The 141,718-nt window shown below is 50.9% G+C and overlaps 4 protein-coding genes across 8 annotated transcripts; 1 reads left to right on the top strand and 3 right to left on the bottom strand.

Annotated features, from left to right (window-relative positions):
- Positions 1 to 4,639: 4,639 nt before the first annotated feature.
- Positions 4,640 to 6,609, bottom strand: UQCR10 (ubiquinol-cytochrome c reductase, complex III subunit X). The gene is made up of 2 exons (XM_082639907.1): positions 6,433 to 6,609; positions 4,640 to 4,905 (listed from the first exon to the last, which is right to left on the bottom strand). The coding sequence occupies exons 1-2, from the start codon at positions 6,580 to 6,582 to the stop codon at positions 4,861 to 4,863; spliced, it is 195 nt and encodes a 64-aa protein (XP_082496033.1). The 5' UTR covers positions 6,583 to 6,609; the 3' UTR covers positions 4,640 to 4,860.
- A 327-nt stretch (positions 6,610 to 6,936) lies between these two features.
- On the top strand, positions 6,937 to 32,791 carry ZMAT5 (zinc finger matrin-type 5). The gene is made up of 6 exons (XM_082641336.1): positions 6,937 to 7,025; positions 18,334 to 18,488; positions 23,292 to 23,354; positions 25,609 to 25,689; positions 26,945 to 27,056; positions 32,388 to 32,791. The coding sequence occupies exons 2-6, from the start codon at positions 18,362 to 18,364 to the stop codon at positions 32,515 to 32,517; spliced, it is 513 nt and encodes a 170-aa protein (XP_082497462.1). The 5' UTR covers positions 6,937 to 7,025; positions 18,334 to 18,361; the 3' UTR covers positions 32,518 to 32,791.
- A 1,303-nt stretch (positions 32,792 to 34,094) lies between these two features.
- Positions 34,095 to 43,327, bottom strand: CABP7 (calcium binding protein 7; the record flags this gene model as incomplete). Its single annotated transcript, XM_082641023.1, has 5 exons — positions 34,095 to 34,260; positions 34,481 to 34,634; positions 34,944 to 35,056; positions 35,846 to 35,989; positions 43,219 to 43,327. 5 exons carry the CDS (start codon positions 43,325 to 43,327, stop codon positions 34,133 to 34,135), a joined length of 648 nt encoding a protein of 215 aa, XP_082497149.1. The 3' UTR covers positions 34,095 to 34,132.
- A 20,225-nt stretch (positions 43,328 to 63,552) lies between these two features.
- NF2 (NF2, moesin-ezrin-radixin like (MERLIN) tumor suppressor) lies at positions 63,553 to 140,765 on the bottom strand. Of its 5 annotated transcripts, none has more exons than XM_082640655.1 (17): positions 140,183 to 140,765; positions 112,767 to 112,892; positions 110,702 to 110,824; positions 108,657 to 108,740; positions 99,184 to 99,252; positions 98,023 to 98,105; positions 94,364 to 94,439; positions 91,830 to 91,964; positions 86,681 to 86,755; positions 84,899 to 85,012; positions 82,217 to 82,339; positions 81,330 to 81,547; positions 80,034 to 80,139; positions 79,433 to 79,560; positions 77,525 to 77,690; positions 76,086 to 76,130; positions 63,553 to 65,853 (listed from the first exon to the last, which is right to left on the bottom strand). In XM_082640655.1, the coding sequence occupies exons 1-16, from the start codon at positions 140,294 to 140,296 to the stop codon at positions 76,095 to 76,097; spliced, it is 1,776 nt and encodes a 591-aa protein (XP_082496781.1). In that variant the 5' UTR covers positions 140,297 to 140,765; the 3' UTR covers positions 63,553 to 65,853; positions 76,086 to 76,094. The 5 variants fall into 5 exon arrangements, with proteins under 5 accessions (XP_082496781.1, XP_082496780.1, XP_082496784.1 ...); XM_082640656.1 differs by lacking the exon at positions 63,553 to 65,853 and adding an exon at positions 73,718 to 73,995; XM_082640654.1 differs by lacking the exon at positions 76,086 to 76,130.
- Between the last annotated feature and the right edge of the window lie 953 nt (positions 140,766 to 141,718).

Below are 141,718 nucleotides of genomic sequence, written 5' to 3'. Positions count from 1 at the left end.
ACAACAAGAGAAGCCATGTCAATGAGAAGCCCGTGCACTGCAACGAAGAGTAGTCCCCGCTCGCCGCACCTAGAGAAAGCCCGCGTGCACCAACAAAGACCCAACGCAGCCAAAAATAAACAAATAAATAAATTTATTAAAGAAACAAACAAAAAAGAATGAAATCCAAACTCTTTTAGTGTGGCCTACAAGGCCACACAGCATCTGACCCTGTCATTCCCTCTCTTCCTTCAGTACAGTGACTAAACCAAACTCACATCTACCTCAGGGCCTTCGCACTTGCTGTTCTCATTTACTGGAATGCTCTTACTCTGGGTCTTTACCTGACTGATATTTCTATTCAAATCGCAGCTCAAATGTCATCTCCATAGAGAAGACTTCCTTGACCATTTAATGTTGCTCTTCAAACCTGAGTCACTCCCTATATGTTACCCAGTTTTATTTTCTTCATAGCCCTTAACATGAGCTATAATTCTTATTTACTTTCTTGTTTACTGTCTGTCTCACCTTAAGCTCCAAGAGGGTAAAGGTCTTTCTGGTTCTCCACTATTTGCCCAAGGTCTAGGACAGTGCCAGGAAGAATAGGCACTCAACAGAGATGTATTGGTTGAATGAATGAATGAATGGTTTCTACCAGTTTGAAGAGATGTTTCTGAATACAAGAGAGAAGCTAGAGGAATAGGACATTAGCATAAAACTCTTTGCCCAGAGAGCAGTCCTACTTGCTCAGAGCTATACCAGATGCTAACTTCTGAAGACAATTTCAGAGACCTTCTGGAATTTGCTTTATGAGGCACCTAAGCAATTAGCTTTTCCTGACACCTGTGCAAGGGAACCAGGTGCAGAGTCCTTGGGGCTTTCTAACTGTAAAGACAGCTCTTGTCTCCAGAACATGCCTCCAGCTGAGCTTGGGACAGAGGTGAATTTTTTTTCCAGCAATAAACAGCTTCTCTGTGTCAGTCTGAGGAGGGTGCTAATCCTCACTTCCCCCACCTTTGGGCAGACCCACCCAGCCCTGGGTAGGTCCAGCTCCCATTTGGCAGTGCCAATCAAGGACAAGTGCCCACTGGGACCTCAGGAAGAGGAGCCCTGGGCCACCCAGCAGCCGGGTTCCAGGCCTGGAGCCAGGGCTGGGGGCTCACATTTTTCATCTTTCTGTGATCAAGCTCTCTCGTCCTTTTACTTATACCCCCACATTATGAAGAGCGTACATGCTTGATGCAGAAAACTTAGAACTCATGGGGAAATACAATGGAAAAGAAAATAGTTCAGCCAGTTCACCACGGTGAACAATTCGGTGTGAGCATTTCCTCTTTTTTTTGGCCACACCTCACTGCTTGAGGGATCTTAGTTCCTCGACCAGGGATTGAACCCAGGCCCACGGCAGTGAAAGCGCTGAGTCTTAAAAAATGTATCATGCTTGGGCTTCCCTGGTGGCGTAGTGGTTAAGAATCTGCCTGCCAATGAAGGGGACACGGGTTCGAGCCTTGGTCCAGGAAGATCCCACATGCTGCGGAGCAACTAAGCCCATGTGCCACAACTACTGAGTCTGCGCTCTGGAGCCTGCGTGCCAGAACTACTGAAGCCCGCGCGCCTAGAGCCCGTGCTCTGAAACAAGAGAAGCCACAATGAGAAGTCCCCGCACTGCAACAAAGAGTAGCCCCCGCTCACCACAACTATAGAAAGCCCGCGCACAGCAACGAAGACCCAACATAGCCAAGAATAAAAACAAATAAATTAAAAAATGTATCATGGTGTATAGGAATTTGTGACCTCCTTTTTTCACTTAGCTTTATATTTTGACTGTTTTATCTGAGCATTTGCCTTAAACATTTTTTACTGAATTGCTTTCTTTGCTATAAAATATTTTTATTAGAACATCAGTATCTGCTTGTTGCAAGAAAAAGTCAACCACTGTCGCACAAAGTGCAGGTTGCTTGAAATACTAGCCCTCAGGTGTGTTTTCCCAGGAGAACTTAGTGCACATCCTGCGGTACTCTGTGTGTACCCTCATCAACGTGCATGTGTCTACATAAGTGAGATCAAACTAAACAACTAAACATACCGTTTTGCAGCTTGGTTTCGTTCTCACTTTTCTTTTCAACTACACACTGAGTCACCTCAGTCTCTTTTTTTTTGTCTGCATAGATTTCTGTGGTATGAATCTACCCTGTATTTAACCACTCCCCTATTGAAGGGCGTTTTTCTTCTTTTTTAATTCCGAACAATGCTCCAATGACTTTTTGTGTGGGTTCACGTGCACATGGGATTCTGGAGTATTTTTCTAGATGTGGAAGATCAAGGTCAAAAGCAACAAACATTTAAATAAAAGATATTGACAAGGCACCCTCCAAAATCACTGTCCCAATGCCTGTGGGCAGTGCTTCTTCACTAAAATACTGGTGCTGCTAATCTTTTCCATCTTTGTTCATCTGATGCGCAAAAAATGGTCTTTCATTTTGTTTCTTTATTAGTGAAACTGGGCATCTTTTCATGTTTGTGGCCATTTGTATTCCTTAATTGCCTATTCCTGTCATTCACCCCAGCTTCTACTTAGTCTTATGGATTTGGAAGACTGCTTCGTATTAGTGAGGTTGGATATGCCATGTTTGTTGGATATTTCCTTCATATTGAGGTTGGATATGCCGTGTTTGTTAGATATTGTCTCCCAGTTAAAACTTGGTTTTAAATGACTGCATATTTCACCTCAATAGTAATTCCTATTTTGGATATTTCATAACCCCACCCCCACCCCCCGCCCATTATAAACATGATGAACATCTCTTGTGGACCTTCTTTTTTTTTTTTTTTTTTTAGGAAAAGTTGCTAGAAGTGGAATTTATTGGATCAAGGGTATGTATAGTAAGGATCTTAATACATATGTACAAAATATCCTCCAGGAAATGGTACCACTGCACACACTCTTTCCAGTAGTGCATCTGTGCCAATTTTCCATATCATTTCTTTTGGCTGTGCCATGCAGCATACGGGATCTTAGTTCCCCCACCCAGGGATCGAATCCATGCCCCCTGCAGTGGAAGTGCGTAGTCGTAACCACTGGACCGCCAGGGAATTCCCCCTCTGGTTTTTAGGGAAGAATCCTTCCTTGTCCTTTTCCTTGCTTCTGGTGGTTGCTGGCAATCTCTGGCATTCCTTGGCCTGTGAAAGCTCAACTCCAATCTCTGTTGCTGTCTTCATATGGCCTTCTTAAAAGGGCACCAGTCATTGGATTTAGGGCCCACCCCAACCTATTACGACCTCATCTTAATTTAACTAATTACATCTGCAAAGACCCTAGTTCCAAATAAGGTCACATTCTGAGGTTCTGGGTGGAAAATATTCAATCCCCTAAAATAAGTAAAACAGGGTTTATTATTTTAATGTTTGGCTCTTATTGAAAGGACACCCCCACCCCCACCCCCACACCCACACCCCCACACCTCAACAGCCCAGAAATGCTGATGACAAATAATGGGGCTTTTTTTTTTTTTTTTTTTGGCTGGGCCGCACTGCATGCAGGATCTTCCCCGATCAGGGATCAAACCTGCACCCCCTGCAGTGGGAGCAGAGAGCCTTAACCACTGGACCACCAGGAAGTCCAATAAAGGGGCATTTTAATGTAGAATGGCTTAGAAATATGCTTGCTGCTTGGGCTGAATGTGCCCCGAGACAAGTGATCAACTAAGCTCATTCTAACTCTGCTGCCCTGAGCTCGTCATCAGGTGCTCAAGAATAATGTAGAATAACTCTTCGAGAATGTTCCCTGCTTTACTGTTTCTCACCAGCACGTTGCCCTCAAATCGTTGGGAACAGTGTAAAGTAAGTGACAATCTTCAACCTCCAGAGTGTTCCTCTATTAATGCTGAAATCATTCTTAGAATCAGTCTTCGAATGAACCTCTACTTTGGTTCAGGTCTTGATTTGGCCCCCAGAGCTGTACTACCTTTGGCAGGTCATGGTTTCTCAAGGGCTTGACTTCATCTTCATTAAGATATGCCTCAGGTAGGGCAAACTGGGCAACTCCTAAGTTCTCTCCTACCCCTGTGTTTCCCGACCTGACTCTTCCCCATTAGTTGCTGGTGGTTGATCCAGCTCTGGCCCAATCAAGCCAAGCTCCAGGTGAAATATGGCGGACAGGTGAGTCACTCATCTTCCCAGGCCCGTTACCAAACAACTGCTCTACTCCTGTTCAGCACATCCCAGTGCTCTCCATGGCTACTCCCAGCCATGCTGCATGCTTTCCAATGTCCCTTACAGCCATCAGAAGATGAGCACTGGCCCAGAGAGGTACGCCAGCTTACCCAAAGATACTCAGCAAGTTAAAGGCAGAATGGAGACTAAATCTTCAGGCCATGGTTTGTTCCTCCGCTGGATCCATGGAGCTTCCCTAGGGCCAAGCCAGTTAGCTATCCTCCACCTGACTTAAGAATGGAGTTATTGGTTTAGAAGCCAAAGCTGAAGATAACATCACCAACTCTAGCTCATGGTTTGAAAACTAGAATTCTTCTTTGGAAGTTAACGGGAAACCCAAAATAATGGAATCTGCCCTTCAGATGTTCGCAGAGGACTTTGAAGTGGTGTCAAATAACTGTTAAGTGAAGATCAGGTAGTTAAAAAGCACCCCATGCAGAAGCAGGTCTCAAGGACAATTTACATTTATTTGTTGATGACCCTGACTAAACATACTTCAAACATAGCAGAAGTTAAAGAGTCTGTCAGGTGACGTCATCTCCTGCCAACAGCTAAAGGTGGCCCGTGTAGAGTGACATGAGCTTCATCTTCAAGCTGAGGCCCTGACTCTGGGCAAACAGCTGGTGGGTGGACCTGGTCCTTCTGGCCTGGACTGGGGCCTCCGAGGAACTACGCCTTGTTCTCATACTTGTGCTTGATGTGTTTCCATAGCTTCTGCATTTTAAAGACAAGAACCACAAACTTAGTTTTGCCTCTCACATTTTATAAGTCCTCCCACTGCCCTGGTCTCTAAAACAAACCTGAGAGAAACATGTACCACATCCTGACAGTTTGCAGTGGGCAAACTGGAAGCAGTACTAGGCTTGATGTACATTCCTAACATTTACAGAATGCTCTGATGCTCTCAATCAGTGTGTGAAGTAAGTGGGAAGGCATGATCTCACTTTACAGGAAACAGGTAGAGAGACTGAGGGACCTACCCCCAGAGCACACAATTATTAAGGAACAGAGGCTGGAGAATGTCTCATTTCTTCAACTCCCAGGTATTACTCAAGAGGTCCTAAGTGCATGGTCCCCAAATACTTCACATTGAGCCATTTAAAAAATTTCCTCAGACTTATGATCCTTGGGTCAGGAACTAGCTGTATTCTCATTCCTAAAAGCAACAAAGATGGGTGGGTTATGACAACATCCTGAGATGCTTTCCCCACACATTGGAAATGGCCAGAGGAACTGCTTGAAGACGAACAGTAGCAGCACTTTCATAAGGGCAGAAAATTGACCTGGCCACAGGCAGTACATCAGTGGACAGAGCCTGCCTGGGCTGTAGGGCCAGACAGCTTCAAGTTAAAAACAGAGTGAGTGGTGGCACAGGCCTTATTTGTCCGAGACCTTCCCCAGTATGAGCCACACTTTAACGATAGAAAGCAGGCAAGGCATCCAGCACAGTGCCTGGCACACAGTGAGTCTAAAAAGTGCTGTTATTCTCTATCTTATGCTTCCACTTTCTCGTGAGGAATGTAACAAATGCCATTTTTTGAGAGTACCACCTACCAGGTACTGTGGCACCTTGCCTGCATCTCATATAATCCTCACAATTCCCTGAGATAGTTACCATTATTATCATTTCTATTCCACAGATAAAAGTGAAGCTCAGACAGGTTAAGAAACTTGCCCACCTTAATGCCACAGTTATTAATTGATAAGGCCCAGTATTCCCATCCAGGGCTCTCTGATTTCATACCCACCCTACTCTTAACCATTATTAATACCACCGCTGGCAGCATGGAGAGACTTTGGAACTGAAAAGTGCTATCTGAAAAGGCCAGCCACGGTATCTAAAGAGTTCTTTTCACGACCGTCGCCCGCTCAAATCTGCCCTTGAAACGTTCAGACGAGATAGGGGGTTCCGGGTCCAGGCCTGACTTGCCTCTAACTCCCTGGTGATGTGGCCCTAACAAGTCCTTTGCTCTCACTAGGTTAGCCTTCGCTTCTGCAAATGGACAAGTGGGTGTATGGGGCGGGAGACAGCAATACTTAAAACCCCTGCAAAGTGGGATCTATTGACCCCGTTTAACGTTTTAGGATTCACACCGGGCGGAGCGAACAGACGGCAGTCTGCAGACAGAAGACACCCAGGGATCCCCCCTCCTCGTAAAGGTAGACTGAATCCCGCCCCACCCCCACACTCACTGTCACCCCTCAGAGGGACCCAAGGTCAGGGACGGCCCAGGCCCTCACCCCTTCGTTGATGTGTTCGTAGATCGCGTCCGCGCCTTGATCGAAGGCGCGCTCGAAGATCACGGCGCCCACGGCTATGGTGAGGGCAAAGGTAGAGGTCCTGCGGAACAGCAGGGAGTACAACCTCGCAGTCAACGTCGGTCCCGCCATGTTTGTCCGCTGCAGAACTAGCCCCACCGCGCATGCGCCGCGACCGAGCTTTCTCTCCAAAGGTCCTCAATGTGTAATGCGTTATGGAATTTGTAGTTCTTCTGGATCTCAGCGCTCGTCGTTTTGAAGTATGGAAGTAACTGATGGCTTGCGCGTGAATCAAATCACCAAAAATCCAGATCACGGCAGCCCAAATAGTTGGTAAAATGTATCACCGAATTTTTCTCCTCAATCATTTCTTGCTGATTGAATATTTTAAACTACAACACCCAGAAGCCCTCGCGCTTCCTCCACTTCCTCCTGCGCGGTCTCAGCTTTGATTCGCAAAGGTTTCTGGGAAGGGTGGACCGATACCCAAGGAAGGACTACGAATCCCAGCAAGCAGTTCGTGGCGTGAGGGCGCAGGAGGGGGAACTCAGAGCCGTTTGGCCCCGCGGAGCCAGGTACCTTCTTTGGCGGGACGTCGAGGGCGAGTGTCCTAACCCCCACGGGAGGGCTTGGGCTCTTCCATCTAAGTCCGCGAACCCCGCGGCGGGCCACACTATTAAACGGAATGCGGAGTGGATAGGGGAGCGAGGCCTGGGTGCCCGGTCCCAGGCTTGTCCCCCGTCCTGTCTCCTCTGTCAGCCCCAAGTCCCGGGCTAGAGTTGGAGCCTGTGGCACAAATCGGGTCCTGGGGACTGAATCCCTCTGCCCAGCCTCAGAGGAAGTAGCGATTCTGCCCATGCTTCATGTTACCCTCATCCCTGGGTTTCGCAGCTGACAATCCTGGCTTGGAAGGCAGGAGACCTAGATCCACTCATTCTTTCTTGGGAATAGAAATAGCAAGGACTTTGGAGGACTAGGGCCGTCCAGCACATGTTTTCTAAGTGCCTCTGGGCCTTGCGCTGGGGACCCAGCGGTGAACAAGTCCCTGCCTTCATGGAGCGCCCATTCTACTGTGTATGGGTAGATGGGAAGGTGCAGTAATGACAAGTAATGCTTTGAAGAGCTGAAGAAAGGTTGATTGGGGAGGGGGTGGTGGTGGTAATATTTTAGACAAGGTGGGCCCCAGGGCGACACTTAACCCTAGACCTGAGTGAATAGTAGCCGTTCAAACAGGAAAATGTTGGTACAAAGGCCTTGAGGCTGCTCTATTCTGGGGTGTTTGAGGAGGAAAAAAGTAGAGTGGACTATGAAGTAGGCTCAGGTCAGCTCATATCTGGCCTTGTAACCCGTGGTAAAGAGTCTTATTTTTTCTAATTGCACTAGGAAGCCAATGAAGGGTTTTAAGCTGGGGTGTGACATGATCTAATTTACATTTTAATGTCATCATTTCTGGCTGCTGTGGAGAACAGACTGAAGAGGGGAAGTTGCTGTGGTGGGTCAATTGAGGCAGGGTGGTAATTTAGATTAGGGTGTGGATTAGAGTAGTGATCAGATTTGGGATGTATTTTTGGAGGTGGGACAAACAGAACAAACTGACAGATGCATGTAGGGCATATAGGAAAGTGGACTCAAGAATGGCATCAGGGCTTCCCTGGTGGCGCAGTGGTTGAGAGCCTGCCTGCTGATGCAGGGGACATGGGTTCGTGCCCCGGTCCGGGAAGATTCCACATGCCGCGGAGCGGCTGGGCCCGTGAGCGCGTCCGGAGCCTGTGCTCCTCAACGGGAGAGGCCGCAGCGGTGAGAGGCCCGCGTACCGCAAAAGAAAAAAAAAAAAAAAAAAGAATGGCATCAAAGTTTTTACCTCAACAACTTAAAATCAACAGGGTGATCTTAAGTTCTGTTTGGCCACATTAAGTTTGAGCTGCCCCTTAGGCATCAAATGGAGAGGTCCAGAGGCTAATTGGGATTTGGATCTGGAGTTCAGAGGAGAGGCCTGAGCCAGAGATAAAAGTCATTGGTGTTCGTGTGGCATTGAAAACCAGGGACTGGATTCGAGACCTGGATCTGCCTCTGACTTGTAAAAGCAACAGTAATGCCTCGTTTGGGGACTGGGAGGAAAAATGTGAAATGCTCTATATCCACGATGCGGTTATTTTCTTTCTTTTTTTTTTTTTTTGCGGTACGCGGGCCTCTCACTGTTGTGGCCTCTCCCGTTGCGGAGCACAGGCTCCGGACGCCAGGCTCAGCGGCCATGGCTCACGGGCCTAGCCACTCCGCGGCATGTGGGATCCTCCTGGACCGGGGCACGAACCGGTGTCCCCTGCACCGGCAGGCGGACTCCCAACCACTGTGCCACCAGGGAAGCCCGCGGTTATTTTCTATTTGCAAAGCGTCCTGGTAGCCCTTTCGGGCAGGAAGTTGTGAAGCTTCTGGGAAAGAATACTTATATCTTGCTGACAACTTCCCAGATGAGAAGTTCAGAGGAGGGAGGAATTATTTTAAGTGAGATGGGTAGGGAAGACCACAGGGAGTTAAGGTGGAGCGTGTTTTATTTTTTTGCCTTTTTAGTTCATTCTCATTTTGGAGCAACAATTTTTAAATAATCTAATTTTCTTTAGGCCATCGATTTCAACTTAGAAATTATTACTCTATACATAAATCTAGAAAAATAAGAAAAATGACCTTAACTTTCCCTTCGATTAATGTTTGAACTCAACTTGAACAAACTAAATTCCTTTAAACATTCAGCCCTATCTTCAGCTCAGTTACATTCCCTTACACATTTAATTCCACTTATACATTTAATATATTTGATTTTCTTTTTAAGTACTTCAGATATATAACCTAACAAGCATAATTTCCCCAGAATACTTAAACAGTTACTAGAAAATCTAATAAAATTAACCTTATAAATGTAATAAATTTTAATACTTTTAACAAACTTAGTCAAATTCTGTTTTGTCAACTTGTTATCAGCTGGGGGATTCAAAAAATACAGGCTCCATCTCTGACAAGAAATTAGGATATGGCGGGCACCCTTAGTAGCTTTTATAGCACCCCAGTGATTTTAATGTGCAGCCAGTGTTTCCAACCATTGCTAACCCCTCAACTTAGAATCACAAGTCTCATATCAATTACTGACAGATACTTTATCAATTACCTAACTACATATTTTAACTTTTATATTTTAAATTGGAATCACAGTGCTTTTCTATTATATACTCAACATGTCAAATTCTTTTCAATGTGATACTTTTAAGCAACAGGTAGACACTGATTATTAATAAACTTAGGACAGGAACATTAGTACAATAATTGATTTAGTTTACTACCTCTGTTTTCAATTTTAAGCTTTCCTGGAGTGTGACAGGATGCTTAGCCAGTAAGAAAACACTTTTATCCTCTCTAACAAATTGTGCTTAGCATTCTCATCAAGTCGGGGTTACCATTTCAGCTTACTGAGGTGGTTCATAGTCCGACCAGTTTCTGACTGGGACACAGATTTGCGGGCTGTGTCTACCCAGAGTGACTGCCTTCAGCAAAGGCTGCCTTTGGGCTGCAGGGGATGAAGAGGTCAATGAACAGTGGGAGCTCAGTTCTCCAGGCTTTTATTTCTTGGGGGTACCTACTGGGGGTGGCTAGAGTCCCTGGTTAAAATGCAAATTTCTGAGCCCCTCTCCAGATCTGCTGAGCCAGAATTCCTGAGGATCTGATTCAGGAGACTTCATTTTCAATAAGCTCTTCACCAGGAGCAATGGAAAATTTTGAGGAGTTGTTTTGAGAGGGTTGATCTGATGCTGCCAAAGGGTGGGCTGAACTAAGGAGGCTGGTCCAGATGTGAAGCGGTGAGACCTGACTTGGGCAGTGGTAACAGAGAGTCACATGGTATTTGGAGCCCAGACTTGGCGGTGGGGGGAGAAGGGAAAGGCAGAGGTGTTTATATGAGTCAGGGTATATGGTTCAAAAGCCTCTTTCAGACTATTTTTGCCTTTCCTATTTGGAAACTCTGGCCTCTTGAGACCTCTACCTATCTGGTGAGAAACTGTCTCCATCCTGAAGCTCCTGGAGCCCAGATTTGGGTTCAGCTGACCTTCACTGGGCCAGGTCCACTTGGAATCAGGGCTTGTCCTATCAACCATCAGCCTGGACTGAGGGAAATGTTTACGCTAGATCCCTTTCAACACCACCCCTGGCCGGTTCATCCCAGGTGAACCGGGTCACTGGAACCATCCATGGCAGCCTCCTAAGGAAGAAGGAATAGGGTTTATCCCTGCCTGACAAATTTCCCAGTTTTTTGAAGGGAATTTTTTGGGAAAATTTTAAAACTATACACACCAAAAGTAGAAACTTAGAAAAACAAAAACACAAAATGAAAAAAAAAATCCCGCACATCGTAATTTTATTCTCTAGACATAACTACAGTAAATATTTTGTGTCTTCTCCAGTCTTTGTATGTGTGTCTGTGTGTATATGTGTGTGTTGAGGTGGGAAGTTCTTTCTCCTTAAAAAAGTGGTATCATGTTATACATACTGTTGTGACAATGAGTCATTTTTCATTTACAATATGGGATGAACATTTTGTCCCTGTAGGGAATTGTTCCCTTTGACTGATTCTTCTTTAACTGAAGTATAGTTGATGTATTACTTTGACTTGATTTTTAATGACACCATTGAATAGGTTGGCTCACACCCTACCCTTGCTCCTTGCCAGTTGTGGGCTCCCTCTACCCAAAGTTATTTTTAGGGTAAAATGAGGATGGTAGGCTTTGTGCATCATCATTGAACCCCTTCCCCCACTCTACACAGGACCCTGAGTGGTCTGCCTGGCATGTGGTGAGCAATGGATAACCGTCAGCTCTTTTTACTCTTGGACATTTGGAGTTTGGTTTCAGGACAAGCTACATTGCAGTGCTCACCTTGGTACCTAGATCTTCGAGATGATCTCTGATCATTTCCTTGGAGGAAGTCCCTGTTGGATGCAGGCGCCCCTCCTTGGGACCCCCGGCACAGAGCTTGTTACCTATGACTGTTACTGGGGGTACATCTGTCAGCCACCCATCCCCAGCACATACTCAGCTCACGTTCTCGTGAGAGCATGGACTCTGTGTCATGAAGTGTGAACCCCAGTCTGGCAGAGAGGAAGTGCTCAGTGTGTTTGGCTGGTGAATGAATGACTGAAAAGGGAACCATGGAACTTTAGGGTTGTGCATATGCGAGTGGGAGGGGGGCCCTCCTTTGACTTGACTCAGGAGAGTTTTGGGTTGTGGGGCACTTTGTACCTGTGGCCATCACAAATTGTAAAGTGATTTAGTTTCTCCATTCATGTATTTCACTGTATTAGTTAGCTGTTGCTGCATAACAAATTACCCTAGAATTTAGTGACTTACCACAACAAACATTATCTGATACGGTTTCCGATGGTCGGGAATTTGGGAGTGTCGTAGCTGGGTGGTTCTGGCTCAGAGTCTCCCACAAGGTTGCAGTCAAGCTGTCATCCAGGGCTGCCCTCCTCTGAAGGCTTGACTGGGGCTGGACAGTCTGCTTCCAAGCTCACTCACTTGGCTGTTAGCAGGAGGTCTCAGTTCCTTGCCATGTGGGCCTCCCTACTGGGCTGCTCACAGTATGGTAGCTGGCTTCCCCCCAGAACAAGTGATCAGAGAAAGGGAGACACCAGGATGGAAGCCACATTGTCTTATAACCTGATCTTGGGGGTGACATACCATCCTCTGCTCTCTTCTCTTAGTCACAGAGACCAACCCTGATACGCTTTGGAACGGGAGACACAAAGTGCAGACACCAGGAGGTGGGGTCATTGGGTGCCACAGAGGCTGGCTGCCACGTCCACAGATGTGCATTGAGCAGCACTGGCTTGCCAGACACTCTGCCAAACACCTAGCATGCATGACTCAATCCTCACAGTACTCTTGTGAAAAGTATTATTACCCCCGACTTCCAGATGAGGCTCAGGGGTAGGTAGTTTGACGAGAGTATCACAGCCCGCGAGTGGCAGGGTTGGGATTCAGGCCTGGGTGTGTGGCTATACAGTAAGGACTGTCTTGTGGGTCCTGTGTGACTTCAGGCAAACTCCCTCCTTCTCTGTTCCTTAGTCTGTCATCTCCCCCCTTAGACCAGCATTTCTCCAAGTATGGTCTGTGGACTCTGTATCAGGGCCTCCTTAGACCCTACCCCTGTCCCAGACCTGCTGAGTTAAGAAATCGCTGTGGGTGGAGTCCCCACTGCCTTATATTGCTGAGAGTGGATAATATACTTTACTTCAAGAAGTGAACACATGAACGAGGTCAGGATGAGAAAGCTGAGTGGTTGCTACAAAACCCTGGGGCATCTGAGGGAGACCCTTAACATATCAGGGCTCCTATCAGGGGAGACATCTGGATCTTCCTGGCACTTCTGTTGGAGCTGGGTCCTGAGCAGGCAGTCTGCAGGCCACCTGCATGGGCCAGGTCCGATGCCACCGACTCCAGACGGCGGGCGTATGTGGCGCTGGGACATTGCCATGTTCCTAGTGGGCATGCAGTAAAGCCATCCTCTGGCTGAGGCTTGCTGTTCACCTGGGGTCTGGTGGTGCCATAACTAGAAGAAATGACAGGTAAGCTCGAGGGCAGCATGTGGTGAGCACAAGTCCTGTATAATTATAGCATGCATCCCAGCCCCTGGCCATGGCTGAGCTGTTGGCTTATTTTAGCCTTGTGCCAAAGCCAGCTCTGTACCTGAGACACACGTGATGAAAGCAACCAAGAATATCAGTGAAGCACAGATGTCTGCCTTGAGCCAGCCTCACGGTGGAGTGGTGGGGTGGGGAGAGAATGGGTCCCGGGTCAGCCAGGCCTCAGTGTGAATGCTGGCTCCGGTGTGCCTTGGCACGCCTGGTGAGGGCTCCACAGGAGGTGCACGGGGCCCCTCAGCACCACTGGCCCACCCGCAGCACTCAGGTTGATGAGAAATCTTCCTTATCAGTGTCTCTCCCAGTCGAGGCTTTGAGCAAAGTAGGAGTGAGTGTTTCTGGACCTGTTTCCTCATTTGTGAGATGGATGCCTTGATATCTACTCCGAGGGTCTGTGAGGATTAAATAAGAGAATGCCTAGCACACAGGAGTCAAATCTGATTCTCCTTTCTTCCTTCTTCCACCCCACAGCATCTCAACTCGTTGGTCATCTTTTCCTTGAGCCCGGAGGCCTGCAGTCAGGTGCCGTGGGCTCGCCGGGAGTGGTCTAAGTCGGTAGTGGGGGCCCTGCTGGAGACAGAAGCCCTGCAGGGAGGGCGGGGGTGGCAGAGACCTGCTTTCAGGGGCCTTACATGTCTCTCTTCTCGTCCCGTCCTTGTCCCCAGATTCAGGCTTGTGGAGAAGAGGGTCAGTGAGCAAAGGGCGGGAGGCCTTGGGCTCCACAGGTGGCTCCCTCGCTTATTCCACCAGCAGTTCTGTGTTTGATCCTCTGTTCCGGGTGGTGCAGTTGGACAGACAGACAGAACTCTCTGCCCTCGTGGAGCCTGTATTCTATTGGAGAGGCAGCTCTCGTGACAGTAAATCAGTGTGTGAGACGAGCTATGGAAAACAGAGCAGGTGGTGAGGGGGCAGATGTGTTTGCTGCTGTGACTTTGGCTACAATTTTAAATCAAGTGGTCAGGACGTGCTGGGGGTAGGAGGGGAGTGAGCCTCCCAGGGGATGATGGCAACAGCAGTAACGGCCTCCATTCTCTGTGGTGGTAAATTCACAGCAGCGGCGGGGTCCCTGTTTTGTAGCTAAGGTCAGACTCCGGGAGATGAAATAACTTTCTAGTGGTGGAGCTAGAATTTGAACCCAGGCCTGTGTGACCTCAGAGGGTGGTCCCACTAGCCTTGCCCTCTGCCCCGTGCCCATGAGGAGCCACCCTGTCACCTGGCGAAGCTTCAGGGGGCCAGCAGATGCTGTTGCCACCGTGGACCTGGTCTCTGGGAGGGGGTGGATGGCACTGCCTGTGTTCCTGGTGAGGGAGTGGGGCGGGATGGTCCTGTGTTCCGGACAGGACCTCGCTCACACACTGCAGAGCGCGCCAGCCTCAGAGGACGAGGATGAATCACGGCAGAGAGGGCCAGCTTAGTCAGCACCCCATGCTGGTGTCTGGGTGCCGTAGAGACGTCCGGCTGTCCCCATTCCCCTTTCCCCGACCTCCCACTCAGGGCTGCCAAGTGCGGTGGTGCAGGTTGTGCCTTGTGCAAGGACGCCTGGCTGCGAGGTGAGGCAGAGGGAAATGCACTCTGCTTGCCAAGTTGTGTGTCTGGCCCGGCGCTGTATCTGTCCAGAGGATTCTGCAGCCGCATCTTTTGCTAATGTGTGCCAGGGCACTGGAGCGGGAGGGAGTTGGGTCAGGAGCTCTAGAACTTCACACCTGGGTGATGCCTGGGTGAGGTCACCTTGCTGGAGGCCAGCTCCTAACCAGGGACAGGGCATCTGCCTCCATGGGGTCAGGCCTGTGAAGGAAGCAGGAAGTGCTGGCCCCTCTAAAGCCGCTCTGCTCCCTTGACGCCGTTCCCGGGCACTGGGGGCTCTGCAGAGCTGCTGTGCAGGCAGAGGTCTTAGCCTGCCAAAGGGGCTGAGGTTCAGTCCCACCCCTGCCTTGTGCTGTGTGCTTTGGACAACTCAGTTCCCCTTTCCCGGCCTCCCTTGCCTCATCTGTAATATGGAGCAGCTGACCACAGAGGTCACTTGGGCACTGATATCCTGTTCCTTGTTCTGAGTCTCAGTTTTCTGAAATACAGGCTTTTGGAGGCTAATAATAATGATGGTGATGACGGCCAACGTTTCTGGAGGGCCTCCTGTGGGCCAGGCTCTGTGCTAAGTGACACACGTGTGTGTGTGTGTGCCCTTAGAGATCACCTGGTCTAGCTGCCTGCCTCCCACTTCACATGTGGGGAAACCGAGGCCTAGAGAGGGCAAGTGACAGAGCCACATCCTCATCTGGCAGAACTGGGACTAGACACAAGTCCATTGACCCGTCCCGGACGGCTGAGCCCTTCCCTGTGCCAGATGAGGGGTGGCCAGGGTGGGCAGAGGGAGGCACAGGTGGGCAGTGCGGCCACGATGGCCCTCAGCTGAGGCTGGTGTGCCCCCCATGGTTTGTGCATGTGAGAGAGAGGGGAAAACACGAATACACACGCTCACACAGACACACACAGCCCAGCCCCGAGGGGCTCATCATTTGAATCAGTGTTGCTGGGCAGGTTGGGAGAGGGGCATGTGATCTTCATTTCCTGGTGGTTTGGTGGGAGACCTGCTTTGCCCTTCCTGGATGTGTGATCTGGGGCACCTCACAGCACCTCTCTGGGCCTCAGTTTCCTCAATCATAAATGAGGTTGTAATACATACCTCTTGGGGTTTAAAGGGGCCACGTGGTCCTGGGGGTGTAGTGAGCAAAGGAAAGCTGTCATCAGTATGACTTGTTGCGAGGCGACTTTCAGAAGTGATGAGGAGTGTGGGGGCTCTAGAGCCATCGTGCCTGTGTTCTAAGCCCAGCTTGGCTGCTTTCTAGCAGCATGATCTTGGCTGAGTCACTTCACTTCTTGGAGCCTCAGTGCCCTCATCTGAAACCTCACAGGTTGTCCTGAGGATTAAGAGATGATGCATTATAAAGCTTTTAGCCCAGTGCTGGCACATAGTAGGTACTTAGTGCATCAATATTACATCACATTTATTGTACACTTGCTCAATGCCAGACATTATTAGTGTCATTTGTACTGCTGTTACTCTTTTATTAATAATTCATTTGGATTCAAACTTCTGTGTGCTGCTCCCTAAGCAATCAGCCAACCTGTTGGACCCACCGCCCCCTATTCCTACAGTGAAAGTAGAGGCCTGGAGAGGTCCAAGTCACACAGCTGGCTTCCCAGTGCCCTGTGTGGTTTTGCCCAGCTAAGTCTGCCGCAGAGCCACCGTTCCTTATCAGTCTCCTGGAGGAACACCCCTCCCACTGCCCCTCCCGTACCCTCCCCTCCCCTCCCCTCCCCTTTATGCTCCAGAGCCAGCGGCTCCTCTGAGCTTCAGCCTTCGTGAATGGCTTAGTTAAGCACTCGGCGGTTAAACGTTCATCTCTTACAATTTCAGTCCAATTCCTATAAGTTTATTGGCAAGACGGGGTGTATTAGAGCTGCCAAATTTAATATATCACGTCCGCATGTCTGGGATGCGGTTTCTCAGCAGTAATGGGAGAAGAGAGGTTTTCATTTTGAATGACTGTTCCTGATCCCATTACAGCCCTTGACTTAATGGCCACTGTCTCTGCCGCAGGAGCGGCTTTCTCCATCTCTCGCCTGGCTGCCTGGACTGTCCAGGGGCTTGTTTGTCTCTGTGTCTCTCCCCATTCTCTTCTTCCCAACATGTATTCCCCCATCTCTCTGCCCTGTGGGTCAGGTCTCAGCTTTAACTTTATTTGCCAGATTCTGAGAGTCTGGGGCTTTTGCCACTGGCCTGGGCTGCTACCTCGTGACCTTGGGGAAGTCACTTTTCTTCCTCCTCTTGGCCTCAGGAACCTGCTTTGGGAAATGAGGGGTCAGACTATAGGACCTGAAAGGTGAGAGGCTATTCTGGGCTCAGCCTTTGCAGATCCCACCTGGTGGCCCTGAGTGGACCCATTTGTCCTCTGGTCTTGTGACACCAAACGGGGACCCAAGGGCTGGCCTTGAGTCATGGCTACAGATCTCCTGGGTCAGGAGTGGCAGCTGTGGTCACCAGGACTGAGGGGTCTTAAGTGTCTGAAGACCCTGAAACGTTCTCATTTCCCTCTGTGACTGCCACCTAAGTGTTTAGCTGATCTCCTTGGGAAGCTGTGTGCATTTCTGCCTGAGCCCTCTGGCTTCTCTAAGCCTTAAGCTGGCTGTGGAAGAGAGGACACCAGCAGCGGGATTTTAGGGCACCTGGGTTTGCCTTCTGCTTACCAGCTGTGTGACCTTGGGCAAATCGCTTCCTCTCTGTGAACCCCAGTTGTCCCATAAGGACAATGGGAATTAACTCATTGTTGAATAACAAATATTGGGTTGCCTACTCTATACCGTGCACCACTTTGGGGGCTGGGGCTCTGTAAATTTTATGTAGAGAAATAAAGTGTGAGTGTCCTAAAAACAACAACAACAACAAAAAAAAAAACACAAAAATATCCCAGCCCACATGGATTTATATTCCTTTTGAAGGAAAGAAAAATATAATAAACATAACAAGTAACTTATTACTTCAAAGGTGATAAAAGTGAAGCAGGGAATGGGGAAAGCTAAGTGGAGGGTTCTGCAATTTTAAATAAAGTGGTCATGGGAGATTACTGAGAAGGTAGTATTTGAGCAAAGATTGAAGGAGTCAAGTGAGCAAGCAGGGCAGGTGTGGGGGGGAGCATCCCGGCAGAGGGAACAGCAGGTGCAAACAGCGGGAGGTGGGCGTGTGCCTGGCGTGTGCCTGGCGTGTGCCTGGCACATGTGAGGAGCAGAGAGGGGGGCTGTGCGGCCAGCATGGAGGAACAGGAGAGGGGACGTCAGAGGTGGTGGCGGGGGGCTGTCCAGAGTGGGTGAGGTGGTGTTTCGCCAGCCTGGCTGCAGACAAGAATTCCCTGGGGCGCATTAAAACATGCTGATGCCCAGGCCTCACCCACTGTGTTTCTGCTTTAACCGACCTGGGGTGGAAGCTGGGCGTCAGAACTGTTAAAAGACCCCTCTGGAATGAGGCCTCTCAGGCCATAAGCATCTGCCCGGGTAGCCCCTCATGGGCTGTTGTGGAGTTCCTACGAGCTGGTGTGGGTAAGTAAGTAGAGCCTTCCTGACGTGACGCAGGCCTGGCCCCCGGGCGTGCTCAGGCAGGGTGGTGGCGTTTCCCCTGCGCTCTGACCCAGCGCCCTGTGACTTCCCAGGCAGCGGCAGCACCCGGCGGGGGTGACCATGGGGAAGCGTTACTTCTGCGACTACTGCGACCGCTCCTTCCAGGACAACCTCCACAACCGCAAGAAGCACCTGAACGGGCTGCAGCACCTCAAGGCCAAGAAGCTCTGGTACGACATGTTCCGAGGTGGGTGCTGCCGGCCTGGCGGCCGGGCTGACGGAGCCCTGTTCTCCAGTCTTTCTTATCATCAGACAGGGAAACGCTGCGGGCCAGTGACAGTGCTGGTCTGGGCTCTTTGAGGAACAAAGGAGAGGAGGCCTGGGTTGCTGGCCCCTGGGGCAGACGGGCCCTCAGAGGGGCAGGTGGAAGACAAGCTCCTTTCCCCGCAATCCTGACTGAGGGCTCCGTTCTCTGACGCCTTGCCAGGCTCTGGGGACACTGTGGCCATGAAGAAGGCCTCTCTAAGGAGCTAAAATCTGGGCCCACGGCTGAAAAGTAAGGAAAAGCCAGTGCTCCATCCTGGGCAGAGGGCAAAGCGCCAGCTGCTCTCAGAGCCGAAGAGAGGATGAGAAGGAGCATGGTAGGGGCCGAGGCTGGCCACAGGGCCAGGGCCAGATTGTGCAGGCCTGCAGAGGCCATGGTAAGGGGGATGGGCAGAGGGCAGCCTTTGAAGGGCTGTGGGCAATAGCCACCATGACCGGAGCTACATTTGATGGCGATGGCCGACTGCTGCCTGAGCAGGGGGCGCAGTAAATGGCTGTCGAATGACTGAGCTGCTTCTGGGAAAGGCTTATGAGACAAAGGAATTAAGGCCATAAGCACCTGGCACAGGGCCTGGCACCCAGGAGCACTCGCTGGAGGGGAGCTGCTGCTGCTCTGCTGTCTTTAGACACACACTGAGCAGTAGTGAGAGAGGCGCCAGGAGCTGGACAAATGGAGGGGGACTGTGGCAGTGGGGTGGGGTGGCCAGGAGCTCCTGGAATGAGCCGGGGCAGGGCCGGGGCTCCATGAGCTGGGGAGCAGGATTCCAGGACAGGACCCAGAGGCTGGAAGGAAGGAGCTGAGTCCCAGCAGCTCGGAAGGGGAGACAGAGAGTTCCCTGGTCTGTGACTCAGATTCAGGTCACTCACATTTTATTGAGTGCCTGCTGTATGCCAGGTGCCTTCCATGGTCTGTCATTTGCTTTTCTCAGTAACTCTGTAAGGCAGCAGATCTAAACCCTTTGAGTTAGGATCACCTAGAGACCTTAAAATAAAAAACACTGATCCCCTGACCCCCATCCCCAGAGGCAGGTTTGGGCTGGGGTCTAGGCTTGGGTGAGGGAGGGTGGCCAAGCCACTCAGCAGACCAGGCGCGGCTATGGTTGCAAGGGGCTGGGAGTGGGGGCAGAGGGGAATTCAGGGGCAGAGGGGTCTCCCAGGTGCCTCAGAGGCCTCTGAACCTGGTGTCAGGCAGAGGCTCCCTGTACCCCAAATCTAGTAGGGGCTGTGATCTGGCGTGGTGCTAGGCCTCAAGGTTATCCTGGTGTTTGTTCCTAGTCCCAGACTTTCAGCCAAGAACCCTGGGCCCGTGGGTACAGGGTTGATTGGAAGAGGGCTATAGAATAGATGAAACAGTGGGTGCCACAAACCCCTTCTCAGGGTTCCCAGCATTCGCTCACATCCCCAACCACATCCAGTCCTTAAAACAGCACTTCAAGGGAAGCTGGGCAGGCCAGGGAGCCCCACTTACAGGTGGTGACTTAGAAATCCAGAGCGGTGGATCACCTCACCCTGGTCCCAAAGCTGACATATGAGCTCTTTCCCCTTCCTTGGGAGGCTTCCCCAGGGCTCCAGCTCACGTGCACAACCGCACAGCACAGTCTGCAAGGGCACAGGGTACCCCGCCTCAGCTAGGACTCGAGACCTGCTCTGCTCCCGGCTTCGTGGCCTTGGACAAGTCCCTTAACCCTCAGAGGGATGATGATCCATCTGCCTTGGTCAGGACAGGCATGGGCCCTGGAGCTGGGCTGCCTGATGTCAGTCCCAACGTGTCACTCACTAGAACTGTAGCCCTAATTTTGCCATGTGTAAAACAGCTGTAATAGCCATACCCCCCCTCCCAGGGATGTGACGGGGCTCAGTAATCTCCTGATGACTGTATGGCACGTAAGGACTTACTAAGTAAGAACGATGCTTATGGGTCCACAAAAGGATTGGCCTTGGACCCTTTATCTCATGGCTCATTCATTCAGCCAACACTTGGTGAGCGCTTAGCGTGTCCTTGGCTCCCAGAGAGGCTCTGAAGACTTAAAGGTGAATAAAACAGGGCCCCTCTCCTGTGTAACCTCACACCCCATTACAACAGTGTGTTCTGGGTGGAACCCCTGTCCCGCCCAGGCCTCCAAGCCCTGCTGGCCTGTCCCTCCAAGCTCCAGCCACACTGACCACCACAAGTACTGTCCCCTCTGCAGGCATGCCTTTCCTGCTGTCCTCCCCACCCCAGACAGTCCTCCGGGACGCCCTCTCCAACCCCTGGGCCAGGTCAGGTCATTTGGCTGCATGCTGGCTGTTTACCCCGTTTATATCCACATGGATTAGTGTGACTACTGGAGTGAAAGGAAGGACCAGGTCTGACTTGTTCTCCACTAAATCCTCATCCTGGCGCAGCGACTGGCACACAGGACGTGCTCAGTAAATGTTTGTTAGATGAATATCTCAGTGAACGAGCAAACAAACCCAGGGCAGCCGGGCAGCTGTTAATTTGGGGAGCTGAAGCGAGAAGGACCAATGGGGTCAGATCCTGAAGAGCCTTGAACGCCAGGCGGAGGAGCAGGGCCTGTGGCTGGGGGTTCTCAATCCTGGGTGCACTTCAGAATCACTAAGGAGCTTTTAACAATTCTCATGCCCTCCCCTTAGATGAATTACAACAGAACCTGAGAAAGATGGGCTTGGGCTGTGTATACTTTAAAAGCTGCCAAGTGATTCGCCATGTGGCTGGAGTTGAGAACAACCAGCCAGATGCTGGGCAGCCTGGAACTCTTCTCCCATACTGAGTCACCCCACCAGGGCCTCTTGTCTAAGACTCAGACTCAGCCCCATTTCCAGTTTAGCTGTCCTACCCCAGTGGGGCCCTGGGCAATGTCCACACGCCCTCCACCAGCCCTCCTCCCCAGGGAAAGCCTCTGGCACCAGCTGGGTGGGCTGAGTCTGACAAGTCCAGTGCTGACCCTCTCCCCACGCTGCTGGCCCCACCCACGCTCCTGCAGGCCGCCCCGGGAGTGAGTCCTCTGATAGCTAACTCTCGACCCCAGCAGCCCAGCCCTGAGGAACTGAGGAGCCCCCCTCAGAGTCGGCTACTCACCAGCCACCAGGAAATCAGCAACTGCACAGGAAAGGGTGGGGGCTTGAGACGCACAGGCCAGGGTTCAAACCTGGCACTGCCACTTCCTATGTGTGTGCCCCCTTTCCCTATGTGAACCTCAGTTTTTCTGTCTGCAAAATGGGGATGTTCATGTAAATGGTGGGTTTATGAGGAGGAAATGGAGTAAGAACTGCTCCCGTTTGTTGAGCATCCACTTCAGAGGCTCTCAGCCCTGGCTGCACGTTAGCATCACCCGGGGACCGTGGTGCTGAAGCCGTTCCCAGGCCCACTTTCCCACAATTCTAACATGGGACCTCCTCTGCCCAGTGCTCTCTCCATCTGTTATCTTATTAAATGTTGACAGCAGCCCTACCAGGTGAGAATTTCCCTCCCATTTTACGTATGGGGAAACTGAGACTTGGAGAGAGTTCACCTACCAGTCAGGGCTCATTAATGGAGAGCCCACCTAACCCCTCACTCCATTTGGACGTGGTCTAGAGAGTATTCAATTGGAAATGCTTGGTACCTGCCCCAGCTGGGAAGTCTGACTTGAGGGCTAAGTAGGAATTTAGTGGTGAGGTCTCCATCTTGGAGTAACCAGCAGAGATGTGTTTGATTTCTGAATAAATTTAGAAAAGAAACAAGAAAGTGTAACAGAAAATCTAAACAAAGAAGAACAGAGGGCCCAGGGGGCTCTTAGAATGAAGGTCAGAAACACCAGGGGAATTATTTTGACTCGGTGACTTTGGAATCCAGTGAAAAGGAATGGCTAACACCATGAAATGAAGCATAGAAGTCAGAAGTCAGGTGGGATAAGGCTTCCAACAGCCATTAGACTTCTGAGGTGGAAGTCATGGTGACATTTGGAGGATGTGGTCCTGTGTACCTGGACTCAGTAGCCCATGGTCTTTCCTTTACCCCAGCGGCCTCTAGAAAAGGCAGCAGATGGACAGGTAAAGTGCACAGCCCAGACCTGGCCTCTCCTTCCTCCAGGGCGGCATGAGGGCCTCTGAGTCAGGGCACCTTCCTCACTCGTCTCACTCACAGATTTTGACTGATTGATTCCTTGCCCACCAAGGAGCATACAAGATTTAAACTGTACCTATGTGATGAAGATAAAAGTAGGAAAAATCGGAGGAAACTGGGGTTAAGGTTCATATCCAGAAAGATTGCCAGGAAGTCCTCTTGAGGCCGGTGGCTAGTGTGAGAGGGGAACAGAGGGAGATGGGGTACAGCCTTGGCCATGGAGCGATGCCTGGGCCCTGGGGTTTACTGGTGGGCTTTTTAGGTTTTTATTTTGAAATAATTAGAGAGTCTCAGGAAGTTACAAAGACAATACAGAGAAGTCTTCTTCTGGTACCAGGACTTAAAAAAACAAAAAAACAAAAAAAACGCTCCCAATATGATCTACTGTGCAAAGTTGAGAGTCTCTGACCTCAAACCTGGTCCTGGCCTTTGGCTGGGTCTAGGTGGGGTGGGTGGGGCTGAGGTCACCTGAAGCTCGGATCCCTCTGCCCAGCATCCCTACCTGTGGTCATCCCCCCTTACACTCCTCCGTGGATGAGGACCTCTTTCCTTCCCTGATCTCGGTGGTAGGAAGTGCCTGTGTGCAGCTCAAGTCTGAACCTGGATCCTCTCTCCTCGCAGATGCAGCTGCCATCTTGCTGGATGAGCAGAACAAGCGGCCCTGCAGGAAGTTTCTACTGACAGGTAAAGTGTTCTACTCTGTTCAGGTCCCCCTAGGGACCAGCATGCCCTGTCTGGTCTGCTTGGACTTCTGCACAGCCTCCCCCCACCCTCCCGCCTGAGCCCGCTTTGTGGCCTTGGTGCATCAGCTGGCTTGACACAGTCAACAGGGGCCTTCCCAGGGGTTGTGCTTTATGACATCCAGGGCTTGGTCCTCAGCTCTTCAGACCTAGAATGTGATTTTATCAGCTTACCCAGAACAAGCAAGGGCGGGGAGACTACAAGTAAATCCAGGAGATACTAATGGGTGTAATAGACTGACTGATTAAGTTAGCCTGGGAGCCTGACCTCCACTGTGCCCTCCCTCCCAGCAGGCAGGGCTGGAGACAGGAACAGGCCTGACAATGCTGAGAAGCTTCAGGGTTAGAACAAAGGACGCTGGGTGTTGATTTTACTGCTTAGTACGTAGCTAATAAAGATGCATATAGTTTAGAGACAAAAACCTCAGTAAGTGAAGGAGCCAAAGGCAGATGAAAATAAGGGTAGGAAAAATAAGACAAGGCCAGGAGAATGCTTAGTCTCCTCCATGCTTGCCTTGAGGTCCTGTATACTCTTAAGAGTTTGGCCTTGAGTTTCCTAGCAGCCAAGGCAAAGAGGAAAACCATGATGATTAACATGGTGTAAAAGGGAGCTTAGCACCAGGGAGAGGTACTGCCGTTGGCCTAGGAGAGCGGGGTGAATGGCCATGCTCCCCTCAGGAGACCATGCTGCCCCTAGAATGGGCACCAGGCCTGCGAATCAGGGGCTGCCATTCCCCGTGGGCTGCACCTTGATGTGAACACACTGCTGGTAGGCAAGGCTGTCTTAGGACACCTCTAGTCTCCTATTATTATTTTTTTATTATTTATTTATTTATTTATTTTTGGCTGCTTTGGGTCTTTGTTGCTGTGCGCGGGCTTTCTCTAGTTGCGGCGAGCAGGGGCTACTCTTTCGTTGTTGTGCACAGGCTTCTCACTACGGTGGCTTCTCTTGTTGCGGAGCACGGGCTGTAGGCACGTGGGCTTCAGTAGTTGTGGCACACGGGCTCAGTAGTTGTGGCTCACGGGCTCTAGAGCGCAGGCTCAGTAGTTGTGGCACACGGGATTAGTTGCTCTGCGGCATGTGGGATCTTCCCGGACCAGGGCTTGAACCCACGTCCCCTGCGTTGGCAGGCGGATTCTTAACCACTGCACCACCAGAGAAGCCCTATTTTTTTTTGTAATTTTTATTGGAGTGTAGTTGATTTACAGTGTTGTGTTACTCCAGGTGTACAGCAAAGTGAATCAGTTACACATATACATATATCCACTCTTTTCTTTTTTATTTAATTTTATTTATTTATTTATTTATTTTGCGGTATGCGGGCCTCTCACTGTTGTGGTCTCTCCCATTGCGGAGCACAGGCTCCGGATGCGCAGGCTCAGCAGCCATGGCTCAGAGGCCCAGCCGCTCCGCGGCATGTGGGATCTTCCCGGACCAGGGCACGAACCTGTGTCCCCTGCATCGGCAGGTGGACTCTCAGCCACTGCGCCACCAGGGAAGCCCTCTTTTTTTTTTTTTAGATTCTTTTCCCATATAGGCCATTACAGAGTATTGAGTAGAGTTCCCTGTGCTATACAGCAGGTTCTTATTAGTTATCTATTTTATCTATAGTAGTGTGGATATGTCAGTCCCAATCTCCCAATTTATCCCTTCTCCCCCTAGTCTCCTGTTATTTTGAGAAACATTTTGGTCTCCCCAGTTGAGATTTGGAAAGCCAACCTGGACTTTGGTACCTCCTTGACAAAGCTGCCATTAAAGCCTTTCTGGGGCACAGTCCAGCTACTTGTGACCCCCCCCTCCCTGCCATGGGCAGGGGGCACCAAGGGGGGGCATGAGGAAGCAGAACCCTCTCAGGGACCCACTCATAGTTAGTCGGGGCTGCGGGCCAGGACAAGGGGAGGTAACAGGAGACAAGCCTGCAGAGGCTTATGGAACCCAATCATGAAAGGCTTCAGTGGACTTTGGTCCCCGGCCAGGAAAGGGCTGTGAGCAGGGCCTAGTGGACCAGACAAGCCGTGCCAGCTGCTCTTATGACTGGGCCAGATAGAGTCCAGCTTCTTCCTCAGGGCTGGAGTTGCTACTCCTTAGTCCCTAACACCCTGCCCCTAAAACTCTGGTGGCCCCTCATCAGGCTGCCGTTCAGCTCAATGCTAGGAGTCCATCCCAGGCAGCAAGTGACTCTCTCCTCCCGTTGCAGGCCAGTGCGACTTTGGCTCCAACTGCAGATTTTCCCACATGTCAGAGCGAGACCTGCAGGAGCTGAGTATGCAGGTGGAGGGTGCGTTTCACTGGGACCCTGGGCTGGGCAGGGGTTGGTGCTGGGGGGATGTAGGGGAATTCTGCCCTGTGTCTCCCCACTTCCCCCTCTTTTGTGGCTGCCTTGTGGGGTAGGCTGAAGGCTATCCAGGGCATCAGGAACTGCTTTCAAACCACCCCAGGCATGAGTGGGGAAGGAGCCAGGGAGCCCCCATCCATGTGCCCAGCTGGGTTTAAAGTGACACGCATGGCTTCCTGTCCAGGAGTCCCAAGGGTGTGCCTCAGCCCCACCTGGGCCCTGCTAGCCTGGCATTCATTCATGTACACCCACCCGCCCTTCCTCAATCAGGCAATGTGTTTGGAGCCCCTATTTGGCCCCTGGCAGATCCCCCACTGCGCTCTGGGGACAAGGGGATAAAGAGAGCACCTTCCCTGCCCTCAGGATGCTCAGGCCTGGGGACTACAGGGAAGGGCAAGTTCAGCTTCCCTCTGGAAACTGGCATGTCTGCCTTTGGGAAATTCACTTCCTACTGCTCCAATTAGAGATAAGGAAATTCCCACTTAGATGGTCTTTATCGATCTTCGCATACAGCCCCTCATTGAATGGATGGAGAAACTGAGCTTCACGTGAGCCCCCGTCCAGTGCGGTTCCTCTGTCCACATGGCCTCGGGCAGCCAGCAAGCGTCTGAGGTGGCCTGGCCTTCGCCCTTATCCACCAATAGGCCTCACTCCCCTCTGACCAGTCAGACCCTGTGGGCAGTGCCCTGCCCTGGGGATCTGATGACAGTGTAGCTGCAGCCCTGCCACAAACACAGGTTTCTAGGAGCTTTCCCAGGGTGGAAGTGAGGCCTTATGGGCCAGGCCAGTGAGTCCTGGTGGCAGCTGTATCTCCAGCTCTTCCAGCCATGGTCTCTCAGAGCCATTGGCCCGTGGCGGGAGAGCGCAGGCTTTGCCTGTTCTGCAGCCCACGCTGCCTCCCTGACCCCAGGTTTGGACCCCTCCTGAGGACCAGGCTCTCAACTGTCCTGTGTCCAACTCCACAAAGCTTGGGAGGCAGCCAGTGTTTTGTCTTCACTTCATGGGGAAGCAGAGTGAGGCCCAGAGGGGCTACCTGGGGAGGTGGCTGCAGGATGGGGACAGGCCAGAGGACCTGCTCCTGGCCTCCCAGCCTGTGCCCGCCCCCCCGCCTCTGGAAGGTTCCAGCTGCTTTGTGAGAGTGTGGGGTTCAGATGGGGGTGAGTATGCCCCTCAGTTGCCTGTCTCTCTATCCCCACAGAGGAGAGGTGGGCCAGGGAGTGGCCACTAGACGTCACCGAGCTCCCTGAGGTCCACGTGGAGGACTGGCTGGAGAAGAGAGCCCAGCGGCTGAGCTCGGCCCCAAGCAGCAGGTACAGGCCCCGTGGGTCCCCTTCTCCCATGCCCTCCAGGAGCAAGACACCAGCCAGCTTGCCCTTGTCTCCACAAACTGCCCAGGGACCAGACACGGGCGCCCCCAAAGGACTCCTCAGGTGGGGGCCACATCGGGAGCTCTTAGGTCCCCAGGCCCTGGCCAGAGGCTGAAGGGCACTTGCCTGAAGGTTCCTGTGCCTAGGCCTCATCCCCCTGCCTTGGTGGAGTCTGCAGTGGCTGAAGGGGGCAGGTGGCCAAGCCAGCTTGACTCCACATCACCAAGTCCATTGCCAGAGGGAGAGGCCTGACTGTGGTTACTGAGGCCCCAGAAAGCCAGTCACCACACTGTCCCCTCTGGGCCCTGCCAGATAGGCATGGTTGCTCCGACCCTGCAGAAGGGGAAGTGAGGCTCATGGGATGATGTGACTTGTCCAAGGGCACACAGCTCGGAGCAGGCACAGCTGGGTTGCACAGGCATGTGACAGGCTTTGTCATTGTCCCACTGCCTCCTCGAGGAGGGGGCTGGGGTGGGGCTGGCCCAGCTACTGCCTGGGCCCAGCACTCAGGATGCTCAGAAGAGGACAGGGTACCCTTTACCCCTTGTATGGGGAGCACCCTGGGTCAGGAGCCCACAGGTGTGTGCTGCATGCCGTCCCAGGTTCTCCTCTTCAAGGTCACAGCCAAGACCAAAGCCAGGGCTCCTGGGGTCTTCTACCAGGTATTGAAAGAGAGAGAAGGGAGGAAAAGGGCTAAAGGATGTGCCTGTGAGCTGCCTGACTTGGTAAAGTCACCCCGTGCCGGGCTGCCTCCTTTCCCGTACTGCACTGGGACCCGGTGGCCTCATGGGACAGCAGCCTGGCTGGGACAGTCTGTGGGGTGAGGCCTTCCCTTAAGGCTCCGCCAGGAGATGAGGGCCAAGCTTCTTGCCTTCTCCGTGCCTCAGTGAGGAGAGTTTGTTAAACTATTTTAAAATTAACTTTGTTTTTAAATCTGTGCCCAGTTTGTCCCCCGACCTTGAAAACATATAGTACAGTCATGACTCCTCTGTTGGAGTGTGACGTCCCTTCCGTCTGGTCATGTCAGAAGTGGTTGTGATCTTGGTAGTGTGGGCGCCTCCCTCGGGACTGGTCCAGGGACCCATGTCCTGCACCCCAGGCTCAGGGCTGAGGCCACTCAGAGAACTCTGGGGGCTTCCCTGCTCCCCCGCTCCCTGGACCCAGCTGCCTCCCCGCTCCGCCACTGTGGTTCCTCCGCTGGGAGTGAGCCCCAGAGGCCTGGGCACCCCCTGGGCTTGTGCCGAGGGCTCAGGGAGACCCTGTGGCTGGGCTGAGGGGGCGTGGGGGTGGGTAGAGATGGGTGCCCTGAAGTCCCTTCCTAGGGACAGATGTGTCCCTGTGCTCTCTAAGGCAGTGTGCCTGTGACCATGAGACTCAGAGGACTAGGGGACAAGATGGAGAAACTGAGGCTGAATGACGGGCCCAGAGTCACAGGAAGAGTGGTGACCACATGATAATCAGGTGTGTTGGTGCCGTGGTGTGCCCGGCACTCAGCCCCGGCCTTTAGGGGGATTGGTGCCCCCGGTTTGTAGCTGAGGAATCTCTTCCCCTCCAGGAGGTTGTGACTGCCTTGGTCACACACCTGCTACCCTTGGCAGTACTCAGCTGTCACTTGAGAGAGAGCTTAGGTCCCTGCCCTGGCTTTGGACCCTGGGCCACTTCTGTTACCAGGTCTAGGGCTGGCCAAGGGCCAGTGCAGTGGTTGGCCACTGCAGCCGGAAGTCTGCAGTGGTAGTGGCAGTGGCAGTAGCCAGCTGCTGGGATGGCAGTGACTGTTTCTGGAATAGAGCTTGCCGCTGGGGACCACCCTAGGCTGAACCCTATCCCCCGGGCTCCTCTCCTGCTGACCACCCAACCTGGCCCCTTCCAGGGGACCTGCTTTTCCACTTGTTCTCTGTGCCTTTGCACCTGTCCACCTGCCTCCTGGGGGCTTGGAGCCAAAATGAATGACTCTCTGGGCAGAGCAGGCCAGTCCAGCCTTGAGAAAAGGGGGTTGTTAGGAGGGAGGTGACCATTTATCATTGCTTTTGCCATCACAGCCTTGGTCTTCCTCAGCCCTCTCCCCTCAGGTTGGTCTCATGAAAAATGATACCCACACCCTGCGGCCCACAGGCTTTGGGCTCTGCCCTTACGTCCCTGGCCCCCACTCCACAGGGTCGGGGAGGTGGATTAGAGCCAGGAGGCTGCCTCTCTCTGTCCCCTGAGTCTCCTACCATCAAGGCAGCCCTGTGGCAACAGTGCCCTCTCTGCCCTTCACCCACCTTGGCTCTCCTAGATGTCACGGCAGCCCCTCCTGGTCTCCTACCTGCCTCTGCTCCTCCAGTCCATCCTCCACACAACAGCCCCAACCAGCTTCTAGAACACTCCCTGGCCCCGGCCCTGCTGAAACCCTCCTGGGCTTCCTCCCCGTCGGGTGGACCTGGACTCCGCAGCCCAGTTTGCAGGGCCCCAGAGAACTTCCCTGCCGCCTCCAGGGCCCTTGAGGGTCACCTTCTCACCTCTCCCATCTGGCCTCTTTGTCAATCTCGCCGGATGCTTGGCAGCTGGTTAGGTGTGGTGGGCATTGCTGATTTCAGGGCACCTTGTGCACACAGTTTCCTCTGCCTGGAACTGCCCCACCACCACCACGCCTGCCTGGCAAATTCAGACTCATCCTTCAGGCTTTAGCTGAGACATCTCCCCTTTCTCCCCTTCCACCCCCGGGCCTCCCCGTCACGGCCCTAAGCTCACACTGTCATCAGCCTGGCGCAGACCCAGGACATGTTGGCTGCATGAGAGAGCATTCGGGGGAGCAGGGTCCCGGCCTGGAGGACTATTCCTGAGTATTAGTGCCGTTGGCGCCTCGTGGGGATGGGTCTGGTGGCCCCTCTTCCTCTCTGGGTGTCTGTGTCCTCCCCCCAGGACACAGGGTAGAGACGGCTGCCTGGCCCACCTGGGGCCACCCAGACCCGAGGGCTCTGACCTTACAGGCTGATCGGAGCCCTCAAGGTGAGCTGGGCTAACCGTCCTTGTAAAGGGGAGATGGAGGCTCAGTGGGGCCCCAGCCTGGTGCATTGTCCCACCCCCGTGCCCCAGCAGACTGACCCTGAGGCACCTGCTGGGAGCAGACAGTAGGGGGAGGGAGGGGCCAGCCTCAGGTGAGCAGGCGGATCCCTGCGAGGCCAGTGCTCGCCCCTGCTTTCCACTGTTGGCTCTTCAGACTGTGACTTTATCCGTCTTAATCTTCCCCTTTGCACCCCTCTCAGGGCTGGTGCTACTGTTCTGGCCCAGGTGCCTCCCTAAGACTCTCTCCTTCTAATTAGGACCATAGCTGGGGACAGGTGAAAGAGAGCTGCCCTGTCCCTGTGACGGGGCAGACAGGCCCAGAGAGAAGCCACGAGCACAGTCCTGCACACCTGTGTCCCCGTCTGCTCTGTGCAGGCTGGAGGGGTGTGCTCCAAGGCCTTGGGGCCCGCATGTCTGAGGCCCAGGGAACGCACCCTTCTCCTGGCGGGTGGCCTCAGCTGCCCGGGAGTCTGCCCCGTGTCCTAGAGGAAGGGCCTGAGGCTCACAAGAAGGGGCTCCCTGATGGATCACACCCTCTCTGAGGAGAACTGAGATCACCCCAGCCCCACGGGGAGCCGGAGCTTGGCTGGCAGCCGGGGCTCTCCCTTCCAGCAACTGTGGAGCCTCCCTCCATTCCCACCCTTCTCTGCGCCTGGTGGAGTTTATAAAATCTCCCCTGCCCCATAAATCATGCTGGGAGCCGCTTTCTGTGCTTTCCAGTGGGCAGCAGGCAGCCGAGCAGGGATTCCCCTGTCCTCGCGCCACGGGAGGCCCCAGAGGCTGCACTGGGGCTGTCTGAAGCCCTTGCTCTGGGTCCGACAGCAGGTCAGGCCCGGGAGGGGTGGCTGGTCGAGCCTTCAAACCTCTCAGTGGGCCTGGGACGCTCCCGTCCTGCAGAGGCCTGGCCACTGGGCCCCTGAGCCTGCCAGGGCCTCACCTTCACTGAAAGTGGGGCCTGGGGGTGGGCTGGGCTGGGCTGGGGGCAGAAGCATGAGGGGCCAACATCTGGGGCCCACGTGTAGGTGGCATTCCGGCCTCTCACCCCCCATTCTAGACTGTGTCGCTTGGGCCCGTGACTGATTCCATGCACCTCAGTTGCCTCATCTATAAAATGGGGCTCAGTAAGGATTCTTGAGGTTCCTCTCAGCCGTGCTGTCTGGCCCAGAGTAGTATCCAAGCAGTAACAGCACTCAGCATGGCTGTTTGTCATCAGCCAACACTCACTGGGTGGCTCCCTGTGCCAGGCCCGGCTCTGGGCACTGCGGGAGCAGATGGACGCCACCCCATCCCCTGGTCTCTCCCCCTTGGAGAGCTCCAGTCCTACAGGGGCGACGTGAGCTCCCAAGTGAGTTCCAGGTAGCCTGAGGGGCAGAGCAGCCCTGGAGTGGCAGTCTGAGTGGGGGTCGAGTCCAGAAGGATCGGAATGTGGAGCAGTTGGTGGGGAGGCTGCCTTTGTGCCTCAGCGGCTCCCTTAGGACACGCCACCCCGGGCTGAGCACACAGGGTGGGTGCTTCAGATAGGCTCCGGGCCTTAGGAGGTGGCTCCGGGGGGCGGTGGACCTTAAGGGGAAGGGGAGTAAGCAGCATGAGAAATGAGGCTTTTAAAAAATTTTTAGACAATATTTTTTTCTCATTTCAAAGGCTTGCGTGCTTGAAAAACTTTCTTGAAAAGTATAAAGAAGTAAAAAAAAATCACCCATAATTGCACCACTCAGATAGAACCACTGTTAACATTTTGCTGTGTCTTCCAGGTTTTTTTTATGCATTTATATATGCTATGTATCTTTAAACAAAAATAGTATCATGCTATATACATTATTTTATAAGCTTTTTCTCCCTACTCACACAGTAGTACATCATGACACCTTTCCTCGTCAGTGCATATAAGTTTGCCTTAATTCTCACGCAGGCTGCATAGCATTCTCTGCTGTGGACGTGCATATATATTTAATCAGTCCCCCACAGGTGGACACTTAGGTTATTTCCATTTCTTATAGCTCAGTCTCTGCCCACAGCCCCCCTCTTTCCTTGGGCTCAATCCTAGAGGTGAGGTGGCTGGCTCAAAGGGTCAAAGGCGTGTTTCTGAGACTCTGCCTTCCATAAAGGTGATACAGGCAGCTGCCCCTGCCCACAGCTGGGGTGGTGGGGAGGGTGAGCTGGAGGGGGGTGCCCCCGCCTGGGCCTGGGCTGTGCTCCACACTAATTCTCTGTTCTTCTCTTTCCCTCTAGGGCTGAACCCATCAGAGCCACCGTCTTCCAGTACCCGGTGGGCTGGCCACCAGTCCAGGAGCTTCCTCCATCCCTGCGGGCACCCCCGCCTGGGGGCTGGCCCCTGCAGTCCAGCGTCCAGTGGGGCTGAGTCCCTTATCCCTGCCTAGTCAGCCCTCCAGTCAGCCACAATCAAGATAAGGGCTTGTACGGGGGACACCCAGGCCCCCTCCTGCTGCACCCCATGGAGCATCTGAAACTAAAGACTGGGCCTGGCCTGGCCTCTCTGAGGACTAAGCGTCCTCCCCAACCAGGTGCAGCCCTGGTCCTGGCTCTGAGCCAGGCAACTCCACCACCCCCACCCCAACGGGACATCTTGAGAAGACTTCCTTCCAGATGTTTATAAAGAAAGTCTGTCACCACCATTGCGCGGCTGCTCTTGCCCCTTGCCTGGCGCCCTCAGCTCCGTGCTCTGGCCCTGGGTCAGATGATGGGCAGGGGTGGAGTGAGGTGAGGTCCTCTCCAGGGTGACCGGTGCTTGTTGGCCTTCTCCCTTGGGGGCCGGCAGAGGCTCAGCACAGCCGGGCAGGGGGCAGCCAGCATGGCTGTGACTCGCCCAGGTGAGCAGTAGCCCCAGATCTGGGGAGGGGAGCTGAGGACTCAGTCTGCCGTCTTGGCCCCCACATCAGCCTGTGCTGAGCTGGTGCCCGACCATGAGATGGCACAGCTCGGGCAGGGATGGGAGCTGGGTCTCCGGCCTGGATGGTGTGGAGAAGCGGGCGACCCAGGAGGACGGGCCCTGAGCTTGGGAGAGTGGCCTGGCTGAGCTTCCTGGCACTGACACCAGGGGTGACTTCTGCCCTGGAGGAGCTCCCCAGTCAGTAGGGAGACCACATAGGCTGCTCAGGGGATTTGCAGCCTCTGGGCCCCAGCTCTGCTTCTTGCCTCCACTGCACTCCACTGTGCTGGGGTACTCGTGGGCAATGTGGCCCTCAGGTCGCTGGGCCTCTGGTGGGGGGCCCAATGGGTGAGGTGGCAGCTGGGCCACCTCAGATCCTCCATCTTCTGTGAGCTTCTGCCCTGCCTAAAAACCACCATTGATGGGGGAACTGAGGCCAAATCTGGGAGCCCTCTGAGCCTCAGGGTCCTCATCTTTGAAATGGGCTGATTCTCTAGCCCTAGTGGGTGTGTGGAGGAGGGCTGAGTTTGAGTCTAAGGAAGATCAGAGGAAGGGACTCAGCAGAAGGCCGGGGGCTTCCTCAGGCCATGCCAGGGAGAAGGGCCCAGGAGACCCCAGCCTCATGTTGCCCTCCAGGAGGAGGCTTTCTGTCCCCTGCACTCCCCTCCATGGCCCTGGGCAGACCTGAGGGACCAGGGTTGGGTTGGCTATGTGGCCCTGGGCACACAATGCCTCCTCCTGCCCAAGGGACCTGCAGCTACTGGGCCCTGTATAAATTCCTCCTTAATTTTCCAGGAGCCCCTGCACAGCGGGAAAAGTTAGTGCTACATAAAGGCCAGGGTGGGGCACGGGCAGGGTGCAGGCAGGGCCAGGGCCGTCCTGAGAGCCACCACCAGGCCCTCTGCAGCTGGGCCACAGCTCCATGCAAGGCCTGTGGGGCGGGCGGGGTGGTGCCGCTGGACGCCCAGGCCCTGAAGTACACGCGGTGGTGGCCCAGGGAGTCGGTGGAGGGAGAGGACTGCGGGCGGCGGTGGGTGTGGAGGGGGCCCCACGCACCGCGCGCCCCACGGGGGCACCCAGGTGGCGCCTATTTCATGCCGCTGCGCAGCACCTGGTTGGCTGCGATGAGCATGACGCTGATGATGAAGGCGATGGCGAAGGCGCAGATCAGGCTCTTGCGCACACACGTCTGACGGATCTGCTGGTTGGAGCAGGCTGTGGCCGCCCGCCACCGGGAGCACCAGAGAGAAAAGGGGACAGCCAAGCGATGGACTCAGGAGCCGCCTGCCCTGCACATGGGCTCGTCCCGCGGGGCACACGGGGACGCAAGGTTTGGGGCAGGCAAGGAGGCCCCCAGCCCCCCTCTGCAAGCCCCTGGGTCCTCCCCTGCCCGAGCAGTCGGCCCGCCCGTGGGGCCCGGAGGTGGGTCACTCACTCTCCACGTCCACGGGGCCCTCCTCCGCCGTGCCGAGGTGGCTCTCCTCCTCCGTCATGATGATGTTCTCAATGTCCTTCATGGACAGGTGCTCACAGAAGGTGTCGTAGAGCAGCCGCTTCAGCTCGTCCACGGTCAGCTTTTGCATGTCACACTTGGGTGGGGGGAGACACAGCACTCTGGACACCAGCACCACCACGGTCCCCCCCAGCACCTGCAGCCACACAAGCCAGTGACAAGCCTCCAGATTCTGGAGGGCTGGGAACCACTCACTCCATTCTCTGAGTCCTCGACCAACACCAACCTCCCCAGGGAACCCCATGGCCCGCTGGGAGACAAGACGTCCAGTGGACAGAGCCTGGGGGTGTCATCCCCCCCTTTATGGTGTGGGCCCGACCCTTCGCTGGCCCAGTACAGCCCTTCACTGTGCACACAGCCCTGGTCCCAATCAGCCAGGGAGTACCTTCCAGAAGACAGTGTCGAAGTCAGTGCCGTGGAATTTCTCTGGGATCCCTGAGGTGGAGAGCTTGGGTCCCAGGAGGGTCACAAACTCCTCGAAGTCCACTTGGCCGTCACCTAGAGCAGGCACAGTTCCAGTCAGCTGGTGAGGCTGCACCTGGGCACCTTGGGCCACCATGGGACCTCAGGCAGGTCCCCTCCTCAGAGCCTCATGTGCCAGTCTCTGGGCTGATGCTGAAGCCAAGTGTGCTGGGGCCCCACTTGACAAGGTGGGGGGGGGTGGCACGCAGCAGGTGGGCCCTGAGCAGGCCTTGCGTGTGGGAGACACGTTTCCCTCTGAACCCTACATGGCTCCCCAGCACCCTGCTGCTGTCCCGGAGCAGGTGTGGAGCCGGACATCCTCCCCACCACACAGACAGGAAATTAAACTCAGGATGGGGGACCGCCTGCCCAGGTCATCACCTGCTCTCTGGGTGGAGATGAGGTGGGGGAGGCAGCCAGAGGAGGATGAGCGGAGGGCACTGGGCATTACTGGTTCTTATGAGTTTTTCCTTGATTAAATGCCAGGTGGCAAATATTTACAACTAAATTGATTTTTTATTTTTGGTGAAGGGAAGTGGGGTATTTAGTATATCCGTTCTGCTTTCCTGTACTTTAAAAACTTCTTGGAACACAGAGTGAGAGGGGCAGAATCTCCAACCTTTGGGTATGGCTGGGGCTGTCACTCTCTAGCCTCAATTCTCCAGGCTGAGAAATGGGGCCAGACCTGGCTGCAAACCTAAGCCATGGGCTTGGAAGGCTGGCTGGGAGTGGGGAGAGTAAGAGGCCCCCCCATGGGCTCAGGCCCTAGACTTGCCCCCCGCCACCAGGTGAGGGGTGAGGAAACAGGCAGGGGGCAGGGCTCACCGTCCATGTCCAGCCGCTGGATGATAACCTCCAGCTCCACCTCGTTGGGCATGTATCCCAGGGAGCGCATGGCCGTGCCCAGCTCCTGCTTGGAGATGAAGCCATTGCCATCGCGGTCGAAGACTTTGAAGGCCTCTCGGATCTCTGTGGGAGGAGCAGAGCAGGTCAAGACCTCACTCCTGTCCCTGACAGCCCACTCCCCAGACCTCCAGGATCCCGGATGCCACAGCCTGAGCCCGGGATGGAGAATCCCCCCTTCCCCTCTAGAGCCCGAAAGTCTGGTCAGAGACAATTGGCAGGTGGCTCAAGAGTCCACTACAGCGCTGCCTCCCTGGAGCTCAGGGCAGGCCAAGCAGGCAGCAAAGGTGCCCAGGCCCCGCGTCAGTGACAAGACCGCCCCGGGGGTCTCCGGCTCTGTGTGCCAGGCTCCCACAGCCTCTCCAGGCGTGCTCACGACGACCCCGTGTGGCCGGTACCACGGGTCCCACGGTGCAGGGGAGGACGCCGGGTTAGGCAGCCGTCTTCTGTGAGCTGCCGAAGGCTTCCCTGCCCACCCTCCCCCTCCATCCCCCCTCTTTTCATCCCCATCGCACTTCCTCCCCAGGCTCAGCTCCTTAACACCGGCCAACACTCATTAATGGCGGCCACGTGAGGCAGCCGCGGCTCCGGGCTAATGGGCTGACAGCTCAGTGCAGACTGCCTCCCAGACGGAGCCCAAGGTTTGGGGGAAGACAGAGGATGGATGGAGCAGCCCCAGGCCAGCTCAGGTGCGGGGGGTCACTCCCCCCACCATTGTATGGAGAGGGAGACAGGCCTGAGGACCTGGGTGACTCAGGGGTGGGGAGCAAGGCACTGGGCTGGGAGCCTGGGAACAAGCAACCCCGTGAGTGACCGTGGGCTAGCCTCAGTCTTACCCACAGTAAAGTGGGCGGTAATGGTGTAAGGATGAAAGGGTTTTACCAAGGACATCCAGGAACTGTTGAGGGTTGAAGGGTCCTAACCTCTCCCTGTTCACCCTTTTTTCACCTCTGTTTCTCTGTTTGCTGTCCCTTCATTGTTACTCAGCCCAAGAAAAGTCCTACAGAACATTTCCCGTTGATGGGGAGTGAATCTCATTCCACTCCCACCCTCTCTGCTCTAGCTCCCGGGGGTTTCCTTGTTCAATTCACGGGCAGAGGTGAGTTCATGTGCATGCATGCGAGCGTGCGTGCGAGCGTGCGTGCAATCGTGTGAGCGTGCATTTGGAAGGAGAGGCAGATGAGATGCTCCACGCTGCCCTCCTGGAAAATGAGGCCCAGAGAGGCTAGGTGGCCAGTGTGGGGTCAGGGCTGTTTCTGGTGAGGGCAGGAGTTAGGCTAGCCCAGGCCTGGCCTAGAGGGTCTGTGAGCCCCTGAAACTGACTGTGGGATCCTGCACCTTGGGGTCATCCCCTGATTCTGCTGGACCCACTACAGCCCAGAGAGGGTGGCCATGTGTCCCAAGCCACACGTGAAGGTGGCTTGGGCTGAAGCCCCAAACTTCATCAGGCTCCTCCCACCTGGCATCTACAGCCAATGCCTGGAGGTTCCAGTTGACATGCAGGCCAAGACAGAGTCAGTGGGCCACACCTGAGTTGCCTAGGCCCCCAGACCCTCTGACTCTGGACCACCCCCTACCCATCCCAGGCAGGGCCTGAGAACCTGGTCTCCTAACCAGTGGCCCCTTGGCCAGGAGAGCAGCTGGGAAGGGAGATCTGGGCCAGGCCCAGGGGCTTCTGTAAACCCTGGATCCTGGGAACTCCAGGCCAACTCCCACCTGAATTTTCCAGGGCCACAGAGGAGGTAGTGAGCTCCCCATCCCCAGAGGTGTGTGAGCAGAGGCCCAGCAGTTACGGAGGCTGCTGAGGGAATTCCAATCACCTGGGAGTCTTTGGGTTCAGAGGAAGGCACTGACCATGCAGCCAGGCACACCCTCTGCCCAGCCCTCCACACACACACTTAGGATTCTGGCTGGCACTGTTGGCCTCCTGACCCAGCCATGGGCTCTGCCCATCTCAGGTGTCCTGAACTCCAGCCCTAGGGGCCCTTTCAGTCATGGTGGGCACCAGGGCTGCTCCACCTCCAGGCCTTTGAATATGAGGCTCCTTTTGCTTGGAATGCTCTTCCTCTCACCATGGTGAATTCTGATACATCCCTAGTTCCCAGCGTGGATGGTATCACCTCCCTGGAGCCCTCCCTGCCCCCCCAGCTGACTCTGGCCCTCCTCTGGGCTCCCACAGACTCCACCCTTCCCCCAAGGATTCCTTCCTGACCACACCAGATTGTGAACTATGAGACGCCATGAGAGCAGGAGCCAGGTCAGTCTTGTTCACCGCTGTGTCCCCGCTACCTGGAACAGTGCCTGTCATTCAAGCATAACCATTTGCTAGTAAGTGGTTAAGTGAATGAATGACTGATTCAGGGAGCCCACCCATCTGGAGCACACACACAAAGGAGCTGACCAGAAGTTCATGCTCCACTTGGTGTGGGGTCATCACTCAGAGCCCATTTACTCTTAGTTTACAAATGATCCTAGTAAGGGCAAGCGTTTGCTTTCTACTCCCCAAGCAGGCAAGAAACAGGAAGGGAGGCTGAGGATGCTGCTTGTCCCCTTGTGCAGTCCCTAAGGACCCCCTCACTCCATGGGCCACCCAGAGGAGGGGGATCAAGCCGAAGTCAGGGGTGGGGGAACCATCCTCAGACACCCCCAGGTCAGGGGCTGGTTTGGGGAACCCAAGGCAGGCACCCCATCCTTCTGGGTCCTTGGTCGGGAGAGCTCAAGGTGGGATGGCAAAACCCTGGACCCACAGTGGGGCTGCAGTGGGTGCTGGCTCTCTCCCTTGCAATGAATTGGGGTCCAGGCTGTCCCTCCCACACTGACAGGGGCCAGGTGTGGCTCCCAGAGCCCAGGGCTGTTTCAACTGGAGCCCCTGATCTCCTTCTAAAAGTCTTGAGAAAACGCACAGGAGACAGTGGAGGGCAGGTGAATCTTGGGGTCCGTGGGCAGGCGACAGGCCCAGGGGCAGCCCTTTCTCAGGCAGGACTAACCTTCCAAGACCACTAGATCAATCCAAAGACCGCCACCTCCTCATTCATGTGTCGCCTCAGCCACTCCTCCCTGGCATGCCTGGCTCACACCTCAGTCTTACTCTGTGTCCTCACCCTTGCTCAGAGCTGTGACCCAGCACCAGCTGATTTCTGAGGCCAAGTTCAGGGATCACCTTCCCTGCCAGAGAATCAGCACTAAGTCACACAGATTCAGGGTCAGATCCCAGCTCTCCCACATCCTGGTCGGGTGCCCTTGAGTAGGTGTTTGCTCACCTGTACAATGGGGCTGCGGAAATGACTAAATAAGAAAATCAAGCATGTAAGTGCTTGGCTGGGGCTGGGGCTGGCTCAGAACAGGATGCTATAAATCAGAACATCCCAGACGTTCTGGCAGAGCCGGAAGGAGAGGGAGGACTAGGGGAGCTTCAAGCACCAGGCCGGCCTTCCTGTTTGCTGGTGCCAAGACTCGGGGGCCGAGGCTTGGAGTCTGGCTTTGCCACTCAGCAGCCGAGTGACCTGAGCAAGGCACCTCCCTCTCTGAACCTCAAGAGCCTCGCCTGTGAGATGGGAACGTGACTCTTGCCCCATCTCTGAAGGCTGGACTCTGCTGGGGGCTCCCAGAGTGGGGTGGGTGTCCTGTTGCTGCTGCCGCCATTGGCACATCCCAGCTGGGCACGTTTCCCTGAAAGCCTTGCTCTGTTCGCCCCCCACGAGGCAGGGGAAAGCCTGTCGTGCTCCACGTTGGCATGGGGAAGCCTGGCCCAGGCAAGGGCTGGCAGGGCCTCTGGGTTTCCGGGCCGACACTGGTCCCTACCTGCCACCTCCAGCCTGATGCCCTCAATCCCCTCCCCGGCCCGAGGAGCTGCGTCAGGGCCTGAGTCCCCAACCGCCCCCAAGGGATGCCAGCACTGTCAGGGAGCCAGAGTCCAGAGAGGGGGTGCGTGGGCTGGAGGTCACTTTGAGGGGGGCAGTGTCTGTCGTCTGCGGCAACAGCCACTCTCCGCGGCATTGGCCCCGCGCCCCAGCACTTTGGCCTCCCTGAGATTCCAGCCTGACAGAGGCGGCTGCTGGGCTTGCAGAGAAGAGGGGCAGGAAAAGGGACTCCTCTGCCCCCCCGTACCCTGAACGCCCCCGTTTGGCCACTCTCATTGCAGGGTCCACCATCTGACTGGGCAGGTCAAGTGCCAAGCCCAGACCTCTGCCCTGGTGGTTGTCTGCCTGTCCGTCTGTCTTCCTTCTCCTCTCTCAGAGGAAGGGCCAGGCTAGGGCTTGCAGCTGCCCCAATTCCCACCCTCAGGTGCTCAAGCACGTCGATGCCACTGGGGTCAGCCTCAGCACTGCCACAGGCCAGGGGGGCTCTGCTATGTGCATCTCAGGGAGAATCCGGGAGATCCTGTACCTCCGCCTCAAGGGAGGTTGGGGGACCCAGACCAGCTCTGCCCAGCCACGTTTACCCTGCCAACTGCCATCCAGGGGTCCCCAGGTGCCTCTGCCAGACCCTCAAGGCCGTTTCCACCCACCCTCTCCTCCAGCCTGCCTTTCTGGCCTGGCCCCCCTGCATACCCCGTGTTCCTTCCTCATGGGCCTTCCCCGACCCCCACCCCTCAGCCTCCCCACTGCTGCGTCCCGGTCCCTGAGTCCCCACTGCATGCCAGGCCCTGTGCTGAGCACTTCCATCACATCCTCTGTCACTGGCAACCCTGGGGAGGGGCAAAGGGTCAACCCCCTTTTACAGATGGAGAAACCGAGGCAAGAGAGGCAAGTGACTGCCCAAGGTCACTCCATAAATTGAGGGAGCAGAGAACTCGAACCCACCACTGCTTGGTTAGGAAGCCCTCACCTTAACCTGGTGTGCTCCACCTCCCTTCCTAGTCCTCCTCCCCCCTCGGACTAACCACCCCCTGGATTTCTGCAGGCAGGCACGTACCGTCTGTAGCATTTCATCCCAAGCTACCGGGCTCCCTCTCCTCGGCACGTGTGGCTCCCCCAGTGATGGGCATCCTCCCAGCAAAGAGCCTGGGTCTTACCCACACTACCCTGGGGTGGGAGCACTGATGAGGCACTGGGGAGGTGGGGGGGGCAGAGGGGGGATCTGTGCTGTGGATGGTCACCCTTCCCACCCAGCCCTGGCACTCAAGGCCCACTGGGGCCTGCAGAGACTTGGTCTCCTAGGAGAAGGGCTTCCAGAGTGCCTGCAGCCAACAAGGGGGCCGATCACCGAGGACTTCCTGTCTTCATCCATGGCTGCCCGCAGACCGGGAGATGGGCTAGGGCCACCAGGCATCTGCTTGCTCCATGACGCCCCCCCTGCCCACCCCAGGGAGGGCTCTGTCCTTCAGATGCCCCCTGTGCCAGGTCCTTCTGCTTCACAGGGCCCAGGAGAAGTGGACAGGAGAGAAGCAGGGAGTGCGTTTTGGTGTGGCTGGTGACTAACGTTCCTGGGCTCCTGCCAGCATGTCCGCCATGCGGTCCAAGGGGAGCCTGCGGCCTCTTTGCCCCTGCACTGCCCACCCTGTGCCCTGCTCACCCCTGCACCCCAGCCTCCTCAGCTTCTCCCCTTCCTTGGGGTCTGTACTCCAGGGCTGGGAGATCAGGAGAGGAGGGACCAGTGAGGCCCATAGAAGGGCTGCCAGGGTCATGGTGGGGTGCTGGGAGCAAGGGGAGGGAATGAGGGGAAAGCTGCCGGTGTAGGGGGACAATGTTTACCCCTGCCCGCGTGGCCAGGAGGAAGGTGTGGATGAGGATCTGTGGAGGGGAAACTGGTAAGAGGTTTGCGGTGGACCAGGGCAGGAGAAGACAGTGTTAGGGAAGAGATAGCCTATGCCCCATCCCCTGCCCTCTTGTCCCTCATCATACTCCCTCCTTTTCCCAGGCCCTGGATGAGACTTTTTGTTCCTGGGCTTCGGCCCAGACAGGGCAGGGACTTGGGCTTTGGAATTCAAGGCCAAAGACCCAGTAGCGGCACCCATCCATCTGTCCTGCCCGCCTCAAACATCAGGCTCTATTTCCATGGTTCTCCCAACCTCTGGAGGCTTTTGGGGGGACTTGGTGAGAAGCAGGCGGCTCATAGTCTGTGGTGCAGTGCGGGGGTGGGGGTGGGGTGGGGTGGGGGTAGCTGCCTTCTCCTCTTGATCTTCCCCCTGATCCCGTCTGACTCCCCCAGGATCTGCTCCCTCCAGGGCTGGGGGATGAGGCTGGATCCTCTCCATGGCTTGTGCTCCCACCATCATCCCTGACTGCGCTGGTGTCTCAGCTGCACCCCCCAAAGGCCCTGTTGAGTCCCAGATCGCAGAGACCCCTGGACCTAAGGTACCTGAAGAGAGGCCCAGCTTCTGGGTGATCACAGCCCCTCCCCCAACAGCAGACAAGCAGATCCCAGGGGGCCAAGACTCCCATCAGCCCAGAGCCCCTCACTCCACTCCATATGGGACCCCAGGAGGTCTGGGGGGAGGGAAAACCTAAGCACCTGTCCCCAGCCCAGTAGGGAAAGAGCTTGCAGGCCCCAGGGGTCTTATCGCTCCTCAGAAGTCTCTGTCCAGGGACCCTGGCCTCTGCCATCTGCTCTGATCTCGCCTAGCCTGCTGCCTAAGGTCCCCATTCATGTCCAGAGGTGGAGGGACTCCAGGGGGACAGATTTAGGTCCCGGCCTCTCTGCCTTTCCCTACCAGGTTTGGTTATCTCAACCAAGCCGCCCAACCTGGCCACTTGTTGTCGCCACCACCTCCCGGGCCGCCTTCCTGGCGCTCCAGGCTGGGGGTCCCCGCAGGGCTGTGGGGAAGGGGCTATGGCCGCAAGAGGGGCTGCGGGCAGCCCGGGAGCCGGCAGGAGCAGGGCAGTCGCCCTCTCCCCTTCTCTCGCTGCCCGAGCAGATTGGATTTTAAAAGCGACACGAGCGGAATGTCAATGCCAGCGCAGAGCCGCGGGCGGCCGCCGCGGAGGGGATCAAGATGCGGGTGCTCTGGCCGGGCCGGCGGAGGGGGCACAGCTCAGACCCCAACCCAACCCGCCGCGTTGCCGCACCGTCACCGCGGATTGCGCGGCCCCGTGACCCCGCTGCGGGGCCCGGCAAGTTTCCGCAGCGCGGGGGACCACGCGGGCAGGGGCTGGGCCGCCCCTCCGCCTTGGCGACCCCCACCGCGGCGCCCAGGGTGCGAACTCGTCCTGCCTCCCCGCGCAGCTGTTCGCTGGAGTGCCCACCTGGCAGACGGCACCTGCAGACAGCCCCCCGCCCCCGCTCCCCTAGACCGCGCTTCACCTGGGCGCACAGGTAGGAGGGCCGGCGGGCGGGGGTCCCGGCGGGGCACTCACCCTCGAGCTCGTCCTCAGGGATGTCCACGGGGCGCTGCTCCGACAGCAGGTTGGGCACGGTGTAGATGCCCCGGTACATCAACGCCGCCGTCACCGGGTGGAACGGCATCTTGGAGGCTCCGCGCCCGCCCGCCCGCCGCAAACTTTGAGGTCGGGGCTCATGGGCCGGCGGCGGCCCCGGGGGCGGCTGGAGCGGGCAGGGCGCGCGGCTGCGGAGGGCGGCCCGGCGGCGGCAGTGGCGGCGAGGCGAGGGGCGCCCCTCCGGGGGCCTAGCGCCCCCGCGCCCCGGGCCGCCGGTCCATGCCGCCCCCTCGTTCGTCGGGCTCCCGGCCGGGGCCCCGCAGGGGCCGCGGGGGCGGCGCCGCTCGGGCCTCTTCGCTCGGGCCGCTGCGCGCTGCGCCCGCCGCTCCCGCTCCTCGGTGCCCCGCGCGCTCCGCGCTGCGCGCTGCTCGCCGCCCGCTGGTCCGCTCGCCGGCGCGGCCGCCCGGCCCGCCGCTCCGGTTCTCGCCGCCTCCCGTGCTCGCTCTCTCGCTCTGTGCAGCTCTGGCTGCGCTCCCCGCCTCCTCCGCCCGCCGCCCGCCGCCCGCCCCCTTCGCGCTCCCCCACCCCCACCCCGCCCGCCCCTTCCCGCCGCCGGCCCCTGTGCGGCCGCCCCTCGCCGGCCAGGGGTTCCTTCTCCCCTTTGCCCCGGGCTCCCCTTTCTTCCTGAGGAGGATCACTCGCCCCCCCCAACGCCCATACAAACCAAGTCCGCAGCCACCAGGATTAAATTAAGCTGGGGGTGGGGCCCTTCCTTCCAGCCCCTTGGCTGGCCCCCACCCCCATGAACAGAGAGCCAGGAACTGAGGACCAGATACCTGGCAGCGAGGGGAGGTCTGCCCCAGACGCCTGGATCCTCGAAGAGAATCACACAGTGTTGGCGCCAGGAGAGGCTCCAAAGTGGGGAAACTGAGGCTGAGAGAGAAGGGCGTTGACCAAGGTCATGGGGCAGGGCCGGCAGGCAGGAGCTGGGGACAGCTCTGGAGCAGGCTTCCCTGCCCTGTGGCTGAGACATCGCACCTGACCTTGCCTCCAACAGTGGAGCCTCCTTCCCAAGCCCTCACCACCGCTCAGCCTGCAGAGAGGAAGCCAGGCCCCAGAGAGAGTGGGGGACAGAGAGGTGGCCGGGTGCCTGTAGGGACTGGTGTGAGGCTTTGTCAGTTCACATAGCTCCAGGTTAGACCTAATACTTGTGCAGGGCTCTCCCAGGCCCCAGAGCTTGTGTGCGCGTGGAGTGAGGGGTCAGGTGTTCGTGGGAGCAGTATGCCTGTGCATGTATCCGTTATCCACGAGGGTGTGTACATGTGTTTTCGAGTCCACACGCAGATGAACGCATGTTGGGAGTGTGTGTGGACACCTGTGTGTGCCAAGGTTGTAAGCTGGGAGGGAAGGGCAGGAACCCGTGGGCGGGTGGGGGGCAGTGTGCAGCCCCTGGCTGTGGGCCTGTGTTCCCAGACGGCCATGCACATTTATGGAGGAGGGATTGACCCTCTGGCCTCGCCATGGCCCCAGCTGCGGACCCCGCCCCTTGAGGCCCCATCGGAACCACCTCCCTGCCCCCTTTGGTCCAATCAGCCCTCGGCCCCAGGGGGAAAGCTGATTGCCGCGGCCCTCTATGGCCCTGCCCTTCCCAGGTTGATTACATTTTTCTGCTTTTGTCGCTGATTAATCACAGCCCTGTCTCATGGCCTGGGGAGAGGGGCTCAGGGAGAGATGCCAGCCTTGGCTGAGCTGGGCTGGGCCAGGCCTGGGCCCCAGCACTTCTTGGACTTGGCTGTGGACACAGCTCCCAGCAGCATCTACAACCTGCAGAGAAGCCAGGAAGGACCCCAGCTGTTTGTCTGTCTGTCTCCCCAGCCTCTGTGGGCCAGCTGGGTGCCCATTAGGACCTGGGACTGGGGGCTGTGTGAGGCCCCAGAAAAGCCCCTCCCGAAGCCCTCCTGGTCCAGCTGTCCCAGGTCTGACGTTCCACCCTTAGAGCTGAGTGCTTTGAGCTCCCTCGGGTCTTCTGCTGGAGCAGAGGAATGAGGAAGAAAGAACCTGGACCTCGGAGCCAGACAGACCTGGGGCTGCTGCCGTGGGACCTTAGTCACCTCCCTTAACCTCCTGGGGCCTCGGTTTCCCTCATGAAGTGAGGGTGGCAGTGCTACCTCCCGGGCAGTGTGAAGATGAAGAGATGTAACCTATGAGAGGTGCCTGGCAGGGCGTCCCTGTGTCTCTTGGGAGTTTACTATTGGCATGAAAATCCCCCCGGGGTATATGCAATAATAATAATTATAGCTGCAACGTACTGACGGGGAGCGTGAATGACAGCAACTCAATCCTTTGGTGTTTACTGAGAGGCTAGCCAGTTCTAAATCAGGACCCCCACGTCTAGGGAAGGTGGGCTGGAACCTGCTGAGGGGCTGGTGGGAAACCCAGCTCCTGGTGACTTTCCAAGAGGCTGCCACACAGCATGTTGGCACTCGCCAGACGGAGCTCCCATTGCATCCCCTGTGGCTCCCAGCCGTGCTGTCCAGGCAGAGAATCTTCAAAGGACGGGCAGAAACAGCCCCCGAGTAAATCAAGCAAAAATCAATTGTGTGGGCCTGACCAGCACTACCTACAGGTCAGTGCTGAGGGAAGGTGTGGGTGTCTGCTAAGACATGGGCCCTCCTCCTGGCCTCAGCCTTGGTCTGTGACCATCTTGTGACCAGGCTGCTCCCTGGGACAGGCTCCCACCGGGCCAAAGGGACAGGACCCTCCAGGTTTATAGCACCAAGGGACTATAGCACCAAGGTCGTGGTGCACCCCACTGCTTGGGTCATTCTTGACCTCAGGCCAGTCGCTCTTATCTCCCCTGGTGCAAAGCCATGGCCCATGGAGCTGGCTGTGTGTCCAGGGAGCTTCCACACGCCACCAGCTGCACCTGGGCTACACCTGGGCTGTGCATATGACCTGCACAGAGTCCCCTAAGACTCTGAAGGCATTTTGGCCACACCCCACTCATGGTCAAGGGCACCCCCATTCAGGGAGCTGAAGGGACCAGGTTAGGTCATGCAGAGTTATAAGATAGAGCTGGGGTTCAAGCTCAAGGCAGGAGCTGGGTAGGGATGGGATGGGAATACAGGCTCTGGGCCATGCTGCTCTCTTCCTGCCCTTCCAGGGTCAGAGGAATGCCACCTCCTCTGGGAACCTTCATCGACCTCCTCGGCCCTCTGGTGGGCAGCCCCTGGGTGCTAGGTCCTACGAGCAAGCCAGACTGGGAGTCAGAGGATGAGGGGGAGCTGCTTGTACCTGGGGCTCACAGAGCAAGCGCCAGAGGGCTGGGCAGCATGGTTAAGGCCGAAGCTCATTGCCTGATGAAGGGCAGGTGTGGGGGCCAGTTTTTACAGAGGAAGGACATGGAAACAGGGCTTTCGGTTGAGGAGGCAGTGCCATGAGCAGTAAGAGCTCTGCATGGAGAATCTAGAGCTGGACATGTGCCTTTGGGTGTCTCTGAACCTCAGCTTACTCACCTGTTAAATAGGAACACATCCAGCCCCCAGAATGAAAGCTTAGCTCCTGCACGCGAAGTGCTCAGGCACGGAACACGGTGGCTCTTACTATGAGTCAAGGGAACTCCAGGAGGAAGAGCAAGGGTGGGCAAAAGCTCAGAGGTGTGTGAGGACCCCACTCAGCTCTGGAGGGCAGGGTCTGGGTCTGCACCCCCCAGATCCGAGTGCCTGGCACAGGACTGGGCTGGGCTTGGGAAAGTGGCAGGGGCTGGATGAACATCTGCTGAGAGAATGAATGAGAGAATGAATGAATGAACGAAAGATCACACACCAGCCCACCCGCCCTTCGGTGTTGCAGCCCCGTCCTCTCCTCTGCACGTCACAGGGGAGCAGATGGTGAGATCACAGCGTGTGAATTGTGTCTGTCACTCCCCCATCTGGGGAAGGTGCCGCTGCCATCACACTGCACTCCCTGGGGTGCCACCAGGAGACTCGTGGGCCCTCCAGAGAGGGGTCACCACAGACTTCCCCCACTAGTCCTTTGCTCAGGGTGCTGGAAACCTGGGGAGAGGTGCCCCATCTGTGACTCTGGGAGAATCCACCAAGTGGCAGGGAGGCAAGAGGAGAGAAGTGGGGACTACCCTGTCCAGAGGCTGGCTGCCTCCCTGCCAGAGACTGGAGCCCTCTCATCTCAAAACCAGCTTGTTCCCCAGCATCCTGTCGCCACCCACATTCAGCACCAGGGAGAGCTACTGGCAGAGCCCAGGGCCAAGCCATAGCGGGTAAAGTTGTGGAAGGATCCGGGAGGGCCTTACAGGCAATACATGGACCCATTATCCAGAAGAGGATATCAAAATGGAGGGAGGGCAAGCACCAAGCTCAAGGTTTTGCTGGGGCCGCTGACCGCAGCCCTGCCCAAACTTGGGGACCGCTGGGGGAGGCAGGGAGGTGCTAGTGGGGGAAGGGCACATCCAGGGAGGGCAGAGGCTCTGGCCTCTGCTCCTTGGCTAGGGGACAATATTGTTCCAAGAACCCGCTGGGGACAGTGTGTGGAGATGAATAAAATATTCATCATCCGGGAAAACTCACAGAGTCACTTGATGAATAATGGAATTTATAGACCTGCAGAGGCAGACCCAGCCATGAGGGGTGCGGGCCAGGACCCAGAGGCCCCTGTCTGCTCTGATCTTGCCTTGCCCTGAGCACCCTCTCTGAGCCCTTAGATGCCCAGTTCCTACAGGTGACAGGGGTAGACAGGACAGAGCAGGAGGCAGAGTCCATGAGAGGGAAACAGGGTGAAAGGGACAAGTCCTTGAATTTGTTACTCCTTGAGAATCAGCTTGGTGGTAGAAAAAGAGCACTGAACTCGGAGTCCATTGTGGCTGGGATGAAACCTGGCTGCTGTTACCAGTTCTGTGCCCTGGGTGTGACACCCAGTCCTGCCTCAGTTTCCTCCTCTGTAAGATAGGGTTGACTCTACCACTACCCAACCAGGGTTGCTGGGATCTGATGAGATGACAAAGGTGACAGTGCCTGGTACATCTGTCCCTGGCCCACACAGTGCTGGGACATGTTGCTGAGAGGCTGGACCTTTAGAGCCTCCCTTTCTGGCTCTCACACTACCCTGGGCCCAGAAATGGTCTGGAAGGCAGAGGGAGGCATGGCCATAGGAGCAGAGAAGCTTCTAGTCCTTGGGGCAGGGTTTGATGTCAATAAGTGCAAAAAACCTGGCCTGGGAGAGACAGACTCAGGCACTCACCCAGGCCCCCCCACCCTAGAGAGTCGGCTTGGCTGGGGCCTGGGCAAGGGCACTTTTAAAAAGCTTCCCAGGAGCTTCCAAGGGTTAGAACCACTGCTCCAGGGAAGAAGGCTTGGTCGGGGAAACTGAGTCTGGGCAAGGGCGAGAAGAACTTGGTGGTGTCCAACCCAGGAAATGACAGCGATCCCTGCCCCTGGTCCCCTTTGGGCCTCGGTCTCCCCCTTTGGGCAGGCTGCTGACTGGCTGGGGCATCAGGGGCCCAGCCCCTGCTCCAGTCCCACTTCCTGAATGACAGCTGTGGCAGCTGGCAGAAGACAGGCGCGAGGCAGCTCCTAATTGCTCTGGGCTCCCAGATCCCTGCCTCAGTCTGTCGCCTCTGATGAGATGCTTGACTGATTTGCCCAGGGCAGCCGCTCCTCCAGAAGAGGCCCCAAGTCCTGCCGGCCCGAGCATCAGCCAAGGGTGTGGGTAGGAGGAAGTTGCCTCTCCTTGCAGGCTCTGGCCATCTCTGGAGTGGGATGAGGGTGCCTCTCCTTTCTGCATTTCTTTGTGTGACATAAAGAGCTTGTGCATAAACTTCCATTTGAACAAGAGCTGCATAGGTGCTGAAATGTGCAGACCTTGTGGGTGGGCTCTGCGGCCTCATCTGGCACACGACATGTCCTCTGGGATCAGACCTGAGAGAGAAACAGTGTGACCTCAGGCAAGTTGTTGGACTTCAGAGTCTTGGTGTCTCACCTGGGAATAAGGGTACCCATTTCTCAGGATGAGCACAGGAGGAGGATGACAGGGAAGGCACTGAGCCCAGGGTCCAGGGCAGAGCACAAACATTCGCCGTCACTGCTCCTGTGGTGTCTCAGAGGGGTCATTGTGGTACCGAGGACCGGCAGCCTTTAGCACACCAGGCTGAGTTCTCAGGCTGGTGCCTACCTCCCTGTCTCCAGCTGCCCGGGCCCTTCCCCCCACCCCGTCCCCTGCTCCTGCCCCTCCCCTGTTGTGGAAGCACCTCCAGGGCAAGGGCTGGAGATCAGACAGCTGAACCCTCTGGCCCTCCCAAGGGGGTTCTCAGATCCTGACATCTCAAATTCGTTCTCAGGAGAAGCAAATTACTTACCTGGCTTCAATCATCCAGCCCAACATTTACCTTTCTCCATGTGTGAGCTTCTGCCTCCACCTGCCACCATGCGGCCTGGGTGCTGCCTGTGTTTGCACACCTCCAGGGACGGGGAGCTCACTCCCCCCACCTCCAGGCAGGGCAAGCGCTTGCCTATTCCCTGGCCTCTGGCTTTGTGCTCCAAGATCTCCCCTGTGCTGAGACAAGGTACTGAGGGTCCCCCAAAGGAGCACCTGCTTGTCACCTGGGAGATGGACAGTGCTGATCTGTGAGTAGCTCATCAGAGTGGTGCCCCCAGCACAGTGGGGACACCGTGTAATGATGGCACCTCAAGGCTATGGGCAGAGGGCACTGTGGTAGCAGAGAGAGGGGGCAGGGGATGTGGGGGCCAGGCTTTCAGATGAGTGCTTACGGCCCCTCGTCCTGGGACTCAGCTATGCAGGTTGGCCTGGCACTGAAACACGGGGCCATGAACCAGTGAGTCTGATGAGAACGTGGGGGAGGCCCAGACTGGAGGCGCTGCCCAGGTAGAGGCTGGTTTTGCCGAAGTCCCTCCTCCCCTGCCCGCTTCTGATTCCGTAGGGAACAGGGCTATGATCTTTTGGAGTCCCTGATGTTGGGGGACAGGGCACTAGGACACCAGGGGTGGTGGGTGGAGGGACTTCCTTCTGAGCTGCTGAGTTAGGCCCCCAGCGCTGGCCCTGGTCAGACCCCACTCAAGGGGCCGCTGATGGGCCTCTGTGGCCTGAAGTGCCCTGGTCATGTCGAGCCTAAGTGATGATAAAATCGACAGCAGTTTAATTGGTAATTTTAATCCTGGACAGAGCAGTAATGGCGTTACTAATTGGATTGTTAGAGATTTGTGCTTTATGGCTATGTAATTAGAAGAGCTATGGAGGGCCAGGGTGAACTGGGGGGCCATGCAGGGCCAGGGCCAGGGAGCAGCAGGTGGGGGGGGCCCTTCCCTGGCTGGCGTTGGGTCATCACTGGGACCTCCTGCTCTTCTGCCGCTCCTTCCAAGCAGGGCTCCTGGGGCAGCTGAGTGGGGTGGGGGCAGCCAGGGTCTACACATCCCCCTCTCAGACCTGGGGTTCCATCATGTCGAGAGGAGACCTTGGCAAGCATGACACGAGGGGACCTGTAAGTTCAAAGCTCAGTTCCCTATAGAACGGGGTAGAGGGGCTCCCTCAAGCCCAGCCCCTCTCTGTGCTCCCAGGGCTCTGGGGAATCAGAAAGAGGTCTTAGGTCCTCTCCCTGTTCAGTTCCCAGATGGGGAAACTGAGGACCAGGGAGGGGAGGGGACAGCCTGTGTGGGCTCCACGCTGGCCTCATATGTGTGTCTGAGACTCACCAGCCCTGGAAACTGGCATTTGGTGGCTTTTCTGCACACGCATCGCTGCCATTCTGCACCTGTGTGAGGGACACACGGGCTGACATCTGGAGCATAGAGAGGGGCTGAGGGGGGGTCCAGACCTACCCCAGGCATGCGGGGCAGACGTTGTGAGGTGTCTTGTCAGGGGGGCAGGGTGGAGAATCCTTTGGATTGAGTTCACAAGAGGCTACAATGATTTCTGGCACTCAATAAACATTTGCTGGATTAATTAATAAGGAAAGAAAAAGAAAAAAGAAAAGGGAGGGAGGGAGGACAGACAGACCATGGACAGAGGGCCTCTGTCCAATGTTAGGCCCTCCCATTGGTCTGCTAAACTACCACTGGTCACTTTCCTAACCTAGGCGTAGTTCCCTCCACCTTCTTCCAAGGGAGCACAATGTACCTCTCTCCTCACCTCTCTGCCCTCGACTCTTCCCCTTGCTTACCTGCTCCAGCTGCCTCACCTGACAGAGTGCCAGGCACACTCCTGCCCCAGGGCCTTTGCACTTGCTGTGTTGTCTGCTAGAAATGCTCTCCCCCTAGACATCTTCATCGCTCACTCCTTCAGGTCTTTACTCAAAAGTCATCCTCCTGATGGGCTTTCCTTGGCCACACACTTGCTTAAAAAAACAAAGCAAAAGACAAACCACACCTGTTCTCCCACTGCCCTGCTTTATTGTCCTGGCTTGCACTTACCACAACATAACACACCGTGGACTTTCTTTTCTTGCCTGTTGCTGGATTTTGTTCACGGCTGCATCCCTAGTGTTGTGACATAGAGCAGATGATCATACATAGTTGTTGAATGAGTGAATAAGTGAATGAATGAATGCAAACTTGGAGGCTCCCTACCGAGGCAGCCCTGGGAGGTGAGGGCAGGTTGTGTGGGGGTGCATTGTGCAGGTTGAGGGGGCCAGGAGGCTGACATGGGGTGGTGTGGTGACTAAGACCCCCCAACTGTGAGCCTTCCCTCTGGCTCCCCACCCCGCCAGCATGGCTCCATAAGGAGCAGTGTCCCAGCGACCTACATCAGCAAATTACTCGGCAGATGGGGGCTGGGGAGATAAAAATCTCCATCCTCCTGCCAAGTGCTCCACCTTGGTTCCCTCCACTTGCATCAACTGACCATCAGCCTGACCTACACTCCCTTTCGGGTCACCCCATGGCCTCCAACTGCCTCTTTTGTGCTCCTCCCGCAGGAATCAGCTACCTCTGGGGTGGGCTTTGGGACTCCAAGGAGACCCCTCCTCTGCTGGCCCCAGCTCCCTGTTCACAGGCAAGAGTCAGTGCCCGAAACCTCACCATCAGCACCAGGGTGGGTCCCTCCAGGGCGAGCGCCAGCCCACCTGCCTGGCCAGGCTGCCTGAGGCTTCTTCGTTGGGTGATGTATGGCCCAGTGGCCCTGCCAGGAGGCGACAGCAGATAGATGGGCAGTGCCGAGGGGTGGGCTCAGAGCCAGAGCGGGAGCGGGCAGTGGGGAGGCGCCTGGCTCTGGAGAAAGCCATTCCCGGAATGCCACCCTCACTGACCTCAGGCAGGACAGCGAGTGCGGAGGGAGCTGTCTCCCGCGTGGCGCTCACACTGTGGCCCTCGGTGTGGGGAAGTGCAGGGAGCTGGGGGCTCTTGGCTCCTCCTGGCATCTCTCCAGGCCTCAGTTTCCTCCTCTGTAAAATGGCAATGAAGCACCCACTGGGAGGCGGCAGGGAGGATTACCTGAGAGGATGCTCACCACGCACAGCCCCCGGCCTCAGGGGCGCTCCCACTCCCAACCCTGTTAGGCCTGGTGCTGGGCCAGGGAGGGGCTATCCCTAAAAGTCCACTTCCTCCTCCCTGTGTCTCCCCCGACCCCCTCCCCCACCTTCCCTCTCCTGGCCTTTGGGAGAATCGCACAGCCAGAGATGTAGAAGACCTTGGCAAATTTCTAGTTCAACCTCCCTCCAATTTTCCAGAGGGGAAAACCGAGGTCTCAAAGGAGGCAGGACCTGCCCAAGGTCAGGTGGGAGGGCTTGGGAGACCCCTCATGGTGATTCCTGAAAGAGGTCGCCTCTCCACCCCAGGAGGGTGGGGCGTGAGGGGCTGGTACCGCTGCCCAGCAGGTGGGGAAGGACGGGCAGGACAGCGCTGGGCACAGGGAAGGGGGCCGGGAGGGCTGGTGCAGTTGCTGCGGCCGAGTCAGGATGCGCCAGACGCCTCCGTGGGATCTGTCTGCATCCAAGGAGACCAGGACACTGGGCGGACGGACGGCGTGTCCTTGCTGGCTGGGCCTGGAGGAGGGCTGGGGAGTGTGTGGGGGGGTCATTCTGGGAACCAGGCTGCCTGTGGAGCCAGGCGGCATCTCCTGGCATCTGTTCACCTGCCCTGCTCCCCAGAGGAGCCTGGACTCCACGTGGGGCTCCCGATGGCTGTGGGTACGTGACACAGATGTACGTGGACAGGTCTGCTGGACGCGTGAGGGGTGTGGGCCTGTGCATGTGTGTCTGTAGCCAAGTGTGTGCACACGTGTGTGCCAGGGGAGATAGGCACATGCAGGGGTCTGAGCACCTGGGCCCCTAGAACCCAGGGTTGGGGCCCACATCACACGTGTCTGGGTGTGCAATGCACTTTGCACGTGTGGGCCTCTCTGGACATGCAGGCATGGATGAGGTGTGGGAGTACACAGGTGGGCATGGGGAGAGACAGATGTTCACTCGGCAGCCACCAGGCCCCGCACAATTCGGCCTCAGCTTTGGTCCAAAAGAATCGTCAAATGGGGAAACTGAGGGCAGCAGCCTGCCTAAGGCCCCCAGGGCTCCTGCCTGTAAATCCAGGAGAACCACTCGTGCCCCATCCTCCTCACAAGGTGGGGCTCAGACAAGAAAGTGCACCCCTCAAGGTAAGAGATGGGAAAGGCTCTGCAGCAGATCATGGCAGCACTCTGGAATGTGAGTCTTACTTTGGACTCGTTCTTCTGAGCAGAACCCCAGGGTTGGATGTGGCCTTTGAGGTCACCTGGGGAGCCCCTGCTTCTAAGTCTGGGGGGGGATGGGGGGCTGACAGCCGGGACCCTTGCAGAGGAGGGAGCCCCTGCTGGAGGGTCTCGTCCCCTCTCCGAGTCTCTATTTCCCCACTTGTAGAATGGAGAGGACCCCTCCTCCCGGGTCCCTGCTGGAGGGCTGGAGACCCAAGTTCATCTCAGGGGCGAGGCAGTGGTCCCGCCATGCTCTCCTGCCGGTCTGGGAGGGGTGATGAGCCCAGGGCGGGGGAGGAGGGGGCTGAGGGATATGAGGCAGGGAGGCAGGCCTTCCGGTTCAGTTAGTGAAGGGATTTGTCATTTTAATGATGCGATATTTCTTGCCTGGCTCCTGTCCGTGGCAGCACGAAGGGGACAGCTGGCTCCCTGAATAAGTTGGTGCCCGTGCCGGTGGGGGCTGCCCTTGGACTACCTCACCAAGCCAGGCTGAGGCTGGGGTCGAGGCTCAGATACCAGGGCTCAAGGGGCCAATGGCTCCCACACAACCTTGCCCCCAGCCCAGCTCTGCTTCTCCCTCTCTGTGTGAGCTTGGGCAGGTCCTGCCCCGTCTCCAAGGCTTGGTTTCCTCATCTATAAAATGGGGCTAACGCGATCACCCCCGTGGCTTCTGCCACTGACCACTATTGGCTCCAGAATCTTCACTCCCTCCCCTTTGCTGCCCCCTCCAGTCCCACCTGCCAGGGTCTGCTTCTGCTCCTGAATTTCTACAGACCCTTGGCAGGCTGCCCTCCCCCAGGAGCAGTGGGGTTTTTTTGAAGCGCCAACCTGGCTCTGGCTCCCCCTCATCCAGAGGTGAGCCCAAGCTGGTCTCGCCCCAGTCCCCAGCCTCCCTGGGCCCCCGCCCCGTCCCATCTCCAAGCCTCAGTCATTCTGAACCTGTCACAGCTGTGGGACCATCCCTTGCTTTTCTCATTTCTGGCCCTTTGTACAAGCTGCTCCTTCTGCCCTAGTCAGACCCATCACCCTGGTCCCTCAGGTCAGAGGCCTCCTCTGGCTTTCACAACTGCCCTCTATTTGCCCTGTGACCACACTTGTTACACTGGAGGGTGACAACTGGTTTCCTAATCTGTGTTGCCTGCTCTGTGTTCCAGCACATAGTAGGCCCTTGATAAACATGTGTTTGTTGAATGACTGAATGAGGGGCTGCAGAGCCGCCCTCCTGACCCTGGAGCACAGCTACGAGGATGCAGGTGGCAGCGGCAGCGAGGGTGGCCCGGCGGGCGGCCCATCCATCAGGCTGGCGCGGTGCCTGACCAGATGGAGCCAAGCCCCTGGGGAGGGGAGAGGAGGAAGAGATCCATCACCCAACGGTCAGCCTGTGGGTGTGTGGGCGCGTTGCACCTGCCCCTCCGCGGGACCCTCATCCATCACGCTGTCCCTGGGATGCTGGGATGGGGTGCGCAGGCTTGGCGGGGCTGGAGCCTGCAGGAAGTCTGCAGCTCTCTTAGCACAGGGGAGACTGAGGCCTGGATAAGGGCGGCAGAAGTAAAAAGTGGGGACCCTGGAGCCAGACCAATCTGCATTTGAGTGACAGCTCCGGGCCTCACTTGTGTGACCTTGGGCAAGTCTCTGGCCTCTGGGAGCCAATGTCCTCATCCATAAAATGGGGACACAGCAGTGCCCCCTGACCCAGAAGAGGAGAGGATTCACAGAGATGAGGCACCGTGCTTGCCCCACACGCCCCACTCCTAACCCCGACCCCCAGTCTGGCCCCTGGCGGAGGAGGGGCGAAGCAGTGGTGGTGGCTTTGAGTGGCAGGGCCATCTGATTCAGGCAGAAATGCCTAACTGTCTGGGCCATCAGGGCGAAGGAGACGTTGATGGATGCTCCTCTGGGACAGAAGGGTTGGGGGTGGGGGTGGCTGAGTGACGACCAGGCCCCAGGGTAAGTACAGCTCAGTTGACCCAACCAGCTGGCCGGGGGACACTGTGGCCTGGACTCTCCCAGCCCTCACCCGGTTTGCTGGGAGGTCACTGCCTTCCTCCCCGCTCCTCCTCAGCATATTAATTATCAAAACAAATGCTTTCTGAGCCATCATTTCACCTGAACTGCACAACGGCCTAGGGAGTGGGGCGAGATCCTTGGGCATTAAGAGCCTCATTCTAGGGACTTCCCTGGTGGTCCAGTGGGTAAGGCTCCACACTCCCAATGCAGGGATCCTGGGTTTGATCCCTGGGTGGGGAACTAGATCCCACATGCATGTAGCAGCTAAGAGTTTGCATGCCGCAACTAAGACCCAGCGCAGCCTAAATAAATAAATAAATATTTTAAAAAAGAAAAGATCTTCAAAAAAAAAGAGAAAAGATCTTCATTTCACAGATGGGGGCGCCTGAGACCCATTCACCCAGCAGTTAAGTACTGAGCACCCACTCCGGGCCAGGCTCTGTGCTGGGCGCCAGGGAATCAGACAAGAAGGCTTCGGCTGCATGCTTGCCCCACGCACCCTGGAAGTTACAGGACTGGGTTTTGCACCCCTCATGGTAGATACTGGGAATGTGGCACACAGCATTCTGCTGTGGAGTGTGCTCCCTGGCAGCGATGGCACCCTGGGTGCCAGGCACAGTCTGCACTTAAAGTGCGTCCTCATTTAGTCATCCAAGGCAGACATCGGTGACCCTGTTTTCCAGCTTCGAAAACTGGAGCTCAGAGGGGTGACCTGACTTGCCTGGGCCCCCCAGCTGGGAGGAGGAGGAGGGAGGCGCCCACATCTGCGCCTCAGACCTGCACTAGCTCCACGCAGCCAGGGCCACACCGCGGCCCAGGGACAGGCTCAACGAGGAGTACCTGGCAGGGGGGCTCGTGAATGAACCCGTGCCCCCCAACAGCACCGAGCTTAACCCTGCATCCCCAGCTCCTCCCCTGCTGGGACGGCTGAGGATTAGAGACAGGCCAGGTGTGTCAAGGCCAACACGGATCACTGTTGTAGTAAATATCATCCTCCTCAGGGCCTGGCCAGAGCAGACAGGGTCGGTGCTGGGGTGGGGGGCCGGGCCTGCTCCCCTGAGCCAGGCAGGGGGGCTGGACCTGCTGGGAGGAGCTGGAGGGCTGGGGGGGCGGGGCTGTGCTTGGCCTGTGCCGACCTACTCAGTGAAGCAGAGCCGGCTCTAATGAAGGGGGCCAGTCCCAGGCTGGCCCCGATTTCACGTCTCGGTGGCCACTTCCCAGCTGGTAAATGTCACTGGAGAGAGTAGCTGTGGCACCTGGCATGGACAATCTTGGGTGGGGGCGGGCAGTCTGTCGGAGGGGCCAGGGATGCCCATGGAATGCTGATGCTGGCCCAGGGCTCCCAGACCCTCCAGACTCCCCCCAAGTCCCAAAGGCTGTGCCCAGGCAGCTGCAGCTGTCACCCACTCAAGGATATTTGCAACCACCAGCCCCTCTCCTGGTGTCAACCTGTGAGGGGCCCAGCTTCAGGGCAGGGAGGGTTCTCTGTGGCTGGTCACATCCTGCCCCTGTCTTCATGGGAGGGGGGCAGTTCAGGGTGGTCTGGAGGGGGGCACAGCTGCCCAGGGCTCAGGAGTGGGAGCAGGGCTGTGGGAGAAGACCTCCCTGCCCCCAGTGGCTCCTGCTGCCCTGAGCTGTCTCCTTTGATACCTGAATCAGGACGAGTTAATAGTGAAGAGCTATAACCACACAGCAGCAGGCCTTGTTTAATAAACTCTCTCTGTGGCAGATGCTGGCTCAGAACCTGGTACCCATGATGACCCTGTGGTGGGCTAGGAACTGAATCGATCCTGCGGAAGAGGAATGTGGAGCTCAAAAGGCCAAGCCCTCTCCTCCGAGCACCACTGTCCCCCAACAGCCCTGCGGTGCCACCCCCGGTCCTCGTGGGACCCTCTCTCTGCCCTGCTCCCCAACCCAGAGGGGATGGGGCCTGGCCCCCCTGTCTGCCTTGCATCCTCCTCCCCTCCTCATCGCCTGGGATCGCCAGGAGGTGGGAGGTGGGGTGGGGGTGGCCTGGGGTCGGGGGGTGTTGCTTTTCCCCTGCTCATCATGGGACTCTCAGGCCCCCTCAGCTTCCCGGCCCATGGGAGCCTGAGTGGGGGAGGGGGGGTGTCCAGGTTTGGGAGGAGGAGCTGGGCCTCCTGGAGGACTGGAAAGCACGAGGGGCCGAGGGGGGTGTTTCCCTGTGCACCGTTCCCTCCCCTGCCCTCCTCCCTTGTCTCTCCTTTTAGATCCTCCATCTCCAGATCTGAGACCTGACAACCATGCCCAACCACCCCCGGCCTAGACCCCATAGTTCCTGGGTGCGAACACTCTTAAGTTGCCTCCGTGACAGGACGGGAGAGTGGTCTGGCGCCGGTTCTGCAACCGGAGGGTCAGACCCACCTGGAACGCTGTGACTTCCACGTCATTCAGACCCACCTGGAACGCTATGACTTCCACGTCGTCGTCATTGCCGGGGGGGCCCCTCCGCCCAGCGGGAGGCACCCCTGATTTATCCGCATCACCCGGCCCCCTTCCCTAAGGAGCACCTCGGGGTGGGGCTCCGGCTCCCAGACTGCTGCTTTGCTGGGCCTCTCTACCCGACGCCCAGTACGAACTGGTTACAGCAGAGCTTGGCAAATAAGGGCACTGGGGTGGGGGCAGCCCCTGGAGCCTAACGGCCTCCTGGAGGGGGCAGCGGGGGGCAGGGCGCAGCTCACGAATGCACCTCGAGGGGAGCACGCCTGCGCCCCCTGAGAGCTGCTCCCTGCTCCCCCTTCTCGGCGTTTCCGGGGACCTTCCTACGTGGAGCGGGGAGCCCTGGCATCCCCAGCCACTCTCCCCTTTCCGGGAGAAAAAAGGGGGGAGGAGAAAAAAGCTGTACGGATACTTCGCTGCGTGTGCAGCTCAGAATAGTAATGTGCTTTCTCAAGGCAAACAGAACTCCCCATGTGTTAATGCAAATTCACTCCAGTTAAGATGAAAGAGGGCCGTTTCCCCCTTTGCCGGCTAATATGAAGAACTTAATATTGATTCTGCCTCAGGAGCTCGGCTGGGAGCAGAAGGCTGGGGGAGGGGGTGTGGGCGTGGACAAAGAAGGCGGGGTCCCCGTGGGCTTTAGAGCAGAGCACCTGTCACAGCAGGCCTGGCCGACGCGCACTTGGCTGCCCCAGCCAGCACCTGGGCTGTCAGGAGCTGGACCTGCTGCCGGGCAGGAGGCTGCAGGGAAGCCCAGGTGGCAGTGCCAGGCCCCTGCAATGGTGCCCATTGCCCTTCACACTAACTCGGGGGCTGGCACCAGAACTGCCACTCCCCAGTTTGTGCCAGAGGAGACTGGGGCTGGGAGAGAGGATGGGGTGAAGCAGGCTGGCCCTGCAGGGTGCCTGGTTCAAGACCAGCTGTGCCACGGCTGTCCCTGTGGTATCCTGGGTCTGTCTTTTTCGGCTCCCTGGAGGGTGAAACAGACCAGCCTGAGGAATTCTTTTAGAAACATGACATTTGTAGATGGCTGGAACTGGGAGGGGTCTGGGTTCCTCTGGTCCAAACTTGACCTACAGCCGAGGACAAGAGCGGAAGGGACCTTCTCAAGGCCACACGGCTGGAAGCAGGGAGCTGCTCTCCTGAAGCGCAGGCTGGACCCCGACAGGCCAGGGTGGGACAATCAGTCTGGGTGGCTCTGCCAGCCACGGGCCCCTTCCTCCCATGGGGGGAGACCTTCTCCAGCCCAGACAATCCCAGACCACTCCAATTCTGCACACGCATTTCCCTTGGAATCACCCTCCCGTGGAAACTGCAGGGCCAAGCTGGGCCGTTGCTGGGGAGGGTGGGGGGAACTGGAAGGTGTCTCTGGATGAAGGGAGCTCCAGGGGGAGGGTGGGCAGGAGAGAGGCTGTCCCCACCGGTCCACTTCACTCGACCTGGATTTAACTCCAATCCACTCTCGGGTAAATGGCACAGCAGGTGCCTACAAGGAGACACCTCAGCAGCCTTCTTCGCTTTTGTTTACTGACTTAATTCCTTCGGATCAAAGGCTGCCCCTTCCTCCCTGAGCAGGCAGGCGGGGGAATTACATTATTTATATTGAAAATGGGCAAGATTCCATGGGGACTTCTTCCTTATGCCTGATAAGAGAAAATTAGGTCACCGCCGTGCCCGTCGCCGACTCCCCCCTGCCCCAACCCCCGGCGTCTGAGGTGGGTTTTTATGGTCCAGGTGCCCACGGGCTCAGGGAGCTGCTCCAGGTGCAGGGCCAAGGGCTGCCCACCCAGCCGCTCTCCCACCCTGAGCCTCCAGTAAATTATTGACCTGAGCAGCATGTATTAATGTGACAAAGCCAGAACATCCTTTCCAGGCAGCCCTAGCCTGGGTTATCTATCATCTCCTGGGCTTTGCAGCTGGCACTGGGCAAACACAGTGAGGACAAATAGGCCAGATGCAGGTAATTAAGCTCCTGGTACAGGTGGAGGGATGGGGCCCATGTGGGGGCCACGTCCCTCTTGACCTGGGGCTTCCTCTGGGTGTCCACTTGCCCTTTTTTCTGCTTCCTCCTGTAAGCCCCCCACCCCTCCAAAGGAAACATCCAGAGAGAGTCACCTTCCCCTTGTGGCACTGGGCTTAGAGCTTCCCAGGCATGATCAATCCCCACAAAACCCTATAAAACTCCCCTTTTAGATGAAGAGATTGCAGTGCCCAAAACTTAGGTGACTTGCCTAGATCACATGGCCGCTAATTGACTGAAACCAGGTCTTTCTGAGTTCCAAGTTGGGGGCCCTGAGCCCCTCAGCTATGTGGTTCCCTTAGCCCTCCGCATGGCTGGGTGTAAAGAAAAGATTTCATGTTTCTTCGTGTGTACTGCTTCTGTTACTTGTAAATAATGGTGGTAGTGCTACACATCCTCATCTCTTTTTCCTTAGAAATCTGAGTGTTTTTTGTGTCTGTTCTTCATGTTATCCTGACAACATCTCAGAGGTACCCAGAGGCATCATTGCCAACCCTCGTTACAGAGGGGGAGCCGGGAGGCACAGAGCAAACGTGCAGCTCCAGCTGCGGACCTCTCCAGGAGATGTCTTGATTTCTTTGGCTCAGAGGCAACATGCCAGGTGCTATTCTGGGGCTACCACCCCAGTGGGAAATGGGTATCAAGTGGGAACCGGCAGGGGACCCGGTGGGGGTTCCTCTGAGTCAGCTCAGGTCCTGGCAGTACTGAACAGCCCTGAGCCTTCTCCGTGTAAGCGAGCTCTGGACTCCCTACCAGGGCCGGGACTGTGGCCGCAGCATCCTGCTGTAATGCAGTAATGACAGGCTGCCAGGGAGTCCCGCCACAGCCCGGGAGGGGAGAGGAGCCCTTGGCCTCTCTCAGCTGCCTGGGCTGTCTGAGACGGAGACGGAGAACACACAGACGGCTCGACTCTCTTCTCCAGACCCTCAAGAGATTAGATTAGACATGGTTGCAGCAATCTTCTCACTGATACCTTTCCCCCCAGAGTCCGGCTGCCAACTCATTGTTATACGTGGGTGACTCCCGACCCGCTCCTCCAAAGCGAAGGCTTCTGGGGTGGGCAGCCCTGGGGACATCTGCCAGGTGCTCAGCTCAGGCGAGGACGACAGAAAAGGATGAAGTGCTGGCAGGAGCGCCACTAAAGGACCTCATGGGGCCGGGCTGCAAATGCCACAATTAAACACCCAGGTCCAGCCTGCAGCTTTGGGTTTACAGCACTGTCAAAACAAACTAAAAACAAACCAAAAAAAGCAGAGGAGAATTCAACCTGTCTCCCCAGTACCCAAATATCAGTATTATTAATTCTAACCCCACTGAATGGGGCCCTTGGGATCTGTGAGAGCCTTACTGTCTTTTGGGGGTCAGGAGTTGTCTTTTTTAAAAAAAAGTCAGGTAAAAATATTGTCTGGGGCTTCCCTGGTGGTGCAGTGGTTGAGAGTCCGCCTGCCGATGCGGGGGACATGGGTTCGTGCCCCGGTCCGGGAAGACGCCACATGCCGCGGAGCAGCTGGGCCCGTGAGCCATGGCTGCTGAGCCTGAGCGTCCAGAGCCTGTGCTCCGCAACGGGAGAGGCCACAACAGTGAGAGGCCCGCGTACCGCAAAAAAAAAAAAAAAAAAAAAAATTTTGTCTGAACAGCTTCAAATGACCAGTATGTATAAAGTATTTTCTCTAGCTTGGACTACGTAGGAAATAAAACTATTTCCAGTCACTGAAAATAACATAACCTACATTTAAGAAATGCAGCAGTTTCTGCACACCTGAAACTGACAAACATTGTAAATCAACTATACTTCAACTAAAAAAATAAACGCAGCAGTTTCACATTATTCATCCAACAAAAAGTTGAATTAGTTACTAATTCTATACATTTAAAACTAACAAAATATTGTTTAAAAACTTCAAAATTCTCTAGTTTTACAACTTCATATCTTTCCAAAATATATAAAAAGCTGGTTATATTTAACTCAAACTCTTGGAAAGTTTTGTGTACTTTGATAGGCAGCCCTGTGGACCCTCAGAAGTCCTGAGAACACATTGTGCCACCTGAATCTCTATTTTAGGCTGCGTGATTTGGGATAGAATTATCCTATAGTAGGTTTGGTCTTAATAAATAGGACTTTTGTTGACTAAAACAATAAAACCAGCAAAAAAACCCCAAAGCTCTGCAGCGGTAGTTCCCAACTCCAAGCGTGAATGGCATGTGGCCCTGTGACCACAGCGGGGCCTCATCTGTCCTGCAGGCTGTGCCTGGGCCCCCAGTGGCTCTGCATGCTGCCCACGCCCCGTCTTCCAGAGCAGGAGTGCCTGGAGTGATTGCCCAGTCCAGTGCCCTAGTTTTCAGGTCTAGAATTGAGGACAGGCGAGGGGTGTGGGAAGGACATGGAGAGACTGGGACCCAGTACAGGGCCTGCCTCACAGGAAGCACGAGGGGTGCCCTGATGAAGGCACAGTCGCGGTGCTGTCATCAGCCCGGAAAAGGGGATGACACCACCAAAGACGTGGGGCTGGAGCTGAGGTCCCGGACATCAGGGAGCCGCCACCCCCCAGCCCCAGTCACCACTTCAATGGCCAGAGCAACAAGCAAACTGAGGGAGCCCAAGACGAACTTTTTACAACTTAGAATTTTTATTAAAACAATCATTTAAATTACAACAACCCCCCAGAATAGAAAATAGCCTTCCCTGGTCTGGCCCTGACAGGAGGCCCCATAGGAAGAAGGATGGTTTGACGTCTTTGAAAACGGGTGGATGGAGCTTCCCTGGAAGCCCAGAGGGGCCAGCCTGGCCCCCGGGCTGCTGGGAGAGGCCATCTCCCTGCCAAGGCCACCCCCTCCAGGGGCCTGCAGGCCCCAGCCCTGTCAGCGGGCGAAGCTTAGCCAGTCGCAGGTTGTTAGCCTCAGGACTTGCGGTTTTGATTTGAAAGAGAAAAGAAAGGGAGGGAGAAACCTGTCCCCAAGACTACAGAACGCAATCACTCAGGAAGCGTTATGTAATGCCGCGGGGTGCTGTCCAGCAGGGCCCGGTGGGTGCGCGAATAACTGAATAACTGTGAGGACAGCACAGGGCAGAGCCGCTGGGGCTGAGGTGGAGCCTCAGTCAGATCAACGAGGTGCCCTGTGTGGACCCACCAGGGGCTGCCAGCGCAGCCTCGCTGAGTGTTACCAGCACGGTGCTTCTGCGCAAGGACCATCAGGAGCACTTCTAACGAAACAATCCGGGCAGGGCCCTGCTCTCAGTGGAGGTCAGGGGCTTCCTTACTTAATAAGACCTAAGCTCATTCACTTACAAATCACACGGTCACCTGGGCCATTGGCTCACGCCCTGAAAACCAAGCTCTGCTTTCATTCCTTCTTCCACTGGGGCTCAAGATATTTCTGAGGGCCACCATCCTCTCCGCCTGTTCATCTCTGGGAGGTACCTGCCAGCTCTTGTCCCCAGGGAGAGCTGCCTTGTCCCTGCGGGAGCCAGGCTCTGCCGGCCCTCCAGAGTCTGCTGCTCCACAGCTCAGATCCCAGCCGGCTCCCCTGTGGCTGCATGGCTTGGCATTTCCCAGACTTCAGATATACACACAGCAGTTAAATAATAAAAAAAAAAACAAAGCCTGACAACATTTTTATAAATGACCACCATACTCTGTGCCCACAGCCACTGTTACAGACCAAATGTGCAGGTCAGGGATGGGTGGTGAGCCTGAGGAAACAGCCTCACAACTGTCAGACCTTATATTACAAATGCGGCCGGAGGACCCCCGCCGGGACCGTGTCTCAGGGGAAGAGGCCTCGGAGGGACAGAGAGACAGAGAGACACAAGGGAACCTTCCAGCTACAGCCATTCATGCTTAGTGTCCAGATTCGGAGTCCCATCCTGCATGTCCTGAGGGGCTGGGGGGACACATAGGGCTGGCTTCCTCCGTGCAAGGTGACCCAAGAAGGTGGCGGCGAGCCCAGGACACCACTAGGTCAGCTTGACCACAGAATTTGGCAGGATCTTTGCGAGCTTCTCAGTTTCTCAAAACCACACAAGATTGCCAGAGGCCACCTCTGCCCTCGGGAAATCTCCAGGCCCTCCCACGCCTTCATTTAATACGCGTCTTTTCACTGGTTAGCACTTATCCCCGGCTCTGCACAGCAGCCTCATCGGAAGGGTGTGAATGGCCTGGTGGGTCACAGCAGCACCACTAGCCATGGAGGAAGAAAGGGCAGGAAAGCGGCCCCAAACCAAGGAGTGAGTATGGGCCGTGGGGTGGCTTTGTGACCTGCTGCCACCCGGCATGGCCAGGGGGCGCGCGTCAGCAGGTGCAGCGCACTGTGAGGGGTCACCTGCATCCCCTCCCTCACATGGCCCAGGGGAGAACATAAGGCGAAAGGCTCTCAAGGAGATGAGGGTAACAGCCAAGGAGGCCCAGGTACAGCCACGTCGGGGGAGGGCCTTGCTGGTGTGTGGCCGGGAGGAAAGACGATTCAGATCAACGAGGCAGATTGGGGCCAGTGGAACTGGGTGTCGGGGCCTCAGAGCTCTACAGAGACCCCGGTCATGGCTGGGCTGCCAGGTGCTGACTATAGTGACGGGGAGCCCCCCCACCCCGCCTGCCACGTGCAAGAGAGGCTACGGTTGGAGAGGGCCCCGCCTGCCTCCTGGACCCTGGTCTGAGGTGGCAGAAGAAAGGCAGCGAGTGTTCTGTAGGGTGCAGGTTCCTACACGGCTCTGCTGGCCTCCCAGGCCCTCTGCTGGCAGCCAGCCCTTCATCACAGCTTCTGCCGGGTCTTCCCCCAGGCACAGCTGCCTTTCCCATTCCCCACCAGCTGGCAGCCAGAGCGCTACCTCAGGGGTGCCTAGGCCGAGGACCCATCGCCTGGCTCGCTCTCCAATGACGTGTAGCAGGCAGGTTGCTGTGGGCCTGGGCTTGGGCGGCCACGCTTCTTCCCATGCCAGTTCCTCACCAGTGAAGGAGATGAATGCTCTGGAACCCTGGGGGGGTGGGGGGGATGCCACCAGCCTCCCGGTCTCCAGGGGGCCTGTGTACTTCATTTCCTACAGCCACTTCCCGCAGGGCTGGGAGGTCAGCAGTGGACAGTAAGACACACACCCCAGGGTGCTTTGGACAAAGGAAGCACGGAATCCCACATTAGATAAGGAAAGACAAATACTCAAAAAAATTTAAAGACTCAGGTCAGGAGAACTAGAACCCCAAGAGAGATACTTCTGCAGGGTCATAGTTCAAGGCAATTGCACATGAAGGGGGCTGGGCTCTCCGCTCAGCCAGGAAAAGCTCCCGAGCTCCCGAGGAAGCCCCCATCCAGCCCGCCTACAGACGGCTCCCGTGGTGTCAGGCCCATCCCATCGGTGCCGCAAGCAGAAGTGGCCAATCCTCGGGTGGCTGGGTCACCTGCTAGAGCTCTTCAAAGAAGGCCACTCGGGACTTGGCGCTCTGCAGGGTGAGCTGCAAGGAAGCAGAGAAGAAAGTGAAAGGGGGGCTGGCTTTCAGCTTTCACAACAGGATGCCCTCCTGCCTCCCGGACTAAACTCAAAGGTGGCTGGGAGTGAAAGGGAAGACGGTTCAAGTAGATGTTCAAGAAGCTGGTGGTCAACCCCAAGTAAGCTTCCAGATTTGCCCAGGAACTCAAATTAGGAGGTGACAAATGAGGACATGCCAGGAGGGATGGCTGGTGGGCAGAAGCATGTCAGCAGGAAAATGTCATCAGTGTCGCCTTTTCACAGAGGGCAGGGGAACCCTGGGCATTTTAATAGATTCTCACATCCCCATCTACAAAGGAGTCTCTACGATGCCTTTTGGTGTGCTGTCCATGCTGGTCCCAGCCTGGGTGTTCATCCGCTCCAGGGCTCGAGGGCCAGCTCAGCAATGCAAGCGTCTCAGTCCTCATACCCTGGGCACGCTGCTGGGGCAAGGAGACATGGCCTCGGGCAGGGCAGGCCTGTGTCAGGTGAGGAAGGGCTCATCCTTTCCACTCCTGGCTCCCCAGGTGGCCCCAAAGCAGACTTGCCCGTGACCTGGCAGCTGAGAGGGGGTTTCCATCCACAAACTGGGAGGCAACAGGCTTTCCAGGTAGGGCTGGTTTAGGCAGGGAGGGCGCAGCACATGGGGCGGTGCTCTGGGCAGAAACTGTGAGGCCTTCCCAGGAATGCTGTCCTGAGCGGCACAAGCTTGAGAAGATGTGGAAGGGAGAGGGAGGATGGGCGGTGGAGCTCTCGGTTTGGCAGATAAAGAACTAACTAGGGTTTGCAACCTCCCGGGCTGCCAAACCCCAATCGCCCAACTCGGGAGGCCTCTTCCCAGGACCTCCCCACACAGAAGCATCTGGCATGGACGCACCCCTAGTGCCCTGCTTCCCGCTCTACTCCTGAAATCAGCTACTTGGGTGAGACCGTATGCTCCGTATCCAGCTCTGGGATTTTGCTAAGGAGTGTTTTCAGGGAGGGGGGACACAGAGTGCGTACTGTTCACCTTCATACCCTCAAACCACTTAGCTTAGTGCTTTGCACATAGCAGAAGCTCAGTTTGCTGAGTGAATAAAATGTAGGTGATAACGATAACGAAATGGTGAGATGCATGGGAAAGTCGAGAATTCCACCTGGGGCTAAGAAGGCCCAGGCTCTAATTCTCCATCACCACCTCGCTGTGTAGCCTCAGTGGACACCCTTGACCTCTCTGAGCCACTTTTCTCTGGAGTTAAACCATGGGGCCAGGCTAGATGGTCTGGCCCATTCCCTCGACCTCTGGCAGTCCCTGAATCCAAAGAGAGCTTGGCTCTCCAAAGGGTGGGGGAAGAAGACTCCAAACCAACCACTTCACCATCAAAGACACGCAGCATCAGTACACTCAAAATGAGACAGCTTGAGAGCCAGCTCTTTAAATCCTGCCAAATCTTTTGGCCTTGAAGTTCCTGACTAACAAGCTAAATGCAGGGAGACATCTGAGTTCTTTTTTTCAGTGGAACCAATTTCAGAAACCCTTTGGAAAGCTCAGCTCCAACGGGAGTGGAGCTTTCATTTCTTTGCTGAAAAGGAACTCCCTCCAGAAGGATGGGTTTCTTCCTAAACACAAGTGGAGGAGACGGGCCGGGAGTTACGTGCTCTGTGATAATGGGAACAAGGATGGTAACTGGGGAAGAAAGAAAGAGCCAGAGAGCCAGTGGGACAAAAAGGCTCTTGGGGAGAGTGAATCAAAAGGTGTGAAACCCTGTGTCTCCACTCGGGTTCCTCCCACACTCCCGGGGAGACCTCAGGCTGGCTCCTCAGGGTACAGGGGACCTGCAGGGGAAGGGGCTCTGCTGCAGCCCTTCCTTCCATACACTGAGTCACTCACAGGCACGGCCAGACTGCCCGACCCAAAGCCCATCTGGGCGGCTGGGTGGTCCTGGGCAGGTCACTGACTTCTTCTGGCCCCAGTTCCCACCGAGAAGCAGGGGTGGTGGCAGCCCCTGCCTCACAGGGAGACGTGCGGAGGGACAGAAACTCTGTGGAGCGCTCGGTGACGTGCCTGGCGCGCGGTGAAACGCTACAGCTGGTGTTACTAACAGCAGTGTCACGTCCCGCCTCCCCCAGCTCCGGCGCCTCTCCTTCCGGGGGGAGCAGGGCAGAGGGCAGGTTCGGAGGGGTGAGGGCGAAGGCAGGGTTCACAGCCTCTGAGGCAGGGAGAGCAGATGCCCCCGAGAGGGCTGGCCTCTTCCCCAGGCACGGAGCCTGAGCTGTGGGGGCCTCCAAGAGCCACCTGCCCGTTTGTACAATGATGGCGCCAAGAATTCCTGGATCCTCCTATAGGAGCTGCGTGCTGGCTGTCCCCTCGAGGTGCCAGTGGAGGGTTTTGGCAGCTCTGGCAGCGCCAGACTCCAGTCACTTGAGTGTGTGCTTGTCGGGAGGCAAAGCCCTCTTCGGGTGGGCAACACACTGCCCTGGATCCGAGCCCGCACTGACCTCTTATCTCTCGAGAGCAGCAGTCGCACCCCAGCCCAAGGAGAGGTGCGGCGCGAGATCGAACACTGGCCGTGCAGAAGCAGGGGAGCACCCTGGACGCGCAGCCTCGGCAAGAAGACAGTACCATGGTCTCCAGGCTGTTGGAGGGACGGGCAGAGCCACGGGACGGAGGTGGCGGACGTGGCTGCTGACACCAAGGGCACTGGAGCGTCCCGCCTCGGCCCACAGGCAGACCTGGCTGCCCCGCCCCCGCCTTTCACCCTTTCTGTACAGTTTGTGGTGGTTCCAATTCCAAGAGGAAGCCCGTTGTCAGAGGATAATCCCGCACGAGCTGACTGGCGCGGACCGAACCCTTCCTCTGCCCGCCCTACCTCCGCAGCGTCCCTCATCTCAGGCATCAGGACCTGCTCATGCTGGAGCGCAGGCGGGGGAGCTGGGCAGTGAGGACGGTCCGTGGAGAGAAGCCTGGGCTTCTTTCTTCCACATGGGGACTCAAGCCCAGGGGCAGGGAGGTTCCCCCTCAGGCACTGCCAGCTGTGCTCCCGGCCCGGCTCCGCCCCACACCCCAGCCCTCCCCTCACCTGTGGGATCCCTCACCACCTGCTCTTTCTAGAAAGCTCACTGACTGTCACATTGACCATGTAGCCTCAGGCAGGAGGTATCCCTAAAGGAGGAGGGGAAGGCTTAGAGGAAACGGCACAAAGCTAGCCCTTCATAAGAACTGCCTCTGCAGGTCGTCTTCGTAGACTCCTGGAAATCGGCTCACAAGCATCCTGGATTCCCGCTACCCTCTCCTACCCGAAGGTGTACAAGCCACGTCAGCGTTCGGTATGTCTTCCTGCTCAGGGATGGGCCTGGCTCTCCGCACAGCGCGGCAAAGGGCCCACAGAGATGATCCGCCACCCTGGGCCTCGCATCCTGCGGTGCCACACGGTGAGAGCCAGAGTCAGCCGCGAGGGCCACCCACCACCCTGCAGCCCCTTTGGTGATCCAGCAACACCTGTCATCACCCCAGACCCACTGCTCGGGGGGCAGCACCTCCAGGACTGGGGCGGTGCCATGGGGACTCCCCAAGTGCACAGAACGTGGCTCTACGACCACGCTGCCATGCTGGGAGGACTCCAAATTTCAGTAGATGGTGAAGCAGAAAGGCCTCAGGATGCGGACAGACAAGCAGGGCCTCTTGGACAGTGGCTGCCTCATTCTGGGACCTGTCAAGTCTGGTCCACCTTCTCTGAATCCTTCTGAGGACACACAGGTAGGGTTCTGCCCGAGCACGACTGGTGGCCACGTCTGCCCCACACAGTCCAAACCTCCCCCTGGGTCCAGACAGAGGCGGCCAGGGAGTCCTGGCAGCCGCGTCCAGCCCCTCCGGGAGCTCTGCACCCCATGTTCCTCTCACCAGTTCCCTGAAGATGACAAAAGAACATGAAGTCTCCTCACCAGGCACGGGACTGACCCGCTTCTCTCTTGCAGCTGTCTCCTCACATCTGATTAAAATCCGCCGTGTGAATAATACAGAAGGAATTAAGTTCTCTCTTGACTGAACCGGCTGTTCAAGTCTGTCACTAATCCAGCTCCATTCTGAGGAGACAAACTTCCTCTTCTTTCTCGGCTGCATATCTGTATGGTGTGGTTTTTGTCTTCGGGGGGCTCTGGTCCACCTGTGGCCTGGCCCCTTCCTCCTGCCCAGCCTTGATAGACACAGCCTGGCAGAGTTCCCCCACAGCCACCTCCCCATCACACTGCCCGTTGTTTGTGACGGCCACCAGGCTGTGCAAGGGCAGGACAGGGAGCCTCCTGGCAGGGCGAGACCTCTTCACACCACCCGAGCTGTGTGCGGTATCACCGAACAGACACCTCCACCAGCTAATGAATCAGATTCAGGAGACACTTCTGCCTCCTTAAGAAGACAGGAGTCTGGCTCCCCCAACCCTAGGGAAGGACTTGGTACCCAGCAGCCTCTCCTGAACCCGGGCATGCATACAATATGCAGACTCACGGGCTCCCCCTCACTGGGCGAGGGTTTCAGGCAGCCCATCTAGATACGAGGACCTGGCTTGCCCCTGAGAGAGGGCCCCAGGGTCTAGAGACAGCAAGCCTGGAAGCACCGAGACCAGCACCAGGCTCACCGATCCTTCCTGGCCTGCTCTGCAGTGAAGGCTTCCAGCTACGAAGCTCCTCCGGCCTCACTCCCAGGAGTGCCCCCTGCTGGAAAACCACAGCCCCAGGCTGGCTGCCAGCTCCCTCCTTCCAGCTCTCCTCCAAAAGTCCTTTTGAGGGGGATTGCTTCCTAAAGTGAAGAGAGAATAACTAAATGTATTCCGGCACAGAGCCTGCAGCAGCAAGGCTGTTTGATTAAGAATGAATTACACTTTCATCAGCACAGAGAAACTGATTCACAAGGCCGCACTGTGATAATCTTGTTCCTAAAGCAAAAGGGGGTGGGTGGGACACAGAGCCACTTCGGCTATCAACGATGAGAGAGAAGAAGCTCTACAATTAAGCTGGAAGAAGAAAACTAATCAGAGCGCCAGGATTCCTCCAACTAGTCTCTGGGGGCCTCACCTCAATCCACTCATCCCCGGGGGGAGAAGAGAAGAAGGGGTGGGGGAGCGTCTAATTCATTTTCAACAAAAAGACCCATAACGCTGAACCCATTTTAGATACTAACCTAATAACTCTAGGCGCTGAGACTCTGCTTGTCCCATAAAAATGCAGTGGAATTGAAATGCAAGCCCTAAAATCATGTTACACTTCCTCTCCACCACTACATATTGAGAACGAAGGAGCCGGGGAGGGCGCAGATACAAAAGGACAGGCAGATTCTCCACCAGGAGCAGGAAGGTGACAGCCAAATCCAGCAGCAGCAAATTCCAACATAATCTCTGGTTTGGGGTGTGATAAACATTCCCCTTCCAAATCAAAGCTGAGGGGGCAGGGCCGGTGAGGGGGGATGGCTGCTATAAACTGGTCAGATTAAGCTATTCTGCTGTCTTGCCAGTTGACAGCTTGTACCCAAATGCCATCTGGTGATGTGCACGGGGAGACAGCTGTCCACACACTTATCCCTAAGCAGAGGTGGGATGAAAGGCCGAGTCCACCACAATTAACAAATCCAATTTGGTATCAGCTACTGTATCTGCTCTAGAGAGAAATATGCCTGGGAAAACCCAGAGGGTGCCTTTGGTTTATTAATCCTTTAGGGACCTAAAGTGGCAGAATGATGCCTGGAAACCGGTATCTGCCCATGTCTCAAGCTGCCTGTGTGATGCTGGCAGGGCCTCACTTCATTCCTCCACCTGGAAAATGGACGAATCAGCCTGATTCACCTCGCTGGGCAGGGGGAGGCTAACTGATGGGCACAGAGCATTCTGAACGAGCGCCTTCGGGAAATGGGGCAGATAGACCGATGTCATTTCAAATTGCCAGTATCAGAAGGGAAATCACAGCAAGGATCATAAGAATAGAACCTCGAGCCCGCAGAATGAGTTTGCATCCCGACTCTTCCCTCCCGCTGTTGCAGTGACAAATCAGGTGCTGGAGGAAAGCTGCACTGAAACGTATCTTCAGTGCTGAGGGACCAAATGAGATGTCTTACTGCATCCAATAAGGCCCACTAATGTCCTCAGACACTTCGAAATGGTGGTAAAATACCCTAGAAGGGCGAGGCAGGTTTTGCACGCTCCTCAACGCCTCCCAAAGGGCAACTGCTTAACCAGGTAAAGCCCACCAACCAAAGGGAGGGACTGGATCATGGTCTTTTGGCAAAGAGGCTGGTAGAATCTCCTACCTAGGGAGCTACCAGGAACAAGCAAGAACACTGGAAACGCTCGACAGTTAAGAGGCACGTGGACATTCAGTCTGCGTGAGGTGGGAGTGGCCTTCAGGGATGAGCCCAGGCGTCACGTCCAGGAGGAGGGCGCCCCGAGACCAGCCCATGCCTGCGACGCCTCCCCTGAGCTTCCCACGGAGCCAGTGCCCTCTCTCCTGTGTTCTGTATCCACACCTGGTGCCTCTGCTGACCCCTGCTCCCCACTCCACTCCTGCTCCCCTTTCTTCTCCACCCCCCCCCACCACCACTTCTGCCCTGTTCTCACAAAGGGAAAGTTCTGGAGCCAGGGAGCCAAGGCAGGGGACGCTCCACCAGACAACGCAGGGTTTCCGAAGCAGGCAGAGCCATGTGGGTCCCTGAGCGGGGCCTGGGGGTGCTGAAGGTATTCACCACACGGGCAGCGCAGCCTGTGGAGCTGCCCCCGCCCAGGCAGGCGATGCTGATGGAGGTCACAAGGGAGGCCTGGCTGGTTGCTTTAACTGTGGGAGACGCCTTTCACGCATATTCACCCTCGCCCTGTGATTTATCACTTCCCTGGTGTTTTAAGTGCTCCACTTGATTTGGCCAGCCCTGCATCTCCAAAGGGAGTCCGTGCAAATTGAAGATGACATTGGACTTTTATGTCTTCCTGATCTGAGAGAGGCGGCTGGAGCTTCAGATAAATGTCGAGGCTCCTCATTCCTGCTCCTCCACCAGCGGAAGCCACAGCTAGACCTCGATGGTTCACACCATTTACGAAAAAAATAAGCTTTCTAAGCTCTATGACCCACAGGATTTCTCATTTGTCGACTGCCTTTGAAATCCTGTGCTTCTTCAGAGACCATGGGCACAAAAAACAAAGACAAGTTTCCTTACGCTCAGACCAGCCCAGAATTGGGGAGTGAAGCTGTCCCCCGAGAGGGGATGAAGGGTGCGAACGTGTTGTCACCTCCAGAATGCGCTGCCCAGCAAAGTCACACCTGGCCACCACTCACTTCATCAGTGCAGTGGCTCTGAAGGCAAGAGTTTCAAGCCCAAGACAATGTGTCCCCCTCCCCCAGCCTCACTGCCAGACCCCACGCCCTCGCTCACAAGACCCAGAGTCCAGGAATACATGTCACGGTGACTCCCCCCGAGAATGCCACAAATCTACGTTCCCAAGGGCAGCTTCTGATCACAAGCACCGCTCGGGACTCAGATGCAAATGCCAAACCAGTTGTACTGATTATCGATTGGGAGAAAATTGAAATGTGGAGTTAAGATTAACAGGAGGAGAAAAATACACCCTTGCAAATCCAAATCAGATAGTACAGTCAGCGGAGTTCATTCTGGCTTTTTAAAAGTTTTTACCTCTAAACACACGGAAACTAACACTTACTGGATACGCGTGTCACACGTTGTGCACGTAACTGTGGTGCGTCCCTCGGCCCAGGCTCACAAGCAGATTTGTTTCTTTATATAATTTTAAGCACTCGCTCAGTCCTTTCAGTGAACTCACTAAATTCTCATAACAATCCTGGGTCGGGGGGGCGAACTGTTTTATTCCCTTTTTACAGATGAGGACACTGGCCCTTAACAGAAGGTAAGAATTTTAGAGCTAGGAAGTGGCAGAGCAGCGGCAACCCCGGTGAAGAAAACTGGACTCCCTCTCGGCATTCCCATGGTAACCCGTGGGTAAACCCTTGTAATTAGCTTAAGTGTCACCAGCCCCGGAGGGTCCTGATGAGTCAGGGTCAGACACCGGCCTCGAGGTGAGGCAGGAGAGGACAGACAGCAAGGGGGAGGAGTACACCCGGATCACGGGAGGTAGGAGAACCAGTCTTTCCTTGAAGAAATCTATGATCAAAAGACATGAAAAACAAAACAAAAATCAATGCAGGCTGGTTTGAACCAAGATTAATGACAAGTTTCAGGACAATGGAAACTCTCCAGTTCACCACCGGTCTGCATTTCTCATCCCGGACTTTCTAGATGGAGCTGTGCCCTTGACATTCTAGGTGCCCACACTTCAAAGCCTGCCATGGTATTTCTCATCAGCTAGGCTCACTTCAGCCCAGACCACAGCAGGCACAAGGCCAGAGCTGCCTCAGCACAGCAGGTGACTGGCCGTCAGGCTTGGTCACTGGCCACAGGGACCACCAAAGTCTAGAAAGTGGAAAGTGCATCCAACTTCACGTGTAGCAAAAGCTGCCACTATTTAATCTGGTGATACTAAGTCCAGCTGTATTAAGAGCCAACTCCATTTTATTAACCCTTGATTAATCAGAATTCTTGATTAACTGGAGCCTGGCAGCATACTTTGAAAACAAGTTCACATCAAGACACTAAAAAAAAAGGAAACAAAAGGCTTCTGTGCATGTCCTAGGAGCGGTACACATTTGACTACAAATCAAACATCATTTGTCTATAATCACAGCTCAGTGAGAACTGACAGTCAGAACTGGGTCCCTGAAGAACTTAAGCGTTCTGAATCATTACAGAAAGAAGAGAGATGAAATCATATCAAGGTAGAACAGGACGGGCACATGCAGAGAATATCTGACAGCACAGGCTAAAACAAAAAGGGACTTCCTGCGTGCCCCTGTGTTTGCCACGGGGTCCAGGAAGCCACAGTGGAGCCGCCCCAGGGTCCTCTGGGTGCCACGGGGTGATCCCTTGAGCAGAGGTGCCACCCGGCCCGCCCACTCTGTGCTCTTCACACCTGCCCGGCGTGGATCATGCGCCGCTTGGTGCTGGCGTGTTCAGCACCAGCGTGCGGTATGAAAGCTGAAGAAACAGGAGCCCGCTAAACAAAAGTGTCACACACAAATTGTGGTTCACGCCACGGGTTCCTGGAACCACTGACAGATTGAATCCATCTTCTAATGAGATCCCTCTGGGACTTTAATAGCAACCACAAATAGGATCTATCCTATGCCAGATTGCACTTTTTGGTACAGAGATTCCAATGGGCTTATTTTATTCTAGGAGCAGAAAGCACGGTGAGGACACCAAAGGACACATCCCATGTGACTGTCAGGTGTGGGTGGGCTTGCTGGCAGGGGTACTACTGGGGAGCAGGCGGGGAGCAGAGGCAGGATGTTATTATTGCACTAATAAATTCTCTCCACTGCCTAGGCCTGTTGGGAGAATAATGAACTGTTGCAGAAGGAAAGCAGCAATTATTCAATTAATTCACTCCACAAGCGCTGACTGCCCGTCTGCTGGGTGCCCGGACTGCTCTGTCCCGACATGAGTTCACGCCGACTGCGACCGCGCCCCAGACTGCAGAGAAGCCCAGGCAGAGGTGGCCGTTAGTGCGCCGGCGGACAGACAGTCCGCTTAGCCTGACTGCATATCAGACCCCTGTGCTATTGGTTTGCTGTACTTGAAAAGAGAATAGATGTGTACAGAAAGGGAGGCTCTAGAGGAAAATGACGGAGCACGGGCAGCCCCTTCATCCCACGACCAGAAGCCGCTAGGTATGACTGTGGGTCTTCAGAGGCTGTCACCACATGAAAGGTCTTGATCTCGTTTTAAAGGCACCAGTCTTAACAACACCCAAATTGACCCCGTTTCCATGCTAGGGTTATTTATCTGAGGAGTACGCCACCAAGACAAAGGACTTTAGACAGATCTGACCGGACGAGAAGCCATGACCTTCCCCAGCCCGACAACGACACAAGATGTGAAGGACGGCTGGTCCTACAGCCCCAGGACATGCTCTTCAGAACGAGGCAGCCTTCTGGACCCTGGAGGCTGTTCTGGCCCCACAGGGCGGATGCCTGCTCTCAGACTCGAAGCATGCTGCGGCCAGTCCCCAGGCGCCACCTGCCCCCAGGAGGGCTTGGCACAGCCCGGGGACAGAGACAGGCAAGCTCATGCAGGGGTTAGTATCACAGAGGGCAGTCCCATCACCACATACAGAGTACCTGGGAATAACCTACTTTGAGGGCTCAAATGCAGATAGGTCTTCTGCCTTGGGCTTGAGGCTAAACCAGCAAAATAAAATGAAGAAAAACAAAAACATACCCTGTGATATCAACAATGCCACATGTGCCATTTGCAAAATGCTCAGACAGGCCTGAAATTGTGACAAGTGACTTCATTTGTGTATTTTTATGGCTTGGAAACAGGTCTCCCCAGCTTTCAGCACCCCAGGGCCCTGTGGTCGAGGGCCCGGCTCACGGAAGCAGTGGCAAAGATGAGCCTGTGCCCGGCGCCCAGGGGAGGGAGTGGGGCAGGGAGGAGTCCGAGGCAGCTCCTGTGAGGCCCAGCTGGCTCACTGGCCCAGTCATCCTCCTTTCTTTCTGCTCACTGGCTGAGGCCTCGCTCCAGCTCCCCTTTGCTAACTGTTTCAGAATTTGGTTTGGAAGGGAAACCCGGTAAGTTACAGAAGCTGGAGGAAAGAAGAACGTGGACTGTGGAAAGGTGTCTCCCTCCAGGTCACTCTATTAAAAGGAATTCTCTACTTGGTGCCAATACTAACTGGAGTCAAGAGGGAGGATTCAGGGCTCCCAACTGTACCCCTCAACGATAGCAGGTAGATACAGATCTCTTGAAAACAGACATTTCTCAAACTGGGAGACCAATTTAAAGACTACGCTAAACCGTACAAAGTGAAACACATCTAACTATCACCATGTAAACTCAATGAAGAGCCTTGTCTTACTGACCCCCATTTTACAGTTAGCCTGGTCCTGGGGGAAGAGACAGGAGCTGACATCACCTGGCAGGAGAGGACCTTTCCGCTTTGCCCAGAGTAAGAGATGTACACTCTTGGGCTGATAGTTAGTATAGAATTTAACTTCCTCCAAAATGTTGAAAGCTCAAAATATCCGTGGAGAAAGACATGAAACTGTTAGCAACATAAATGAAGTCTCATCTTTTAAAACATTAAGGTTCTTCTAGACACTCCCTTTCAAGTCTGAAAAAAGTTAAAAATTCAGAATTTGGTTTCTAAATTAAGAACAGAATTTTACAGTCCTTGCCACTTAAAAACACAAAAAGATGAGAGGGAGAGTCCATTCTCAACAGCCTCCCTTTCATTTTGCTTTCTCATTAAGTAAGGCAGCTCCCTGGGCAGAACTCCCCTCGGCTTAAAAGACAGAATTGCTTTACTGCTAAATGATGGATCAAAACCTGTCCTGTAACCGTGATTCATTTCATCAGAGCTTTTAACACAAGCTCTCCTTCCATCGAGCCAATGGGTTCACAGACATGGGCAGATTAAATTCCCTTTCTGGCGTGAGTCAAAAAATTTCCTCAACTAAGTACATATAAAAAATGACAACAGTCTAATGACTCGGCTACCGAGAAAACCAGATGCCAACCTCACATTTCATTAACGACTGTCCTAATCAGCAAAAGACAAGAGACTCCGTACCTTTTTAATGGTATTGTGTTTGCTGCTGGTGCCGCCCTGATCGGAGTTCTCGTTGTGCAGAATATCCAAGGCCGTCTCCCTCTCTTTGAGTTTCAAGGCCTCGATCTCTGTCTTGAGTTCGTTGAGCTGCTCCTGCAGGTGCTTGCTCTTCTCCATATACTCCACTCTGCCAGGGAGAGGACAGAGTATCAGGGAGTCTGGCAAACAGTGAGGCGCACCGTGGCCGAGAGGCTCCAGACCCACACGCTGCTTGGCCCGGGACCCAGGGTCTGAGCCTGGGGTTCACATCTCTGCTCGGCCACTTGCGGGCCATGGGAGCTTGGGCCAGTCACTAAACTGCTCTGCATCTGTTTCCTCATCCATAAGACAGGGATAACGATCACAGGGCTGTGGTCAGGATTAAACAGAAGGAAGTGTAGGAAAGCCTCAGTAAACTCTCATACCAGCTGTAATGGATAACAGATAGGTTTTAGTTCTATACAGAAAACAACACAAGAAACAAGCCTCCTGGCATCCAAAACAATCTTGTCTCAACCCTTCTCGGAGAAGTAATTCCATTCTAGCGACCTCTTCTGATAGGCCATGGCCACATCCCTACTTGTTTTGGGACATAATCTCCTAAAGATGACAGAAGCTCACTCAGCAAACACCAGGAGTAGAAAGATGCCCACCACCACCTGCAAGCACACATGGTTATCTATGAAGGAAGCCATCTTCAGGGTGTCCAGCTACACGGGCACAGCCAGGCAAACCGGGCATCACAGACACAAGGGACATTCTGCAGTGATTCCCAAGCACGGGTGGTGCCTGGTGTGCACAGGTAATGAGAAAGAAAACATAACCTGTAAACAAGCAGTACGCAGCCTCACCCTGACCACACAACCATGTACTGCTGAGCATGCCTAGAAAACAGTGAAGGGTAGAGGGGAACTCCACCACGGGTGGAGGGGTCTGTGGGTGCCACAGACAGAGACGCTGGGTCCCTCTATCCTCAGGACACGAGCCCAGAGAGACTTAACTGCCCAGCCTGTGGCTGCCCGTGCTGGACACAGAGAGGGTTACCTGAGGACACCAAACAAGGTGAAAGCACATGGGCCGCAAAGTCAGAAGGACGAAGCGCTGCACCCCGGATCTGCCCCTCATCCGCTGTGGGGTGCTGGGTGAGCTCTTTAAAGGCTCTAAATCTGGGTTCTCATTTATAAATGGGAACACTAATCCTACCTTTGAAGTCAGTTGGTGGGAATGAAATGAGATAAAAGATAAAGGACCCTGTCACCCAGGCACCCCATGCCTGGCAGCTACTGTGACATTTCCCTGCCCAGCCATGGCACAGATGGCCGATTTACCGACGGCTCTGATTAGGGGACCTCGGTTAGATGCCCTCTGCAGTGGGGCTCCCTTCTATCTCAGAGCCACGTCCCCTGACCATAAAGTGAAGGAGGAAGACAGCTCAGGGCATGCTGGGCTCAATGTGCGGATCCCGCGGCAGGGCTGTTCAAGCTGACTGTAGCCCCAGCCGTTTGCCCTCCTCAGCCTTGAGCTAGAGTTTCTTCTCTCTCGCCCTTGTTCTAGACATGGGACACGCCACAGAGCTCAGCCGCCAGAGAACACAACTAGGAAACGTGTTGCATCACCAGGTTAGAACACGACCACCATGGACCACCACGTGAACAGCAGTCTGGCTGGCTTGGAGACCTCTGACAGCCAGTCCTAGACTTCAGGTGAGCTCTGGAGCTCCGGATCACCAATCAAGTGTCATTTTTATCCTGGAAGATGAATGCTGGTCTGTCACTCTTCATTTCTAATTAGGAAATTCCTCTCCCGGTGGGTGAGGACAGAACAGACCTTTGTAGGAGTTAGTGCCAGGCTGCCCACGCGGGGCACGGGGGAGGGGAGGGGGCTCCGTACTTTTCTTTCTCTATCTCCATGGAAAGCCGCTTCATGTCAGTATCCTTGAAGTCGAAAGACAGGCTGTCACCAATGAGGTTGAAGCTTGGTATGTCAGGAGGCAGCGGGGCTGGGAGTGGGTTCATGGGCTACGAAGGAGAAATCTGATTAGGCGGTTCGGTTCCACAAGAACAGAGGGCACTGCTGCATCAACCACCCACCCCTCCAGAGGCCACAAAGGCTCTGGGCCCAGCGTGCCCACCCCTGAAGCAGAGGGTGAGGCAGTTAGATTTGTTTTGAGGACTTTCTCCTCCCAGATCAGAGGATCGTCTAAAATATGGCCCCAATCTACTTCTCCCACCGTCTGCCCTATAAGATCGTCAATGGTATCATTTATTAGCCCTTGGATCACTTTGCTTCCCACCTCTGTTACTTTGCTTGAACCAAGTCACCTCCCTACGTCCCATCTCTCTTTCAAGGCCCTAGAACATTCTGCACCATTCGCTCCACCATGCGTTTGCTTAACAGTCGCCCTGAAGGCCCCACCAGGGGAACCGGAGGGCTGGGAGGGAAGGGACCGCTACGAGGTGAGAAGCAGCGCGGCTGGCAGCCCCAGGCTCACCGGGTATGTGGGCTTGGTGGTGATTTCCAGGAGCTTCTGCTTGGCTCTTCGCTCTGCCTCGCGGGCTTCCTGCAGGTCCTGCTTCAGCTGATCTGCCTCCTTGGCCCTGCAAGGAGAGAAGGGGCCCTCAGCTCCACAGAAGATGACAGGAGGAGGAAAGAGACCCCTCTTCCCCCTTGATCCCCGGAAAGGAGGGAGCTGGGTTAACCCTGAGGGTGGCACCAGACCAGGCAAACAAGCATGGGGGTGGGGGAGGATTTACATGAAATCAGAACTTCCGAAGCAGGAACAACATTCCCAGGTATTGTTCATTTCAACTGATTTCCAGTTTAAATCAAAACTGGGAGAGCAGTGAAGCAGATGGCCAGAAGAGTCAAGGATGAACCTTTGCAACTGGGGGAGGGGGAGGGAAATCGGGGGAGGGGCTAGAAGCTTCCTCTGCTTCTTTCTGGGTGAGAGTGGGCCGGGCAAAGGTGTCATACTGGATCACAAAGGGCAGGATGTGAAAGAACTGATTCTTCACGACCCCCAAGTGAAATAACCTCCTCGGGCAGGAAGATAAGCACGTCGCTGAGGGCCTCGTGCCTCATCAGGACACTGGACCCAGGGGACCCAGCCCAACACACATGACTCACGGGGAAGTGACTGCACATGGACAGAAAGGAGCCTGGGGCAGGGCGGGAAACACGGAACCGTATTCCCAGAATGACACGTAAAGAATGGAGAGGAAACTGTAGTGACTGCACCCTGGCAGTGAAAAGCCAAATTCAGGTGCTCTAAACCCACAGACCGAGTGCCGTGAGGAATGAGCCAGGGTTGTCTGACGGCTGCGGAACCAGCACAGCCCAGAGCCTCCAATTGTCTTTGAAAAGCACAGACTACAGTCCCATCCTTCGACCTGGTCGTGAGCCAGGGCACCCTGCCCTCCCCTCCCATCTTCAGGGAAGCGTTAAAGGTGAATAGCTGCTGTCTCCCCACACACCCCTCAAACCAAAAGGGAAAAGAAGCACGTTCTGTAAATGTCAGAAGAGCCTCCTCATGTCTCCTCAGCTAACAGCAGCCTGTGAACAAGCTCGATGGTTTTCCTGCAAACACGAGCATCACAGAGATGGGGGCTCATCGCAAAGGCACAGACCGACCAGAGTCCACTGGACAGGAGAACTACGTTCCTGCGCCCATCCAGCTCCAGCCCCACTGGCCTGTGCAGGAAGGAGCCTCTGCCCCTGCCCGGGAGACGGGTCAGCAGCTGCCAGCAGGCTCTGCCCCAGCGCAGGGCCTCCCCGCCCCCATGCTGACCTCCTCTCGGACTCCTCAGCCATCTTCAGCGCCAGCACTTCGGCCTCCAGCACCTTCTGCTCCATAAGGCGCTTCTCTTCCTCCGTCCGGATGGCCGTGGCCTTGATGCGTTGCATCTCCTGTTCGGCCTCTGCCGCCTTCTGTGCCAGAAGCTTCGCCTCCTCCTCAGTGATTTGGGCCTTTTCGGCCAACAGGTCGGCTGTCTCCTCGGACCGCATCTGGAGAAAAGAGCGTGCTCAGTGGGAACAGGAGTACTGTGCCTGTCATCCCGCCCCGATCAGGCCTCAGACACTCAGGTCAGCAAGGACCAAGGTCTTGGACTCCTTGGGGCCCTGCCACTGAATGTCCCCAAGCCACACCCTTCAGCTTCTCAGAAGGCCCTTCAGGGTCCCTCCATGGGGACCCACTTGAGCTGAGGCTACACTTTATGAGGGAGAAACCCAGCTTAACTCTGTCCTTCTTTCTCTTTAAATAAGTGCTTCAAAAGCACGGGAGACTGTGCCCTCTGGGGACACGTCACAATGTCTAGAGCCATTTTTGATTGTCACAAATGGGGGAATCTAGTGGGCAGAGGCCAGGGACACAGCCAACCAGCCTTCAACACATAGGATGGCCCCCACCAGGGGACGACCTGGCCCCAAGGTGGGGCGGGCCAAGGCTGAGACACCCTGTGGGAAAGGTGACCCACAGTGAGTGGAGTCTGCCTGCACTTGGAGGTTGAACTCAATCTAAATCTGCCCCTGGAAACACAGGCAGAGAGGAAGACAATAATTTTTTTAAGCCAAAATGTCAAAGTAAATGTGGCTAATCCGTGGTCCTTGGGGGCCTAACTTCAGAACCAGAGAGAGTCTGAGTAGCCTCCCAGGACCCAGCCCCTTGGAAGTCACCAGGGCTTCGTTGGCCATCGTCGCCTCTTCCTTCATCTGCAGCAGCCTCCTCTCCAGTTCGTCCCTCGTGCGTTCAGCCTCCTCCCTCATCTGCTTCTCTCGAGCGAGGCGCTGCCTCTCCATCTGGGGGGAATGAGCAGCCTCTGGTCACAGGGCCCATGACCTGCTGTGCCATAGATCTGAGGACAGCCAGTGCCCAGGGTCTCCCCTCTGGGGACCCTTTTCTTCCCTGGACTTTAGGTACCAGTGTCGTTCTCCTCGCCCACCACCCTCCATCCTTCTAAACCAGCTGTAGAGTAGAAAGCCATGCTCCTTGAAAAATCATCTAGTTGTAAATGAACAAACAGCAGAACACGGAGCCAGTCTCCACCTGGATGTACGGGCGCATCCGGACACGCTGGGTATGGAAACAGCTACCTGGCCAACGTGCCTGAGACCCCAGTGGCTCTACCCTGCAGCTGACAGGACACAATGCAGGCTCCTTCTCCCCAAGGGGCAGCTCCAGAGATAGACCACGTGTCCCTCTCCACCACCGTGAGCCACCGTGCCACTTCTTATCCACACGGACCCCTCTCACACCTCTAATCTCATCAACAGTAGCTCCACTCTTGCCTCTGACCCTAGGAGAAGATGGAATCATCCGTGTGATGCATCAATAGCTCACACACGTATTTCACAGCAGGAGGCGGCAGCAGCCAGGCACAGACCCCCACAGCCTCAAGCGAAAGCAACTCCTGAGCCAGGCCTGCGACAGGAGGGAGCTCGGGGGGAGGAGTGGGGACGCGGCCCTGATCCTTAGGGCACCAGCACTAAGCTGCTGGCGCCTCCCTTGCCTTCTGGATCACTGTATTAATTGGGCCACATGCCGAGCTTAATAAGGGGAACAAGCAGAGGACAAGTGCTATTCTCTGTGATCCTAGGCTTCTAGCTGAGTCCAGAAAGCAGGAGCCAGAAGTGACCACTGCACTATTTTCTTCCTTAAATAATTAAAGCACATTTAATTACTTACTTCTTGCTTCAATCTTCTCCCAAACACAAGATTTTTAAGATTGCTGCTTTTTCTAAATAGTAAGTCAAAAAAATGCATTGGGCCTCAAAGGAATAATGCAAAGACAAGCAATAAAATACAGTAAATTTTTCTCCAGTTTTCCTCTTGCAGGTCAATGAAAAGCTTGGCCAATTTGTTCTCTAATTTCCATCATATTACAATTCCCATTAGGTGGATGACTAGATCCCCATTATCCTCCACTTGAAAAAAAGTCTACAATCCCCTTCTGCTCTCAGCATTGCACCCTCCCTGAGACTTCCACCCCAATCATAAGGGACCTCCTGTTTGTAAAGCGGTTTCAGCTCACAAAGACCTTCAGGTACAGTGTGTCCTCTGATCTGAGACACAGAAGAGAGATACTTAGCTCCACTTGACAGATAAGAAAACCGAGATCTGGAAGGTAAGTCAATCACTAGGGTCACATACTAAGCTTCACGTCTGGCTCCAAGGTCAATGCCTATACTGCTGGGCCATGGAGCCCCTGACCTGTGGGTGCCAGATGCCAGGAACGTGCATCTGCCATCCTACAGGCAGTGCAGGTCCAGGGGTGTGTTCAAGCTACTCTCTGCACAGCCTGGAGGCTTACACGCTCCTTGCCGTGATCAGATCTCTCACTTCTAAGCTTTCCTCTGCTGATAAAGAGGTCAGAGAGGGCTCTTCTTAAAGTTGCCACTATGACCCTGTGCTGGCCCAGGAGCATTTCTTTGTCCAGCAAAACCCATTCCACTGCCCCCCACCCCACCCCAAAGCATCCCGAAGAGTACATCTGTGGCCTGCCATCTCAGAGAGCAAAGAGACGGAGCCGAGAGCACAGAGACGGAGCCGAGAGCACAATGGATCAAACTGGGCATTTCATTCTAAATCTCAGGGCCGGGAGCCAGCTTCGTCGGAGGACCCAAATTAGAGAGCTGCACACAGACTAATTATTACCCCTCCAAGCCTGCAAGTCCTAAGGGCAGCCGATTGCAGCTGCTGCTACTCTGTCTAGTAGTTCATCCAAAGCCATGATTGATATTCTCAGCAGCAGGGCTCAGATTAGCTCTGTGGATTGCGGTGAGTCAAAAAGGTCTAAGAGTAGGAAACAATGATGCAGATCGTCCAGGCTGCTGATACCGTGCTCCTGGCACCTCTCGCTGTGGGCGATGTGCCGCCTGGGCTGACCTGCAATGGGGAAGTGCGGCTGGAGTCTAATTCCAGCAGTGGGCGCAGAGATGCCGCCCTGCATTCCAACACCATCTAATTAGAAAAGGAGAAGTCTGGGCACAGGAGACAGGCAGGCAGAAAGAATGAAAGCTTAGCTGCATGGACGATGGATGGATGGATGGATGGATGGGTGGATAGGTGGGTGGATACATGTGGGCTTGGCTATCTCTGCCCACAACGTGCATTAATCACACTTCACTCAATTCACTGGAGAAATAACTAGGGATGTGTCTTTGAGTTATGCTGTTAGAGTTTATTCCTCATTTCCAGAGCTGACGTCCCACCATCATTTATTCATCAGCCAAAAAGACCCAACAGGAATAAAATAAGAGTAGGCAGATCCGTGCTCAAAGGACTCCTATGAGCCCAGACCACTCCTTACCTCCTGGCCGAATCCACCACCAGGAGACAACGGCAGTTCACCTGCTCACCTGCTTTCTGGCCTTCTCCTCCCTGGCCTGAGCTTTCATCTGCTGAACTTCCAAAGAATCGGCCTTCCTCCTCCTCATAAACAGGTCATGGTTCCCGATACAAAGCTGGAGAATCTGTGCGATGAAAGCAGGAGAAATGTTATACCCACACGCTGACTCCACTGAGACAGCACAGAAGCTACAGCATCTTGGTCCAAGGGCTCTTGTGGGGAACCTGAGAGAAGGTATGGAGGGAAACACCGTCCTCCCTGTGGCCTCCAGGCCTCAGCTCTGGAGACAATCACAGTGAAGAGAGGAAGGGGCGCCATTTAGCTTGTCTTCTGATGCCCCTCACTCTGTGGAGTCAGGGCGTGGGTCTGCAGACCAGGGAAGATGACGGCAAAGCTTGTTCAACAGGCAGGGCTGGGACGACAGGTCATTCGTGGGAAAAAAGTAAGTTGGATTCCCCCACCTCCACCACATGCAAAACTCGACTCCAGAGGAATTAATGCCTTAAGTGCAATGATCAAGCCCTGGAAATTCTTAGAAGAGAACATAGAAGAATATCTTGATGGTCACAGGATAAGGAAAGATGTCAAGAAAGACACAAAAAGCACAAATAGTTAAGGAAAAGATGTATACATCTATCTACATTAAAATTTGCTAAGACATACAAAAAAAGAGGAAAAATAAGACACAAACTGGAAGAAGAGATAACCAATAAAGAAAACAAACAACCCAAAAGAAAAACAGCCAAAAGACAAGAAACAAGTTTGACAAAAGAGACAATGAGACTGGCCAATAAATATACAAAAAGATATTCAACCTCGTTAGTAAATATAAAGATGCAAATTAATATGACACTGAGATACCATTTTAAATGCACAAGATTGGCAAAAATTTTTAAAGGATAATAACACAATTGCTGAGGATATAGGATATAAGGCAAAAGGAAGTCTCACCCAGGGCTGTTGGATCTGTACATTAATTCACCTTCTTTGGAAAACAACGTGACATAACCTTGAATTTGGACATATACCACATGCAGGGCTATGTGAAGACACTCTCTAGACTCCAGGGAAGCGATTGCCCAGGCGCACCAGCGGGCAGATACGAGACGCAGAAAGCACTTAATTGTCCATTAACAGGAGAACGGAGAAAAAAAAATATATATATATATATTTTTTTAACAGAATATATAATGGAATACTACACAGCAGTGAAATGAAAGGACCATATCTTTGAGCGTCAACACAGATAAATCTCAAAAAATAATGTGTAAAAAAGGCATGTGACAGAAGAACACACTTGATAGCATATATATAAATTTCAAAAACATACATAACTTGCCGTGTACGAACTAAAGTTCTGATGAAAAGCAGGGGGATATTAAGCACACAGCTGAGAATGGTGGTCACCCTCGGGGAGAGGGGGGACAGCAGGGTGCTAATGCAAGGGCGGTTCCACAGTGTTGGGAGTGTGCTATTTCTTAAAGCTTGGTGGTGGGTAGGTAGCTGTTCATTTCTGTTGTTCTTTACACCCCATGTATACATTATACATATCCTTTCATATATATGAAGTACTTCAATAAAAATAACTTTTAGAAATTCCTCATCACAAAATGTAGGTTTGACTCTTTAGGTTAAGCTAAAGAGAAATCTTTCAAGGCTGATCAGAGAAGCACGTACCAAGTGAGTTATCATTCTACACCTCACAACATGTCACTCTGATACTGGTTCAAAAATGGCTTTCAGTTTCACAGAAAAACTACAGTCTGTAACAAAAACCAGGATCTCAACTTACCAGCTTATTAACACGAAGCTTTGAGGAGTTAAATTTGAAGACATCAATTTTCTTATCCAATGGCTTAATAGTAAACTGAAAGGAAAAAGCAGAAAACAGTTTCAGTCTGATAGCCTAGAACATTGCCACCAACTGGGAAATTCCACAAAAGCAGCAAACCCCCTGGCAAAGATCCAGCACAGGGCCATGCCGTGTCCTGGCTTCATGGTGCCCAGGAAGTTCAGGATCCTGGAAGCTGGGTTCTCGGCACCATCTTAGGCTTGGAAATCTGAAATACAAACCCTTGACGGGCCCAACTTTTTTTTTTTTTGCGGTACGCGGGCCTCTCACTGTTGTGGCCTCTCCCGTTGCGGAGCACAGGCTCCGGACGCACAGGCTCAGCAGCCATGGCTCACGGGTCTAGCCACTCTGCAGCATGTGGGATCCTCCCAGACCAGGGCACGAACCCGTGTCCCCTGCATCGGCAGGCGGACTCTCAACCACTGCGCCACCAGGGAAGCCCTGACGGGCCCAACTTTGAGGCCAACACTGGGAGGGCCGCCGCAGAGGCAGCCCTGCCTACAGGAGGCTCACCACCTGGCTGGAACTAGATCAACAAGAGTCAACTACTCAAGAGATTACATCACGTGTTAGTGCCTCATTGAGTGGCACAAATCACAAATCCTCAGGGTAGGATGGACATAAGCTGGTCTTAGACAAAGAATATGACAGAGAAGCTAAAAGGTAGGGTGGAGGGGCATTCTGGACAGGGCAGGCAATAGAAATAAGGCAGAGATGGGGAAATGAGCAGTGTTAGCGTGTGTGTGTGTGTGTGTGTGTGTGTGTGTGTGTGTGATTATTAACTCTTTGATGACTAAGATAAAACCATGGGTTTAGACTGGGAGGAAGGCAGGAGTGGGGGCTGGTGAGGTGGGCTGGGGATGGGCAGTCAGAAGGGCTTAGATTTGATGCGACTGCATATAGGATGTCACCCCAGATTTCCAAACATGGGGATGGTTTGATGAAAGCTGTTAATAGAAAGAATACGGTTAAAGAGTGACAAAGAATGGACTGTAGTAGAAAAGGAAAATACTACAAAAATCAAAGGGGAGAGAAAGAGGAATGCTATGGATGGGCGGGTGGGAGGGTGGGTAGCTTAGTAGGAGAACCCAGGGCCAGACTACCAGGCAGGGTCAAATATAAAGAAAAAATGGCAACTGTTGTTCTCACTCATTCCTGATGAGACCGGGCAGATCCTAGATTTCAAAGATGCACTTTATTTATTTTATTTTATTTTTATTTTTAACATCTTTATTGGAGTATAATTGCTTTACAATGGTGTGTTAGTTTCTGCTTTATAACAAAGTGAATCAGCTATACGTATACATATATCCCCATATCTCCTTCCTCTTGCGTCTCCCTCCCACCCCTCTAGGTGGTCACAAAGCACCGAGCTGATCTCCCTGTGCTATGCAGCTGCTTCCCACTAGCTATCTATTTTACATTTGGTAGTGTATATATGGCCATGCCACTCTCTCACTTCGTCCCAGCTTACCCTTTCCCCTCCCCGTGTCCTCAAGTCCATTCTTTACGTCTGTGTCTTTATTCCTGTCCTGCCCCTAGGCTCTTCAGAACCTTTTTTTTTCTTTTTTAGATTCCATATATATGTTAGCATACGGTATTTGTTTTTCTCTTTCTGACTTACTTCACTCTGTATGACAGACTCTAGGTCCATCCACCACACTACAAATAACTCAATTTCATTTCTTTTTATGGCTGAGTAATATTCCATTGTATATATGTGCCACATCTTCTTTATCCATTCATCTGTCGATGGACACTTCAGTTGCTTCCATGTCCTCGCTATTGTGAATAGAGCTGCAATGAACATTGTGGCACATGACTCTTTTTGAATTATGGTTTTCTCAGGGTATATGCCCAGTAGTGGGATTGCTGGGTCGTATGGTAGTTCTATTTTTAGTTTTTTAAGCAACCTCCATACTGTTCTCCATAGTGGCTGTATCAATTTACATTCCCACCAACAGTGCAAGGGGGTTCCCTTTTCTCCACACCCTCTCCAGCATTTATTGTTTGTAGATTTTTTGATGATGGCCATTCTAACTGGTGTGAGGTGATACCTCATTGTAGTTTTGATTTTCATTTCTCTAATGATTAGTGATGTTGAGCATGCTCTCATGTGTTTGTTGGCAATCTGTATATCTTCTTTGGAGAAATGTCAATTTAGGTCCTCTGCCCATTTTTGGATTGGGTTGTTTGCTTTTTTGATATTGAGCTGCTTGTAAATTTTGGAGATTAATCCTTTGTCAGTTGCTTCATTTGCAAATATTTTCTCCTATTCTGAGGGTTGTCTTTTCATCTTATGTTTTCCTTTGCTGTGCAAAAGCTTTTAAGTTTCATTAGGTCCCATTTGTTTATTTTTGTTTTTATTTCCATTTCTCTAGGAGGTGGGTCAAAAAGGATCTTGCTGTGATTTATGTCATAGACAAAGATGCACTTTAAACATGAATATCCACTCCCAAGAAAGACTTGCTAAGCAGATTAAGTCGTTTAGGAAGATCTATTCTTGGGTATTTCTTTCACATGCTATATTGTCCAATAAGGGGTTAGCACACAGAGGACAGAAAAATGGTCCTTTCTTTCGCTTTTGGTCAAGTGAACTTAGAAGCAGTATTGCTCTTGTGTAGGCTGCTATTTATGAATTTCGTGAGCTTATTTGTGGCCTTGCTATCAAAGCCCAGAGCTGTCAGCGGGAAACCTCAAGGAGTGGGGAAACCACAGGCTCTGTGCCATGCCGGGGCGTGCACACAGAATCAATGGCTCACTTAAAATAAACCAGCACTTCTGTTGTGACAGCATGGTTGTTGTATATAACGACCAAGATTACTTCTCATCATGTCAAGTCAGCTTGGGGCCCTTGCACTGTGCGAGTTGCTGACGTGATGGAACTCGGGGGCGCCTTGCCCCGGGAGAGGGAATATTAGTTTACTGTGTCGAGCCATCGCACTAGGGGAGACTTCACTCCTTGGCTTCCGTGAAGGATGAGTGTTTTGGGAGCCTTTAGCATGCAAAGTTGTGGATGTGCAGTAAATAAACTTTATGAAATTAGAGATGAAAAACTACCAGCACACCTACTGCTTTAAGTCACGTAGAACTTTCAGTTTAAGTGCTTTAAAAAAGAAATACCTAAATGCTCATCTCCTGGACTACTTACAAAAATCTGAGAAGCCAAAATGTTTTGAATTAAGAAGCTCAATTTGTCTCATCAAGTATGGCCGAGTGGATCTCAACCACATACTGGCAACCGGGGGCCTGGTGCTCCTTTCCTCGAGTTGCTACACGAGGAAAGAGAAAGCAGGAAACCTGCACGGGGTGGAGGCTCTGCAGGCAGCCACGTGGGCCGTCTCTGTTACTCACTCCACGCCCGGGCCTGCCTTCCTCAGCCCGGTGCAGAGTCTCAGGGCCCGTCCTCTGTGCTTCTCTGGAAACTCGGGGGATGTGGCTTCTGCTATTCCTCTCACCAGACACACACAGGTCACCTGATCCCTCTGCATCTCCGCTTCCTGAGGTGACACAGCAACCAGAACACAGCCCCTATTCTCACAGCAGTGTTCTTGTGAAGACTGAATCAGAGCCAGGGCAAAGCTTCTGGCAGGTGGAAAAGCACCATATCATCACCACCTCTGTCACCAGCTGCTTACACTGAGGTTATGTATCACGGCAGTTGAGTCACTATTTGACTATAACTTCCCTGAGGGCTGAGACTGCATTCTCTACATCTTTGTTTCTCCCACAAAACCTAACACAAAGAAGATGCTCAAAAACTCCCTTAAAATTAACAGTGAATGTGGTTACCAAAGGGGAAAGGGTGGGGGAGGGGATAAATTGGGAGATTGGGACTGACATATACACACTACTATATATCAAATAGATAACTAATAAGAACCTACTGTATAGCACAGGGAACTCTACTCAATACTCTGTAATGACCTATATGGGAAAAGAATCTAAAAGAGTAGATATATGTATATGTGTAACTGATTCACTTTGCTGTACAGCAGAAACTAACACAACATTGTAAAGCAACTATACTCCAATTAAACATTAATTTAAAAAATTAACAAAGAATGAATGAATATAGGATTACAGCATTAGGGAAAAGTCACAATCCTATATAGTAATATTTGAATTCTAAGTTAGAGTGCTCATTTGAGTTATTCAAACTTAATTTTTCTTGAATTCTTGTAAGCAAGTTGGCCTGATACCCTTTATATCACTGCTGATATGTATATATTATGTATACAATATTTATATATATAATACAAATACATTCATATACATGTTATGGAGAGGTATGTGTATGTGTGTGTGTATATATATACATATCTCTGCATCGCATGAATCAAGCACTGGACACAGAGAGAGGGTTTAATTTACACCGCATTTAAAATACAAAGAGAGGGGCTTCCCTGGTGGCGCAGTGGTTAAGAATCCGCCTGCCAATGCAGGGTACATGGGTTTGATCCCTGGTCTGGGAAGATCCCACATGCTGCAGAGCAACTAAGCCCGTGTGCCACAGCTACTGAGCCTGCGCTCTGGAGTCAGCAAGCCACAACTACTGAGCCCACGTGCCACAACTACTGAAGCCCGCGCGCCTAGAGCCCGTGCTCCGCAACAGGAGAAGCCACCACAATGAGAAGCCTGCGCACCACAACGAACAGTAGCCCCCTCTTGCCGCAACTAGAGAAAGCCCGCGCACAGCAACTAAGACCCACACGGCCAAAAATAAAAATAAATTAAATAAATTTATTAAAAAAAAAAAGAGAGAGAATTCTCACCAGAAATAGAAAGCCAAGTAATAAGAAAGGGTTACTTTCTGGTTTGTTTACTGTTCTCCAGGGTTTAGTCCTGACAGTTGAGCTTCCCAGCCTCTCATTAGTCAGCAGAGGGGTTTAGTGATGCTGTTTGAAAATAGGATGCCAGTACTGTTCTGTAAATACTATAAAGATCAACAAGCAAAAACCCAAAGCCTGGGAATTAAAGGATCTTGCTGTTAACAAGGAGCGGTCTGCCTGGGGCTGCTCCAGAAGGAGGAGAGATGGGGAAAAACCTGCTGGGCCGCCAGGGCATCTACAGTGCAGACGGGTCCTACCTCCTTGTCGCTGTACGAGATGTTTCGGATTTCGTTCCACGGGAAGGAGATCTTGGGGGTCAGCCTGTTCTCAGGGTCATAAATGTGAAGCCCCAAAGCATCCACTCCGAGCAGCAGCTCTGTGCCCTTTTTATTCTGTAGATTTGACAAAGAACAGCCACCGTCAGCTCCAGCTGAGGCTCAAGATTTTATTCAACTTCCCAAAGAACCTGGCATAGACCGTTACATGTGACAAGTTTCAACAGGTCCCAACAGAAGTCACTGTTGTCTTAGAACCCAGGGGGCCTCCAGCTTCCTGAACTGGGACAGGTGGAGGCAAAATGATACTGTTCTTGTGACTCATGTGTCCCACGGAAGGATCACTGGGGGCTCCTGTCACTGGCTCGATGGCTAAAGTAGAGGTAATCAAAACATTGTTACCGCTAATTAAATAACTGGCTTATCATAGATGTAGAATAAAGACTTGTAGGATTAAACAGCTCTTATGTTAAAAGAAAAGGTTATTGTACTACCAGAAAGAAAACTCTAAGTGCTGGGATCAGATGGCCTTATTTTACATTAAAATGTTTCAATGTGATAAAGCAAGTATAAAGTGTTAACTGTAGAATCCAGGCTGTGGGTATACATAGGTATGCACTGTAAAAGTCTTCCAACTTTCCTGCATGTTGGAAATTTTTTACTACAAAATATCGGAAAAATATATCAAAATGAATTATATATAAATTGTACCCCAATAAAGTTGTGTAAAAATTTAATTGATAGACTGTACGCAGGCTGTACCTCTGATGGCAGTCCGGCCACCAGCCAGGGCACCCATAGGGCAAGCGCCCTGGGCCCCCATGTCACTGACCAGTGTGCACCTGGAGGCCACCTCTTCGGGTTGCAGGCCCATCCCCCTGTGCTGCAGTCCGGTCCTCGTACGGCAGTGGGGGGAATCTCCCCACACTTGACCCCTTGCTGACAACAAGGAAATGGACCCAAGACTCCAGGCCAGGAAAAAGGGTCTGCAAACTGAGAAGGTGCCGGGACTGTGATGAGAAGTACAAGGCTAACAGCAGGCGTCAGGAGGAGGAGTGAGCACTCTGAGATAAATCTTTTACTCCAGCTAACACCTGAAGTCAGATGTGATCACCAAACCAGGAGGGAGAGTCATCTGCTCGTCTGCAGGGCTCTTAAAACCACTGCGTTAACACAAGCGAGGCTTTGTGCTTTAAAAATCTACAGTACGTTTTGGAAAACAAGACGTTTCATTATGTTTCTAGCTTAAGTTTTTTAAAAAAATGGATCGCACCCTCTGCCTCCTATCATGAGGCTCCAGCTGTTCTAGAGAATAAACAGAGAAGTGGGGACTCAAGCAGCCCCTTTTAAATTGTTTTAAGCACACGTCTTCCTTAGGTGATGGTGAAATTTCAGGAACTTTAACACAAAGACACTAAAATATCCATTAGCCTCGTCTATCACGCAATACAAGACACACACGCACAAAATAGTATAATTTAGTCTGACTGCTGTAGAAATATTCCCTCATAAGAAGCTGTTTTTGAAGGGTTATAAAACACTAGTTTTCTAGAATGTAGGTGGTGGGGCAAGAGGAGTCATATGGAAAAAACCACAGAAATGTGTCAAATGAGTCTGACCTTAAAGAAACCAAACAATTAGCAAATACAAATTAATAAAACTTTAGAAAACAACCTTCGGCGTTATTAGGGAAAATCTTTTAGGCATTTGTATACTATACAAAAATGACATAATTTGTCAGTGTGCCTTATTTCATACAAATGATCCATTAAAAATATGTATGTAGAAAACAAAGTAGAAAGTTATCCCTAGGATATTTTAAATGTGTTTCAATTTACCTAAATTTAATACAAAATTTATGGAAACCCTGGAAAGGAAAGCAAGCCTTAACTATAATGCTGTTTTACTGTCTACTCATCTACAGTTTGGAACCAGCAATGAAATACTTAAGCAAATCGCATGAACTCCTTTGGGAGGAGCTGCGTCCAGCAGCAGAGCCTCAGGAGAAAGATGCTTGAAAGGCCGGACAGGGGCTGAAAACAAACACTTCTCCGGTGCAGGAGCAGCGGGTTCCCAGAGGACAGTGGACTATTAATGGTCTGCATAGAAAATCAATTAGCCTGCCAGGGAGAGTCCCCACCCAAACAAATCAGTAATCTGTAAAAGCGGCTTTACTCTCCTTGTGTCCTGGGGGAAGAAAGTATTTACAGGTGTTCCCTGTGGACCCGGATCTCACAGAGCCAGAGATAATCAAATGTTACACGAGAGCATTCAGACAGGTTTCTGCCCAGACAGGACCAGGCCCTCCCAGGCTCCACTGATACTTAATTACCTAGGATCTAATTTAAGTCCCAATATAGAAAATGAGGCTCTTAGACCCTCCCCTTCCTCTTCCCTGTTCACCACTGAACTGTTGAAGTGTCTACCACCCTGGGATGGGGAGGGACCCATTTTAACAGACTGCCCTCATTCAGTCTCCACCCACACACGGGGAACTCGCAGAGGCTTCTACACACCCGGATTGTAAAGTAGTTCACACCGTACATCTCCAGGTCCTGAGCTATCTTCAAATATTCCATTTCAGCTTCGTCCCTGCGAGGAGAATGAAAGACACCGTCACTGGCGCGGAAAAGAGAAATCTGGAGGGCGGCGCACACCGAGCTGAGCTTCGAAACTGCGGGAAGACACGAGCCAGGCAGCTACCAGCCAAGCTCTGCCCGATCCCAAGTCTGTTAACCACACCACACAGAGGTGAAGCAGAATTTCCCATCCCCATGAAAACAAGAGAAGAGATTCATTACAGTGTCTCTTGGCTTCAATTTCACGCTTTACCCTTGGTAAATAGTGACACCCGGCTTGAGTAATTCAAGAAAAGCACATAGTACATCTGCTCCCTCAAATGGATTTGTATGTTCCAATTTTACATAAGCTGTTGATTTATCTAATTGCGTACTTTCTTCACCTAGAAGGTTTTGGTAATGATGTATCTCTCTCTGCAAGCTACCTGAGAGCTGCCTTTCTGATTTTATTCCTTTGGGTGTTATTGGAGGTTAAGGCACCTTCCTGATTTTAATCCTTTGGATATTGCTGGAGGTTAGGGCAAGAGCTATCCCAAGCTGTCAAACCCAAGCCAGGTCACCCACTTCTAAGTTGTGAGCCAGACTTAAAGGAAGCTCTTGAAGTAGCAATGACTTGCAGAAAACTCCCAGATAGGTACAGTGTTGAAATATCTTAACTCAAGTCTCCCTATGACCTTGCCTTCTTCCCTCTCTCCCATCTCAAAATGGTCTCAAATTAATTTTAAAAATTCAACCTGAGAGGATGAGCAGTGGCAAGCAGGTGGAGCAACTCGAAATCACACACATTGTTGATGTAAATTGATACAACTGCTTTGGAAAATTGTTTGATGTTATTTGTAACAGCAAAAACCAGGAGACAATGGGACAACCTAAATGTCCATCAATAGTGGAATGGATAAATAATGTGTGGTCTATGAATACAGCGGAATTCTACACAGTAACGAAAATAGATAAAACCACCATTACGAGCCACAAACCAAAATCTCACAATATCAGGCTGCATAAAAGAAGTGAGGCAAAAATAACAGAAACTGTCTGATTGCACTTATACAATGTTTAAAATAACAGAAACTGTCTGATTGCACTTATACAATGTTTAAAACAGGCAACACTAATCCATGGAGTTGGATTCAGAAGAGTGGTTACCTCTGGGGAGGAGTGATCGGGGGCACGTGCTTTCTTGTCACCTGGTGTTACCTGGTGTTTTCACTTTATAAGAATCCATCAAGTGGTATATTTACGACTTGTCCACTTTTTGGTATACTTTTTTAAGAGTTAAAAACAACATGTGGGCTTCCCTGGTGGCGCAGTGGTTGAGAGCCTGCCTGCTGATGCAGGGCACACGGGTTCGTGCCCCGGTCCGGGAAGATCCCACATGCCGCAGAGTGGCTGGGCCCGTGAGCCATGGCCACTGAGCCTGCGTGTCCGGAGCCTATGCTCCGCAATGGGAGAGGCCACAACAGTGAGAGGCCCGCGTACCGCAAAAAAAAACCCAAAAAAATCACATGTGATAGGAAGTTGATTTGAAGAAGAGAAAAAAATTATTAAAGGCTAATGAAAAGATGATCAGTTCCTAAAGTGATGAGGGAAATGCTAATTAATATTTAGGATACAAAATTTCATCTTTTAGATCACAAAAATTAGATTGGTTAAAAACCAGTGTTGGGGAGAGAATGGGGGAGAGACTTTCACATACTGCCGATGGGCTTGTAAATAGGTACAACCTTTTCAGAGGGCAATTTGGAGGCACCTGTCAAGACGCAAAATGCTCACATCCTTTGCCTCAGCAACTCCTCTAAAGGATCTATCCTCAGAACTACTCATACAATTATATAATGATATCAGATTGTACACTGCAGATCATTCTGTAAAAGTGAAAGACCTATAGCTACTCCAAATACCATCAATAGAGGAATGGACGCAAAAGCTATGGGATATGCATATAATAGAACTTTTTTTTTTGAATTTTATTTTTTTATACAGCACGTTCTTATTAGTTATTTTATACATATTAGTGAATGTGTGTTAATCCCAATCTCCCAATTCATCCCACCACCACGCCCCCGCCACTTTCCCCCCTTGGTGTCCATACATTTGTTCTCTACATCTGTGTCTCTATTTCTGCCCTGCAAACTGGTTCATCTGTACCATTTTTCTAGGTTCCACATATATGCGTTAATATATGATAATTGTTTTTCTCTTTCTGAGTTACTTCACTCTGTATGACAGTCTCTAGATCCATCCAGGTCTCTACAAATGACCCAATTTCGTTCCTTTTTATGGCTGAGTAATATTCCATTGTATATATATACCACATCTTCTTTATCCATTCATCTGTCAATGGGCATTTAGGTTGCTTCCATGAGCTGGCTATTGTAAATAGTGCTGCAATGAACACTGGGGTGCATGTGTCTTTTTTTAATTATTTAATCAATTATTTATTTATTTTATTTTTTGGCTGCGTTGGGTCCTCCTTGCTGCATGCGGCCTTTCTCTAGTTGCAGTGAGCAGGGGCTACTCTTCGTTGCAGTGCACAGGCTTCTCATTAGGGTGGCTTCTCTTGTTGCGGAGCATGGGTTCTAGGCACATGGGCTTCAGTAGTTGTGGCACGTGGGCTCAGTAGTTGTGGCTTGTGGGCTCTAGAGCTCAGACTCAGTAGTTGTGGTGCAGGGGCTTAGTTGCTCTGCGGCATGTGGGATCTTCCTGGACCAGGGATTGAACCCGTGTCCCCTGCATTGGCAGGCAGATTCTTAACCACTGCGCCACCAGAGAAGCCTTGTCTTCATTTCTTCTCATTCTTTTTTCTTTATTCTGTTCCATGGCAGTGAATTTCACCATTCTGTCTTCCAGGTCACTTATCCATTCTTCTGCCTCAGTTATTCTGCTATTGATTCCTTCTAGTGTATTTTTCATTTCAGTTACTGTGTTCTTCATTTCAGTTATTGTATTCTTCATCTCTCTTTGTTTGTTCTTTAATTCATCTAGGTGTTTCTTCTTTAATTCTTCTAGGTCTTTGTTAAACATTTCTTGCATCTTCTCGATCTTTGCCGCCATTCTTTTTCTGAGGTCCTGGATCATCTTCACTATCATTATTCTGAATTCTTTTTCTGGAAAGTTGCCTATCTCCACTTCATTTAGTTGTTTTTCTGGGGTTTTATGTTGTTCCTTCATCTGGTACATAGTCCTCTGCCTTTTCATTTTGTTTATCTTTCTGTGAATGTGGTTTTCCTTCCACAGGCTGCAGAATTGTAGTTCTTCTTGCTTCTGCTGTCTGCCCTCTGGTGGACGAGGCTATCTAAGAGGCTTGTGCAAGCTTCCTGATGGGAGGGACTCAATAAAATTCTTAAAATGAACATAAATTAGCACTGAATGCAGTAGGTCTGTACATCCTGACAGGCAGTAGGTACCCATGCCCCCACACACCAGAAGAAGGACAGACACAGTACTGAAGACCAGCACTGCTGCCAGCTCTCCCTTTTTCTTCTATACACTTCGGTACTGCATTTTGTTCAACAAACACATCCCAGTTTTGTAGTTCCTTAAAAAAGAAAAAAAGGCCCATAAGGTAATATAAATCAGTGATGAAGCAGCCTCACCTGGCTCGGCCTCGGTGCTCTGCGTACCAGGCTGTGATTCTTTCCTCCCACATTTCTGGAGTCATTTGATACAGATTTATTACCTAGCAAAAAAGAGAGCAAAATAAAAAACCCACACACAAAGAAAGTTCTGGTATTGTTTGGTATTTTTATAATTATGCATCATTTTTACAAAACAGCAAAGCTATTTTTAAAAAGCCATATACAGGGGGCTTCCCTGGTGGCGCAGTGGTTGAGAGTCCGCCTGCCGATGCAGGGGACGTGGGTTCGTGGCCCTGTCCGGGAGGATCCCACATGCCGCGGAGCGGCTGGGCCCGTGAGCCATGGCCACTGGGCCTGCGCGTCCAGAGCCTGTGCTCCGCAACGGGAGAGGCCACAACAGTGAGAGGCCCGCGTAATGCAAAAAAATAAATAAATAAAAAATAAAAAAAAATAAAAAGCCATATACAGGGAGCCAGTCACCCGCAGAGGTGGGCGTGTAAATAAGCACCGTTCAACCTGAGTCACAACTCAGAAAGCTGCACCATTTCTCAGGCCACGGGGCACCCCTCGCCTGGCAGCACCCCTCTTTCCTGGGCCATAGAGCCCAGGGGGAGGACCTTGCTCAGGAGCAGAGTTCACTAATTTCGGGCCAGCCGCGGGCCAGGCTGTACGTGCTGCAGCCTTTGCCTCGGCAGAAATCATCAGAGGAGCAGGTAAAGTCAGGGGAAGGTGAGGAGCAGACCTTTATCACACATGACAGGGGAGTGGAGCTATAAAATCAGAAGCAGCAGAAGGGAGGGAAGGCCTGCTTCTGAGGCTAATGAACAAGACAAACACCACCAAGGATTAAAAGCTACAATGCCCACCACTGACTCTATCCACCCCGCCCCGCACAGCTGCAAACAGCTCATTTCCCCAGGCTGAACTCAGGCTGCTCCACGCCCCTCCCTAGGAATCACTGACACTCCCCCACCTTTAAAGAAAGGACCATCCGCAGGCCATGCCTGTCCTGGCAACCCCAAACGAATCCCACGAACCTTTGCTTTTTAATGTTCTTAACAGAGATCATTACTCGAGATTGATTACAAAACATTTATAAAAATGTTCTTGCCACCTATGTCCAATATTCCTTCCGGTCCTTTGGTTATGTCTTCCCAAACAGGGAATTTGACTTCTTACCCTTTTTGGAAGCAATTCCTCTTGGGCCAAAAATCCCCGCTTGTGAACAGAGGGGTCGTAGTCACCGTACTGGAAGGAGAGGAAAAGGAGAGAGTGGGATTGAGATTCTAAAGACAACTGCATTTCTGAACAGGAGGTCGACTCAGCCTCTGTCCCTCCCAGCTCCAGGGAGCAATTTAATTCTGATGACAAGTCAAGATTGCAACCTTGCTAGTTTGTTATCCTTGGATGAAAATACAAAACTGATTATATCTGTGAAGAGTCGCATAATCCTGTAAGGGATGGATGGGTGACACGTTAATAAGAATGTGACATTTGTAGAGAAATGTGGCCAAGTTTTCTAACTTGGTAGGAAGCCATCACTACCAAAACAGCTTTTGAAAGGAGACAACAAAACACAACTGTGTAAGTTGTGATTAGCAACCAGTGATAAGAGTCTTACCTATAAATGCTTCTAAGTGGCTGGTAATTGGAGCCAACTGACAGGTGGGAGCTGGGGATAATGCCAGCAATATTTTTAATAACTTTCAATCAAGGCTCTGAAAAATGCTTTGGAAAAATGTGATGCCAACACTGTCATTTCTATCGTACAGACAAAGAAATGAGTAAAATGTTAACAGATTTTCCTGAAGCTGCAGAGCAAATCACTCTGGGGCCTGCATTTTAATGTACTCACCAGGGACAATAACTTGAAGTTTATTTTCTGATTTCAAAACAAATACCCCTCCCTGCTCTGCAGCGGGAAGGCCACAGCAATGAGAAACCTGTGCACCTTGCTGCAACTAGGGAGGGCCCGCACGCAGCAATGAAGATCCAAAACAGCCAAAAATAAATAGGATGGATAAATTTATAAACAAACAAACAAACAAATACCCCTTTCTTTCCTAGAAAGTTAGTCTGACCAGGAAATAATCAGAAATGAAGAAATTTTTTAAAAGAAACTAACCATAAAATATATAGAAGATCAAAGCCTGTCTCTTGTCAATCAGCATTCAGTGGCTTTTCTTTTGACCAAAAACAACAAAGCTCAGTATTTTAGTATTATCTTCTATAAACATTTATCCTTTTTGCCACCAACACTGGAAAAACAAAAGAAAGGTCTGGCACAAGGCTGTTGGCTCTACATCCCACCAAATCGGGTGAGGACATGGCCCACCCTCATTCCCAAAGAACCTTAAGTTAGATTTCTGGTGAGTTTTCCAACAGACACTCATGAGATTGAAGAGATGTTCATCATCAACTGTAAATCATGACTTCTTCCCATACTACCCTTCTATAAAAGCCCCGAGGATTAATATCTCTTATGAATCTCATAATTACCTTGCAAATAACAGAATTGTATTGCTTGTTTTTTCAGTTTAAAAAATTAACTGGTCAAACTTAAATACTTAACCCTGTCTATGCATTTCTTCATTTAAAAAACTTGAAGGAGGGACTTCCCTGGTGGTCCAGTGGTTAAGACTACACGCTTTCAATGCAGGGGGCATGGGTTTGATTCCTGGTTGGGGAACTAAGCTCCCGCATGCTGTTCGGTGTGGCCAAAAAAATAAAAAAAAAAAGAAGGAAACTGGTTTCTCTGGATTTCTGAAAGGCCAGAGGGGTGTACTAAGTCAGGAACTGTATGAGCTTTAACAGTACTCTCTGTGGAGAGTGCAGGTAGGAGCCTGAAATTGGGGGGGAGAGGGAGGGGAGGGGTACAGGAGGCAGGCTGCTTAAAGTTCAATTCCAGCTCCTTCACTTATTAGCTGTGACCTTAGAAATTCTGTGTCTGTTTTCTCGTCTGTAAAATGGGAATAACAACAGTATTTATCTTATAGGATTCTTGTGGGGATTAAATGAAATACCCAGAAACTTTTTTTAAATTTTTTTGGCTGTACTATAAGGCATGCAGGATCTTAGTTCCCTAACCAGGGATCAAACCCTTGCCCCCTGAATTGGGATCGTGGAGTCTTAACCACTGGACCACCAGGGAAGTCCCGACCCATAAAAATTTTAAAACTATTATTAACACACAGCATTCAATACAACCTGATGTCAAAAGATTAAAAACTCAGGTCATGTCACTTCTCCAAGTCTGTTTCCTAATTTGTCAAACGACAGCATTTGTGTTGGAGGATTTTGAAGCGGGGGTGGGGGTGGGGGTGGGGGTGCTCTGGAGCATCCCCTGAGGCCCCGAGTGAGGCACCCTCTCTCTAAACCTCAGCTTCCCCATCTGGAAAGCAAGGGTCAGAACAGTGCCTGCCTCCTGGGGGGTGATGAGGATGAAGACAGTCAGGTAAGCATTTTGCATGGTGCCCAGCTCATAATGAGTCAGGTATTATTGTCATCAGCTGCGTTATTTATGATGACACTGGTTACTCTTTGCCTGTCAGATTCTTAAAGGGGGAGGATGATAAAGAAAGCCCTGTGAGTTGTACTTGCAAACCTCTCAACAGTGCTGACCAAACTCTAGTGCTTTTGCAAGCAGATATGCAAAATGAAAGCTGTAAATTCTGGCTCCAAAGGCTTGCAAGATTAAGGATCCACATTGTCATACTGAGCTCCCAGCTACTCCATTGATCAAATGCTACATCTGAGCACTGGGGAGGTGGCAAAGACACTGCTGAAGGAACTTCTCCACTGGACGAATTCCACTTATAACATTAAAGCCACCTTGAGGTATGTGTCTGCTCTTAAATGTCTTTTTTTTTTTGCGGTACGCGGGCCTCTCACTGTTGTGGTCTCTCCCGTTGCGGAGCACAGGCTCCGGACGCACAGGCTCAGCAGCCGTGGCTCACGGGCCCAGCCGCTCCGCAGCATGTGGGATCTTCCCGGACAGGGGCACGAACCCGTGTCCCCTGCATCGGCAGGCGGACTCTCAACCACTGCGCCACGAGGGAAGCCCTTAAATGTCTTTTTAAAAAACAAAAGAAGAAGAAAATCCTCAAGTTGTGGTGACTGGTGAATATAAAAGAAAGTCAGACCACTCCATGGATGGAGATGGCTGTTCCTCCTCATTTTATGTACAGAGGCATCCCAATAACATAAGCAGGAGTGAATTTGCTGGGAAGTTAATGAGGCTTGGGTTTCAGGTCTCTGCACCTGCATGGGCCTGTACCTAATTTTATATTAATAATTTGGTGTTCTTGCCACCCTAAATTATATAAGCTTCAGGGCCCACAAAACCTGGATCCACCCCTGATATAAACCAATTGAATTTAAATTCAAGAAGGGAGTTCACCTTTTAAAGGACTCTCAGAGTCACTTCTTAAACAGAGACAAATACTTTCCTCTGCTTATATGTATGAAAAATTAGACCAAATGCTCTGAATAGGATTTCACAAAACATAAAGGTCTAATCAATACATATATAGAATAAACAGTTAGATCCCAACCACACACCAGTCACTAAATTCCAGATGGATTAAAGACTTAAACCTATAAATGAAAATCCATAAAAATACCAGAATAAAATATAGAAGAACATGTGTATATTAAGTTGGTGAAGTCGTTCCAAAAGTCACTCAAAACATGAAAAGGACTGACATGTAAAAAATGATAAAAGATTAATATGCATAATATATAGAGCTCCTATAACTCAATTAGAAAAAGACAAACAATAAAGTGGAGGGCTTCCCTGGTGGTGCAGTGGTTGAGAGTCCGCCTGCCAATGCAGGGGACACAGGTTCGTGCCCCGGTCCGGGAAGATCCCACATGCCGCGGAGCGGCTGGTCCCGTGAGCCATGGCCGCTGAGCCTGCGCGTCCGGAGCCTGTGCTCCGCAACGGGAGAGGCCAAGGCAGTGAGAGGCCCGCGTACCGCAAAAAAAATAAAAATAAAAATAAATAAATAAATAAATAAAGTGGAAAAAACAGGCAAGTCATAAACACTTGATTCACAGAGGAAAGAAATACAAATGGCCAATAAGTCTATGAAAATGATGCCCCAGTGGTAATCAAGGAAATGAAAACTTTTTAAAAATCTGCTTTTTTGTCAAATTAGCAAAATATTTAAAGGCTGATAGCAACCACTGTTGTTGAGGATATGGAAAAACAGATATTCTCACCACTATTGGTAGAAGTTAAATTAGGAACCTTTGGAGAGCAATTTGGCCATAACTATTTAAATTTTTTTGAGATAAAATTTGCATACATAAAATTCACAATTTTAAGCATATAATTCAGTGGTTTTTAGTACATTTAAAATGTTGTACAAGGGCCTCCCTGGTGGCGCAGTGGTTGAGAGTCCGCCTGCCGATGCAGGGGATACGGGTTCGTGCCCCGGTCTGGGAGGATCCCATATGCCGCGGAGCGGCTGGGCCCGTGAGCCATGGCCGCTGGGCCTGCGCATCCGGAGCCTGTGCTCCGCAACGGGAGAGGCCACAACGGTGAGAGGCCCGCATACAGCAAAAAGAAAAAAAAAAAAAAAAAAAAAAAAATGTTGTACAACCATCACCACTGTCTAAATTCCAGAATATTTCCATCACCTCAAAAAGAAATCCCTTACCCATTAGCAGTAAGTCCTAATTTTCTCCTCCTGTCCCCTGACAACCATTCAACCTACCTTCTGTCTCCATGAATTTGCCTCATCTGGACATACAAATGGAATCATACAATATGTGGCCTTTCCTGTCTGCTTCTTTCACTTAGCATTATTTAAACTTTAAACGTTCCTATCCTTCAACCCATTTATGCCATTTCTTGATATCTATCATAGACAAATGTTGTTCGTATGTGCCCAAACAGGCGTACTCAAGGATGTTCACTGCACCCATATAAGTAGAAAACTAATAGAAAGAAAAACAAGCCTAAGTATCTACCAATAAAGATATATTTAAATAAACAACAAGGACCTACTGTATAGCACAGGGAACTATACTCAATATCTTGTAATAACCTATAACAGAAAAGAATCTGAAAAAGAATATATACATATATGTATAACTGAATCACTTTGCTGGACACTTGAAACCAACACAACATTGTAAATTAACCATACTTCAATTAAAAAAAAGAAAACAAAAACAAAAAACAAAACAACAAGAAAAAGATATTTAAATAAACCACAGCCCCTCTGTTCTATGAAATACAGTTCAATAGTTTAAAAAACTGAGTACTTTAAGAACTCTCTTCTGACAGTTTTAAGTGGAAAGGGTGCGCTATGCAAGATTTCCTCTAGAGTGGTGGCCTAGGAGTGGGATTTCAGGGACTCGGGGAGGGGGTGTCTCCTCACTGACAGGGCCCTACCATACCCATCACCCCACAGAGCTTATGCCAATTCAGTCTCTTCCTGCACGGAAATAAGCTCAGAGCTTCTATTCAATTTATTTGTTTATTTTACTTTTTTTTTTTTAATTGAGGTATAGTTGATTTATAATGTTGTGTCAATTTCTTCTGTACAGCAAAGTGACTCAGTTATACATATATGTATATTCTTTTTCATATTCTTTTCCATTATGGTTTGTCACAGGATATTGAATATAGTTCCCTGTGCTATACAGTAGGACCTTATTCTTCATCCGTCCTATATTAATCCTTGTCAATCTCATGGGTTTGAAATGTTTCCTTATTGCTTTAATTCTTCTTTTTCTTGATTACTAATAAGATTGAGCATCTTTTTGTATTTACAGATTCTTCTCATATTCTATAAATTGCCTGTTATTCGTACCCTTTGCTCCCATTTTTCTGCTTTTTTCTTAGAAACTTAAGAGTTCTTTATATTCAGGGATATATCTGCAATTCTACTTCTAGAAATCTACCTTAAGGGGAAAAAGCTTTTGCACATGTACACAAGGAAGCATATAAAAGAGTTCTCAGTAAAGTGCTGCTTATAATAGGGAAACAGCAGAAACTAAACCTACCTCCTCCTCAGGAGGATAGAAAAATAAATTAGGCTTATTCATCAATGGCTACCATACAGCAGTAAGAATCAATGAGCTACATCAACACGTACAACACGATACATATCAAAATTGACACTGAGTGAGAGAAAATACCCATTTGTAAAAGGATAAGCCCCCCAGAAAGGGGGATATGCAGAGGATAGTATACCATTTATATCAACTTTTACCTCCTGGGTATTTTTTTTCCCTGGATTATTTTAAAGTTAGTCTCCTCCCATCCAACTGACCACTGCCCAAGTTGGGAACCCCACAGTCTCAGCCAGATGACCACCACAGCCTTTTAACAGGTCTCCCTGTTTCCAAACTGGTCTTACTCCAATCTGTCCTTCACACAGCCACCAAAGGATCTGTCTAAAATATAAACCCTTCACTGGCTCTGCATCCCCCACAGGATAAAGTTAAGAAGACCCTTTATGATCTGACCCCCAGCAGACCTCTCCAGCCTCAACTCTTGCCACTCTACCTATACTGTACATATACCCGACTTCTTAGCTGCCTTTTGGCACTCTGCCCCTAATTAGCATCAAAGAGCACTAGGAAACAACAAGCCTCCTCTCCCACCAGTCTTTTCTCTCTCTGAACACTAGGAATCTGCTGGCCAGCCCTGCAAGATTGGGGAATTACATACCATTCTCTCCCAAAGTCATTTTTAATAAGAACACATTTCAAACACCAAATTGTCAATATAAAATCCAACAGGTGGCTTAATACGTTGCAGGATGGTTTGGTGTGTCACATGACTGGGCCAAAAAAAACAGCCTATATTTCTGATTCAAAAATAACCTAAACTTCTACTAAGAAATATGGTTCTTGTTAACTGAACCATGTGATTAATATCTATATTTATGCTTTAAGGGTAATTGTTTCTTTATGCTTTGGAATGAACTGTCTATATCAGTTGAACAGCTGAAATACTGTAATGAATACATTTGTGCATAATTACATCCCATGTGTTAATGAGCTCAATTCACTTTCCCCACCACACTTTTACACTTCCTATCTGTCTCAGAAAGGTTGTGGAAGAAAAGAAATGGAATATAATGGAAGGAACCAGGATGATTTACTGAAAAGTTTGGACTGATGTGACCATATAAATAACCTGGAATTTAGTGAAAGGTAGTGTGTGGTACCCAGAGACCCCTCTCACAGTGAGGGCAAGAGCAAGTGCTAAATTATGCAATCCAGACACTAGGGTTCTCACTCCTGCTCCATTCTCCAGCTCCATTCTGCTTCAAATCCTGTCCATTAAGAAGTGGGCTACAAACTCCATTTAAAAAAGGATTTACATCAGGCTTCCCTGGTGGCGCAGTGGTTGAGAATCCGCCTGCCAATGCAGGGGACACGGGTTCGAGCCCTGGTCTGGGAAAATCTCACATGCCGCAGAGCAACTAAGCCCATGCACCACAACTACTGAGCCTGTGCTCTAGAGCCCACGAGCCACAACTACTGAAGCCTGCGCACCTAGAGCCTGTGCTCTGCAACAAGAGAAGCCACCATAATGAGAAGCCCTCACACCACAATGAAGAGTAGCCCCTGCTCACTGCAACTAGAGAAAAGCCCGTGCGCAGCAACTAAGACCCAACGCAACCAAAAATAAATAAATAAATAAATTTATATATATAAAAAAAATTAACATCAAGTATTGTGACTTTAGACAAATTATTAGTCCTTTCTGAGCCTTAAATTCTTTGGTTTACAGAAAAGACTCCATTGAGTATCTCAAGAAATATTCATGTTATAACACTTTGTAAAACTGTAAAACACTACAGGCATGTAAGATCTGATCAATATTGTAATCAGAGGCACCCTATTAATATTAATAGCTGTCCTAGAAACTGGAAGCATGTTATAATAATCCTTAGTTTCCCAAATGCAGACTTGAAGCCATAGATTACCTTTATTTGTAGGTTCCTGACAATTTACACCGGGAAAAACAGTTGAAGCACGCTCCTCCATATGAACCCCATATGCTGTCTGTGAATCACTTTCATCTCTAAATTAGCAGGATCCAAATTAGGAGGGCTTTCCTACAGTGAAATCTGTTTAAGCAAACATCTGCTGGTTCCCTGAAAAGTTATTTTTTTCTACAGGTGGCCTTTGAATTTGTAGCCCAAAATTTATGCAAAGAAAATGTAGCCTTTGAGACTAAAATCCTTCAGAGAGGTAGTATCTTTGAGAAGATACTGGGCCTCCTCTCAGCCGGGGAGAAGGCGTGCTAGAGAGAAGCTCAGTTCCGGGCCAGGAAGTGCTTAGATTTAATGAAAGTGACAACTGCTTCATCACTGTCAGGGCGATACTGATTGAAAGGACACATTTTTCCTGTTATTAATATTCTTAATCAAAGCATAAAAGGAAGCATATGTTTTAGTTGAATCAAGGCCCATTTTCTGTTTTCTCAATTACTCATTTGTCAGGACAATGCAATAGAGGAGGCTCAAAATGCAATCCCAAAGCCATGAATTCTGCCCTTAGCTTCACCCAAGATTGCCCAAATGACCTTGGGCAAATCACTGAGGGCAGATACTCACTTGTGTCTGTATCAGTGACAGAGTCAACAACCTCCCCTCAGGCCAGTGAATACTCAGCAAATATTAGACGAGTCATCAAATGACCCTGATGCTTCTGTTAGTGTGACAAGCACGTGCAGACCCTTTTTTCCTCCAAATGATAGGCCAGTTACTTCCTGGCTTTGATTTGAGATTATCTTAAGCTACCCCAAAAAGTGGGCTAAGAAGTTGAGGGTCTTATTAATTTCTCTAACATGTCAGGGAAATGGCTCTAACTAAAAAGGAAAATAATAACTGAAAAGATTAGGCAAAAATCACAAAAGTAACCCAGGTGTCCCAATTCTGAGGTCATCTTATGCTGCAGTGAAAGGTAGTAAGCAGAGGGATCAGGAGAAAGTGGCACGTGATTGAATTCGGAAACCTGAGGGGCATGAAGCACCCTGGGCAGACCCTGTAGTGCGTCTTATAAAAACAGAGAGGACAGAAGCACAAGACCAGTGGTCTCCCTCTCCCACCACTCCCAGTCTGCAGCGATTTCTCTGTGAAAGACTCTCAGGTCACCAGACAGCTCAGCTGGGCTTGGTGGGGCCGAGAGTCTGCAGTGCCCGACCGTAAGCACGGCCAGCACGTCCATCCAGGTGGGTGAAGCAGGACATTCCCCAGGGTGTGACATAGTCCCGAGGCATAGGGCCACTGGTCCTCAGAAGATGAGTTTGCAGTGAGGACCTGGGCCTTTCTGACCCCAAGGCCATGTTTGGCCCAAACTGGAGATGATAACCACATTCTTCCTAGTTAATAAAAAGAGAGGTTGGCTGGGTGAATGTAATTAACCACATGTGCATAGTGAGATTACACAGATAATTCATCAAGCTGTACACTTATTGTTTATACACATACAGACACTCTCACAAGATGATACAGCAGTGGAACAGTGAGAGTGGTCCCCCAAGTCCACAAGTGCCACAGCATCCCACTTTCTGGGGAAAGTCTCTGAAGCCTAGAAGATCCAAAGAAACAGATGACTAGTGTGATCCTGTGACATGCATTAATGCCCAGGAAGAATGCATTTTTCTTCTTTGAGCCTACCTTGGCCTGGACGGCGTAAGAAGCCAGGAGCACAGAAGCCTCGGGAGGGCAGTAGATCTTTTCATCTAAAATCTGCTTCTTTACCTGAAAGGGGCAACAGGGGAGACATGATACCGTATGTGTGGACAGGAGCCGTGCAGGCTGGTCAGAGCAAGACACTGCAGCGTGTTCTAATGAGGCCTGTCAACCCAGCCTGCTAATGATTTTCTGACAAAGGGAACGATTTTTTCTTTTTACCGCTGCCGACAGGTTGGGAGCTCGGTCCCCGAGAAGTTATTGGTAAGATGGCTACGCAGAAAAAAAACCTTAATCTCTTCTGTTCGTGATCAAATGCCGAAGAGGAAAAACAATCTTCGTAGTTAAAAAAAGAGACTGACATCTGGGTTGTGACGGAGGAGAGCTGTGAACTCGGGAAATGTCAGGAGCGGCTCTGGTGGTGATTGCAGCCTCGGCCCCAGCTGAGCACACGCAGAATCCGAGGAAATGGAGTGTGCTTTTAAGTCTTAACACAAGACCAAAGTCAGCGAGGCCACTGAGTTATGACTGCAGGAAAAAAACCCATCACTTTCAATATGCCTGCTCTAAGGAAAAAGGAAGCAATAAAGTTTGATCGATTAAACCTTTAAGTCCACTTGAGGTCTGGGAAATATAATTCTTAAGCCATAATGTTGAATTAACATATCTCATTGCATTTAATTTCTTAGACTGGTACGGTGGGTGATGTTCCAGACGTAGAGGTAAGACAGCCTCCTGAAGTGAGGGCATGCTGAAATAAACACAACGGGAAAGCCAGCTCTCTTTCACAGACGTCAGCAGTCACCAGATTCATAAAAGTAGTAAATTTTGCCTTGCTCAGCCGTGAAAGCACTCCAACATTTCAGTAGGAGGGGAAATTAAGCCAAAGTCAAATGGAGAATGGGCACTGCTTACAAGAAAGCCATCTCTATATGGCTAGGACATTCTGGGGCCTAGGAGGTCATTTTGTGGTTTCATTCAAAGCAGGGCAACTTTCTTTCGGTTTTAAGCTGCACTACAGAAAAAGTAAAAGGGCTTCCCTTTGACATGAAAATATTGGAGAGGGGATATACAAACACACATTTTTTTTCGCAAACTTTTTTTTGCAAAAGAAATTATTGGAGGGGGTTATTACATTTAACTTAATATTTACTTAATGCAATAATCTGAGGCTCCAACTAATTATAGGAGGACAGGCTATATGTGTACGTCTGGGCAATTATGTAATTAACGCCCTGCTAGGGTCTTTTCCGTCACTGATGGTGGACACACCAGCCGTTCCAGTGCCAAGCACCATAGCTAACCGAGAAACTCGGGAAGTGCTCTGAGTGAGCAGTAGGAACACAAGCAAAACTGACAAGGTTCTCATCCTCACACCAGTCCCCCTAGCTGCACCTCTAGATGGTCAACTAGCTGTCTTTGAACCTTTAATTACGGATCTCCTAATTTCTTCAATTCGGTGGAACAATTACTTACGGGGTGCCCACCGTGCACTCAATGAGCCTTGCCTTAAAGGGGCTTACAGTCTAATGAGGGAATAAGTGGAAAATAAGACAACACAGACAAAGAGTGGCATGAAACATGATGTTTGAAGTACCACGTGTGTGGGATTTACCAAGTGTCACTGGAGTTCTGAAGTCCTGCCTTCATGAGAGCAGATTTTAAATTTCTGGAAGAACTACTCTTTGCAAGACTCTCTTTTTAGACTTCCTGGGCAACTACTGAGTACTTCTAAGTTAGTGAGGAACCATCTTCAAAGATGTTTCTAGTTAGGGAGCTGCTTGCATGTGTTCTTTCGCCATCATACTTTTGCAATTTCATCTGACACCAGTTCTCATCACTCAAGTATAGTTCTGTCCTGAAGACTGTTTTTCATTACAGAACCAAAGGGACTGGCTTTCCAGAGGGAGAACATTTTCACAATGTGGAGGCATTTGTGGTCAAATCCGAGGGGTTGGCCCAGGCTGCCTCTGCCGCTACCCCTGGGGGCGGTTCTCTCAAGATCAGGGGGGTGGCATGGAAAGGGGTACCTGCAAGAAGAATAAATGTTGCGTGATCTCCTGAACCAGCTCCTCCTCGGCATTCTCAGGATAAAATTTGGCCAGGAAGTGAAAGGTGACTGGCTCTTCCTTTGAAACGTCATGATCCAGCACCTGCAGAATTGCAGAGCAAAAGAAAAGCAAGCTAGTTTCGCCCCTCTCCCTCCCAGGCCACCATCAGAGGACCTTCTGCAGGGAGTGTATAAACATTTTTCTCCCTTCTAAAGTTATCACATTTCCCAAAGGTTGTGATTCTACAGTTTGAAGCATTCACAAAGCCGTCTATAACAGGAGGTAACATTCACTTCACATGGTGAATTAATCAAATTAATCAATATCCCCAAGTGGTGAGTGGAGCTACGATGATTCAGGCACAAATGTTTTCAAGGCCACAGAGATAGCTAAAAACTAGAAATTTATAACTCAAAGGCCTTGGGCACTATCCTTTACGGTAGGCTGAAGGTTTTTTAATTTTCTCAAGTAGTGGAATCTTCCTTTATTCTTTTGTCTTGCTGACTACCTCCAACATTTAGGTCCATACTGGAATGGAGCTTAGAGATGATGAACTAGATATTTGTGAAATCATCTAAACATTAACTGAGCAACAAAAGTGAAACACGTCCATCATGGCAACCCTTTGTTTCAAGGAACCTCTAGAGATGCCCCACGAAATACTTGAGCACAGCCAGTAAACCACTCTGCCTTTAATATTCTAACAATTTCATCCGCCCACTGGAAAGCTTGAGCCATCTGCTCTCCAGAATGAATTTCATCTCAGGACATAAACATGCCATGTGACAGGCTACAAGGCTCCATTAACATGTGTCATAATTTATTTCCTTTGAGCAGCAGGCTCCATGGCTCCTGAGGCCCCCAATCTAATATCCATTTGGCCAACACTCAGGTACGATTTCAAATTTACTTTGCCGAGAGTCACAAAATGATACTGAGGGTTTTGCTGTCTTTGGTAGATAACTCTCCAGGCTCCTGCCCAAATTCCTGGTCGTGGTGCCCAAGAGATTCAAAATAAACCTGATCTAGGACGCTCTTGCTGGCATGGCAGCACTTGGACATTCATGATCGTTGGGAATTACCATGTGAAATTTATAACCAGCAGGGACCCCAACGTGAAGATTCAGATTACTGCGTACATATGTAAACACAATTTGAATGCCTGAGTTTAGAGTCAAACTGGTAGAAGACGGGAGGCTTTCACTGTTTATCATGTGAAGTAGTAGATAACAGAATGAGGTAGGCAATTGCAGGGGGTAATTTGGGGTAAAAATGAGACACTGACTTACTTGGAGATTCAGGGGTCTTTTAGGAGTCACTGACTAAAACATACGGCCCTGCTCTCAGCGTCTCCATGGATAGTTTGGCAGGTAAGTAGGTGACAGCGTCTTTGTGAGCACATAAGAACCCACGCAGAGGGCAGTTCCCCGAGGCAATATCCATTTCTAAGCCACATTAGAACTGCTGGGAGTCCAGACTTGTCCACCAGGCCTCAGAAGCCCCAGAATATCACGAGAACAAAATAGACATTCTTCCTTCACCACGGGAACCAGGGCACCCTTTATTCCTTAGATCATGTTAATGAATAAATTGAGTTGGGCCATGGTGTTTCTCAAAAATACTCTAAAAAATTCCCTAAAGAACAGGAGCCCCAAGAAAATCATTCAAAGACATAAATTGTGGGAAAAAAAACCAAAACGATAATACAATAGTAATTTTTATACATGAAGCCTGACTCATGGCTCAGTCAACAGAACGGCATTAAGCCTGAAGCAATCAGGTGACACCCAGTGACAACAAGGAAGAAGCCAGGGATGGCAGCTGGTCAGTCCTGGGTGGTTCTGCAGGCCTGGGGTAGCCGGTGAGGAACAGGGGCGGGGCCTCCCCAGGCCCGCATCCTATCCCATATAACTTCCTCCGCAACCTACCCCTCTCTCTGCTGTGTACCCATAATGCCCCATGATGAGCAATAAGCTAGACACATGCTCAGGGGAAATCCAGAGCCCATGCCAGCCCCACTGGTGTCATCAGGGTCTGGGCCCACCTTCTTGTCCATCTTGAGCCAGGCCACGGTGTCCTTGATTGTATACTGCAGGCCAAAGAACCAGGTTTCCCGAAGACCCAGGGTCCGGCACACCAAGTCAAACAGGTCCTTCCCCTTCCACTTCATCTGCAAGGGAACAAACCAACAGGGGAAGACAGCTGAGCCCAAGTGGTAATCTGCTCGCAGGAAAACCTTTTCTCTGCTCCCCCCACCTCAGGCTCTGAAAGGTGGGGATGACGCTAAGATGGCTGAGGATCACAGAATTCCTAAATAATTGTAAACCTTCCTACACAAAACCATGAGTGGTAAAATAATAATTAGAGCTTAATGGCTTAATCACTGCAAAGCATACACAATACCTCCCTTGGACAGTTCCTTACAGATCTTAATATGCCCAAAGCTGCTAATTTAGGAAAGCTGGTAAATAACGTCCACATTTAAGAGAGTCGAGCTTCTCCCGTTAACCCAAGGTTAGCTTCTAGAGACATTCGTTTCCTCAAGATTTTGTTGTTGATCTTTTTTTTTTGCGGTACACGGGACTCTCACTGCTGTGGCCTCTCCCGTTGTGGAGCACAGGCTCTGGACACGCAGGCCCAGCGGCCATGGCTCATGGGCCCAGCTGCTCCACAGCATGTGGGATCTTCCCGGACAGGGGCACGAACCCGTGTCCCCTACATCGGCAGGCGGCTCAACCACTGCACCACCAGGGAAGCCCTGATCTTTTTAATCATGACTCTGCCCTTTAATAAAAGGCTAGTATTTTAAAATGTAAAGACTAGTTTTACTTGATTTTTTAAAAAACGCAACATAGGGTAAGAAGTTGTAACTGACGTCACAAATCATGGGGAAAAAGAACCACTAGAGACCAGCCAGTCCGCGTCATGATGTGTAACCGAGGCCAAAGAGGAGGTGTCCACCCACAGCCACATGAAGCAACTTCAAACTCTTGTATCAAAACCCAGGGGACAAACAGACAGGAATATACTGTAGTGTGCTAATCCCGTAGCCTCATTTTCAAAAGGACCTGAAGCAATGGCTGCTAAACCCATTTCTCAGCTCTTCAATCTTGTGGCCAGAAAAGCAGGTTCAACATCATAATAGGGGAAGAAAATACCCAAGAGCTTAGTAAATGTTGCCACCTGTGATACAGCCACCCATAGCGGCTGCTGGCCTCAACCCCAGTCAGTGGCCCCCAAGTATCAGTTGGACATTCAAATGGACATCTGGGTACAGGGATGAGCACAAGACACATCACGGAGATGGTGGTCACAGATGGTGGATTCAAACACAAATTCGCCAGACATCGGAAGAGGAAGACCACCTGACTGCAGGGGCGTCTGTCCTTCTCCTGCTCTCATTAGAAATTTCTACCCAAGGTCCTGGCACGCTGAAGATGCACAATGAAAAGGAACTGGGGAAAGTTCAGGGTTCAGAGACTTCTTATAAAAGCAAGAAGGAAAAAAAATAAATTAGACCTTTAAAATCTGATTGGTGTTTGCTAAAACCTGATTCTAGAGGATTTTTCAAGCAGGCCTTCTATTTTTTTTTTTTTTTTTTTTTTGCGGTATGCGGGCCTCCCACTGTTGTGGCCTCTCCCATTGCGGACGTGCAGGCTCAGTGGCCACGGCTCACGGGACCAACTGCTCCGCGGCATGTGGGATCCTCCCGGACCGGGGCACGAACCCGTGTCCCCTGCATCGGCAGGCGGACTCTCAACCACTGCGCCACCAGGGAAGCCCAGGCCTTCTATTTTTAATATATGTGAATGGACGGCGTGTTCCCTTCGAGGAACTCAACAGGAAAGCCCATCCTTCTCCGTGTGTTTAGTCAAAGTCAAAGGGCAAAGGAGCAGCCTAGATGGAAGGACACCAAAACTGCAGCAGACACGGGGTGGAGATGTGGATTAGCTTTTGTCCTTCTCCAAAAGACGCTTTAGCTCTGCCCCGTCCCCTCTCTGTGACTTCAGTGGGGCCCCTGCAACACTACAAAGGTTGAGTTCTTTAGAAATTATTTTGAGTAGAATAAAATAAAATGTTTTATTTTAAAAAGATGATCTCCTTCCCCTTTTGTAAGGCTTAATAATGCTTGTTGGCACACCTGTGTCCCACTCTGACACTGGGACAAAGGGTTTTTTAATTCACGGTAGGTTTTAATTCCTACAGGCAGACTTACTGAAGAAATGTTATTTTGGAAAACTAGGAGCTTCAGGATGCTGATTATCCTCTTGTTTCTATTTTAAGCCAGTACATAGTATATAAATTATAAATGACTACTTTGCTACAAGATAATGTAACACTTAAGAGCACACATTAACTTGGAGAAGTGAAATACCCAAGGGCCAAGAAGATCAAGGTAATGATCCCCAATCCGCCATAACTCACGGCCACCGCAGGGCAGGCTCTGGCACAAGGGGCTGTCTGCAAGTGGGTGTGTGGTGCATCTAAACGAGAGCTACCAAGAGAATACTGAGTGGATTTCCTGATTTGGGAGCTTAAATCCTCAAACATAATCTCGTATTAATGCAGTTTTCTACTTCCTTGTTTCTAAAATGCAAAATTATCTCTGTTGAATGCAGAGACAATGTCTTTGCTACTATGGAGCTTGCAATAAAGTGAAGAGAGGGGAAAAATTCTCACACCGATTCAGAATGCCTGGCTTAGATTTTCAACTTTAAGAATTGTAGGGTGTCAAATTGGAAATGAGTCTGAGTAATTAATTACCTACAGTAGACCTGTCCCCTTCTTGTATAAGGAAACATTCTTTGGCAGCCTGCTACAGCAGACACTGGCCTTCTTCTTGGTGGTCTAAGGTAGGCAACCCCCCAGGTAGGCAACCCCCCAGATCGCCTCTTTTTCTGCTCTGTGGGGTTCCTTTCATCTTGCTCTCCTCCAGCACTCCCCAGCCACCTTTTCCAGTAAGTAACTGGTATCTTAACACTCTTCTCCCACCTTAAAACAAAACCCATTTTCAGAAGAGCCAGGTATTTATTGCTCCTTTACAGCTCAATGTGAATTAAAGCCTCTGCTTCCTCTCATCTAATCCTTTTTTTGGCTGCACCTGTGGGATCTCAGTTCCCCAACCAGGGATTGAACGCTGTCCACAGCAGTGAAAGCCTGGAATCCTAACCACTAGGCCAGCAGGGAACTCCCCATCCTCTCAGCTAATCTTTCAGCAAGGATTACACAGCACATTACTATGTACATATGTACATTACATTGCTATGCGCCCAGCAATATTAGACACTGAGGATGTGAAATTCTGGAAGAATGTTCCCTGCCGAAGACTCAAGTAACGACCCAGGTTGGAAAAAGCTTTAAAGAACAAGGGAGAATTAGTTAAAGGAGAAAAGGAAATAAGTCTAAAAACAGACAAACATCATGATCTTTATAGGGAACTGCACGTCATCTGGCAGAGGTGAAACAGCCTGAACTCAGTGGGCCTGGTGGGGATGGACCAGGATTCTCCATATACCCAGAGGCAGAGGAATGATGGGATCAGACCTGCATTCTAGAATGTGCACTAACAACAGGGTGGAGAATGGGTTGGAGGAAAGGAGCCTGGAATCAAGAAGGGCAGGAGGGAGGCCAACTCCCGCCTTGATGAAGGCAGTGCGAAGGAGAGAAAGCCTGAGAACTGGAAAAGCATCAAGAGAAACACCTGGGGGCTTCCCTGGTGGCGCAGTGGTTGAGAGTCCGCCTGCCAATGCAGGGGACGCGGGTTCGTGCCCCGGTCCAGGAAGATCCCACATGCCGCGGAGCGGATAGGCCCGTGAGCCATGGCCGCTGAGCCTGCGCGTCCGGAGCCTGTGCTCCGCAACGGGAGAGGCCACAACAGTGAGAGGCCCGCATACCGCAGAAAAAAAAAAAAAAAAGAAAAAGAGAAACACCTGAATTCCTGGCTTGAGCATCAGGTGGTTCCAGTAAAGAAGGGATGGAAGACAGGAGAAGCAGGAGCAGCAAGTTTTGAGGGAAACAGATGAGTAATTAAGTTCTAGACAAAGTAAGATCGGGTGCCTGAGGAAACCAAGTAGAGATATCCTAAATACACCTGATTTTAAGTCTTAGCTCTATCTGCAAAATAAAGGGTTCTAGTTTTAAGTCATTAAGTTTTTCTCTTGGGCTAAATCTAACCTCCAATGTGTTGTTACCTACATGAGGGTGCACTTTTCAACATGCCTTCCCCAAATGTATGAGGCTTGCTTAGTCTTCCTAATTTGGGTTTCTACTTCTTCACAAACAAGAACCACCCGTCACAGTTACTCCTGGTGGTTCTTGGGACACCCTGAGGACGGGAGGTCTTGCGTTGCGATGGGGCTTCCTTGGTGCTGCCGACTCGCAAGAGCATGAGCACGCCCACCTCCCGTTCTATCACCGGTCCACTGTGCTGTGCTGATGTGACCACCTGAGCATCTCCCTAGATCATAGGCGCCTCAGAACAAGAGCAACGCCGGTCATCTCTCTACTCCCCACGGCACCCGCCGAGTGTGTACACACAAGAGATGGCAAACAATGGCTGTGTGACAGAACAGACTTGATCACTTCAAAACCCCGAGGCTCAAAAGTGTAAAGCAAAATGGACCCCCATTCGTCCACTCCTTCGACAAACATTTAGTGAACACACGCTGTGTCCGAGCACCAGCCGAGGTGCAGGGGATAAATGGGGGACAGAAGACAACAGGCCCAGGGTGTGAACCTGTCAGAAGCAGATAATCATTCCCCTCGCCCCACACACAAATCAACTCCGGGTGTGGTGGTCAGCACTATAGCACTCAGTGCCACAACAGGGACATCAGGGACTGGAGGGACTCTCTATCTTGAAGGGGTGGGCAATGGCATCTGAACTGGTGGGAAAGAGAAGCCAAGTGAAGACCAGCCTAGGGGAAGGAGGAGAGAGCAGGGAAGTGTGTTACAGGCAGAGGGAAGAGCATATGCAAAGGTCTAGGGGTCTAGATGGTTCTTGTAGGAAATGACAGTATTGTAGTTCAGTCTGGCTGGAGAACAGAGGCTGGGGAACACTTGCTGTGCTTTCAACTACTGTCTAAAATCAATTCTTGGGAATTCTCTGGCAGTCCAGTGGTTAGGACTCCACGCTTCCACTGCAGGGGGCACGGTTGGGGAACTAAGATCCCGAAAGCCATATGGCATGGCCAAAAAAAATAAAAAATAAAAATAAAACCAATTCTTTGTCTCCTAACTCTGACCTGTTGTGTGAACCACAGAAAGCTGTCTGAATGGCCGTTTTCTCCTTTTTCCCTAGGATGGAACATAACTCGTACCATTCTAGATGTACAGGAGAGAAGCTAAATCATTACATAAGATGGATGCTTCCGAAGATTAGGGCTTAATTCCTTCCAGGAACCAGTCTAAAAGGCAGAGAGAAACAGTGGTTATCTAACATCGGTATGAATCTCAGTGCTGCTGCTGTGTGACCTTGGGCAAGTTATTGAACTTCCTTGTGCTTTGCAACAGGGATAATAACAGAACCTGTTTTAGCAGATTGATCTCAGGATTAAGTGCACTGATACATTTGAAAAGCCTAAGAAGGTGCCACAGTAAATACTCAATAAAAGGTGGTGATTACTCATTCTAACCCCACCTCTTCTTATATTCTCAAGGGGCATTGTTTAAAGCCTCCAGTTGTGTTCCACTCCACGCATGATGGATGGCAGATCAGAAAGGGCACCATCAATTCTCATCGTGCTGACCACACCGTCACTCACTTGACAAACATTTATTGAGCACCCACTACATCCTAGTCACTGCGCTCGGCCCCAGAGATGAATAATGAATCTGGGACAAGATGCTGTCCCTATTTACGGCTGATGGGGAAGACAGGTGAATGGATAAGGAAAGTGCAACCTGGCAAATGATCACAGAACAGAGGACTAAGGGAACACAGCTCGGGCCTGGGGGTCTGTGGGGTGAGTCGCTTCCTTGGGGAGATGCTCTCTGAGCTGGGTCTCAAAAGCCAGGCAGCAGCTGGTCCTCTGGTGAAGGGGCTGAAGGAAGAGAGGTCACTCCAATCGGAGGGAACAGCATGTCTGCCGCTTGGGTCCAGGCTGTTGTCAAGTGAAGGAACGCTCTTTGCGCTCTTCTGGTATCTGACAAGCAGCGTGACTGTCCTATCTGCAGTACTGAATGTTCAGTGCGGTACTGTGTACATGGCTTCAGCCCCATGCGTGTGACAGATCGCACCCACCACGGCCACTCAGGGCCTGGGTCGCTCAGTCCCTGCTCTGAGCGACCAGGCCCCCCTGAACAATACCTGCCACGTCTCTAAGGAGCTACGACCAGTGGGATGAGTCTCGTGTTTCTTTTTTTTTTTTTTTTTTCTCCCGCTGCAGAGCACAGGCTCCAGACGCACAGGCCCAGAGGCCATGGCTCACGGGCCCAGCCACTCCGCGGCATGCGGGATCCTCCCAGACCGGGGCACAAACCCGCGTCCCCTGCATTGGCAGGCGGACTCTCAACCACTGCGCCACCAGGGAAGCCCTCGTGTTTCTTTTTTTATTAAAACATTTTCTCTTCTGATACCTGCTAGCACATAAGCCATTCAGGCTTTGCACTTATGCTACTTACAGGCTTTTTTGGAGGGTTTGTCATTTTTCCCGAACAGATTGCCAAAAAGAGAACAGCCCCTGGTGCTGATGAAATGTTCACCTGAACTCATCTCTTCTGCCCTGGGGGAAGTGTTCCACTGCTCCACATACCCCCTCACCCCCGCCTCTACTCAGCCCAGCGAAGGGAGGGAGGCGACGAGGCAGGGGCTCATCTTGCAGGCAGAAAAGGAGCGGTGGAGGGAGGGAGAAAGGAGATTTGCAGGAAGGAGTCGGACTCCATGGCCTGTGGGCTCCAGCTCTGTGGGCCTTGGCCTCCAGATGCCCTTGAAGCTCAGGGCAAATGGCAGCGAGTCTGGGCACACAGCACGTCTTGCATCGTGGCTGTGTCCTTGCATTACTTTAACGGGCTGCGGTGCTATTTCCCAGATCCATCCCGTGCCTCTATCACAGATGGATGTGTATGAACTTTATAAACAGGACTAAGTGCTGTCAGCTTGTTATCTTTTGTAGGGGCCGGATTTATGAGCTTTACCCAGAGTGAAGTGCTTGTCATTTATCAACCTCAAATGTTTTAAGGAAATAGCACTAAGCACTTAGGCTCTGCAGCAGGAACGTAGCTGGAATGCAGCACTTTTCTGTTGTTGGAAGCAACTGGCACCAATAACCTACAGGACCAATCAGGGTCTATTAACTGGGGAAGCATTTTGAATAACGTCTGAGACATCTTCTTACAACAGGCCAGGTTTAGACTCACAACCCTAAAACTACCACTTGTTTTTTTGGCTTTGGCAGCCTTCGCATTGCATTTCTCACACTGCTTTCTCTGGGCCGTGCAGAGAACCGAATGTGGCTGCCATGTGTGAAATGCCTGAGAATCAGAAGCCCCAGAGAAACTTCAGCTTTACAGAGAAGACTCAAACCTGGAGAAGCTAGCAGAGAAGTGACATCCCATTTCATAGATGTTGGGGGACAGGATTATCATCCACACAAGAGATGCTATTTGACTGGCTGTCTACTCCACAGAAGAGGAAAGAGAACCGATGGACAGACCCGGCATTCACTTATCAGGGTTTCTTCTAATTAGTTCACAAGCTGCCCCAGCATTTTCCATAAAAACTATTGAAAGGTTAGCTCCCTTACAGACAGAGCAATAGAAGGGACCGTGCCTCCCCGGGCTCAGGACACATGTAGCGTGTTTACCATGATTTCGGGAACGCGAGAGCAAGGAGGGCTGTGATCTCCCCTCTCCACGTTCACCCCTAATTGACTTTTGCAGTCGTGGCTGCCCTACGAGAACTGATTTCAGAGAAGAGTTGAGAATTTAAGATGCTGATGTGCCAGATCCAAACCTAAATACAACTTTTATTGGTCTGTTTTGAAAAAAGATGCCAAACATCTCCATTCACAAGATAAACACAATGGAAAGAGTTATAAAAATGATTTTGCTGTGCAGCAGTGAATAATGAGTCCCATTAAAATCTATTCCAGTTAATCAAAGAGGATAAAAGAGTGCAGTAATGGGCGTGTAAAACCGACCCTCCCCGACTCATACCATGGAAGCAGGTTCTGTGTCTCATGTCTGTGTTTCCTGTCGTGGTTAAGGACACACACACACCACTCCTAATCAGCCATTATTTCTGAGGGAAAAGGAGACCCTCCAAACAGAAACAAGATTTTAGCCAAAAAAAGAGACTCGTCTCTTTGCTCTACCAATCATGACCCCCAAATCCCTTATCTTGATCTGCACAAAATCTCACAAACCTGAAACCTCCTTTTTGCAAAGACAAAACAGAACAAAAAACTCAATTCCAATCTTGCCCTGTCAGTTTCTGCCAGAATCAACCATAGCAAGTAATTTTCCTCTCCCAGCCCTCCAATCATCGCTGTTAGTGGGCTGAATCTATTTAAATCATTGGTTTCAAGGCCCTCCACCAATTACTTCCTCTCTCCTCCAACCAACTGCTCTGCCTTGTTACAAGGCAGCCTGTGCCCTCCCTGGTCAGCAAACCTACATGCCTCTAGTTACCCACAACCAGACCTTTCTAAGACCCCTTCTTTTTTCTTTTTTTTTTTTTTTTGCGATACGCGGGCCTCTCACTGTTGTGGCCTCTCCCGTTGTGGAGCACAGGCTCCGGACGCGCAGGCTCAGCGGCCATGGCTCACGGGCCCAGCCGCTCCGCGGCATGTGGGATCCTCCCGGACCGGGGCACGAACCCGCGTCCCCTGCATCGGCAGGCGGACTCTCAACCACTGTGCCACCAGGGAAGCCCCTCTAAGATCCCTTCTTTATCTCACCACTGTCTCCCTCCCCTGCATACAATACCAGATATGTGAGTTAGTATGTACTTTACATACACGGAAAAATGAGGTGTCTGTCTTTGCCCAAGATTCCTGTCCTTCCTGCAATTCTGCAGATCATAAACTCCTTGAAGGCAAGGGCTAACACACACACACACACTCTCTCTCTCTCTCTCTCTCTCTCTCTCTCTCTGTCTCTCTCTCTCTCTCTCCCCCTTTCTCCCTTCCTCTTTCTCTCTAAGTCTCCCAGGACCCAGACAAGTGCTGCATAATCTGTGGCCACTTCACAAATGCTTGTGGTTGGCTGGTGATGTTGATGATAATGATGATGATACCTAAGCTGAGCCTTCTGAGTAGAACAGTCTTCTAGGTAATGATTGCAATGAAGCGAGGATTTATGACACTCCTCATTAAAATTCTAATTGCATAATTGGGCCTGAAGGTATATATCCCCCCCCTTTGGGGACACATACTGATCTCCACTCTCTAAAAATACCTTGGCAAGGAAATCTAAATCTCAAAAAGCCAACCAAGAAAAATTTCCACAGAACAAGAGACCAGTAAGAAACAGATCACAGCGCCTCGGCAAGCCACAAAACAGAGGTTTTAAACTCTGAGAAGTCTTTCAAAACAAAATGAATTATAGATTTTTGGGGGGGAGAAAAGTCCTTATGTTTGCAGCTCCTGGCACGTTGCCTGCTTTAGTGGAGACAGGTTCTGGCAGCGGCCGTGAGCCCAGAGAGGGGATCTGCAACCTAAACTACCCCCTCCACCACGCACAACCTTGCGTGAGCCACGCAGCTCAACTGCGCCTCCTGTCAATCATTTGTGCCCCATGCAAGGCCCAAATTTTATAATGCTGTGAAAAAAGATGAGAGGCTTGAATCTTCGAAAGTCAGCTGACAGATGACAAAGCAAAAAGAAACAATAGTTATATGCTATAATAGCAATGCAATCCCTCCAAAGTAAAGAAGACAATCTCTATCTTTGGAATTTAACTCACAACATGAGGGCAATCATGGCCTTGTCAAATAGCTATAAAACACCTAAACCCGCTGTGTTGGGAAAGTCGCTTAACCTCTCTGGGTCTCAGCTTCCACACTCATCAAGTGGGCTTTCAGGATTAATACCCTCTGAGTCTACGAGCTTGAGATGGTTTTGTATAAACCATGGAGTACTTTTTTCACTGCTATAATCATTTTCTTTTAATCCTTTAACATCCCATTCTATATCTTAAAATCATTTTGGGGGATGTCAATGACCCTCAACACTTAATTTCTGTGTGCTTTCTACTTTCCCTTACTCAGGTACTGCCACTGCAATCATTCCTTTCTACTAATAATCAGGAGTTGACTTACAATAATGAACTCTCTAATGCAACAAAAATGGTGATTGTCATGCTAATGAAAAATACAAGTTTTTTAGCACCAAGCATGCTGTTGATATTCAGCAATTACCAATGGTTACAAATGTTTCCTACTAGAGCATGGACTTGAGGATATGGGGAGAGGGAAGGGTAAGCTGTGACAAAGCGAGAGAGGCATGGACATATATACACTACCAAACGTAAAATCGAAAGCTAGTGGGAAGTAGACGCATAGCACAGGGAGATCAGCTCAGTGCTCTGTGACCACCTAGAGGGGTGGGATAGGGAGGGTGGGAGGGAGGGAGATGCAAGAGGGAAGAGATATGGGAACATATGTATATGTATAACTGATTCACTTTGTTATAAAGCAGAAACTAACACGCCATAGTAAAGCAATTATACTCCAATAAAGATGTTAAAAAAAAAATGTTTCAAACACTGAGAATAAGAACTCTGCAGAGAGCTATGAATAGGAAACAATAGTAAATTCAGGGCTGGCAGCACAAAGCTCAATTTCAAATGCCTAAACATGAAGTAAAATGAACAGACTCTGAAACACCACTCATGACTAAGCGTTACCCAGTGGATTAACTCCTCCTGCCCTGGACTCTGTGAAAATTGTAATTTATATTTAAAAGTACTTCAAAAAAAGGAGAGGAAAAAGGCCAATTCCTTTAGAAATGATGTGCTCTGACCCCACCTAGTGGTGTCGGAGTGATTCCTGAACTAGGACAAGTGCCTCAACTCAGCACAGGTGACTGAAGACTTCCCGAGGTCAGCACTAAATTGGTAATAAATTTTTGCTTGACAAAAATGTACTAAAGCGGGCTTCCCTGGTGGCGCAGTGGTTAAGAATCTGCCTGCCAATGCAGGGGACGTGGGTTTGAGCCCTGGGCCTGGGAGATCCCACGTGCTGCGGAGCAACGAAGCCCGTGAGCCACAACTACTGAGCCTGCGCTCTAGAACCTGCGAGCCACAACTACTGAAGCCTGTGCACCTAGAGCCTGCGCTCCACAACAAGAGAAGCCACTGCAATGAGAAGCCCGCACGTCACAATGAAGAGTAGCCCCTGCTCGCCACAACTAGAGAAAGCCACGTGCAGCAATGAAGGCCCAACGCAGCCAAAAATTTAAAAATTTTAAAAAAAAAGTACTAAAACGTGGACTTAGAATCTAAATCAGACAAAGCACAGACAGGAGGATGGAACACATCATCCTGTCACAAACCAGAGAAGCCTTGTCATCAGCTGGCTAAAATGATTACCAGCTCTGAGAAAACTCAATTCTGGGTTTTTAAGACCGCAAATGCTTTTTTAACTTCTGAAATTAAGAATAAACAAGCACCGGGCCTCCCTGGTGGCGCAGTGGTTGAGAGTCCGCCTGCCGATGCAGGGGATACGGGTTCGTGCCCCGGTCTGGGAGGATCCCATATGCCGCGGAGCGGCTGGGCCCGTGAGCCATGGCCGCTGGGCCTGCGCATCCGGAGCCTGTGCTCCGCAACGGGAGAGGCCACAACAGTGAAAGGCCCGCATACCGCAAAAAGAAAAAAAAAGAATAAACAAGCACCAAAAATGTTCTTGGAGAAGAATGCAAAACTAGCATGAATAACTGGAGAAGTCATCAAAAACAAAAGAGAAAAATTTCAAAATGACACATGGGGGACAAAGGAATGGAGAATAATTAAGCTTGGCAGAAATCAGAAAAGAATCCTGCTATCACAGTGGACATCGAGCTAAACAGAGACCAATTATAGAGCACATTACAAAAAAGATCCTTAAGTATACGGCATAAGGTAAAGCTCACTATATTTAGACTAACTGTGGAGTCTAGAGGGTCTACAATTACAAAGCCATGGATAACCTGAAGAAGATTCAAAGAAAATGACGGAGATGATTAAAGGAGAAAATTTACAGTGCCTCTAGCATGAGACCTTTCCTCTTTATTCTCACACTCCCAACTCATGATACGAAGCTAATGTTTACCAAGTGCTTACTATGGTCGGGCCCTGGGCTAAGTGCCTGTAAAGGTCTACCTCGTTCATGCCTTAAAACAATCCTATAAGAAAATACTATTATTCTCATTTAGAATAATAGTATTTAGGTTTAGAGAGGTAAGTCTAAGATCAATCAGGGAGACGGGGGCAGTGGTGGGTCTTCCTTCCACCTAAGCCAACTCACCCCTTCTATCAGGATGCTGGCTCTTTTCCCTAAGCAATATTTGTTCTGTCCTCTAGCAGATTTTCTCATACCTACATGCTCAAACCCTGAAATGACTTCCTACCTAAGACGGAAATATGAAAAAGAAAGTTGCACAATGAGCTTCTTCTGCCCAGATCACCTAAAATAGGATGTGAAGCTGAGAGCCTTTGAAATCAAGTTCTTCCCCCTGTTTTGCAGTGGAAGAACTGAGGCCTGGGAGAAAAAAGAGATTTGCCCAAGGTCACAGAAGAGCTCCATGGAGAAGCCAGGGTTCAAACACCAGTTTGAACTCCCTCCTGGAGTTTACATCCTGGAAGGGAATCATTTGCCTCGATCTTGAGGAGTCTAGGATTTAACACCTTACTGAAATCACCAGAGTTGTTCTTTCTGTCTTCTCCTTTTGAAAGTTCCGCCCGTCATGGACCACTGTATGTCCACTTGTATGCTAAAATGATCTGTAATGTTGGTATTTAATCCAATCATAATTGTGCTTGGGTATGTGAAAATGTTTGGGATGCCAACAAACAGGAGAAGGAGGCTTTGGTTTTGATATAAGATGGTATTAGAATCTCTCACAACTGAAGTTCAAGAAATTTTTCATAGTTGGCTCTTCTTACTGATAGATTGAATTATTAGAGTAAAATTCCTGCCTAGAAAAGAAATAACAGAACCGTTTGGCCTCCTGGCAAATTACATTCAGCGCCCACTTTCTCAAAACGACAACTATCAAATCTTTCAAGTGGGAAAATCCCAAAGCATCCAGCCAATTGTGCAATGCAGTAAGCGGTGCAAGAAAGAGATTTCCCCCCCTATCTCTGCAGCAAAAGAGTCTGAAATGATTAGCATCATTAACATGATTCATATGTTAACTACCACTGGTTCTGAAATTGAGTCCTTCTTAGAAAGCCACCTACATCTGACCTCAATAAAACCAAGAATTCCTCAAGTACCATCTCTCTTTTTTTCAAAATGCATCTTTGCATTAGCATCTTCTCGCATTAGCATCTTGCTCAGTTAATGTACAACATAAAAATAGAGCAGGAGAGCAAGACTAGTGGCTTCTCAGAGTTCTCTCCATCATCATAAATCAAACTACCATTACTTTCAACAGAATTATTTATTTATTTATTTATTTATTTATTTATTTTTGCGGTACGCGGGCCTCTCACTGCTGTGGCCTCTCCCATTGCAGAGCACAGGCTCCAGACGCACAGGCTCAGCGGCCATGGCTCACGGGCCCAGCTGCTCCGCAGCATGTGGGATCTTCGCGGACCGCGGCACAAACCCATGTCCCCTGCATCGGCAGGCAGACTCTCAACCACTGCGCCACCAGGGAAGCCCTCGACAGAATATTTGAACATGGTTTACAAAGAGGTATTTTCACTGGAAATTTGAGGTTTGATGAGATACAACGGCTGGACAAATCACAACAGGGCAGTCAGTGCCCATGGTGACCCAAGCCTCCTGCTTTAGGCCAACTATAGTCCCTTCCTTTCTGCCCAGCACTAAGCATTCCATGAGTCCTTAGAACAACCTTGCAGGGTCAGTAATAGTCGTTCCATTTTACTGATGTGCATACTGAGGTTCAGAGAGCTTGAGTATCTTATCCAAGCTTTAAGTAGTTTAGCTGGAATTCCAGCCCAGGTCTGTCTTATTTCAAAGCCTGTGCACTCTCTACTACTCCCTTTTTTATTTTTATAAATTTATTTATTTTATTTTTGGCTATGTTGGGTCTTCGTTTCTGCGCACAGGCTTTCTCTAGTTGCATTGAGCGGGGGCTACTCTTTGTTGCGGTGCGCGGGCTTCTCATCATGGTGGCTTCTCTGGTTGTGGAGAGCGGGCTTCAGTAGTTGTGGCACGCGGGCTCAGTAGCTGTGGCTCGCGGGCTGTAGAGCGCAGGCTCAGTACTTGTGGTTCACGGGCTTAGTTGCTCCGAGGCATGTGGGATGTTCCCGGACCAGGGCTCGAACCTGTGTCCCCTGCATTGGCAGGCGGATTTTTAACCACTGCACCACCAGGGAGGCCCTCTACGACTACTTCTTACTACTACTACTACTGCTTTGCTACTTTAGTGTGGTCCCTGGACCAGTAGCATTGGCATCACTCGAGAATTTGTTAGAAATGCAGAATTCTCAGTCAACCGCAGAACTACAGGATCAGAATCTGCATTTTACCAAGATCCTCAGGTCATGTATGTGTACATTAAAGCCTGACAGGCTGTATGTTGTAACAGTCTGTCTCTCTGAATATCACTACTATTATTCCTTCCACTGGTTCTCAATGTGGTGGAGGATAGGGTGGAGGGAAGAGGAGTGTGTTTTGCCTTCAGGGTCAGTTGACGGTGTCTGAAGACACTTTTTAGTTGTCACAAGTGGGGCAAGGTAGGAGGTGCTCCTGTAATCTAATAGGTGGAGGCCAGTGATGTCGCTACACATCCTACAGTGCACAGGGTAGTCCCCACCACAAAGAACCCTCCAGCCAAAATGTCAATAGTTTTAAGGTTGAGAAATCCTAACATTGATAATAGTGTCCATCCTCTGGGTCTGGGGTCTGTTTAAAGAAGAAAAACTAAGAGTTTTTCATTGCAAAATTATGGCCGAACAAATGTCACAAAAAATTCCTTTCCCTGTGGGTCAGTCTCTCACAACATGTATCAAATAGTAACTTCGATCAGGGGTCAGTAAACTGTGGTCCACAAGACAAGTCCAACCTACTGCAGTTTGAGAACTAAGAATGAGTTTTACGCTTTTAAATGATTGAAGAAAACTTTTTTTAATTTTTAAAAATTTTTTATTTTATTTTATTTTTTGGCCATGCTGTGCAGCTTGTGGGATTGTAGTTCCCCGACCAGGGATCAAACCCGGGCCCTCGGCAGTGAAAGCGTGGAGTCCTAACCACTGGACTGCCAGAGAATTCCCCCCCACAAATTTTAATAACATTTCCTCACTTGTGAAAATTACATGAAATTCAAATTTCAATGTCCATAAAGAAAGTTTTATTGGAACAAAGTCATGTCTATTATTTTTAAATTTTATCAAAGGCTGCTTTTTGTTTTTTTGCAGTACGTGGGCCTCTCACTGTCGTGGCCTCTCCCGTTGCAGAGCACAGGCTCCGGACGCGCAGGCTCAGCGGCCATGGCTCACGGGCCTAGCCACTCCGTGGCATGTGGGATCTTCCCGGACCGGTGCACGAACCCGTGTCCCCTAGCATCGGCAGGCGGATTCTCAACCACTGCGCCACCAGGGAAGCCCTCAAAGGCTGCTTTTTAAAAAACAGCTCTATTGAGATATAATTCACATACCTTAAAATTCACCTATTTAAAGTGTACAGGTAAATGGTTCTTAGCATAGTCACCAAGTTGTGCAGCCATCAGAGTCAAGTTTAGAACATTTTCATCACCTTAAAAAGAAACCTCGTACTCTTTAGCTGTAGTGCCCCTATCCCCGCACCTAATTTCCCAGCCCTAAGCAATCACAAATCTACTTTCATTATAGATATCCCTATAATAGACTTGTATATGAATGGAATCATATAAATATATGATCTTTTGTGACTGGATTCTTCCACTTATAATGTTTTCAAGGTTCAACCATGTTGTAGCATGTATTGTTACCTCCTTCTTTTTTATTGCTGAATAATATCTCATTGTACAGACAGACCACATTTTGTTTATCCATTCATCATCTGATGGACATCTGGGTTGTTTCCACTTTTGGGTTTTACGAATAATGCTACTATAAACATTCATGTACAAGCTTCTCTATAGACATGTTTTCACTTTTGAGTACATACCTACAAGTAAAATTGCTGGACCATATGGTAACTCTATGCTCAACTGTTTAAGGAACTGTCAGACTCTTCCAAAGTCGCTGCACCATTTTACATCACCACCAGTGGTATATGAGGATTCCAATTTCTTCATATTCTCACCAACACTTGTTATTATATGTCTTTTTTAAAAATTTATTTTACTTATTTATTTTGGCTGCATTGGGTCTTCGTTGCTGCTCACAGGCTTTCTCTAGTTGCGGTGAGTGGGGGCTACTCTTCATTGCGGTGTGTGGGCTTCTCATTGTGGTGGCTTCTCTTGTTGCAGAGCATGGGCTCTAGGTGCACGGGTTTCAGTAGTTGTAGCACGTGGGCTCAGCAGTTGTGGCTCGCGGGCTCTAGAGCAAAGGCACAGTAGGTGTGGCGCATGGGCCTAGTTGCTCCACAGCATGTGGGATCTTCCCGGACCAGGGTTCGAACCCATGTCACCTGCATTGGCAGGCAGATTCTTAACCACTGCGCCACCAGGGAAGTACCTATATGTCTTTTTGATTCTAGTCATACAACTGGTTGGCTCTCATTATGGTAAAATGGTATTTCCAATATATTTAAAATGATGAAAGGGAAGAACCTACAACCAAGATTACTCTACCTGGCAAGGATCTCGTTCAGAATTGATGGAGAGATCAAAAGCTTTACAGACAAGCAAAACCTAAGAGAATTCAGCACCACCAAACCAGCTCTACAACAAATGCTAAAAGAACTTCTCTAAGTGGGAAACACAAGAAAAGAAAAGGACCTACAAAAACAAACCCATAACAATTAAGAAAATGGTAATAGGGACATACATATCGATAATTACCTTAAACGTGACTGGATTAAATGCTCCAACCAAAAGACACAGGCTCGCTGAATGGATACAAAAACAAGACCCATATATATACTGTCTACAAGAGACCCACTTCAGACCTAGGGACACATACAGACTGAAAGTGAGGGGATGGAAAAAGATATTCCATGCAAATGGAAATCAAAAGAAAGCTGGAGTAGCAATACTCATATCAGATAAAATAGACTTTAAAATAAAGAATGGGGCTTCCCTGGTGGCACAGTGGTTGAGAGTCCGCCTGCCGATGCAGGGGACGCGGGTTCGTGCCCTGGTCTGGGAGGATACCACGTGCCGCGAAGCAGCTGAGCCCGTGAGCCATGGCCACTGAGCCTGCGCGTCTTGAGCCTGTGGTCCGCAACGGGAGAGGCCACAAGAGTGAGAGGCCCGCGTACCACAAAAAAATAAATAAATAAATAAAATAAAGAATATTACAAGAGACAAGGAAGGACACTACATAATGATCAAGGGATCAATCCAAGAAGATATAACAATTACAAATATATATGCACCCAACATAGGAGCACCTCAATACATAAGGCAACTACTAACAGCTATAAAAGAGGAAATCGACAGTAACACAATAATAGTGGGGGACTTTAACACCTCACTTACATCAATGGACAGATCATCCAGACAGAAAAGTAATAAGGAAACACAAGCTTTAAATAATACATTATACAAGATGGACTTAACTGATATTTATAGGACATTCCATCCAAAAACAGCAGATTACACTTCCATGTCAAGTGCTCATGGAACATTCTCCAAGATGGATCACACCTTGAATCACAAATCAAGCCTTAGTAAATTTAAGAAAATTGAAATCATATCAAGTATTTTTTCTGACCACAACGCTATGAGACTAGATATCAATTACAGGAAACAATCTGTAAAATATACAGACACATGGAGGCTAAACAATACACTACTAAATAACCAAGGGATCACTGAAGAAATCAAAATGGAAATCAAAAAATATTTAGAAACAAATGACAATAAAAACACAACGACCTGGACATCCCTGGTGGCGCAGCGGTTAAAAATCCACCTGCCAGTGCAGGGGATACAGGTTCAAGTCTTGGTCCGGGAAGATCCCACATGCTGTGGAGCAACTAAGCCTGTGTGCCACAACTACTAAGCCTGGGCTCTAGAGCCTGCAAGCCACAACTACTGAAGCCCGCGTGCCTAGAGCCCATTCTCTGCAACAAGAGACGTCATTGCAGTGAGAAGCCCATGCACCAAAATGAAGAGTAGCCCCACTCACCACAACTAGAGAAAGCCCGTGCACTGCAACGAAGACCCAACACAGACAAAATAAATAAATAAATAAACAACTTTTTTAAAAAAACAAACACACAAACACGAAGACCCAAAACCTATGGGATGAAGCAAAAGCAGTTCTAAGAGGGAAATTTAGAGCAATACAAGAAACAAAAAACATCTACCTACCTCAAGAAACAAGAAACATCTCAAATAAACAACCTAAACTTACACCTAAAGCAATTAGAGAAAGAAGAACAAAAAAACCCCAAAGTTAGCAGAAGGAAAGAAATCATAAGATCAGATCAGAAATAAATGAAAAAGAAATGAAGGAAACAACAGCAAAGATCAATAAAACTAAAAGCTGGTTCTTTGAGAATATAAACAAAGTTGATAAACCATTAGCCAGGCTCAACAAGAAAAAAAGCGAGAAGACTCAAATCAATAGAATTAGAAATGAAAAAGGAGAAGTAACAACTGACACTGCAGAAATACAAAGGGTCATGAGAGATTACTACAGCAACTCTATGCCAATAAAATGGACAACCTGGAAGAAATGGACAAATTCTTAGAAAAGCACAACCTTCCAGACTGAATGAGGAAGAAACAGAAAATACAAACAGACCAATCAGAAGCATTGAAATTGAAACTGTGATTTAAAATCTTCCAACAAACAAAAGCCCAGGACCAGATGGCTTCAGAGACTAATTCTATCAAACATTTAGAGAAGAGCTAAAACCTATCCTTCTCAAACTCTTCCAAAATATAGCAGAGGCAGGAACACTCCCAAACTAATTCTACGAGGCCACCATCACCCTGATACCAAAACCAGACAAAGATGCCGCAAAAAAAGAACACTACAGGCCAATATCACTGATGAACATAGATGCAAAAATCCTCAACAAAATACTAGCAAACAGAATCCAACAGCACATTATAAAAGGATCATACAACATGATCAAGTGGGGTTTATCCCTGGAATGCAAGGACTCTTCAACATAAGCAAATCAATCAATGTGATAAACCATATTAACAAACCGAAGGAGAAAAACCATATGATCATCTCAAAGATGCAGAAAAAGCTTTTGACAAAATTCAACACCCATTTATGATAAAAACCCTCTAGAAAGTAGGCATAGAGGGAACTTACCTCAACATAAAAAAGGCCATATATGACAAGCACACAGCCAATATCGTCCCCAATGGTGAAAAACTGAAACCATTTCCTCTAAGATCAGGAACAAGACAAGGTTGTCCACTCTCACCACTATTATTCAACATAGGTTTGGAAGTTTTAGCCACAGCAATCAGAGAAGAAAAGGAAATAAAAGGAATCCAAATCGGAAAAGAAGAAGTAAAACAGTCACTGTTTGCAGGTGACATGATACTATACATAGATAATCCTAAAGATACTACCAGAAAACTACTAGAGCTAATCAATGAATTTGGTAGAGTAGCAGGATACAAAATTAAGGCACAGAAATCTCTTGCATTCCTATACACTAATGATGAAAAATCTGAAAGAGAAATTAAGGAAACACTGCCATTTACCACTGCAACAAAAAGAATAAAATACCTAGGAATAAACCTACCTAAGGAGACAAAAAACCTCTATGCAGAAAACTATAAGACACTGATGAAAGAAATTAAAGATGATACAAATAGATGGAGAGATATACCATGTTCTTGGATTGGAAGAATCAACATTGTGAAAATGACTCTACTACCCAAAGCAATCTACAGATTCAATGCAATCCCTATCAAACTACCAATGGCATTTTTCACAGAACTAGAGCAAAAAATTTCACAATTTGTATGGAAACACAAAAGACCCTAAATAGCCAAAGCAATCTTGAGAAAGAAAAACGGAGCTGGAGGAATCAGACTCCCTGACTTCAGACTATACTACAAAGCTACATTAATCAAGACAGTATGGTCCTGGCACAAAAACAGAAATATAGATCAATGGAACAGGATAGAAAGCCCAGAGGTAAATGCACGCACATATGGTCAACTTATCTTTGATAAAAGAGGCAAGAATATACAATGGAGAAAAGACAGTCTCTTCAATAAATGGTGCTGGGAAAACTGGACAGCTACATGTAAAAGAATGAAATTAGAACACTCCCTAACACCATACACAAAAATAAACTCAGAATGGATTAATGACCTAAATGTAAGGCCAGACACTATAAAACTCTTAGAGGAAAACATAGGCAGAACACTCCATGACATAAATCACAGCAAGATCCTTTTTGACCCACCTCCTAGAGAAATGGAAATAAAAACAAAAATAAACAAATGGGACGTAATGAAACTTAAAAGCTTTTGCACAGCAAAGGAAAACATAAACAGGACAAAAGACAACCCTCAGAATGGTAGAAAATATTTGCAAATGAAGCAACTGACAAAGGATTAATCTACAAAATATACAAGCAGCTCATGCAGCTCAATATGAAAAAAACAAACAACCCAATCCAAAAATGGGCAGAGGACCTAAATTGACATTTCTCCAAAGAAGATATACAGATTGCCAACAAACACATGAAAGCATGCTCAACAACACTAATCATTAGAGAAATGAAAATCAAAACTACAATGAGGTATCACCTCACACCAGTTAAAATGACCATCATCAAAAAATCTACAAACAATAAATGCTAGAGAGGGTGTGGAGAAAAGGGAACCCTCTTGCACTGTTGGTGGGAATGTAAATTGATACAGCCACTATGGAGAACAGTATGGAGGTTGCTTAAAAAACTAAAAATAGAACTACCATACGACCCAGCAATCCCACTACTGGGCAAATACCCTGAGAAAACCATAATTCAAAAAGAGTCATGTAGGGGCCTCCCTGGTGGCGCAGTGGTTGGGAGTCCGCCTGCCGATGCAGGGGATACGGGTTCGTGCCCCGGTCTGGGAGGATCCCATATGCCGCGGAGCGGCTGGGCCCGTGAGCCATGGCCGCTGGGCCTGCGCATCCGGAGCCTGTGCTCCGCAATGGGAGAGGCCACAACAGTGAGAAGCCCGCATACCGCAAAAAGAAAAAAAAAAAAAAAAAAAAAAAAAAAGAGTCATGTACCACAATGTTCACTGCAGCTCTATTTACAATAGCCAGGACACGGAAGCCACCTAAGTATCCATCGACAGATGAATGGATAAAGAAGATGTGGCACATATATACAATGGAATATTACTCAGCCATAAAAAGAAATGAAACTGAGTTATTTGTAGCGAGGTGGATGGACTTAGAGACTGTCAAACAGAGTGAAATAAGTCAGAAAGAGAAAAACAAATACCATATGCTAACACAAATACATGGAATCTAAAAAGAAAAGGTTCTGAAGAACCTAGTGGCAGGACAGGAATAAAGACGCAGATGTAGAGAATGGATTTGAGGACACAGGGAGGGGGAAGGGTAAGTTGGGACGAAGTGAGAGAGTGGCATGGACATATATATACTACCAAATGTAAAATAGATAGCTAGTGAGAAGCAGCCGCATAGCACAGGGAGATCAGCTCGGTGCTTTGTGTCCACCTAAAGGGGTGGGATAGGGAGGGTGGGAGGGAGATGCAAGAGGGAGGAGATATGGGGATGTATGTATATGTATAGCTGATTCACTTTGTTATACAGCAGAAACTAACACACCATTGTAAAGCAATTATACTCCAATAAAGATGTTAAATAAATAAATAATTTAAATATCTGTATACAAGATAATATTATGTGTAAATAGACATAGGTTTACTTCTTCCTTTCCAATATACATGCCTTTTATTTCATGTCTTGCCTAATTGTCCTGGCTAGAACCAGCAGTACAATGTTGAATAGAAGTGGTGAGAGTGGACATCCTTGTCTTATTCCTGATCTTAAAGAGTAAACATCCAGTCTTTCACCATTAAGTGTGATATTGGGCTGTTCCCTTCTATTCCTATTTTGTTGGGTGCTTTTATCATGAAATGCTGTTGCACTTTGTCAAGTGCTTTTTCTGCATCTATTGAGATAATCCTGTAATTTCTGCTTTTTGTTCTATTGATAATATATATTACATTAATTGATTTTTTGATGTTAAACCAACCTTGCATTTCTGGGATAAATCTCACTTGGTTATGGAGTATAGTTTCTTTAATATGTTGCTGGATTCCTAACATTTTTGTTAAGGATTGTGGCTTCCATACTCATAAGAGATATTGATCTCTAGTTTTCTTGTGTTATCTTTGTCTTGTTTTGGTATCAGGATAATGATGGCCTCATAAAATGAGCTGGGACGTGGTCCCTCCTCTTCTAGTTTTTTGGAAATGTTTGTGAAGAATTGGTATTTATTGATTGTGAAATGTTTGGTAGAATTCAGTGGTGAAGCCACCTGGGCCACTACTGGGTAGAACATGGGTTTTTTACTGTAAGTAGTATTTTTATTGCTAATTTACTCTTTCAGTTGTTATAGGTCTATTCAGATTATCTTTCTTCTTGAGTCACTTTTGGTAGCTGGTTTCATTTTAGGAATTTGTCCACTTCATTTAAGTTATCTAACTATTTGGGATACAACTGCCATTTTATTTTTTGTTTTCTATGTTTTTCTTGTCTTTTTTACTTCTCTATTCCTCCTTTACTACTTGATTTGCATTAAGTGAATAGTTTCTAATGAAGCATTTAAATTTCTTTAATAATTTTTCCACTATTTATTTATTTATTTTTCCACTGTATTTTTAAAGATTTTTTTTTTAAGTGGTTACTCTAGGGTTTAACCACATAATCCTGACTTATCAGAATCAGCTTCAGAGGGACTTCCCTGGCGGTCCAGTGGTTAAGACTTCGCCTTCCAATGCAGGTTCAACCCCTGGTTGGGGAGCTAAGATCCCACATGCCTTGGGGCCAAGAAACAGAAGCAAAATTGTAACAAACTCAATAAAAACTTTTAAAATGGTTCACATCAAAAACTATATATATTGGACTTCCCTGGTGGCGCAGTGGTTAAGAATCCGCCTGCCAATGCAGGGGACATGGGTTCAAGCCCTGGTCCCGGAAGATCCCACATGCCGCACAGCAACTAAGCCCATGCACCACAACTACTGAGCCTGCACTCTAGAGCCCACAAGCCACAACTACTGAGCCCACGTGCTGCAACTACTGAAGCTGCATGCCTAGATCCCGTGCTCCACAACAAGAGAAGCCACTGCAATGAGAAGCCCACGCACCTCAACAAAGAGTAGCCCCTGCTTGCTGCAAGTAGAGAAAGCCCACGCACAGCAATGAAAATCAAATGCAGCCAAAAAGTAAATAATTAAACTAATTTTAAAAATATATATATAGTAAAAAAAGAATCAGCTTCAGATTTATACTAGCTTAACTGCAGCAATTATATAGAAATGTTATTCTACATAGTTCTGTTCCCTTCCCCCTTTTTTATAGTATTATAACTATTGTATACTATTTAATAAAGTTACAAACCCAGCAATACATTGTTGTAGTTATTACTTTACCATCTGTAGTCATTTCCTTAGCCTATTACAGCTTGGTTTTCACTCACCTCCTTTGTACTGTTATTGGCACACCTATTAAACATATATTACGTTTCCATGTTATAGGCCCAACAATATAGTATATACAAATATTATTGTATATTATATACAAATTATTTTATATAATTGCATTTTAAATCAGTTAAAAGAAGGAGGAAAATATACATTTATACTGTCTTTTATAATTATATTATTACATTTACTGGTGCTCTTTGATTTTTTTCACATGGATTTGAATTACTATCTGGGGTCACTTGCTTTAGGCCTGAAAAGCTTCCTTCAATATTTCTTGTAAGGTGGGTCTTTAAACAACAAAGTCTCTGTTTTTGTTTATCTGGGAAAGTCTTTATTTAACTTTGTTTTTGAAATGTCCTTTTCATTTATATCCAGCTATGTTGGAGATAGGTTTCCTAGTTGACAAGTTTTTTCTTTGAGCACTTTGAATGTGATCCCACTGCCTCTGGCCTCCACAGCTTCTGCTGAGAAGTTAGCTGTTAATTTTATTGGGGTTCCCTTATAAGTGTCAAGTCATTTTTCTCTTGTTGCCTTCCAGATTTTCTCCCTGTCTGACTTTCAGCATTTTTACTATGATGTGTCTGTGAATCTCTTTGTGTTTATCCTCCTTGGAGTTCATTGAGCTTCCTAAATATACAGGTTATTGTTTTTCAATTAATTTAGGAAGTTTCAGCCAATTTTTTTGGAATATTTTTTCTCTCTCCTCTCCTCTGGTAGTCCCATTACACATGTTGGTGCACTGAATGATCCTCACATTTCTCTGAGGCTCTACATTTTTCTTCATTCTTCTTCTCTCTACTCTTTACCTTACATGCTCTCTATCAATCTATCTTCAAGTACACTAATTATTTCTTCTGCCTGTTGGAATCTACCTTGAGCCCCTCTAGTGAACTTTTTATTTCAGTCATTGTATTTTCTAATTCCAGAATTTTCTTTAATTAATTAATTTAATTTATTTTATTATTTTGGCTGCGTTGGGTCTTTGTTGCTGTGCACAGGCTTTCTCTAGTGTGGTGAGCGGGGGCTACTCTTTGTTGTGGTGTGCAGGCTTCTCTTTGCGGTGGCTCCTCTTGTTGCAGAGCATGGGCTCTAGGCACCCGGGCTTCAGGAATTGTGGCACACGGGCTTAGTTGCTCCACGGCATGTGGGATCTTCCCGGACCAGGGCTCGAACCCGTGTCCCCTGCATTGGCAGGCGGATTCTTAACCACTGCGTCACCAGGGAAGCCCCAATTCCAGGATTTCAATTTGGTTCTTTTTATAATTCATATCTCTTTACTGATAAAAAGTAAATCTAGTTGATGCAAAAATGTCATTATACCTTCCTTCTTAATCATGCTTTCTTTTAGTTCTGTGAACATATTTACAGCAACTCTAGGGAGTGGTTCCCCCCCACCCAACTGGGCTGGTTACTGTTATTTGCTTGTTTATTTGTTAGTGACTGGCTGGACTGTTTTAGTGAAATCTATTTCCCCTGTAACAGTGTTAAGGCCTATGATGTTGCTCCTCAGGAAGACATATCTTTGGATTTGCCCAAAGTCACCCAAGATGACAGTGGTCTTAGTAGGACTCTCCCTCTCTTTCCCTGGTCACACCCAACCGTTAAACTCCACTAATTGTGGTATATTATTCTATTATTTTCAACAATGCCCTGGGGCATAACTTGTTCTATAAAGTAATCCAATCAAAAGGTGGCTCTTTTGAGATTAGTGTTTGATATTTGTTCTGACCCCAGGAGGGCTCTTCCCAGCTGTCTTATTCTCTCCTGCAAACTAGCTGGCTTACAGTCTAGGCTGTATCTTTATTAAATCCACAAATCTCCTCCCAATTGCCTTTCACTAAAACCTCCACAGTTCTTGAAAGCACCCTTAGGCATAAATTTCTCCACACTCTACTACAAATGAAGTCACTACTTTCTGGGAAGAGATTAGGAGCCTGCTTCTCCCTCCAGGCAAAATCTCTGAGCTCTTGATAGAAGGGGGGAGGGGGAGACACACTAGCCTGAGGTCTTCTCAGTTTGCCTCTCCTGGCTGGTACCACCATCTCACAAACTGAGGGTGGGGATAGAGCAACTGGGACCACAGTACTCTCGGTGGGCCATGCCCAGAGTACAGCTTCCATTCCATAAGTGGGAGCTGGGTGAAGGAAGGAAGCCCCATCTTTCAGCTTCACTCACCCAGGATTTAGCCTCAGCAGCAAGTAGCCTTGGGCAGGAGAAGCCCTAAAGTCATGCTCCTCCTGGGAAGAAAGCTGTCTGACTGGGAGCTAGGGGGAGAGGGAGCCCAGTGTACTGGGTTGCAACCATTGTCGAGAGCTGGGAGCAGGGACGGTAGTAGTGGTCTTGGTTCAAATACCACAAACTCTCAGGACTTCCCTGGCAGTCCAGAGGTTAAGAATCCATGCTTCCACCGCAGGGGGCGTGGGTTCGATCCCCAGTCAGGGAACTAAGATCCCTTATGCCTCTCGGCCAAAACAAAAACAAATATCACAAATTCTTGCCTTTCTTACCGAATTTTCATAGATTTTCTTGAGTAGCTGTTTCTTCACTTGATGTTTGCCCTTAGGACAATTTCCGGAGGGTTTAAATTGTTTTTTTTTTTAATGTTTTACCGGTTTACAGGGAACCAGGTCAGTGGAGTTCCTCACCCTGTCATGCTGGAAGTTGATCCTGTCTAAGGCTGCTTTTGTGCTACCATGGTAGAGCTGAGTTGAGTAGTTGCAACTGAGACCCTAAAGCCAGCAAAGCTGAAAATATTTACTATGTGGGCCTTTACAGAAAAAGTTTGCCAACCCCTGACTTAGGTTACTGCTGCCAATGCTGCTGGTCCACAGGCCACACTTTGAGTAGCAAGGACTTAAGCTACTTGAGAGGCAGTACTGTATTGGCTAAGATCTCGAGTCAAAACCCCCCTTCGCCATTTACTAGATATATGGTTTGGGGTACCTACCTCATTGAGTTGTTTTGAGAATTAAGTGTATGAATATCTGGCATTTAGGAAGTATTCAATAAATGATAACTGTTACCATCATGATAGAAACTGTATGGAAAGTTTAAGACACCATCTCTTTCCTCAAAGTTTTTTTTTTTCCCCAGAAAATTTAAGCTGTGAAAAAGGGAAACAAGTACTATAGACTTTCCAATAAAACAAGATGCAACTTATAATATCTGGGGTACATAATATTATCTAATAAAGTTTAAACTGTATAGAGCTGGAGCTTAAGCGTGACACTAAAAACTATAATTCGCTACCACGAATGCTTTCAGACTCTTGCAGTAACAATGAATGAAAACCTTCAGGAAGTGCTTCCAAACCCGAAAGCCCCATTGAAAAAAAGCAGCGATTATCTTTAACATGAGGATTTGGGCCTAGATGGCCCCTTCCAGTTCTGGTTGACTCTATCTTTGCCCAGAGCTGATATAAACAGAATCCCGAAGCTTCCACTTCCACTGTCACCGCGGCAAGGGCGTCCGCGTCGGAGCCGGACCAGCACCCGGCCCGATCCCGCCGCGCTCCCCTTCGCCGCAGCCCGTTGCAGCCAGTTACCTCGCAATTGAACTCCATCTCCGCGTCCATGGTGACGATCCGCACTGTGAACGTCTTGGGCTGCTTCCTCTTGAGCGAGCTGAAGCTCATTCGGGAAGCGATGGCCCCGGCCATGGCGCGGGGCTCAGGTTCGGGACCCTCGCTCCCCGAGGCCTGCGCTCTGGACCTTTTAGCCTCCCTGGAGGAGCCTCACAGGCCTCAGGGCCACCATGGTGGCCGGCCGGCCGGCCCGGGAGCTGACTGAGCGGCGCGGGCCCCCAGCGGCCAGCATGGACCGCGAGGACCCTGCCCCGGGAACCGAAATGGGAGTTGGGGGGCGGACCCTGACGGCCAGGGGAAGGGATCGCGATCGGGGACCGACGGGGCGGGCACGGCCCGGCTCTCCGGGACTCGGGCCGGGGACGCTGGTGACGCCCAGGGACGGGGCCCCTAGACGCCGGCGGCCCAGACCCCGCGCGCTTCTCAGCCTCCGAGGGAGGCGTCGGGGCCGCGCTGCAGCCGGGCACGCACGTGCGCGCGTGGCTGTCACCGTCTTCACTCCGCGTGCCCGCGGGAAGCGTCCCCTCCCCGCAGCCCCCGGCCTGCTCCCCGCCCCGCCCTCGGGCCCCCTAGATCACTACACGCGGCGCAACCGAACTCGGCGGCTGCCGCCCCGACGCCGCGGTTGGCTGAGAACCCCGAGGGAGGAGGAATTTTCCCGCTCTGTTCCACCTTCTTCAACAACACTTCACCAATTGGAAGTTCCGATCTAATTGGAGGCGCCGGCCTGGGCTCGGCGTTGAGTGGCTGAGGCGGCAGTCTCTCCGAATGCTTTTGTTCGCAGGGGTAAGCCTACTCTAGCAAGACTGGTTGAGGTGGCGGAGTCCGGCTCGCCTTTCCCGGGAAAACACGTAGAGGCTCGTGCCGGGGCGAGAGAGATGGGTCACCCCTGGTACCGCGAGGGACTGCCCTTCGGACCAAGTCTGCGCCGCGTGTGGCCCCCCAGGGGATCGTGTTTCGGACACCAGGCGGATAATCCTGTTTAGCACTTAATTAATTACATATGCTGATCTCTGTTTCTCAAACTTTCAAATCACTTGTGGAGGCCGTTTAGGTAGCCGGCACTTTCCCCCCAAGTCCTTCTTCGCTTTAGGAGAAATTCTAATCATTACCGAGGGAGAGGGTAATAATTGTTCCTACGTTATGGGGTTGTTGGGGACTATAAAGCTTTAGAACGGTGGCTGGTCATATTAGGTTGAATCCTATGAAATTGCTCTTTTTGTAGATTTTTTTTTTTTAATGAAAGTATTTTGGGGGAATTCCCTGGCGGTCCAGTGGTTAGGACTCCGCACTTTTACGGCGGAGGGCCCGGGTTCAATACCTGGTCGGGGAATTAAGGTCCCGCAAGCCACTGCCCGGACAAAGAAAGAGCATTTTTCATTTTACACTGTGTGATTTCCAATTTATTTCGGATCATATACGTGTACTGTTTATTTTTTTAATGTCATCAAGGGTTATATGGATGTGTGTGTGTGTGTGTGAGGTGGGGAAGTATAA

The sequence above is a fragment of the Mesoplodon mirus genome (genome assembly GCF_964341445.2).
Source record: "Mesoplodon mirus genome assembly, chromosome: 13".
Lineage (NCBI taxonomy): Eukaryota > Metazoa > Chordata > Mammalia > Artiodactyla > Ziphiidae > Mesoplodon > Mesoplodon mirus.
The sequence above is the reverse complement of the archived record's forward strand: the minus strand, read 5'-3'. Positions and strand labels throughout refer to the sequence as shown.

Bases quoted from the DNA above. Each gene is read 5' to 3' on its own strand.
- NF2 (XM_082640657.1), bottom strand. From the start codon at position 140,296: ATGGCCGGGGCCATCGCTTCCCGAATGAGCTTCAGCTCGCTCAAGAGG. The intron at 91,965-94,363 runs GTGTGTAGAAGC...TCAAATCTACAG, and splicing joins TGAACTACTTTACAATCCGG to AATAAAAAGGGCACAGAGCT. The intron at 82,340-84,898 runs GTGAGCAGGTGA...CATTCCCCCCAG, and splicing joins AGGAGAAGGCCAGAAAGCAG to ATGGAGAGGCAGCGCCTCGC.
- ZMAT5 (XM_082641336.1), top strand. From the start codon at position 18,362: ATGGGGAAGCGTTACTTCTGCGACTACTGCGACCGCTCCTTCCAGGAC. The intron at 25,690-26,944 runs GTGCGTTTCACT...CTATCCCCACAG, and splicing joins GCTGAGTATGCAGGTGGAGG to AGGAGAGGTGGGCCAGGGAG. The intron at 27,057-32,387 runs GTACAGGCCCCG...CTTTCCCTCTAG, and splicing joins AGCTCGGCCCCAAGCAGCAG to GGCTGAACCCATCAGAGCCA.
- UQCR10 (XM_082639907.1), bottom strand. From the start codon at position 6,582: ATGGCGGGACCGACGTTGACTGCGAGGTTGTACTCCCTGCTGTTCCGC. The intron at 4,906-6,432 runs GTGAGGGCCTGG...TTTAAAATGCAG, and splicing joins ACGAACACATCAACGAAGGG to AAGCTATGGAAACACATCAA.